At 41.1% G+C, this 121440-nt stretch overlaps 6 protein-coding genes across 6 annotated transcripts in view; 4 read left to right on the forward strand and 2 right to left on the reverse strand.

The window, feature by feature from the left end:
- calm3a (calmodulin 3a (phosphorylase kinase, delta)) overlaps positions 1-7299 on the forward strand; it is an 8203-nt gene extending 904 nt beyond the window's left edge. Inside the window, exons 2-6 of the mRNA XM_083984759.1 lie at positions 3476-3506; positions 3838-3981; positions 4591-4697; positions 5101-5236; positions 5539-7299. Of these exons, the coding sequence (XP_083840885.1) occupies positions 3476-3506; positions 3838-3981; positions 4591-4697; positions 5101-5236; positions 5539-5567 (447 nt within the window). The 3' untranslated portion in view covers positions 5568-7299. The remainder of the gene's footprint in view (positions 1-3475; positions 3507-3837; positions 3982-4590; positions 4698-5100; positions 5237-5538) is intronic.
- A 12798-nt stretch (positions 7300-20097) lies between these two features.
- Positions 20098-47437, forward strand: ptgir (prostaglandin I2 receptor; the record flags this gene model as incomplete). Its single annotated transcript, XM_083984412.1, has 3 exons — positions 20098-20289; positions 20510-21531; positions 47150-47437. The coding sequence occupies exons 2-3, from the start codon at positions 20677-20679 to the stop codon at positions 47435-47437; spliced, it is 1143 nt and encodes a 380-aa protein (XP_083840538.1). The 5' UTR covers positions 20098-20289; positions 20510-20676.
- A 3616-nt stretch (positions 47438-51053) lies between these two features.
- Positions 51054-56018, reverse strand: LOC310996370 (amino acid transporter heavy chain SLC3A2; the record flags this gene model as incomplete). Its single annotated transcript, XM_083985746.1, has 9 exons — positions 51054-51446; positions 51554-51616; positions 51709-51816; positions 52404-52599; positions 52699-52757; positions 52829-52906; positions 52994-53070; positions 53158-53322; positions 55631-56018. The coding sequence occupies 9 exons, from the start codon at positions 56016-56018 to the stop codon at positions 51054-51056; spliced, it is 1527 nt and encodes a 508-aa protein (XP_083841872.1).
- A 3275-nt stretch (positions 56019-59293) lies between these two features.
- On the reverse strand, positions 59294-64008 carry ppm1na (protein phosphatase, Mg2+/Mn2+ dependent, 1Na (putative); the record flags this gene model as incomplete). Its single annotated transcript, XM_083985391.1, has 6 exons — positions 59294-59338; positions 59649-59712; positions 59830-59944; positions 60060-60177; positions 62251-62822; positions 63603-64008. 6 exons carry the CDS (start codon positions 64006-64008, stop codon positions 59306-59308), a joined length of 1308 nt encoding a protein of 435 aa, XP_083841517.1. The 3' UTR covers positions 59294-59305.
- Positions 64009-73317: 9309 nt separating this feature from the next.
- Positions 73318-86541, forward strand: rtn2a (reticulon 2a; the record flags this gene model as incomplete). The annotated part of the gene is made up of 10 exons (XM_083985879.1): positions 73318-73348; positions 74342-74395; positions 74863-75453; positions 76301-76525; positions 81134-81341; positions 82110-82248; positions 84150-84219; positions 84323-84369; positions 84459-84517; positions 85781-86541. 10 exons carry the CDS (start codon positions 73318-73320, stop codon positions 85854-85856), a joined length of 1500 nt encoding a protein of 499 aa, XP_083842005.1. The 3' UTR covers positions 85857-86541.
- Positions 86542-89019: 2478 nt separating this feature from the next.
- On the forward strand, positions 89020-96013 carry rhoub (ras homolog family member Ub). Its single transcript, XM_083985872.1, has 3 exons — positions 89020-89849; positions 91709-91767; positions 93821-96013. Exons 1-3 carry the CDS (start codon positions 89630-89632, stop codon positions 94274-94276), a joined length of 735 nt encoding a protein of 244 aa, XP_083841998.1. The 5' UTR covers positions 89020-89629; the 3' UTR covers positions 94277-96013.
- The last annotated feature ends 25427 nt before the right edge of the window (positions 96014-121440 follow it).

The raw sequence follows: 121440 nt of genomic DNA on the forward strand, positions 1-121440 counted from the left end.
TCATAACTCTGGCTTGAAACTGTAACTATCATTTTGCCAGGGCCACATAAGCTGCGGCTGCAACACTGGAAGTAGCCTACCTCCTGCAGGCACAATCAGCAGGGTGATATGAATGTAGTGTGACATGCGCAACAAGCGAGAAAAAAAAGAGGTTGTAATCGCCACCAAATGCGGTTACATAAGAATACAGCTCACAGGTGGTAGTGTGCCGCTCGCCTTTAGCAGCAACTGTTTGTCATGTTGCATGATGGGGTTCATGAGGGGTGGTCTTGGTTCATTTCTGCACTGTGTGTTCTCGCAACACCACCATGACAGCATCCCCTCCGTTACGTATTGCGCCATAACGTTGAACCGCATTCTGCTCCTTCTGAATGAGTCTGTTTTCCACCCCTCCTTCCGCGCCTCCCTTCCCCCCGCATTGAACCAAACTATGCTTGGTGCAGTAGGCTGTCAGTATCCGCAGTGCACCCTCCAAAATGGGAACTAACTACCTCAAAACAACCCTGCTGTGTGGTACTACGAGGGACTCCTCTCCATTGTCCCCCATCCTTTATCTTTCACTCCTGTTATCAGTATTGTGAAAGAACAGACACTTTGTGTGCGAGAGATATTATCGTTTGCCAAGTAAAGAAACTTGGATTACTGGTATGCTACAGTAGCCCATCAGTCACATGGTGCCTAGCCAGAATGTGCTTAACTTGACTTGACAGTGTGATTGGAAAGAGAAACAAACCACAGCCCTTGTAGTTCTTACTCGTCGACTAGAAAATCTATGATGTGATATCTCGATAACTGATGCAGTACTGGTATGGTGAGCACTTTTCACAGCAGCTGTATAAATCCTCTAACACAGTGCTCTGCCCTGATCCAGACACCGCTTGCTTCAGCACCACCAAATTGGCTGAATGAATACTCTGCAGTGTGTCTTGCTGCCTTCCTTTTTTTTATCCCCCCACCCTGAAACCAACATGGAGGCTCATTGAAATTGGCTCGAAGAACATGCAGAGTAGCTACTACCTAGAGCTGCATAAATGTTAGCTTTAATATTTTCTTTTGTGAAAGGCAAAATATACATACTTGTCTTTCATTTTAGATGCAACATGATTTGGGGAGAGAAGCAAGAGTTTTTGTTTGATGTACGAGTTCTGAGGCTACACATGCTTAATTGCTGCTTTTGTTTGAACTTGAAACCATTAACTATTGGGCACAATGACAATAAAGCACTATCATCTTATCTTCATTAGCTCACACCAGTACTGTACAGTGTAAACTAAACTTACAGGATTTTTTATCTGCAACATTTAATTGACTGTTCCTGCCAGTTTTACATCTGAGAAGCTTATCCTGACAGTATAAAAAAATACATGCAGACACAAAGCAACAAGCACTGGCAAGCAACAGTTGGCGCAGGGATTAGTCTGTGATAGTGAACTGAGCCTCACGTTTGTTCAGTGAAAAAGATATAAAGAGGTGGTTAGTTGCAGTGATATTCAGTGTGCTACATTGGCGACCCTGTTCGTGTCTCACTAATTATAGCAGGCGTGTGTATTTCGGGCCGTGGAATATTTATACCCGTCCCTCATCACACTTTCTCAGCCTGAAGTGGGCATGTTGACTGACTTAGACAGGCTTGGTAAGACCTCATGAGGAGGACAGAGTGACGTCTCGGATCGTTGAAAAATGTGTTGAGTTTAAGTGGTCAAATCTGTCTAAAAGTGGCAGGTATAGACTGTTTAGTAGTTTTTCTTTAAAATGTAGAAGAAATCTGCACCTTTTGAGAGAGTACCCATTTGATGATCTCACTTTAGATTAAATAGAATACAAGAAGCCACCTCTTGTACAGTTTCAATACAATATAAGTGGCCAATTTAACCCTCTGTCTAATACAGGAAAAGTGTGGTTAAACAATAGTTAAATTTCTTGTTTGGTTTTCAGTATTTCTTTGTAGGCACAATCCTGAGCTAGGTCATAGGAAATGCCCAGCTGTGAGATCACATCCCAGTCTGTTTAGAATTTGTTTTTGTTTTTGAGTGTATTTGCATTGGCAGATTTGTTTGAATTGTTTACACAGTGGAGTCTGCTGCAGGTGCTCCTCATTGACCTGAATGGAAATCTCTTTAAATTATTATGAAGATATTTAAGTCACGTCCATCCACAATCTGTAGTTTCCCTCCTCACAATGAACAGCTGCTATGTGTTGAGTTGGTTAAATAAAGAAAATAATGTCTAGTTTAAGCTGTACTCTACTCAAAGTCCACATTGTAGCCCGAATGTTACACACAATTAAAAGTTAGTTATGATGCTAGCATTCTGGTTATCTCTGCCAGTTCTCCTTCTGTTTATTGAAACCAAAGCCCATGCTCTTAAGGATCTTCTCATATTGTGTCTTCTTGTTGCGTGTTAGGGTTTTTAATAGAATCAGAGTAAAAACCAGACAAGGAGTTGTGGTTTAATGGAAATAGTGTGTGTAAATGTTTTTCTTACTCAAATTGGATAGTGTCATGTGTCTAGTTTGCCATAGGTCAAATTGTTTTTTTTTTTCAGTTTGTCTGCTCAGATTTTAGGTTACATTTATGTAGCTAATTGTCACCAATGAAAAAAACATTTTGATCTTTTTCAATACTCAGCCAACAAATCTTAGTATAGGCTTGTTAAGAACACCAAGGCCAAGTCTACAGTAACATAGAGTGCAGGTGGGTCACTGTTCTTCAGCATTTATAGCAGACCACTTGCATTTCATTACACTCATGTATGTTACTCATAATGTCATTTCTAGATGTGTATTAATTTATGTCTGCCCTATTTTATCTAACAACCCTGAATATGTCGAGACATTACTCAAAAAAACTGTATGTGGGGATGAATCAGTTGACCTGGACATTGAATGCACCCTGTCAGCTCCCTAGTGCAAAGTCATGTAATGGCCAATAGTGAGAACAGAGCAGGTCATTGTTTGGTGAATTCACAGCGAGCAAGTGGGCGTGTTGAAACTGGAAGAATACAAACATCTGCGAGTGAAGAAAAGGGCTAGTTTACACAAATATGGAGATGTCTAGAATAGATTGAGAGACAATGGATGGGATTTAGAGACCACAGTCAGTAACGCATGGCATCAAAATCACCAGACAAGTTCAAGGAACAGGAAAAGACTTGTTTGTTTTCTGCAGATAGAGCTGTAATTGCATTGTTTATTTCTCTGCATCATGTCCTACTTCTTGCATGCTCTACCTCTTACCTTCACCAAGCAGAGATCTTTGTGTAGGTGAGAATATGTTTTACAGGGACAGTCTAGATTTCATTTGAGATGTTACAGTGTCAAATAAACTCGCATTCCGCAGCTTTTTTCAAGGTTGACAACTGCGTGAATCTACAGAAACAAAGCTATCCTAAACAGACATTAACAGGACTGCCAAAAAATCCCTTTTCCTTATAGACCTGTCAGTGATTTATTGGTGTCTTATTCTTTCATTAACAGGCTGATCAGCTGACTGAGGAACAGATTGCCGGTAAGTGCATATTTTAAACCTGTTTGGTTTCTTGTCGTTTTAGCAGCTCATAAATTCACCATCAAACCAAAGAAAGTAATCGGAGATGAAAGGAACCAGAGAAATACAAGGATGCAAGATGGTGCCTCACGTCTGGGTCTGTTTATGGTCCTATCCTGCGTACTAGTTAATTACACACACATGGATTCACTAGATGCTAACCAGACTCTGATGATGATGTGGTTCAAAATAAAAACCAACATGATTTTGAGTCTTAGAGTAAATTAAAAATTGATTGCATCAACCCAAGTGCTGATGGCATACTAACAATGTTATTGTTGTGAATGTACAGAATTTAAGGAGGCCTTCTCGCTGTTCGACAAGGATGGTGATGGTACAATCACTACCAAAGAGCTTGGGACTGTCATGCGCTCTCTGGGACAGAACCCCACTGAGGCAGAGCTGCAGGACATGATCAATGAGGTGGACGCTGATGGTGAGGACACAAAAAAAATTTAATTGTTACTTGAATATTACTTTGGTTATCTTCTTGAGAAATTTTCAACTTGCTGGGAAAGAATTTATTATACTGTATGTGTATGGAGAGATTTTAAGTTCTTGACAATTTTACTGCTCTTGAATATCAAATTAGCTCTTCCTGTAAACTCCTCAAAAGGCCTAAATCTAATTGAATACAGTTGTGACATTTATGCGATGTAAAAATACACAGTCAAATGACACTGATAAATGTCAAATTAGTAACTTTGTAATCTTGCTGCCCCACAGTGGCAGTATCAACACTGTTGCTGTGGTAGGTCTGACGTCACTGGCATGGCAGCTTTTATAAGTGGAATGGAGCGGGTTTTTTTTTAACAAATGAAATTTAGAATATGTGAAATATATAATCTCTTCTAATTTATAACATTCCTCACAACTCTGACAATCATCACGTATTTCGATTCAATCACATGATGCCATATCATACAAGAGCATACCTCATTGAATTTGATGCAATGTTACAGTATACACAGCTGTATGGTGATCTGGTGTTGATGAATCTCTCACATTTTGTTATTGATACCATGAAAACCCTCTTTCTGTGTAGGTAATGGTACAATCGACTTTCCTGAGTTCCTGACAATGATGGCCAGGAAAATGAAAGATACAGACAGCGAGGAGGAGATCAGAGAAGCCTTCAGAGTCTTTGACAAGGTATATTAGCACTGAGCTAACTGAGAATATTAACAGGAACAATGTGACTTGAATTGGCAGTAATAGTAAGAGAAAAACATAGTCAAAACCTCTCATGTTATTCATTCTTGTATGTTTAAAGAGAGTCTGATGACAGCTGATCTGTGCATGATTTTTAGGTAACACACAAGACGATGGTTTATTTTTTCTTTGACTTGCATTTTGGTCCATTAAAAGGCTTTTAGTTGGTGTTGTGGCATGCTAATGCAATTGTTTAGCAACTAGCTCTGAACACAGGTGAAGCTAAAGAAATGCAGTTCAGAAGATTATCATAGTAGAGACACTGAAACTGACCAGTGGTATTTGAGCTCTTAGGTTAAATGGTAAATAAAAGAACAGACTAACAAAAAACCCTCTGTTGCAGGATGGTAACGGCTACATCAGTGCAGCAGAGCTACGGCATGTCATGACAAACTTAGGGGAGAAGCTCACCGACGAAGAGGTGGACGAAATGATCCGCGAGGCTGACATCGATGGCGATGGTCAGGTCAATTATGAGGGTGAGATTCTTTTTGTTTGTCTCAGTATCTTTAATCTACAAATATTAACATTAACTACCCTTTAACCTCTTGTGGTGTTTTTCGTCTTTGCCTCTTGACTCAGTTTCATTCAGTTGTGTTTTTGCTGAAACATTATTGAAACACATTGATTGTTGTATAAGTAATAAGGCTGAGACCAGAAAGAGGTGGCAGAGAAAACCTGGAAATTAACTGAAATGATAGGCGTTGTCATAATTCCTAACAGTTTGTTTCACCAAAAGCGGTAACAGCTGTCTCACTCTTGTTTCCTGCTCTTTTCACAGAGTTTGTCCAGATGATGACCGCCAAGTGAAGAGAACACTGAAATTTTTCTCAGCATTGCTTGTCCTCCTAAGATCACTGTCTTTAAGAATCAAAAAAAGGAACAATTATCAATGATGAACTAACTTCCCCCCAAGAATCACTTATCTGTAGAATTTCGCAAATTTGTGCTTCAGTACATCCAACTACTTCTAAGGTATCTGTTTAGCAAACACCAACAGAATAAACCCTAGAGAAGTTAATGGACCAAGCTTTAAGAGGGCCGAAGCCCCCGTACTTCAGACCAAGATTCTGCTGAGTCACCCAGCTCCTGATTAATTTAGAGGAAAGAGCAACACTGAAAGGGCAGAGGGATAGGAACCCATGCCACAGTTGGTATCGACAAGTTGGCTATTTAATTCTTTCCGAATAATCTCCAATAATGAAAATTGACTTTGTTGCACCAGTGGTGATCCTCCAAACACTGAATTGAGTACTCTTCTTGCATGCACCCTTTCTGTGGCGGTCTCTCGTCACAACAAGGAGGCTCTTATCCCACCAGAGGTAGTGGTCGGATTGTGTACACACTGGAGGTATATACATAAATATATAGCTATATATCTGTAAAATTTGTGTCACTATTGATTATTGCGGAGCAAATAGTTGCAGAGTAGGGTGTTCATTGGTGCTCGGTTTCAGATGAGAATTCTTATACCTTGGAGAGTTCAGACGAGAATGAGAGACTGAAAAGTGCTGAAGGTTTTCTTCCCCCCCTGGGGATGTTATATTGTCTTGTTTTGAGTTGTGGGCTTTTCACTGCCTGCACCACTGATTGGAGACTGTAGTATGTTGTATTGCTTCAGGACGATTATTGTGAAAAGCCACTTGAGGACTGCAGTTAATACATTTGTTCTGCAAACAGATATCCTGATAATACAATATTGATGTAATGCTTTATAAATGTGTTCTCAAATATTGATGTATTGATGACAAACTTTGGTCACAAAATATATCTATATATATATATATTAGTGTATCGTAAAGTTTGCATTGCCTATTGTTGTAGTAAATGACCTGTGACATGTTTTATCTTTGGTTTTGAAATGTGCCATAATACTCTAAAATCGCCTCAACCTTCTTGCAAGACTTGTAGTTCATTAGAATATAATAAATCTACTTAAGATAATAACATAAATGCAGTTAAACATATTTGCACTTTGGTATGAACCCTGTGGATATTACAAAGGATTTGTTCTAAATGAAGAAAAAGAAACCAAATGTCACCGTTGCTGCTGCTATAACAACTCATATGTTTCACTCATTTCTCGTCCTTGTTGGTGTCTGATCTTCAATTTGTAGTCCAGTGATTCAAACTTCAATCTGCTTGCTGTTTTACTAAACAGAATACATATACTGTATATTCACAAATAACTACTTGTAGTGGGGGTGATTTGTTTCATTTGGGCTATTATAATGGGGGCATTCAGACAGGGATGAAATGGGTGTTGTAGCAAAGAATTCAGCTTTAGATGTGAGATTGGTTTCAGTGTTAGGTTTTTGAAGAGTTGGCTAAATTTGAGACGCAGGTTAGCAAAGGTATCTTTGATTGATCAAAGTACTGAACTTAAATAATGTTCTGTTTGAGGCATTTAAATTGGTTCTGGTTATTATTTGGATGTGTGGAAGAAAATGGTAAATGGACTGTTAACTTTTAAGGGTATCTCACAAATGTAAAGATGTGATATATTTTCCATAAATCAATAAATTGACTGAGCTTTACTTCACCTACATTTCATTGTCATGTTTCATGTAGCCCTAATCAGTTTTACACTGGCACACACTCTTGTTAGGTCCGGCCAACGACTGAAAAAGACTCACCACTTCAATCTATAATACTGCACTACATCCTTTCTGTGCCTGTGTCCCTGTGCCAGAAAGGAGCACTAATCCCATCCAGACAGCCTCAGATTGGGTCGGAGCAGGTCACCCCAGCCTTACTGGAGAAACTATCCCAGGCACAGGCTAAATTTAGCGGCTCATGAGATTGCTACAGGAGCCTGTGGTAATCCAGGTCAGCAAGGGTTGTGACCTCTCACCCAAACACACTAAATGCAAACGCGGCGTGTTGGTGTTGTCGCTGACAGGCAAGATCAAGAGCCAATGGGATGAGGTTGTAACTGGAGCAGGTAGATGTGATTGGACGTGTGTCTATATGCTAATCGTGTGGTTAAGTAGATAAAGAAAATGACTTAGGAAACAGGAGCACACTCAGCAGGACAATAAGAACGGCAGCATCACAGGCACAGACAGGTGTGATAATCCCCCGCTGGTTGTGTAACACCGTAACTGTAGTGTTGGACAATAATAGAATTTCACATCTACGGCAATGAGAATGATGAAGGGTTTTTAAGTGACATATTGGCGGAAAAATAAAACATGTATAAGGTGTGTCCTATTACAGTGTATGGGTGTGTCCAGCAATGATATTTGGGTGCTAAAAGTAAAAGTAAAGACAGTGGTAGAAAACAAAGTCCATTTAATCACTATATGTTACAATATTAAAGGGACAACGAGGAGTTTTGGAAAAGCGAAGCGTTTTCACACTACATTTATGAGCCTCTGCGCACCGTGAAATTCTTTGACCGGCGCAAGACGGACTCATGTTTTCATTCATCAATAATTAAAGTCAGAGGTTCGAAGACGATCACATACCGTCGTAGTTCCGACCATGAACGGCGATTTGGCGGCGTTATTCTCATGACTCGCCACGAAACCGAAAGTAAAGAAACGCTGGTCGGCTGGCCCAGCATTTCCGCCACCACTAACAATAACAAAATAACGATAGAGACAAAACGATAAATTTATCGAAAATGGGCCCATTAACAAGTGTGGGTAGCGTAGATTCATCCACATTAACGTGAGACTTTTTTATAAGCAAATAGAAACTCCTCGTTGTCCCTTTAAATTCTGTACTACTTTAAACATCTATTTATTTCAGAGGGAAATGTATGACAGTTACCCTTTAGATCTCAATTGTATAAAATACATAGTGGTGCAAAATATATTCCCTTTACGCAACACAGCATGATGAAACTACTCAACAGTCTACTGCATTATGATGAAGTGTTACAAGTGTTATTGTGAATACCCCTGTTAAAGTAGGTGCAGATTTTACACTGATGAACATTTAAAAAAAAAAATCACCTATAGAACTTGATCACTGTAAAATTCTTCACATGCATCTTTAAATTAAAGAAGTACATTTTCCCATTTCCCATTAATGTATCGGAACACATAAAGCATCATTATGTATTTGGTGTAAAATAAAATGTCAAATAATAATTGGTCATTAATTCATTAATCTAACAATACCTTTTCTTAGTCTAAAGTTTCTTCAAACAGATAATGAAAAAAATATTTGAAAAAGATATGTTCTCATACTGTATGTGTATGGTCCTTAACTTAAGAAAGAACAGGCAAAACATGCACCTATTCTTAAAGGGTACAGTTCAAAAAGACCTAAACAAGTGTGTTCCTGGGATATAGCTCTTTCTCCTGGTTCTTGTATGGCAGTTTTATATGTTTTTATAGTGACAGACATAAGGAGTTACTTTCCACCACTGTTGGTCATAAGATCGACTGTAGCAAGTATCCAATCCACAATCTTACATTTAACCAAATACCTCAGACTTATTTTGAGAGTAAAAATCAACTTAGTCAAGTTTTAGACACCACACTGTCGCCAAACATGATCCAAGTATAAGTATTTCACCCTAACTGTAACACTAGATGGTGCTGTTTCATTATATTGAACAATTGAGTTTACATGAATGTAACTTGGAGTAACACATACAGTACAGTGCTGTACAGTGTGGCTGACACAGGAGGGAGATAAGACACTGTACCAGCTCTGTACCACAAATGTTTCAGTCATGTTTTCAATAAAGGCGATGAAACACACCCTGCTTTGAGACAGCATGTTTTCATCAAAACACAGGAATAAGCGTGTTTGTGGGTGTTTGTGGGTGCGCATGCAGCAACTGTATGGTAACTCAGTCACGGGTTTGCTTTGGTGTACCACACCCACTAGCCATGACTGTGTACACAACACATTGCACTAGTCCTTATGCCCAGGGGAGGGGGGGTTGTGGAGTGTTATGTAAACTTTACCTTACCAATGTAACTATGTTAGGAATAATGTGCTTGTATCATTCATTTAATGCATAGCTCCCCCTCCCTAGAACTATGCCCATGTAAACTGAATTTCCCTTTGTGTCTTATGTCTCCTTCCCCAGTCACGATCACATGCTTGATGCCACTCACTCACTTTGCATATGACCAAAGCAACACTACCCCTTTGCTTTCTCTTGCACGCTATATTGTCTTACCTCTTGTCACTTCTAAAGTCTTTTGGCTGTAAATATTTGGGTATTTTGGATGACTTTTACCTGTTGTGCCTGTTTGACGTATAATAAAAAATAAAAGGGCCTTAGATTTGGGCCTTGTTTCACTTGCTCAGTGCTTGCTCTCCTCATATTAACAGCCAGGCTTAATACATCCCCCTGCTGCCTTATTCGGCAGTGATTCCCACCCTCTCAGGCTTGTGAACAGAAACTATGTCCGCTTGCCACCTCTTGTCACTGGTTCCATTTTTCTGCAGCGGTCGCCTGTTTGTGGCTTATTTGAATATGTAGGGAGTCCAGAAGATACAAAGATGAGAAACAAAACTACCTTCTTCCTTTCTTTCTAATAATTTCACACTCAGTTCATTAATTTTGCAACACATGGGTGGGTCTAAGTCAGCTGTTTTAGGGACTGCTGGTCAACGCACTGTTATATGGAGAAAGGAGCTGATTAGCTAATAATAACCCATGTGACAACTTGTGACCCCAGTTTGAACTTTCACCTGGGTATAAGTTTCCTTTGCGTGCCACATAGATGACATGCTCAAATTTTTGTGGATGTTTGAGACCATATGTAGTAAACCTCCTTTTATCTTTTAAGATTCTTGCATTTCCATCTAAATTTATTTTCTAGCCCCTGCAGGGCTGGGTTCAAACCATGGAAACTGTGCTTTGACAGTATCCGTCTTTGCCTCTAGAGAATCGGGTACTTTTAGTGGAAAATTTCTCAGGATGCACATTTTTTTTTTAAAAAGAAGAAAAAAGGCATTTATGTATCATATTTTCCATTGTGGTAAACAGAGATATTCAAGCAACAGCCTTATATTTGCTAGAGACATACAAATATATAAACGTAACACTTTTGTTTTTGCTCCCAATTTTCATGAGCTGAACTCAAAGGTCTAAAACGCTTTTTTTTATGTACACAAAATAACTATTTCTCTCAAATATTGTTCACGAATCTGTCTAAGGCTACGTTTATACGGAAACAATCCGAACAGAAAATGCTAAAGTGGCGTAGCGTCTTCACTTTTTATTCCGTGTTTAGACAAGCGTTTTTGGGGTGGAAATCTGCGTGCATACGGTGACGCAAAAGTCTGTGTAATTCAATGTTGTATGCATGCCAGGAGCCTAGGTGGCAGCGTGCCGCACAACACACAATACCACCAAGTCCGCACGCCTGTGTATTCTTCTTCTTCCTCTTGATTTCCGGTAGGCTGTACGCCGGCGGTCGTTATGCTGCCCTCCGTGACCTCCTCAGGTCATTGCAATCGGAGCAGAGGTTTTGCATTTTCACCCTTTACACGGGGACGCAACAGCGGAGCGTTTTTAAGATTTCCACTCTGGAGGTGGTTTCACTTTTTTGCGTTTTCAAGCCCCGAAAACGCTGTCGCCGTCTAAACGAAAGGCACATCCGATGAAATATTTTGCCGTTTTCATCTGCGAGCATTGTTGTGTTACAAACGGGGCCTGAATCTGTTAGTGAGCACTTCTTTGCCGAGATAATCCAGATGCTGATTAGACAGCATGATTATTACACAGGTGTGAGTGACTTAGGCTGGCCACAATAAAAGGCCACTCTAAAATGTGCAGTTGTATCACTCAGCACAATGCCACAGATGTTGCAAGTTTTGGCGGAGCGTGCAATTGGCATGCTGAATGTCCACCAGAGCTGTTGCCTGTCAATTGAATGTTCATTTCTCTACCATAAGCTGCCTCCAAAGGTGTTTAAGAGAATTTGGCAGTACATCCAACTGGCCTCACAACCGCTGACCACTTGTAGCCACACCAGCCCAGGACCTGCACATCCAGCATGTTCACCTCCAAGATCGACTGACACCAGCCACCCAGACAGCTGCTGCAACAATCGGTTTGAGTAACCAAAGAATTTCTTCACAAACTGTCAGGAACCGTCTCAGGGAAGGTCATCTGCATGCTTGTCCTCAGCAGGGTCTCAACCTGACTGCAGTTCCTCGTTGTAACCAACTTGGAGAGGTGTTCTTTTCACGGATGTATCCCAGTTTTCACTGTTCAGGGCAGATGGCAGACAGCGTGTATGGCGTCGTGTGGGTGAGTGGTTTGCTGATGTCAATGTTGTGGATCGAGTGGCCCATGGTTGCGGTGGGGTTATGGGATGGGCAGGCGTATGATATGGACAACGAACACTGGTGCATTTTATTGATGGCATTTTTAATGAGATACCGTGACGAGATTCCTATTGTTGTGCCATTCATCCACAACCATCACCTCGTGTTGCAGCATGATAATGCACGGCCCCATGTTGCAAGGATCTGTACACAATTCCTGGAAGCTGAAAACATCCCAGTTTTGCATGGCCAGCATACTCACCGGACATGTGACCCATTGAGCATCTTTGGGATACTCTGGATCGACGTATACGACAGTTTGTTCCAGTTCCTACCAATATCCAGCATGTGGTCTGCGGTTGTGAGGCCAGTTAGATGTACTGCCAAATTCTCTGAAAGGCCTTTGGAGACGGCTTCTGGTAGGGAAATGAACATTCAATTCACGGGCAACAGCTCTGGTGGACATTCCTGCAGTCAGCGTGCCAATTGCACGCTCCTTCAAAACTTCTGCAACATCTGTGGCATTGTGCTGTGTGATAAAACTGCACATTTTAGAGTGGCCTTTTATTGTGGCCATCTTAAGTTACACCTGTGCAATAATCATGCTGTCTAATCAGCATCTTGATTTGCCACACCTGTGGATTATCTCGTCAAAGGAGAAGTGCTCACACAGATTTAGACAGATTTGTGAAGGATATTTGAGAGAAATTGTTCTTTTGTGTACATAGAAAGCGTTTTAGATTTTTGAGTTCAGCTCATGAAAAATGGGAGCTGTTGCATTTATATTTTTGTTCAGTCTATTTTCAACTAAATGCAACTATCTGATAACCACAATGTGATTCATGTGATATTTACAGTTAGAGAAATACGATCAGCACAATAAACTATGGGATAGTCCACCACAATTTTCCTGTGTTATGAGGAAATTTCATCCAATATGTTAATGGCCCCATTAATTATCTAACCAGTCCAGGCTGCTATTATGTGCTGTGAACTCCATCAGTCTTTTCTGTGGGCTTAATGTTGCATGCCTTCATGAAATTGTGAACTATTGAACTGGGCTGAAAAAAAGAGCTTGTCTTTCAGAATCAAATGTCCCTAAAACTTCTTTCAACCTAATGAGCTCTTACTATTAAATGATGCAGGGGGGGAAAATACAACAGTTAAGACAAACTGAACCACTATCACCAGTGTGATGCTAAAATGGGATGGGGAATAGGTGAGTAGGTTGGTGTGTTAAATCAGGAACGAAGTACTGGAGTTACTGCATGGCAACCAAGAGGGGTATGATTTGCAATCTACTACCCTGTTCCTGTGAAGAATCATATGGTGTTGTCACAACTTCATGAGAAGGTGATTATTATGTCAGAATTCAATTTAACGGTAACACTTTACAATAAGGTACACAAAATTAGAGTAGTTACTGAGGAACTACTGATTAATTAACTATTAGTTAATGGTCAGTTCTTCAGGAACCCCTGATCAAATTTCAGAGGAGTAGTTAATGAGGAACTAATGATGAACTATTAATGATCAGTTCTTCATTAACTCATGATCGAATTTCATAGAAAGTTAATCACAACTTGATGATTAGTGAACTAGTTACTTCATTTTTTATTTATTTAACCTTTATTTAACCAGGCAAAATCAATTAAGAACAAGTTCTTATTTACAATGATGGCCTGACGAGAGGCATAAGCTTCTTGATGTAAAGAAAAAGTAAAATTAAAATCAATCTGCTAATGTGATGATAGCCGCTGGTAAGAAAATTATAATAGTATCAGAAATTAAATTATGGATGAGTCACCCTGAGAAAACTATGCTGTCGACTCAATAAAAGAAATACGTAGTTATTGGATGCTCAAAGAAACCATTAGTTTGAGAAAATCCTCTCTTGGCCTGATTTGATTGAAGCTTTTACTCTATCAATACAACAACCAAGTGGTTTTAGATGAGATATTCCTTCCAGGACCCTTTTCTAATTACACACCATAATGGTGCTCAGTGTGGTGGGTGTGTGTGTTCAGGCATCTTTTGCTGGAGAAAAGCTGATGGAAACTGAAATGTTCTTAACTGTAGTGGTGGTATGGTGTTATAGCTTAAGTTGAATGTTCAACACAAGCACATTATAGCCTCATACAGACAACAGATAAGATACATGTCAAAGCAGAAGTAAGCGGTCGTTTTGGCTAATTTCTTGTCAGCCGATGGAGTTAGCAGTCCCCACCCTCGTCATGGATCTATTGTTCCTCGTCCCTATGTCACCACATTCACGCGCATCCCTTGGCTGCACACACAGCCCTTCATGCCGTTCTCTCTCCTCATTGGATAAAGCTTGTAGGATACAAGAAGTTTTCTCCTCGGCTTACAGCAGAGCAGAGTGACTGACAGACCTGTGTTTAGGACCAAACACTCTATATAAGTGATTGCTGTCGGAAGATACAACTATTTAAGACTTATATTAACACAAATATTGTGGCTACTTTTTGGAAAGATGAAGCAATATCTGATTTTTTTTTTTTTTTTTTATGGTGGAAATCACAAGACACCTAAGAGAATGGCAACAAAATGTAACATGTTTTCATCCACCACAGCCTGCTTGTGTAATTTTGCTAAAAGTGATACTGGGCAGTGAAACTTGCAACACTACCAGAAAGAGGAACTGCAGTGTAACGTATATAGTCGTTCCTTTTCCTGTCTTAAAGAGCTATGTGGAATTACATGACATTTTACTTTCACATGGTCGCACATACCTTAATTTCCCTTTACTTGAGCATGCAGTGGTAGAATTTCCACATTATTATCTGTGCTGTTTCATCTTTCATATGAGCTCACAGTTCATAGATTTCCATATCTGTAATGGTCTCAATGTGCTTCAGACAAACTAGATTGTGTGGTCTGACCACATCAAATGGCTGTACTCAATCACCATACATATTTTCTCCTCCCAAGAGTTAGGTGCCCTTTGCGTGTCTTTGTGGTTTTGATGCAATAAATTTTACAAATGGGGATGCCGGGAAATATTGGTCACTTTCAACAGTCTATTCCCCATACTGTAGTTTTCAGAGAGTAACATTTGTTTGTGCATGTGGAAGTGATAAATGTGGCTGTGTGAGGATTGAAGCAGAGAAAAGTTCAACACTGTACTGTCAACTCTCTAAACACCTGGATTTTTTTGCTTCAGAGTGTTATTGAAAAAAACGTCAGACAAGGCCTCTCCAACTGCATTATTGTGAAGGCGGGTAATAGACACTGTTAGCTGATTCGCCAAGATCCATGCCAGCTGAGGCCTGTTTAGACAAAGACTATAGAGCAAGAGAAGCTCCTTTGTTTGCACAGAAAACGTCTTCAAATTCCATTATGGTTTGAATTACATCAAACAAGGTAAGCCAATACAGGCCTGGCTCATTATTTCTGCATTATACCGTAGGTGCCTGTGTATTGTCTACAGGATTGGGAAAGCCCATTCTATTTCTGTGTAAATTTCCACTGTGTGTCTGTGCTGTGCTAAAACTAAATTGCCAACACCCTGTACTTGGGGTGAAGAGTTCAATCTTTATTGAACTTAAAAAAAAAAAAAAAAAAAAATAGATCGGAGAACAGAGATGAATATTGCATTTTACCCACAAATGGAGCAGGATTGAAGAAGATGTTTTGTTTTAAACATGTTCAGACAATTTAGGGGTTTCAGTACAGTATAGTTCGCACTTCATTTTGTGTAAAATTGCATAGCTACTACACAATACAAGATAAATGCACTATAAAATTTGACTTGCACCACCGCTACACAATGGACTTTGACTATAAAGAGTTTGCTCATTTTCATACCTTTCCTCTCCTCTTTTCCTCTTTTTTTCCCTCTGTTTTTTCTTTTCCACCTTTGTTTTTCTTTGGGGTAAGTATGTTCCATTGATGGTAATCAGAGAGAGCAGTAAACTAAGCATTTCATCATACACTCGTTCTGTGTTTAAGACTTACCCTTGAGTGTTGAATTGAGCAAGATCTCCAAAGCTGATGGCTGGAACTTAAATTAGCCCTTTATTAAACACAGGTGTGTTTGAGAGGTCACACAGCTGGTGCCTGTTCTGGTGATCAAGCTGTTGGATGTTACAGATAAAATCTCTCTGTGTGAACACCTAAAATACAAACGTAGGCCTACATTTTGATGCTATGAATTTCATAAAAAGTTTCATAAAAATACAAGATTACTAATAGTGGAATATGTGAGCATGTGGTCTCCTGTTCACATCAGCAGCATTTCCATCACTGTTTTTCACTTAGGTCGTCATCAGCTGTGGCTCACTGAACACTGTTTACCATGATGGATCTTAAAACCAGTTTTGCATTGCGTCTTCTAAGTGCAAAAACAAACACACAGGAGGAACTGAGGCCCTGGAAGCATAATCTCAAGCCTTCCAGGACATCATGATGCACACTTGAAAACATGTGCTAGCTAATTGAATAATTTGGTTGTTAACATTTCCATGACTTAAACATTTGATCCTTATCAATCAATGAAAACACATGGTACTAATGGCAGAGGGCACATAACACTGAACTGGAAATCAGTCTAAATGAAATAGAAAATGCAAATATGCAAAAAGACGGAAGCTTTTTCTGTTTTCTTGCACTCTTTCTCACACACATGTTGATATTCTTGTCTTTAGGGTGAGTTCCAGGGTTGGACCTATTTTGCAATATGACATTACATACACACATCACATTGTGGGAGTTTGTTCAAATCTCTATAGATTTGAGGCCAACCTCTACCTCATATTCAGCTCTCTGTTGAGAATGAGAAGGTCACACAAAAATATTCAAAACCAAAATCCCTGAGCACAAAAAGTTTTGTCGTTCTGGTCATAGACAGTCTGAAGTTACAATTCCACTATTGTCCAGTGAATTATGAGTGTGTAAATGCTTGATTGAGATGAATTTTTTTAGGGATACTCTCAGCCATTTCGGGAAAACAAGAAATCTACGTCATTTATTTTCGTCTGAGCTGCAACTCTCAAGTGAGATGGACTGTAGGAGTTCACTCAAGTGAACAATGATTCGTTTACAGTAAGAAATCAAACCTTTGACATGTAATACCTCATTTCGGTCGTCAGTGGATGGAAGCCAGGTTTTCTCTGTGTCAGCTTAAGGAGGAAGTGATGCTCCAAAGATCAGGCATATCCATGCTTTTAAAGGACTTCTGCTCTTGTTTAGTCAGTCCTTGAATGTTTTTCATTACTGCGTACCCGCATGTGGTCAATGTTAGGCAAATAGAGGAGGTAAAATACAGTTGAAACAACATTCATCTGGACCTTGTCTTCCAAAGTGTGTCCCTGAGGACAGTGTGCAGACAGACCAAAGACAAAAAGTGTTTTCAGTATTATGTAAATTGACTTTTCTAGTCTCTAGACACATTCACCCATTCAAAACACTTTCACACAGTGCTTCTCATCTAAATATATTGCACATTGGGTCTAACATAATTATACACCGATGATATCATCTATTCATCTTCCACACATCTTAAATCTGTATTCATTTTACTTGAACTTTGTGTTTGGTCTGTATGAAATCTGAGCCGTCACACCTATCCACTCATTAATTAACAAAATACACATTCAACCATGGTGGCACGATAGTCCAAAGAAGCAGCACAGACAACTAATGGACATACAACACCAGCTGCTTCTACTATTTATTTTATTTACTTCACTGCGCTTACTGGAAACTGCTCCTGTATCATAACCAGAACTGAGTATGTTCACAAACTAGACTCCTGCTTAGGGGAAAGTGTGCAAGTATGTCTACCTTTGTTTGTCTTCTGTATATTTAAATGTGCCAGCCTCGTTTGTTTTATGGCCAGTGCAACTGTAAACACCTTGCATGCCTTACATGTCTTAAGTTGCCCTGTGGTAGTTAAAAGTAAATGACGAGTTTTGTTTGTCAGTGAAGGAGTGAAGACTGACGAGTGTGAGAAAAAAAGATTAAAGACAACAACCTGCATGTTTTTGTTTAACAATGTGATGGTGGCTTAATCCCGAAAACGTCCACCCACCAGCAGCTGTGTAACCATACATCAACACTTTACAGAGTGTAAAACAAGGAGCAACTTGATCTCCATTACTCCGCCCTCAAAGTGAACACTTGCACTTCACTGTTATCAATATGCTCTGTCATTAACAGAAACAGCAAGCAGTAATGAGATCGGAAACTGTGCTACAAAATGTAATTACTATCCAGCAGTTTATATTAATGGCTATTCCCTTGCTTCAGTAGTGCTACATCTTATTTGAGGTGTCATTTTAAAAAAAAGCATGCATGCGTCCACGGCATTTCATCCTGTGTCTGGGGAAATGGTGGTGTGTTTGTGCCATTTTATGTCCATTAACCAATGTGTCATCACAGCTATTTGGTTTTGAGTTGTTCTGTAATTTAACCTGTCCCCCAGTGTGCATGATCAGGTGTTTTCGCTTATTCTAATAGGTCTGTATGCTTGAAGTCACCTGCAGCCATGGTTTTTTATCACAAAGAGCCAAATGGAAATTAAATATGATCATCAACAGGCTGAAACTAGAGCATATTCTCTGCATTAAAATGCATTAATGACATCTATCAATAGTGTTTTAGACATCACACATAGGTGATTAAATTGGATATACCTCCTATCCAATATACCTCCTATGGCCAGATTCATTAATTTAGAAAGTGACACAGCAAAGCACCAGTTCATCCTGCCCTTGAAGTCCTGGAAAATACATTTTGTCAGGAACTGCTGCTACTACAGCTTCTATTTCTTTACATATTTACTCCACCACATTCTGATATAAATCTGAGAACGTTTATCTGACTTAACTCTATACAGATTTTCTACCAAAACATACGGTGACATTAAAAATGGCACATTACTATGAATACATTTCCAAAACAATATGGAAGTGTCCTGCCTCTGCCTGCCGTAAAAACAACTTTAAAAGATTAAAATGCAACCAAAGAGGTAATGTGTAGGTAACTGTAGAAATAAAATGCAAACAAATTTACTTACTGTTAGATACTGCTCTTTTAAATCAACTTTTGAATGCAGGACATATATTTGGACTTAACCTTTTCAGCTTTTCTCTGCTCCCACTTTTGTCAGACACTCTAGTTGTTCAAATATTTGATAGCATATTCAGTATTCTTAACACAGTAGGCTAAATCAAAACCATGCAATGCACGCATGCACACTGGGAGGATTTACCTTTCTGTCCAACTCAGGTATTTTACCAAAGGCTGTAGCCTTTAGATGCAACAGAAAGTATAGGCTGCCAAAAAAATGAGGAATGAGCCAATGCGGGGGCAAGAGAAAGAAAAACAAGCAGAGAAAACATACTCTTTCATGACATTAACATTTAGCCAATGTGCACCGGTTCTCCCTTTCTCGGTTGAGCTGCACTAAAGGCTGCATGAAACGTAAACTACCCGAGATTAAGGCTATTCAAATCCCCTTTAAAAAAAATCCAAAAAGAGGCAGTGCCAATCTAAACACTTACACAAAAAGCCTAATTGGATTACACATTTTTTCCTGAGCTCACATGGGGAACAAGCCAATACTGAGCTAAGTGCCTGTGTCAGTACAACCGACCACTTCCCCTATATGCAACCTAATTATTTCAAGGTATGTGTTTCATTCTGTGTTTGACTCAATACTTCAATAAAAGGTTCATTATAGGTCACCTATTAAGAAACGTGGGTTTGTTTTTGGCTAGGACTTGGAGGACAAAAGACAGATTGCGGGGTAAGATATTTATAGCCAGTGTGTTTACGGTGTAGGCCTAGCTTTTATTTCAGAATAACAACATCATCTAGAAACAATGGAGAACAGATAACTCACTCTGGACTGAAATCCAAAAGAAAGGACTGTTGATGTGTCACATTTTCTACCTTTAACCCCCAGATGTTACAAGTCCTGCTCTTCTGCAGACGATCTGTCAGCGTCTCTCAGGGTGTGTGTGTCACGGTGGTGGGTGGGACTATGCATCGATGAGAGAAAGAGAGAGAGAGAGAGCAGAGCAGAGCAGAGCAGAGACGGAGCTTAAACAGTCTCTCGCGTGTCTGTTAGTTCAGTGACTGTGAGTGTGTGTGTCTGCCTTCACGTTATCGGCACGTTACAGCAGCAGCGGCAGGTTTGAACCCCGTTCATCCGAGACATTGACAAGGAGTGTGAATCCGTACAAAAAGAAGAAGAGGAAGAAGTTGTGACTCTGAAAGAGTTTCAGTCGGCTGTTGTATTGGTCATCTACGGCAAAAGGTGAGAAATATTCTGTTTCTACCAGATTCACAATCGCAGCATATATGGACACAATACGAGAAGAGATGTAAATATATGTTAATGTATTCAAAAGAAAAAGTTCAAGGTGATGTCACGTGGTGGAGTGGGTTTTGTTTATTCTGCATATAGTAAAAGATCACCTACCTGAGCACCAAGTAGCTTTTTTGTTTCTTACATGCTTTTGGTATTTGTTCCACAGAAAGATTTCCACACTGTGTGCAAAGAAGAGAATCAATGTTTTAAGTAAAAGCAGCAATATGGGTGTCGGCAAACATCCCTGCCCTCTGTGTTACCAAATGATGTCTTCAACGCACCAGATTCCCTTCTGTTGACTGGGAACTCCACATTAATATTTACTTCTTCAGCATGTTAGACATGAACAAAAGCATGGTTTCAAACGAATCATGTCCAAATACCACCTGTGACAACGTTCTCGTTGTGAATGAGGATGGCAAGCCGGCAACGAGCATCATCATGTTTTTGGCCGGTGTGGGGGGAAACCTCCTGGCTCTCTTCATCCTCGGAGTGCACCAGAAGGAGCATCGCTCCAGGTCCTCGGTCTTCTGCATCCTTGTGACTGGCCTGGCCCTCACAGACCTGCTGGGCACCTGCCTCCTGAGCCCACCTGTGTTCATCTGCTACGCCCGCAACATTTCCCTGATACAGCTGGGTGGCGGAAAACTTTGCAACCTCTTTGGCTTTGCCATGAGTTTCTTCGGCCTGGCGCCCACGCTCATCCTGTGCGCCATGGCTGTGGAACGCTGCCTGGCCATCAGCCACCCTTACTTCTACTCTGTCCACATCCGCCGCAGCTTTGCCAAGTACGCCCTCGTCTTCATTTACCTCTTTTCTTTAGCCTTCTGTCTCCTGCCGTTCAGCGGCTGTGGGAAATTCAGACAGTACTGTCCCGGGACGTGGTGCTTCATCGACATGGACGCGACAGGGTACGATCAGGCCAGCTTGGTTTTGGCCTTCTCTGTGTCCTACTCCTCCCTCATGGCGCTGCTGATCTTCGCAGTGTTTGTGTGCAATGGCTCGGTGATTGTCAGCCTGTGCCAGATGCACCGCAGCCAGATGATGCGGCGCGGATCGGTGGGGTCGACGGTGAGGAAGAGGCGGCTGAGCCTGGCATGGTTTGGACGTGGAGAAGAAGAGATGGACCACCTGGTGCTGCTGGCCCTCATCACTGTCATCTTTGTGGTCTGCTCCCTTCCACTCACCGTAAGTTCACGTTTAACTTTCCCCTCTGTGTTTGTGTATCACACCGCCTGATATTCCCTTTTTAACATTTTCACTCCCTCTCACTCTTTGTATCATTTCCACAACACATTTAATGTCCGACAGTCATCACTTTTACAGCTGAATCAGAGCGTTGACACCCTGATGTGTCATCAGAACGAGACCTCCTCAGTTAAAGAAGTCAGAGCCAGTTTATGCCGAAAGAGGAACGGAAACAGGGATATTTAAAGACAATGCTAGAAAGCTTTAGAAACTGTTATCTGTAGCGCGGCTCCCTGACTGAATGTGTATCTGCTCACTGTCAGTAAAAGGGCAGACTTTACAGCATTTAGTGGCTTTCTTATGGGATTATAGAGTTTCCTCACCTCCTGTGTGCCGACTCCAGCAACATTAATTCCTTCCCCTCGTTCTGTAGTCATTATGTTCATGGAAAAGCTCAGCTGGTATGGTATGGTGACTGTTAATCTTTTTGTTGCTGTGGTATGTGTTTGCGCGCCCTGTTGGAGTCTCCCTGACTGTTGTGCTCTGCCTTCACTAATAAAAGGTGTGCCCAAAAGCGCAGCCTTTGCCACACAAGGCATGCTGTCATGGAGTGTTTGTGCTGTGCATGTGTCTGCTTAGTTCCATATCTGTCCCTGTTTGAGAGGAGTGTGCCAAACCTGACAACCCTGGAGGACTGGTCTGGCCCTGCCTCTCCCGGAGGGCAAATCTCTTCTGGCATGACTCCACTGTTATCCAGCCTCCAATCTGTGCGTCCAAACGCAGCGTTAGCCAGGGGTCCTGAGGTTTTTCGAAAATAAAAACCACCAGTCGGAGGATGTGATTAATGTGACGCATTTTTATAAAGGCATGTCTACTTGCATGCAAGCTGATCTTTTTAACAGAGCAGGTGGGATGATCAAGTAGTTTACAGGAAACAGTAAAAAGTGTCGGTGCATGTTTTCACTTTTCACACGTCTACTCACTGTCTGCATCTGGATGGTTTGTGGCAATGCCTGTTCTGAAATTTTGACTAATCTGCGGTGGATGATGATGGTGTTTGGCCCAGGGGAATGAACAGTGATGACGATGTATACCTGCCAACATGGAGTAACACGTCAGGAAACTAAACTCAATTTTCACCACAATGTGTCACTGGGGTCCCCGTCGCTGTGCCTGTACTTTTTAGTTTCAGTTTAGAAATTAGAAACTGAAAGGCTGTTACCTTGCCTCAGGGGTTACACTATTTTATTATTATAAAAATGGCACATTACTTGTTTTTGTGACTTACACTTTCCTCCTGTATGACTACAAGTCTTAGTCATGCAAACTTAAATGTATACATATTCATAATCTACTCAACTATGAATCATCTAAAATTGCAGTCCTGATCTGCAGCATATCACGACGCTGTTAAGCGATGCAATGATTTGTGCATCATCTCCGCAGATGTGTGCGTGTGTGTGTATGCGATTGCTCAGATGCATGTGCATGCTTGTGGTTCTTGTAACCAAAAGAACTGAGACGGCGGCATGTGAGTAGATTTACAATGTTTCCAGACAGATGTTGCTTCATGATTAGGATCTTTTAATTTGCCTGAAGCAAAACAGATGTTGTGGGGTGAGGTGGGGTGGGGTGAGGTGGGGTGAGGTGGGGTGGGAAACATTAGAACTTTGATTGATATTTACTGTTGTTGATGCTGCTAGTGACACAGTTCAGATTCTTGCAAACTCTCACTCCGGGTACAGTCATCATTCTTGCAGATGCACAACGATGCGCCAACAGAAATGCTCCAGCGTGTGTTTCCGGTTGGTCTTAATTTTCTCAAAGCACTTTGATGTAACTGAATATACCTTGGAGGATGATGCTTTCAAGCTCTAAAGAATGAGCTCTGTTTGCAATTTGTCCTCAGCAGAAGGGGTTGCACACTGGTAGATGTGGGTGAAATGCAAAGCAGGTGCCGGAAATGGATGGAGAGAAGATTTTTTTTTTTTAAAGGCTGAATTGCAAAGCATTTATAAATCTTCATGTTCTGCGCCTCACAGGCATAAATAATTTTGTGATCTTTGCATTAAAAAGTCACATTTCATGATCATGCGTCTGCTAAGATGAGCCGTATTTGCTCTGTGCATTTTTCAGGGAGCAAAAGGTCACAATTATGTGATCAGATAAGTGGTAAAATGTTCTGAGAGGAAGCTGAATTGTTTTTTTTTTTTTTTAGCTTTCTTGCAAGGTTGATGTAACTTATAGTTAACCACTGGCTGTGAATGTTTGTCCTGTTCATTGTTACCTGAGTAGCACACCAGCTTCCCAGGCTTGTCACACTCCTGGCCTTGGATGAAATATGTCACCTCCCACTGATTTAAACCGGCAGTACAAAACTGCACAATTACAGTCGACATCTGAAAAAGATAAGGTGCCATTAAGCAACAGAGCTCGGTGTGATGAATGATATCATTGTGGCTGTTCTGTGAAATAACTTTTGATTGGTTTGACCTAGCATGAAACATGAGGTCCTGGTTTGTTCTGGGACGGACTATTGACACATCGCTTGAAATTTAGTGACATATGGAAGATAGGGTTACTGCCTGTTAAAACACTTCAACGTGCAACTGCAAAAATACATATACAGCTGAAGGATGGTGGTTAAAGCCTCTCCTCTTTCAGTATGAGAGCTACATTATGTAAGATTACACCACCAAAACAATAAAATTAACATACATTAATCATATATTGAATAACAAGCCTTCTTAGACCGCGAAGGCCGGAACCAAGCGTCTTCCTTGCCTTGCCGCCCTAACAGAGCGTTGCTCCTATTGCATGGCAACGTTGTCAGCTACAGCTGTAATTAACTACTCTCTCCAAATTGAGACGCAGCTATAGTTAACTAGCAACAATTTGTTTAATAAACGTCTTTGGGTTTCAGGCAGTTGGGTGGATAAAAACAAGCCATTTGAAGGTGTCACCTCTGGTTCTCAGAATTCCCTTAAAGCCCCAGAAGGACGTATTTGCCCTTTCATTTGATTACACTGGCCTGCAGGTATTAAAGGTCAGTATTTCAAAACCCTGACAAAAGGTTGCCGCTGGATAACCCCTCCATTAGTCCTCTCATCACTCCTCTTTGTTCTGTTGATCAGTTTGTAAATAGTCGAAGCTCTCTCCTGAGGGGGACAGTTACAGAACTGATAGCTTGCTTTTGACAATCACCAATATCTTTCCTCTCATCTGTTCCCATGGGAACCACAGAAGCTGCCCGGGAGCTTTACAGTATGTTGTGGGTCGATACCTGGATCAATGAAGTGCTGCATTTGTTTCAGAACCTTTTCACAAAGCTGTTTGTGGTTTTAGATTTAAATATCCCCTTTTAATCAAAACTTAATAGCAAAGGGGGAAAAGGTGTTATGAGAAGATTTTGATAATCTCAGGGGGAGTTTGTTTTAACGTGCCTGAAGCAAGTTTAATCTGCAGCAGTAGCATTGATGTTTGACTTAATGAAAAAAGGTTTCCATTAGTGTAGCTGATGTGTATGAGTCTTACTCAGCAAACTAATATTGACTTGTTGTTTGTGACGTAACATGACAGGAAGTACAAGAGAGATCCATACATTTCCTTGCTTTGTTGAAGGCACCACATGCATCAGACTATTCTACACCAGGAAACCAAAAGTACCAATATAAAATATAAAAACTATATGGAAAAATTGTTTACATTTGGTGTTTGGGAGAATGGAGACTTGCGTTTAAAGACAGAGCTTCATAGCACTGTTACTTGTCAAAAACCCCACAGGGAACTGCTGAAGACATGCCACAGTGAGATTTTAAACTTGAATTGTTTTTTTGTTTTGGGGGGATTTTGCAGTTTCTACATTTTAAAGCCCCTGTACAGACTTTTCATTTAGTGTTGATTTTGGCGGTGGACGAAAGCGGCGTAATGAAGTCTGCATTTCCCACTGTCATAAAGACGTTTGTCTGGCCGGCGCGTGTAGATTTGTTTTGGAAACGTCGGAAAGAAGACGGGACTTGCTTTTTCTTTTTTTTTAGCAGCGTAATGTATCTATTCGTATCGTTTCGTCAGTGGTCCGACCCGACCATGCCTTCCAGAGGTATAGAATTAGACTACTTAGAAATAGCGTATCTTCACACTGATGGGCTCATTTGCTGTTGTAGGTAACAGAGACACATCAGCAGAAACCAGAGACTTTTGCGTATCCAGTTAAAAGCTCCGTACCGGGGCTTTAAACATTGTGCTTTTAAAAATAACAATTTCTAGACGGATGGTAGTTACCACTTGGATAAATGCATGAATGACTCCGTGATCAAATCTGAACATTGTTCCTTTTAGTCCCCAGCCCACTGTGTTCCCGCTGCATCTACAGATAAAAATAACACAAATGTCTAAGGTTGTCATAAGCACATAATACATTCTGTGTTTTTGGAAAAAGAGAAAAGAAAATACCAAACTGCTTCCAGTACCTGTGAGCCAGCTGGATAGTAGCTTGATTGTCAGGAAAAAGATAAACAACAGCACATACCTCTGACACATCAGCAGTCACAGGGCATCGTGCCTCAGGGAGTCAGTGCAGCGCCTCATTAATCTGGGCTGTCTTGGCAGAATGGGACTCAGGAAACCACACGGAAACAAAAGCACATGCAGACAAAAGTTATGTGGAAGCTTGAAGTGAAAAAAAAAAATCCTCTGTCCAAAACTTCACCTGTTTATGAAACAGAGGCTTCAGGAACAAGTCAATGGAGCCATATGAAGACAAATTCTAGGTGAGATTGAATACGACTGAATCAACATTAGAAACCGCCTGAAGCTCTCCAGTGTCTCGACAGGCCCAAAGCTCACACTCAAATGCCATTGAAACTATGCGTAACAACAGAATGATCGCTTTTCACTGACACTGCCCAAATCCAACTGGATCCAGATTGAGTAAATATGTGTTGAAAAAGGGAATTCCCAAAATCCAGACTATGTATTATGAACCTATTAAAACCGCTGTCATGCTTTTAATGTTTGCCAGACACAGCCTCAGATGAGTCAACCTGTGCAACATGTGGAAATAATGATTGAATCCTGATAGCAGCCAAGTAAACAATGACCTTTGCATGTCTGTGAAGAGTCAGATGAATCCACGCGTCATGGAGCTGGTGCACTTTAAAATCCACATGCTGTTAAGATAGGAGGTTGTAGGAGTGTTATTGTGCTCCAGGTGCTCCAGGTGCTGCTGGGAGATAAATGTCATTGTGGGCTTTGTCCATGCTTCTATAAAGAAAGATGATGCTCTGCAATCAGCAGCTGGCTTTGTGGACTGAACAATGAGGATTCCCTCTGCCAGTGGATGGATGCTCAATCCTGCATTCAACACATAAACACCATACATTTGTGTGCGTGCAGAAATTTACTCTCATTCAGTTGTCACAAGGCCGGAGGCTTGCTAATCATGCTCTTCATATCCTGTGTTTTTTTTTATCCTGGTTTGTTGTGCTTTCTCACATGTTATCCAGTTAGTCGGCGGGTGGGAAAGTGAACAACAAATGACATGAACTCCTCCTGGGCCCTTTTTTAATATGTCCTTGAAGTGTGTGGGAAAATATGGCCCCAGGCATGACACAGCGCTCGATAAGGGGTGAGCAGCCGGTGAATCGATTTTTAATAGATGAGTAACGAAAAGAGGTTTAGATGTGTGGAGAGCAGATCAGTGGTAGATAAGTCATTGTGTCATGATGTGGTATTAGGGTTCCAAATAAAAATCAAAAATCAATGAGTCAGTGATCCAGTAACTGAGCCGTTTCCATGATTAAAGGGACAACGAGGAGTTTTGGAAAAGCGAAGTGTTTTCACACTACATTTATGAGCCTCCGCGCGCACCGTGAAATTCTTTGACCGGCGCAAGACGGACTCATGTTTTCATTCATCAAGAATTAAAGTCAGAGGTTCAAAGACGTTCAGTTACTGTCGTAGTTCCGACCATAAACGGCCATTCAGCTGCGTTATTCTCATTAAGGAAACGCTGGTCGGCTCGACCAGCGTTTCCGCCACCACTAATAATAACAAAATAACGATAGAGACAGAACGATATATTTATGGAAAATGGGCCCATTAACAAGTGTGGGTAGCGAAGATTCATCCACATTAACGTGAGACTTTTTTATAACCGAATAGAAACTCCTCGTTGTCCCTTTAATAAGTTCAATTTAACCATGTCCATATTGCCAGTGGACATTTTGACTTAAACCTTTTTTAATACTAACATACCATCACCTTTTTAATTTACAGAGCAAACCTGTTTACAAACAGCTGCATATTTAAAAAAAAAAAAAGAAAAAAAATAATTAAAGCAACACTAGCATTCATATAGAGTTGTGTTTCTGAGCACTAGACAAATCTCTAGTGCAATTTTTAACCCTCTTTTTGGCTCTGACTTTGGTCTCCTAATGTAAATACATGGCTACTTGCCTGCTAAATGCTCCAGTACATCCGCTGGCTCGATAAGATCACCTACCTGCTGTTGTTGATCCGATATTGGAGTGACAAACCACAGCAGTTTTTTTTTAGACCTTCTTCCACAGAAACAGCTGCGTGAACCAAAACAGTGAAGTTACCGGAAAAAAACGCACTGTTCACTTTGACTTTGATTAGAATTGAACTGTTTTGAATTTGGTTGTGAAACATGATTTTGGCCATAACTCATGGTAAAAATAGATTATAGATTAATAGGATATAGTGATGAGGGGATGACATTTTCCTTCAAATCAGAGATAAACTTACTGTAAGTGATCGCGCTTCACAGCCTCATGTTGAGCAAGAAACACTGGCTGTTATTAAACACTGTACCTCGCTGGAACAGGTTCTCACATTGCAATGCTGAGTAACATCCTGTTTGTGTGTTCAAGTGCACATGTAATTCAGTGATATGCTGTGTCCTTTGGGTGATCTCGGCCCCGTTTATGGTCTGATGCTTTGCCACATATTTTCTGTGAAGCTTGTGGTAAAACTGGAAGGGTATAGATGGAAAATACCAAGTTTGTTCTATTTGTACCGCTGAACTCTTGTGAACTGTTATGTTTGTATGACAGAAAATTGGTTGAAAACCTGAAAATAATAGATGCCGTTATGACAGTTGCAGTCGGACATTCTTTCAAAGAGTGTCCATGATAGATCCATTGTGTGTTCATGATTAATTTCCAATGTTAAAAGATAAAAAAAAAACTAAACTAATGCAAAGCTAATGTCCCCACCTCCTGCATTTGGCCTTAATATTTCTCTGATGTGTATTTTTGAGTGGAACATCTTTCAACAAAAGCCCAGCACTATTGGCTGCATGTGTTTATTTTGCAAGAGGAAACATTCCTTAATTTGTTGCTGGTAATTTAAAGCCCATTTGTAAATGTTCAGGAGTCTGTTTCACAATTGGACTGACAATTTTAAAAAAGAACCAGTTTTCCAGTTTAACATTTTGCCTGTGTTACCTGGAATAGAGCTCTGATCGGGCTCAAAAAATCTGTCCCCACCCAACTCAAGCCTGAAAAAATCTGTCCGAGCCCAAAACACAACAGAATTTGAAAAAAAAAAGGGCTCTAGCCTATTATTTGTATTTGCCGTACCTTCAGAGTAGGACTAATGATGAGTATGAGTGACAGGATTATACGTTGTATAAGAATGTGAGAGCAAACAGAAAATTATAAATTTAAACACTGTACAATTCACATTTTCTTCATTAGCTAATGGGTTGATGGCAACAGCTCAAACATTACATCAAAAAACATGTTGTTAATTACTGTAGTTTGATGAGGTGCATGTCAGGCTCAAGCAGCAGACAATTAAAATTGCCGTGGAACTGGTGATTGCCTGTTGGATCTGCTGATATGAAGGTTACCAGTAGTTTTATAGCTGACATCTAACAGCTTTATTACATTGACTCAATAAAATCTTATTCATCCTGACAAATGGTGTAAGTTTACACACACCTTCGACACAGCAGCCCTGAATAAATCTGTCTTCTCCAATAGGTGCATATCCATTATGTATATAATGTATAATCTGCCTCCTTACTGTATGCCCCATGGGCAACTGTTGGCAACATACCAGTGGGTGTTGCAGGAGAGACATATAGGTATAGGGTAGTCTCCTCTCAAATGCTTTCATTTTGTAAAATACACTATTGGATTGACTCTGCCTCTTCATATTATTTTAGATGAATTTATTCCTCCGTAAAGACAGACTTAATTCAGTTTCTCAACACATGAAAGTGTTTTTTTTTCTATATTGCAGGTTAGAAAGAGAGAAACAAACAACTTAAAGGTAAAATAACAAATGATAATGAAGAAGACAAAAATTCACTCACTTCCTCTGTCTTTTCTGTGGTCGGTCCTCCTTTTCCTTCTGGCATGGCTAAAGGATATGAGGAAACATATTTCTTGCTGATTTGCAATTTTATGTGAAGCAAATGCTACAGTGAATATTTTAACTCTTTGCGCACAAGGCTCCTTCTTTCTTTCTTTCTTTCTTTTTTTTTGTTTATTTAAATGGGACTGTGCATGCATATTAATGGATACACAATACATGATTGACGTAAATACACCAGATAGCAACTGTTTCCAACTGTTTTTCCACAACTTAGTTATAATCCACAGCCCCAAGTCATTTCCCATACTAGTTAAAATGTCCCTTTGATACACTGTGGTGTACAAAGTCATTCGCAAGTTGTGACTATGCGTGTTTGTGTCTAAATGTGGTTTATTGCAGAAGTTGTGTGAAATATTCACAGTTGTCGCCAAGACATACAGAATATATCAGTAAACCTGTCTCACACAGTCGTTTATTGTATGTACATTATGCATAATTTAGTGCTCTCTCTCTATATTTGCCCTGTTGGCTTCTTGCCATGTGTGTCCACAGTTATTTGTCCATTCATCAGCACCTTCATTGTTCACACAGCAGTTGCATGAAATACGCTCCACACCCAAGTGTAGAGTTTCTCAACCTTTTGGGCCGGGACCCCTCATGGTGTCACTTGACAGGCAGATATCAATGTTGTTTGTGTTTATTTGTGTTTTTTTTCTTTCTTAATCATTAAACCGTTGAAATAGTTCTGATTGCCGATTTCTTTGTGATAAATTTTGAGCTCCGTTAATACTTTTGGAAATATAAGAGAATAGCTCTTTAACATTTACGCAACAACTCTGTATTTGGCAGACTCACTGTGAGAAAGACAGGGGATTTGATTCAACAAGCTAATTGTAAGAATTTCCTTTGACCTATAAATTGGATTTAAGGAGTTTGTTGACATTTTAATATCCAAATTCAACCCCCTTGTATGAAAACCACATATCTCGAATATATATGTCAAAACCTTTTATTTTCATCTCTAAACAAGTCCCTGTGGCTACAACTTTAAAAGGCAATGAGCAGCATTATATATCAATTAAATAAAAAGTAATAAAAAAATAAATTAGTTAATTGAATGTATCTGAGGAGCAGGGACACTGTTCTGCCGTGCAAAGGCAAAAGACCGTAACTCAATTTTTGGCGAAAATGAGTTATTGTCATTTTTGGGACAATAAGCATCAGTTTAATCATGTGGACAAATATTATGGGTCAATTTTGTTGTTTTTTGGAAAAAATAAGACGCTGTCTTTGCCGTAACTTCTAAAAGTCAAGGGAAAACCAAGGCAGAAGCCCGTAACATAAGTTAAGGTACTCTGCCTTTGTTTTGCGGCACTAATGGAACGTTCCGATCATGGTTCCGATGAGTTACGGCGGAGTTACGGTAGTCTGCCTTTGTTTTTCAAAGCACCAAAATGAAGTTATTTACCGCGCTTGTAGTCACGGTATGCCTCTGTATTATGGAATTGAAGGACGTCTCACACACCTTCAGTAAGGATGCCGGGGCCGGTAGCCTTGTTAGCTAGCTAGCTAGCTAGGCTATTTGACAAACAAAACACAACTGCTCCTATATGATCCGCAAATTATAAGTGAATAAGCAACAGCTGGCTTGCCAGCTGCAAGAGATCGTAAATCAAAGTCTGAATACTGAATAGTTTTCTCGTGCCACACAGGCTAGTTAGCCTCCTGCCTGCCTAATGCTGACAGCCCACTGACAGAAAACAAACAACGCGACTCGCGAGTGGGTTGGGGACGTGCACAACTGCACACACACCTACACTCACACACACGCACACACACACACACACACACACACACGCACGCACACACACACACACACACACACACACACACACACACACACACACACACACACACACACACACACACACACACACACACACACAACTCAGCAGCGAGCTGGAATTTAGATTGCAGCCTACCTTGTCTTAAAACCTGGTCAAAATCCATGGCAATACATATCCACTGAGAAGACATGATTGTTGACAATCCATTTTTAAATCCACCACGAGTTTTCAGCATTAGCCCAAAACAATCTGTTGTTTACAGATACCTGCTTCATACTTTCCATGTCATCTGTCTCTGAACTCTGTCTTATTACAACAATTAGTGGCTTAGTAACGAAGATGTTGCCCTCTAGCTTTTGGAAGTAATAACAACTCCTATCTGATGTCTTGAAATGTCAAGAAAAATAAAAACAGTCATGTCGATGTCATAGGCTGTGTTGGCCAGAAAAAAAAGTGGGTGTGGCCATTGTTTGGCATGGAAAACATTATTTATTTTTATTAGGCCTATATAATTATTGTAATTATGAATTATAAACTGGTATAAAATCTGTGAATCTACAAGTCGCACCTGCATTTAATGTCACAAAAATAATGAACAAGGGGTACAAATTGTTTCATATGAGTTTGGAGTAACTCATTCATCCATCCATTCATTCATTCATTCATCATCTGTGGCTATTTATTTCCCATTTTATTCAGGAAAATGTATTAGTATTTTATTCATCAATTCTAGAAAACTTAAACAGTGTCATCAAACATACTGACAAAACAAAAGTATATTCTGTTATTAAAATAGAAGTTAAGGTATTTTGCCTTTGCATGATCCACTATTGTTCTTTGGATAATGCAAAGGCAGAATACAGTAACTTCCGAATAAGGGTCAAAGGTCAAGTTTAAGATTAATTTTTTTTGGTGGATAAATAACTTCATTTATTAATAGTAAAATGCCAAATTTTCAGTGTTCTACCTACAACTAATTTGGCAGGACACCAAAATAACTTTAAAGTCATTTTTCTCAGTTTTACACTCTGGTGAGTTAAGGTCTTTTGCCTTTGTAGGGCAGTGTTGGCTCCTGTGTAAAACACAGTTCAGCTGTTACAAACCACTTTTCAACAGTGCGTATCTGATTTAACATGGGTGCTTAGCTGAATAATGTTCACAACAACAGTGTTACTATGTTAGACCTACTGTAGAGACACATCAGAGGTTGTCAAGGAGATTTACATCAGTTTGAGAAAAGCTGTGAGTGGTTAAGAAAAAGATTTTGCACAACCACAGTTATAATCTTAGCAGCAGATTCTTTCTGTATATTTTCACTTACATTTTTAGTGCCAGGAAGTTAAATGAATAGATAAATGAATAAAAACAGAAAAGGCTTTTTTTTTTTTTTTTTAATGAATCTATTTTACTTTTATCTAGGAATCGAATCATTTATTTATACAGATGTAGATGTTCTTACATATTACTTGATTAATTTATTAATACTTTGAATTTTTTTGTCCTTCATACACACTGTCTGGACGGTCACACAGCTATGTCCTGTTCACTCACAAACAACCTCTGACTGAATACAGAGCAGCTGCATATTAAACAATGAACAAACCAATTGAGAAATTGAAGAAGATGAAGGAAAAAGTTTGATAGGAGTTGATGATTCTAGGTATTTTTCACGAACTGCAGCTAAAATTAGAGCCTGCAACCTGAACCCATCCCTTTTTATGATAACACCTTCCAGGAAATGTATAGGTAGAGATAAAGCAATAGGATTCCTGCCTCACCCCCCACCTCACCGCCAGTCTCAGGAGATATACAGTATAACCTAACTAGAGCATTTCCTGATGGAAATGCGTGTGAATGCTGAAAGCAGCTGAACGCTGTTGCAGAATTAGCAAATAGTGCAAGCAGTGATCACCATTCAAATGGTTGACCAAGGTAGGTATCGAACCCACAACCTCATGGTCAGCAGACTTTCACTCTGCCTCTAGGCCACAGTGTACACACAGTTGCAGAGACTGTTGTCTGTTGATGAACTGCACTCTGTCTCACTCTGAAGTTAACGAGCCCAAAGCTGTAGTTCCAGTGCAAATCAATCTTAGTGCAGTGGTATAAACAAGAAACATGTTAACACAAACCAAGATTGAAAGAGGTAAAGAGAATAGGTGGGGGCGCATATGCATTATCAAGTTTGATCATGTGACCAGACCAAGTGGTATTGGTTAAAGTTCAAAGTGGCTGACACACTAACAAGAGTGCTCAGGTGGGAACCTGTGACCTTGTGGTTGGATGGCAGGAACCTTATCCACTAGGCCGTCCCAACACATCTGATGAAGTAGAGGTTGAGACTTTGATGAATGTGAGATTTTTCAATGATGCTTAAAAAAGCATCATAAATGAGCCATTAGAAGTTTGTCTACAAATCAGAATTTGAATGAAGTCTCTAGCAGAAAGTACGACATGAAAGAGGCAGGAATCGAACCCATGACCTCATGATCAATAAACCTTTACTCTGCCACTTCGCCACAGAGAGCACAGACATAAGTATGTTGCCATTGTAATGTGATGATGTGCTGCAAACGGTGGCAGAAGCAATTAATGCGTCTCTTAACGAACACCTGTAACCAATTGAGGGTGGGGGAGGGGAGCAGAATTCAACATCACATAACAAGCCGGTGCATATTCTCATTTGTCCAGGTCATAGTATTTCAAAGGAGGTTAAATCGAAAGCAACTGGACTTAGTTATTTGTCTAGGAAGACGTTTCACCTCTCATCCAAGAGGCTTCATCAGTTCATGTACGCAGTTCGTCAAACTTCGTACATCCAAGAGGCTTCATCAGTTCATTGGATGAGAGGTGAAACGTCTTCCTAGACAAATAACTAAGTCCAGTTGCTTTCGATTTAACCTCCTTTGAAATCACATAACAAGATTGCTCAGCCTGGATTCAAACTAGTGACCTTGGGGTTGGCAAGCGGCCACCTTACCAACTGGACTACAGACAGAGTTGTGAAGAAGTTACAAAGTTGAGCTCCTTCTCCTGCTGCTGTGAAAAAAATGCATTGGGCTGAATGAGAGCAGAGAGCTCCCTGGCTGCATTTAAAAAATATTTTAAATTATTATCTAAGTCTCTTTGCATTTTTGACCAGAATTTTAGCCAGAGGACAAGTGTGGCTACAAAACTGGAGAAAATAATTTGTCTAGAGTTTAATTTGCAGAAAAAGTTAAATATTTTAAAAAGTATAAATAGTTAAAAAGAGAAAAGTAATTCCGATAAAGTTCAAAAAAAGCTGCACGTTTTGATATATGAATTGTTGAAATAGCACAAAGTATGAAGGACTAGAAGAAGACCGTAAAAAGGCGGAAGAAAATGGCCGAACAGAAGAATAAAACCTGGCTGAGATGCAGCGGTGAAAGGCGACTCCCTCACGTCAAATAAACCGCAAGGGAAGCAGAATGTGGTTATCATCTGTTGTTGTGCTGAGAGATGTGTAAGAAAAGGAAACAGCTGACACCCGGTTAAATTAAAGTTTGACGAAAAACTTGTTTTCTCTATCTAAGAAACCTAATGATGGCATGAGATTAATTTACATTCTAGTCAATCTAAAATCTTCCAGTGTAAGAAGAAAAAAAAAAAGAACCCACCCACATCAAGAAAAAAAAAATCTTTGATGGTGTAATGGAATCCCCATAAAATTACTTAGTCATACAAGTCAAAAATATTCCACTTCCTTCTCAATATGTTGACTTACACTGGAATCAGACAAGTTATGAGTCATAGTGTTAAACTAAAAAAAAAAATACTTTCAATGATCAGTGTCGTTTTGTGGACTGATTGGACAACAGATTTATTAAAAACTGATGCAGCTAATTAAGCGTGACGATACGGCTTTCCGTAAATGACCAATGCTAACCCTTTCAATAACTGATCATTCCTGTGTGGTGACGGTCCAGTGATAGAAACAACAACATGTTTTGCATTTATTTTATCATTTTGCAGAAGAGGCATCATTTAATGTTCTATGTGATCCTTTCAAAATGTTTCTGTGAACGATTCATGGCTTACAAACGTCTCAGCCAATGTTTGTAGACAACAGGGACTTAACTAAATCAACAGGATAATTGCAACCAGGCAGCAGAGGGAAGATTCTGTGGTTTAGGATTTTACTGTCCAGTGAACTCGATCTGCTGTTTAAACAACAGCAGAGTCTGAAAATATGTAATGGCCAACAAAAAAAAAATATGTTATGGGAATAACCACCACCCACCCCAAACTTAGCTCTCAGTGTCAGAGGTTAGAGTTCAGTTATCTTCAAAGACGGGGTGGCGCAGTGGTTAAGGCGGCCGCCCCATGTACAGTAGAGGCTACAGTCCTGCATTTCATTCCCCTTCTCTCTGCCTCCCCCTTTCCTGTCTATCTATACTGTGTGCTATCAAATAAAGGCAAAAACACCAACAAAAATATACTTAAAAAAAAAAGATATCTTCAAAGACAGGCTACTGTACAGAAAATGATGATTGGCTTTTGTATAATGATTTGAACAAGTGTTTAGTCAGATATTTATAGACACCACGTGTAAAATTAGCTATATAAAAACAGGGATCAAAAGCAAATTAACTTGAATCATTGACATTTTCCTGCAACTTTGCCAGTTACTAGACAAAACCCCTATAGAGTTGATAATGACCTCATCATACAGTAATTGTCAGTATGGAAGTACTTTGTGGTTGCCTTTACAGTACGTTAACGACATACGTAGAGAGGAAAACACAGAGTGAAACATGCAAATCATGTTTGTTTTTTAAACATACTGTACAGACTAATACTGTAAAACTTCCTGTGAAAGTCATGAAACTCCAGTCTGGAAGTGAGTGACAGCGACTTGCAGTTCAAATGTTGAATGTTGTGCCCTGTATGTTTCCAGTTATCTTTGCTAATAGAAAATAATACAGAACATGACATTTTATGCCAATTTAAAAGACTGACATGCAATACTGTAGCTGCTTCATTAAATCATAAACTTGTTTTCAATATGGTTATACTGTAGTTTTCAAGATGCTGATGCATAAATAAATGAATTTTTAGGGCATCGTGTCAGACTGTGAGCAGTGCAGCAGAGCTCAACAGAGCTCAGATCAATCTGAAATCGGCACGGTCTGCACATTGACATCCTGCGTGGCAGTGAGAGGTAACTGATATGATTTTCAACCAAATATTCATGGAAAAAGCAGTAACACCGAATGACATGTGAAACTTGTATATTTGTCTAAAAAACAGCATTTTTTAAGTATCCAAAACCACACACCCAAGGTCTGGGATTTTTTATATTCTGGGTTCATCCAAAGTTTCATCAATGCATGTTGTATTAACAGTCAGTTTTTGAGAAAAGAGAGCAAGTGGATGTCCATGAGCAGGACAGCAAACATTACAAGCAGTCTTGCACTTAGACAGGTCTTTAAAATGCTTGAATCACCAGTTAGACCTCATAAATACCTGACGCAAGCTGCTTCAACTTTGACCGACAATACCTGTGCACGCTTTTCTATGTGGTGGACAACTTTCACAGGTCATTTGGGGACAATTTTAGTATTTTCGTGGTGAAAAAGAAAGGCATTATCTAGAGATTTATTTCCTGCCCATCTCGGCTGCCCCTTGTGTTGCGCTTTGCCAGCAAACAATGTTATCTCAGATGTTATCACATCCCAGAACTAAGTCACAAAATAGCTTTCATAACCAACTGGAGTGATGGATAAACCCAGGACCCAGGTTTAATAAAAGCAACAGTGGATGGTGTTCGGTGCCAGTAAACATAAAAGATGAAATCTTTATGGCTGAATTGTGCTCAGTTGTTGGCAAATGAGATGATGTATTGTGCACATGGCTGGGAATTAGAAAAGAGGTACATGGCCAGCGTCCTACTGTATAAGGCTTCTCTGTGACAGACTTTGTGTTGAAACCAACCCCAAATTGGCTCTTTCTCTAATACCAAAATTAAACACAAGTACATGTCAACAGCAATACCTACAAACAAACTACTCTGTTCAGTTTTAAATCATGAATCACTTGTTTTTCCTCGCCTGAACCCAATGCACTAAAGTCTGTACCAATACTGTAGGTCTGGACTCTTGTATACAGTTACATACTGTATATGTAGTATAAGAACCATAGGGCACTGTACTGTAGCAGCTTTGTCACAGTTTCTGTGGTAATGTCAGAGCAACTCAAACTATTCTTACAATGCACTACATCAGATGAAAATATATTTCACAGTTTGTTTGGGGTTTTTTTGTATGTTTTTCACTATGTCACAGTCACTTGCACTTCCTCTGTGGTGTCGTGCGTGCATGTGTGCGTGCATGCTTTTGTCTCTGTGTGAGAGACAGTTGTTTACTCATCAGTTACACTTCTCTGTATGTTCTTCAAATGAGCATAAAAAAAAGATAATTATAGATTTTATAAACATAAAGCCTTTTTCTTTGATCTATTCCTCTATCTTTATTTGTTTTCTACAATAATTGCATAAAACCACAGAGATGATTTATAGCAGTAATCTCGTTTAAATAATTTCTTCCCATGGACCATTGTAACACATAAATCATGTCAAGACGGCAAGTACAAACCAGAAGAAAACAACAATGACATCAGTGTAGTATCACAGACAGTTAAAAGACAATATACAAGACAATATATATAATATAAATATATATTTATATACACACACACACACACGTAGGTACAAAGAAGGTTGTGAGTTAATATATGTACAGCAGATGGTGTAAGGTGATAATAAAGTGCTGATAATAAAGAACATACAGGACCTGTGTGTGTATGTGTGTGTGTACTGTACATGTACGCGTGTACACACAGAATGTTTTTTCTTGTTGTTTTGTTATCTTATCCCTGTGGTCACTTCTCAACCTACATAACAGCCTGGCTTGAGAGCCAGAGCGACAGCAATTGAAAATCAATTTTTTGAAAACACTGGTGAAAGGTATAATAGCTCCAGGTATCTCACTACAGCCTGAAGCATGTTTTAAAGATGGAGCTCACTAATGGACTTTCAGACATGATAATTCCCCTAACGGATGTTGCCTGAAGACAGACACAGTCTGCCATTAATGCTGCCACTTATTAATGTCCAATGTTTCCCTTTCTCCTGAGACTGAATCCATTTACATTTATACATTATACAGCCTTTGATACTTTCTAAATTAACAACATCGTACCGACAAGCTGAAGATGCCCAAGAGACTTGAAGTGTGTTTTCTGGGCTGGAAAAGTCATAAAACAAAGATGAGAAAACAACATAGTGAACAAACTGGTTAGATGCACCAGATGCACATTAATGCTCTCGCCTGCGCACACCCACCCTTTTCCTTTCAGTATCTTTTTCAGTCTCAGATGACACTAACCACCTCCTCAGGAACTTCTTAACTGCGGAGGAGTAGAAGTGAAATTCCCCTCATGTGAAGAGGCACTGCGGTGAGCGTTACCTTACATTCAGTATCTGCACTGTATGACTCACCACGCAGGTCCCTCAGGAAGTAAATCTGGGGCAGAGGCCGTTGTGTTCAGACCGCCCGGGGACAAAGAAGAATATGTGATTGCTCTCATTAGTGAGAAATTAAAGCTGTGGCTACAAATCCAATCAACTCCAGTGCGTTTTATTGAACAAGCTCACCATAGCTCATAGTATCCCCCGCAGGAACAACACACAGCACAGACGCGCTGCGGGTGTAAGACATTGTTGGATTTGTGTTGACTTTTCCCTGAACTGTGGCCTCAGGCCTCAAAGATATAGGTCAGCACCCCAGTGGAAACAGTGAGTGAACTTGTAGAGAATTTAGAACAGAGGAAACACACCAGAAAGACTTGCTGGTTTAGTACAACGTTGGTAAACTGCGCTCATTTAAGTTAGTTGTTTAGTTCTGATAAAACTGCTTATTTTTTCTTTTTTTGTGTGCCAGGAATAGACGATTGGGATACATTGAGTTTAGTCTCATGTCTTTACATTATGCACAGAGAGCCAAGATGTGTAAAGCCACAAATCCTTAAGATTAAGATTAACAATATGCAACACAAGAATTGGACATAGAGGGAGGAGAGAAGGCGTGGAGTGGGTTTGACACAGCCGAGTCAGATCTTCACCAATCAAATGAGCTCCTCTCCTCGCCTTTAAATCCGCCGCGCGCGAGAGGCGCACGTTTGATATCACCGTGGAAGAGGGAGGCAATTGACTTGGTGCGCACACGTCACCAAGACCTCACAGGCAGGTTTCCACAGTTCCAGGCACATTTAGATGGAATTAATAATCACAATAATCAGCACATACACGTACTGTATATCTATATCGATTGTCCCGTCACACTGATGACAGATCAAAGGCTGTCGGCATGCTTAATGGAAACTCAACCTGACTGAATTAACACAGATGAAAGATGAGGATGGATTACTGCTGTGTTGACACTACACACTGTGCCGTTGCGATGATCTGCTATATTTAAAGAGTTCATTTGCAAAAGCAGATAAGTGCCATTTTGAAAAAAATGAGCTGAGGCTTTGTAATTATTCTTTGCATAGTGTTGTTTTCAATAAAACTTTATTTTTTTGAGATATGTCTGTTTTGTTACATCTCAAAGTCACTCAACTTTGGTTTGACTGATATCACCTTATGTAAATAAAAAATAAAAGTTATCTGCTTTTGCAAATGAACTCTTCATTTATTTATTTACTTATTGATTTATTGAGCCGCATCGTGTGACGGGACCTTCTATATAGATATACGTGTATGTGCTGATTCAGATACAATAAATAGGGGTTATGGTGATTATTATTATTATTATTATTAATAATTGCATTTAAATGTGCCTGGAACTGTGGAAACCTGCCTGTGAGGTCTTGGTGACGTGGGCGCACTGCGGAGCTGGGCAGTCAAAATACCAGTCCGCTGGCTGCGCTGCGCCTTGCGCTGAGATTAGACCAGGTTGGAGCTGGCGAGCTTTCGGCGCACTCTCCGCGCGGTCTATCTGCAACAAATTGTCACTGCGCCACGGCGAATCTGTCGACACCTCCCCCTGCTGCGCGACCACTCCCATCTCGGCGCACAGCAGTCTGCCAATTTACCGAATCCGCTGCGCACCTTGTTCCACTGGAGGAAAATGCCACTGCGCCAGCTGCGCCAGGGCTCGCCTCGCTGCGCCCCCCTGAGTTGCGCCAGGAAAATAGGGCCCCATGTCTTTAAAAAATGTAATAACTCTTTAAACTAGTTTTATTCCCGTCTTCACCACAAAGAGCACTTTCCTCTCTTTCTAGCATCTTTTTTAGGAAAATTAAATAAAGATCTTTATCCTTTCTTGAAAACAGAGGAGGTGCAAAACTTTCCCCAGATGTGATTAGTGTCAACCTGCCTTCCTGTCATGCTATATACTTAAATGTTGCCTCGAAGCAGGAGAAAAGTCCAGTGTGCAACCTGATGTGAGTTTGTTATAATACTGTCAAAAATGTATATTTATTTGCTTAAAGGAATAGTTTGACCACTTGGGAGCAAGTTGTCATCAGTGACATATAAACACCATTTGAACTTTTAAGAGTTTGTGTTTATTTACACGTTCAGGAGTTACAAATGAGGGTTAGCCCAAACGTCCCCCCCCCCCTTTTTTTTTTTGCTCTGTCTTTGGTCCCTTTTGGTCCAACTCCTCAGGGAAATATCTGGCTCATTGGCTGCTAAATGCTTCACTATGTTCACCAGCCAGTTGTTTGCTGTGTTTTTTTCGTTGTTCCTTGCTGAGCAGGTCGAGTAGCAAGTCAGTGTTAAGCTCTCTCTTTGTCTGTTGCCAGTTTTAAAGCTGCTCTAATCAATAGTTTCATCTCAACAGTCTGATGTTAAAAGTGACACTCGTAGTTGTCACCTTTTTTACATTTGCTTTGCAGCTGCTAAAAAGCCAGCTATTGAGTGTCTATGTCTGCTGGATGTGTTAAAAAGCAGCTGTTTCCCATCACTTTCATCATATCAGCTTAACTGATCATATGCCAGTTGTGTTTACAGCTCATTTCCTCTTTCTCCAAGTGGCAAAAAAGGGAAAGGTTTAGGGGAGACATGTGAGATTGATCTTCTCATCCTACTCTCAAAAGATTATTGATTAAAAAATGTTTCCCAAAATATTAAACTACTCCTTCAAAGACCCGTGTAGCGCTTCATCATTTCTCTCTGTCCTAGCTCACAGCCAGTAATCTCTGCGCTGCCTCCTCTCATCCCCATGTAATGATCCAGCAGTGAAACAGGATCAGGAAGAAAGAGTTACGAGGAGTCCTTCAGGACTGCAAGATGGAAAATAATGGGTCATAGAGTGTAGACATCCATTAAGTGGTTTGTTTCCTGAAAGACACAGCAATCATCAGCCCCAAATAGCATCTTGTGTGTCTCTGCCAGGATGTACGTGCTGTCATCAGTTCCTTTAGGGTTGAGGTACATGAAGATGAAAGGATGCCGAAGCTGTAAGTAAAATCATGTAGCCTTGAGACGATCAATTAGTACGATTGTATTGATTATTTTCCCCACAGAAAAATAAACCATAAAATCATCCACTTCAAAAACACAAAAACATGTCCTCATTCCAGCTACTGTGTGTTTAGGTTTAGCTTTTGCACTATTGGTCAAGACAAAACAAGCAATTTCATGGTGTTATATTTAGCTTTGGTAGACAAAGATGAGATTTATAGACAACAGAAGTTAGAGCCCTAAGATGATTTCTGTGTTATATTTTGCAACTTGTTTTTATGACAAAGGTAGGTGGTTAGTCCAGTTCTCTTTGACCCAGTAGTCGTGCACACAAGTAGCACAGTTTGCAGAGCAGAGGATTATGATGTGTTTATGCATGCACAATGTGCACATGCAAACGTGCTCACTGTCCCTTAAAGATTTCCTACATCGGCACGATCCTTTGTTCAACTAAATAATCACCCTGATCCTCGCCTGCTGTGCAGCGTCTCTTGCCTGCTCTTAGCCTGATACATTAATATGCCGCTGTTTAAGGAGAGCATGACATCTCATCAATTCTGGCCCCACAGCCTGCGGCACTTGGAGAAGACAGCTCATGATTGGTGTCCCTCTCTGCAGGGCTTGAGGTCCGCTGAGAGGACCATAAGAGGCAGGGTGGCATGCAGGAGCAGAGGCAATAGCGAGGGTGATAATGCAGGCTGAGACGACAGGGGTGAGGACAGTAGCAGAGCGCGTGAGAATGCATGTCTGTTTGAAATGTTTCTGGCAACACTGCATGATGAATAAGGTGTATGATCTCTGCACGATGAGCACAAAGGACATTTGTAATTGTGTTTGTCAGTGTGTTTGATGCCAGTAAGCCTAAGATTTTTTTTTTTTTCGTTGAGTATTGATTCAAATAACAATTGTTGAGAGCTGTTTAAATCCAAGCCAGTGTCTTGTCTTAAAAAGTCCCATGAGGACACTTGTAGGCTAGTTTTCAAAGCTTTTGAAACATTTATTGGATCTGCTGTCTCTCGTGTCTAATGATATCATGGCAAAAACTCCAAATAGATCTGTATCAGGATGGATTCGCTCGCCATCAACTCAAACTTAGCCAAGTAATAACTTTTTTTTTCTAGGCGGAGATTTATGAAACAATATGCAACAAAAAAATTGGACAGAATGTCACAGCATGCGATGCTTCATGTCATGCATCATGTTAACTTGATTGTTTTTTATTGGACAGTGCTAGATGTTTCCTGGTAACAGATTTACACATTAGTAGTCTTTACTAGATAAAATGTACCTAAAACTCCTAACCTGATTTAGTTAGTGACTTAAATCACTAGCTTTGAATTAGGCAGGTGACAGTAAAACAAAAAGGGGAAAAAAAATGAAAATTGACAAAGAGTGGCATTAGGTCAAATTGTGAAATGGTTAGTTGGTGTCTTGCAATTGCTTTCACAATCAGCTGTTTTAAGAAGGAAACTTCCTGTAAAAGAAACCCTGCACTGTCTCTGATGTGTGTATTCTGACCCCGTCTGTCGGTGTGAGTGTTGTAGGCCTATATTGTTATCCATAAATCTTTTAAACCTCGACCTTTTACGTGCTAAACCTGTGAAATTACTAAGAATCCAACCGTCACTCCGCTAAAATCAGTTGTGCAATCCAAGAAAATTCACACAACTTCAAAAGTAACATGATTACTTCCTAAAAAGTCAGAAACATCTGGTCCTCGTTTTGGTTCATTCTGGGTTGTAACCACTTCTGACACACCTACAATGACAACACTTTTTTCCAGCATTGTTGAATATTGTTATACCACTGAGCTCAACATATGACATGCATCACAAGATAATTGCTGTTGTTTTGGGTTTGTTTTGAGTAATCTTCATTCTTTCTGTCTTTCTCATGGGTGTATTTGTAGATTAATATCTGAGCGACCACATCCGTGCAAGTTATGGCATAGTAAGCCTCGCGTCTGGTCCCTCTGGTAGTCTGGTTTGGCCTGGCTCTGGACCTGCTCCCTCTGGCCCCCTCTCACTTTGTCTCACCCTTATTAGTTTTCTGTCCAGGCCCTAGCAACAGGGAAACATTTACACCAATGCGCAAAAGCACTCAATCAGCACAAGCCATTAATTAGGCCACTGTTTGTTGGATATTTCATGGAGGAAATGGAGAATTGTTGATAGAGAAGAGGAGCAAGGTGACAAAGACGCTTCCTGGGCCAGCTGCTGCTTCTCTGCTCAGGATGAGTAAGCAGCCAGCTGCTGCTGTCTGCAGGCTGTCATACCTTAAAGGTCAATGCTGGGGGAAAAAAAGTTTTAGTCATGTCATGCAGAGTTGTCTGCATCTATATTCCGAACACTTTGTACATCTGAAAATTAAATGTGAACTCACAGTGAGCGTCTTTTATTGGTAGAGAGAGACGGATGTTGATATTTGGTAAAGCCTAGCAATACGAGATGAACAACAGCTCTAACTGACACATAAACACACAGTCATAAGTTTGCATCTGGTTTTAAGACGAGCAGAACTCTAACAGAGGTTTGGCTCGATCCAACTCACTGTTTAATCTGGTGCCAATTCACCAAAGCTATTGTTACCGTTGAATGTTATTGATTACTTGGATGTTTTGATGGATTTGATCGATAAAATGACAAAATAAATTACAATTGGCCTTCACCATTTACCAGCAGTCAATGAAATGCTTGTTTTTTCCATATTATTATGTCATTGATTTATGAGCAAATATTCAATATTTTTCCACATAGGATGCAGTGCATTTATAAAATATACAGACCCTCTTAGTTTCTCACATTTTGTATATTTATGTTGAAATAACTTTAATGTCAGTTTCCATTCAATACCTCATCATGACATAGTAAAAACAATATTTTAAAACTATAATAAAAGGGAAAACTGAAAGGCCACACTGATATAAATATTAAGACCTTTTACTCAGGACTTTGTTGAAGCACCGTTGGCAGCGATTACAGCCTTGAGACTTCTGGGTTATGCACATCAGGATTTTGGAATTTTCTGACATCTCTCTCTGCAGATCCTCATAAGCTCTGTCGGCTATGTTGAGGACTGTTGGATGATCAATGTTTTCCAGTCACCCCAGAGATGTTCCTCTGGGCCCTGGCTCTGGTCTGGGTCACTCAAGGACATTCACAGAGCTGTGCTAAACCACTCCTGCATTGTCTTTGTTATGTGTTAAGGGTCATTGTCCTGTTGAAGTGTTGTAGACCCGGGTTTCATTATGATTATATACTGTAATGATCATGCATGGTGCTGCTGCCATTCTCAGTCGGATCAGAGAAACTTACTTGTTGAAGTAATTTATTAAAAAATAAGGAGGACATGCTTCCAAATTACAAATTTGGGCACATGTGGAGTATTTTCTTGACTTTATTAGGGTCCGGGCAGCTAAGCTGCCGGGAACCTATTGTATTCCTAGGAATTCTTCTTCTTCTTCTTCTTTCTTTCTTCTTCCAAGGAAGTCATACTTCCCATGGGCGAAAACTCACCAAACTTTGCACAAAGGTCCAGTCCCATGCCAGATTCACTCAACTCCAAGGACATGTGCCCCCCCCTCCTAGGGGGGGCACAATAAGCGTTTAAATTTAAAAACTTTAAAAATTCCTACCAAACCAACGGTAGATGCTACAGTGTTGAAACTTCACCACAATGTTGCCTCAATACTGCTGAAACTTTTGTCCACTTAAACTCATTACAAATTATGAAGTCCATCACTCTGTTTTTTTCAATAACTGTAAAACTTTTAAAATGTATCTCCTCCCACAATTTTTGCTCAATTGACACCAAACTTGCTACAGAGCATCTCCAGACTGTCCTCCACAAAACTTGTTTCTCGGATTTTTGATTAAGCAAAAATTGAGCCTACAGTGCATGAAAACGTTTGACTGTAAACAGTACTGTAAACATATACCATCAAATTCCTGCTAAATACATTTTCAATCTTCCTGAAAAAAAAAAGAGAATATTCTGGAGTCATGGTTGATGAAGTTTGGCAAATATCAGAATTTTATCTCAATAACTGAATTTTCTTGAACATTTTTAATTCTGCTCTCATGGGAACAACTGCAGCCAATGTGAGAGTGGAATTTTTAAACATCAGATTTTCTCTTATGAAGCAAAACACTTATCATTAAAAACAAATCACCAACATTTTCATGCTGTCAAGATGCAATTTATGTATTATCAGATTTTTGTTTAGATGACTGAATTCCTGACATTTTGACCATTTCATCACAACAGCTGCCCGGGCACTGGCTCACCTGAGTGGATAAATGAAGCTACACAGCAGGTCTCACTACCAGCCAATTAGCTCAGTGAGTTAGGAGCTGGTTCTTGGTGTCAGAGGCTGTGGGTTCGAGACCCAGCAAGGGTGATGATGATGATGATGATGACAGATCAAAATGTCAGATGTCCTCAACAAGAAACACAAGACAATTGTCCTAATGGTGGCATCACAGCAAGCCTCTAAATTTAAAAATCCAAATAGCTTGGACTGGACCATGTGCGAAGACTCCTAACATCTTAGAGTCACAGTAGATGTTTGACAAATACATATCAGAATTTTACCTCAAAAACTGATTTTTCCGTTTACTGTGGTTTCAAATCTGCCTGCGCGACAGTGAATGGCTTACTCAATTTGTGAAGCCACTGTTGAACTGCCACTTGTCAATTAGCTCAGTGCGATAGACAACAGTCTTTGGTTCCCGAGGTTGTGGGTTCAATCCTCAACTGGTGCAAATTGAACAATATAAGGTCAATTGTCCTGTCTTCCAATTCTCCTGTTTGTTACATTTGCCAAAAGTAGCCCGGACCCGACCCATTGCTGCGCAGCAGCTATAATTATATTTGTTTCCTGCAGTGAGTAGTAGCCTAAAACACTAACCTCAACCTTCTCTGTCTCTTTCAGATTGCAGGCTTCATCAATGCCATTCACCCATTTTGTGGCGATACGGCAAACCTAACAGCCTTCCGCTTCTACGCCCTCAACCCCATTGTGGATCCATGGGTCTTTATCATTTGTCGCAAGTCTGTGTTTCGCCACCTTTGCTCTCTGCTGAGCTGTCGGTTCAGCAAAGGAGCTGTGAAGACAACGGCACACTGTGCTCTGTCTTTACCCCTTGACAATCACATACAGAACAACCCTCCGGACGGGACAGTTTCACAGAGCAACATGTACTCCAGTTTACCTCTGTGACCCAGGGGAGGGACTGGAACCTTGGAAGACTTTTGCATCTGCAAATTTGTGAAATGAAACTTTTAACATTTTGACAAAGAAGCATGAGACTCTAAGAGCAGCGGAGATCTTCTCTATGAGTTTCTCTAGGAACTAATTTAATTGCACTTGTTCTCAAACTTTCACTGACTGATAGAAATGTTAAAAGTTCCAGGGACGGTTGAACCAAGAAACAAACAGCACTGTATCGTAGCACTAAGGAACACACCAAACCACTTCATGCCTATGGATAATATATACTGTAAAATCAATATATATGCACTTGGGTACAACTATATGGGTAAACAATATGCATGAATGTATACTTTCTGCTTCTTTCCCCAATCAGCCTTTTTATGACATGGTGAATGGTTGATAATGAACTATCCACAACATCTTTGACTCCTTGAGACCTGATCAGAGTTATAATGTGAGTGTGATCTAAAAGAGACAGTATTGCCAGTGAAATATGTGTTTGGACACCATGCCCATGTGTCATTATTATATTTTTGACATGTGTACAACAAGGAGAAATATATATTTAAATTCTTATTAGGTCTCAATGCAGAATAATTAACCACTAAAACTAAAAGTCTAAAGCAGTGCTAGAGGTCCTCAAAGGTTTCATTTCAGCACAGCAGAGCTAAATGCTAATGCCATCATGTCTACTCAACATGCTGATGTTTACAGGTACAGTGTTAACAATGATTATCACTTTACTTTTGTGTGTTTGCTTAGTAACATTTGCTAATTGGCACTAGAAAAAGTAGAGCTGATACTGAGGGAAATGTCATTAGCTTTAGGTTTTTGGTCATGAACTAAATACATGAATGCATTTAGATTTTGGCCCTGTGATGCTGCTTAATGAAAACTTAAGGAGTATTCAAAGCAAGGGGCTATCACCATAGAGCACTGCAGTAAATTTCAGGACTATCAATCCAAAAGTGGTATAATAGTGACAGGGTCACAGAGTGTCAGTAGTGAGCTTCACCCATAGAAGATGAATGTCTGTGTGTGATTCTGTGGCCATCCGATATGTCTTGATTGAAGTGGTGAAATGTAAATCCTGTAAAGCGGCGCCGCTGTTACAGAGTCTTGAAGTTAGAATAACAACTACTTGACCATAGACTGCAAATCTGGCTTCCAAATGTGTTGCATTTTTCATTGTGCCACTGGAAATAGACTCACAGTGAGTGTTATATTACATAAGGTCTAAGACAATGTGTTTGTTTGTTGATCATTTGTCAAACCAAACCAAATGATCATTGATCATTTGTCAAACCAAACCAAATGATCAACATGTTCCCTGAGAGAAAGCATGAACTTTCTTTTTTTTAAAACCACCCTCATAGGACAAACTGTCCTACTGGTAGCAAGCCTCTGGTTGCTGGCTGAAATAGGAACATGAAATACAGCAAAAATGGTCTTTTAGCCTAAAAGTGTGGTAAATTGAAAGTAACAATTGATGGACTTTTTTTTTTATATACTTATGCTTAAGCGTATTCATCATCGTACTCATCAAGTAATAGAGAGTTGAGTTAATGATGTTTAAAAGTCTCAACACTCAATTCATGTTCCTGTTCAACCCATACTATTGTATTGCATGAACATTGGATTCAACCACCCTTCATCCACTGATTTCTAAGCTATTATGTTTGTCTGTGAATGTTCTTTTAAGAGCCTCTTGCTTTTGAAAAAAAAACAACTGCTGCTTCAAAAATGCACTGTGATGATTTATCTTCTGATGTTGTTGTAATTGTTGTTGTTGTTGTGACGTCAATACTGTAACTGCATTTAATTGTTGTGTATTTATGCCCTTTCACTGTACTATGATGTTCGCTATCCTTATATTCGTGTTGGTTTGGTGTGTATGGTAAAGTGCAGAGACACATAGCAGTCACAGTGATTTGATTTCAACTTTTTACAGCTGTGTTGCACATTTCATTTTTCCCCTGTTAAGTTTTTGATGCTCAGCAGCACATGAGCTGATGAACTTCGGACACATAACCACTTGCACATATTGTTATTTGAGGGTGTAATTATTTTACCTTGAAAGTAATAAATAAAGTAATACATTTTTGAAAAAATACAGCGGTATGATACACAGTTTGTGTGTAATATTAACAAATATTAGAGAGAGAATAAACTGGAATCACCATGGTGCAGTTGTATGCCTCCACAAACCAAGTGGCAACTTAATTACCTGACTCATAATAGGTATGTCTTACAAACTGACCGAATACAATTTACTAAATTGAATTAAATTGGAATTTAACTTACATTTACTCAATGTATTTTGTAAACTCATTCAATGAAATGAATTGGATAAATGAAATAATGTAATTCACAATGTACTTCAATTAATTCAATGTAATTTAACAAATCTATTTCATTTGTATTAATTCAATTCAACTTTTAAATGTTATAATATTTACACATCAAACTGACTTTAATGAATGAAGGTTTATTAAAGTGATTCAGTTAAATTGGATTCACTCAGTGAAAGCAATTTATTTCACTTAACTCAATGTCTTAACAGGACTTCTATTGTCAAAACTCTGCATTCACTCCAGATGTAACAACTGCTGGACCGGGTTAAAGGATGACAGCAAGGCAGGGAACAGAATAAAAAAATACTTGTTGATGTTGTAAACAGCATTGTTGAATTTATTCAATGAAATAGTTTTGCATCACAAATTCATTAACACCCTTAACCACTTATGAGCAAAGGATAGCAAACAGGCGGTTTTATATGTATGTGGCCTGGCAGCAAAAAACTTTTAAATGATGTCAGCATGATTTCTTTTAGAGATACTTTAGAAGATAATTTCTAAAGTTTGACACATTTACTGACAGGAATATTATTCAGAGTAATAAAAAGCTTAAATGTTAATGACAAATGTTTTTATTCAAAATTGATAGAAATGAGGGTTTATTGAAATAAAAGTACATGCAACATTACCAAGCCTGAATACAGTTGATGAATGATGACAGCTCATCATAGTGACACCACAGTCTCATCAGATACATTCAGGGATGGAGAGCAGTGACCAATACTGCAGCACCACTATGTGGTTAACCAAGACATTTACTCTTCTATGGCAATACCTGTTTCAGGAGAGATTAGGTTACGTAATACACTGTAAATCATTGCACATCTTTATTTGCATGCAGGACTGGTAAGCATTTTCATTTGTATTGATACTAACTATTTATTCCCATGAAATGATTTTATGCCGAAGACGTTTTTTCATTAAAAGTCGATTTATGCCTGTGGTCAGTGGAAATATTAATTCGACTTTGTGGTCTACAGCCCCTATGCGACTACTACGTAAACTGCAATATTTCCAACCGTTGTCCTCTTCATTTCTCTACCTGATACATAAAATTGTTGATGTTTTTTTTCCAGAAATAAACTATGTTCAATGAAACTGACAGGGGCCCACACTTCTGACAACAAATGATGCCACACACAAACACAAATTCATTATTTTATTTTTGTGATCTGAGCACAAACCAGTCTGAGCTTTAAAAAAGCAAACGTGTCAGATGTTACTCATCGTGCATAGATCTCCACCCGACTGAGAACAGAGAAGCTCTACGAGTAGCTTCCTCCCTCAAACAGCTTGATGACGATGGCTTCTTGGGGCTGCAGTTCCAGCGTGTACAGAGAGGTGGCCCCCAGGCGGTCCATTCCCGTGCTGGTCACAAACACTCCGGCCTGGGGCAGGCTCGGGGCCCAGGAAGGATCCAGGGCGTGGATTTCAGACCCGGGGTTGAGCAGAACAAGGAAGTGGACACAACCCCAGGAGCGCAGGAAGGCCAGGATTGGGGGAGGTGGAGGAGTGGCAAGGGAGGAGTTGGAGGAGGAGTTGACCGAGGTGTTGTTGAAGGGGAGGAAGGTGAAGCTGCCGTACAGAAGAGCTTCTTCTCTGGCTCTGGAGTGACTGAGGGAGGTAAAGAGAGATACAGCTGTACGCCTCTCCTTTTCCTGAGAGACGGAAGAGAGACAAAAGCAGCGTCATAAAGTTAGACACTTTGTTTCTTCAACAAAGCTTCATAAGATTTATTAAACAAAGATCCAGCTTCATCACTCACTGTGTTGGGGTTTGATGGTTCACTCCTCTGTCGATGTAAAGAGCCAACGTTCATGGACATATTCTACAAGAGATAAAGCTTTTATTTAGCAACTCATAAAATGGTTATTTATAAACTAATTTGTGAAGGTCTCAAGTCGGGTTTGTATTTCAAACCTGTGTTTGGTTGATGTCTTCATCGTACTGGACTGTAGGTGATCCTGGCAGGGTCATCATCAACACCAGGAGTAATTTCTTCAATTCAGGAGATGCTTTGCCTCCAACCTGCAGAAACACATCACAGTTCCACAATAATGTCCTGCCTAAACCACAGGGCAATACAATTACTCAAGTTTACCAAGTACATTTAGCAGATTCTTTTATCCAAAGTGACATTAGAGATTACATCACCATTACACAGTTGATTTTCTTTGTTGTATGGTTTATTAGTGAACTGAATACTGAGGGTGTCCCTTCAGGTTAGGGCAACTGTTTGGGAATTTCCCACCTATTTTGACATTTCAGATAAAACACTCACGTTGTCCAAGAAAATAATCTGACCAAAGTAACAGTTGCAGCCACACATCCAGACAGTATACAAATACAGTACATCTGTTTCAAATCTCAAAAGAATCTTGGTGCCCTTTGCGCAAATTGCATAGTAAGAAGTCTGACCAGCACTTCGACTGGCTACCATTTATGGTGCTGTTGAACTCTAACAAATTGTACAAACAAATGAAACAGTTTAACCTACCAGCACTGATTGAAATTGGGCTTCACAAAAATGAACATCTGGCAATTTAAACCCCAAATAGTCCAACACTATTACACACTTCCCCTTCAAAAACGATAACCTAGAATGTGTGTCTTACCGTCCAGCTGGGCCATATATCATCTTGTCTTGTTTGCAAGTGTGTCTCTATGGCGTCTGCCACTTCCTGGGCAGACAGGAGGTGATGTGAAATTGGCAGAATTGCCCTCATAACCACATCCACCAGGGTCTTGTTGATCTGGCTGGAGCTGTTCAGAGGATGCAGGACGTCTTGTGTTTGTTTTACCACCACAATCCTGAGGAGAGACCAAGGTAAGGAGTTTCCAATTTATCTGTAGTTTCATTTTATGTTAATGAAAAAGGGAAACATCTATCCACATATATACATGCAGTACCTCTCCTCCTCCTCCTGACTGCTAAATTCCCTGATGATGTCTCTCCACTCCAGTAGAGTCTGAAATGTAAATACTTGAGTAGACATACAGCTTATGAAAAAAACTTCACACATTAAGAAATATAATTTACCTTTTCTGAATATGCTGCATCCGTATCACAGATTGCAAAACCCGCCACACCCTGCTCCAACCAGAACCGCAACGTATGCTGTAGAAATGGAAGCAATGTTTAAACAAATCCAGCACCACTGAGAACTTAACACATTAAGTAACATGACCGGAGATTCGATTTCACCTGTTCTGTGGCCAGTGATGGCTCGTTTCCTGCTACATCTAGATCCACCTCACAGAAATCCAGCACCACTTTGAGACCTGCAGCACCAGTGAGAAGCTTAATTGATCCATTAATCATCAATATGTAGGCAAAAAAAAAATGTATGCAGGGTGACGTCAACTCACCTGCTTTGTTGCTCTCCATGAGCAGATGTTGGATCTGAGGCAATGCCCCCAAACTTTTACCAGTCTCAGTGAGGTTTGACGGAGTTGCATCTTTACCAAACAGACCCTCCAAGATCAGAGCCCCTATACCCAGGGACCTGAGGTAGGGAAGCTGCTCACACAGCACTTAAGAGATTAAAACAATGAAATGAGTTAGATATTTCCATTGCATATTTCTGTTATATCTATCACTTTTGTAGGTTTTTGTCTTGATAAACCTTGTACTGACCATTTGTGTTGGTGAAAATGGTATTTAATGCACTGCGTATAAAGCAGATGGTCATATGCAGTTTAAGGTTATCATCTACATGGCAAAACTCTTAGTTTCTGTGGGTGGGAGCGAAGAGCAACATCATTTTTTTCTGCCAAACACAACAGAGCAATCTCTTTTCTGAGTTTGTTGCAATAACGTGGTAGCCCACAGAATCAAGCCTGAGATGTCTTCAGACAGTCTGTGTGGTGCGTGACAGGTTTCTGGTCTGCCCTGAGGAAAAAGCCATGGCGTAATCCTTTTATGTCAAGTTTAACAAATTGCATCCTTCAGTTGGATAGTTTTACAATTATCAAGAAACCTCCATCTGGGTTTCAAAGAATCCACATCCCATTCAGACCCAATGTCGCTGTTCAGCGTGAGAAATTCTCTCCGATAAACAAGAATCTGGTTTTTCACTGGAAGCAATTAATGTAATGAGCAACCTTTTCACAAGATCCAGTTTACAAGCACTGAATAAATTAAATTCCAAAGGGCTTGACAGCTGCATGCTCACTCTGCGTCAATTGGTTTTGTGCTTGAGTGAAATATGGTGACAGAAATACTGTTGGGAATGCCCATGACTAAGTCCACAGAATCAACTGACGTGATAAGGCCTGATAAGTGAGTTCTGCTTTATTACATGATGTTGACGTTCTGTCTTAATGATAAACATCTGTTTGTTTGTTTTTAAACCTTCAGTATTTCAATTTCGTATTTATATTAAAGGGATAGTTCACCCAAAATTCAAATTGCACTCATTATCTACTCCCCCTCATGTGGACTAAGGGCTGGGAGAAGTTTCAGAGTCCTCCGTGGCTTCTCTGAGTTACAGGGGGTCTCGGCGTAGCAGTGCATGTCCATATAACGGTTGCAAATGGATATGGTAATGCCTGTCTTGTATTGAAGCCCCGAAATGCGAAATTGTTCTGAAAAAAATTAAATTAGTCTATATTTCAAGCTTGTTTGTAGCGGAAGCTCCTCTTCTGGTCCGTCCAAATCTTGCGCGATTTGCGCCGGCGTCAGTGCGATTACTGACACGCGAGATTTGGACGGACCAGGAAGAGGAGCTTCCGCTACAAACAAGCTTGAAATATAGACTTATTTAACTCTGAAACTTCTCCCAGCCCTTAGTCGACATGAGGGTGAGTAGATAATGAGTGCAATTTGAATTTTGGGTGAACTATCCTTTGAAGCATTTTCCAAATCTGAAGATCAAAATAACATCTCACATCTGAAACTAGAAACCTGCAACACATTTCGAAGAGATTGGAAGAATGGGAGATTAACCTAGTCAGGGGCCAAGTAGCTCTCATTTTTGGGCAATGTGGCCACCATACATCTGTTAGCTGCACTATGGAGTTTCCCTTTCAATCTGCAAACATGTGACAAACTTTGAACAAACATGTGACAGCATGTACAGATTTTCCAAATAGGCCTACTCTATTGATCCCATCAGTGTCATGCCACAAATGGACCCACCAGGACTCAGGAGACATTACATTAATGTAGGTACTCTTCGACCACTGGACCACAATGTGTTTGGAGCTTGGAGATGATAAAAGCATCGTCTAAAACAGGGGTGGGCAAACTTTTTGGCTCACAGGCAACATTAAGTTTTAGAATTTGATGGACAGGCTGAGACGGATGGAGAGTGTGTGAACTAATATAAATTACATGTAAAAGTCATTACCTAAAAATAAAACTAAACTTACATTCACATTACATTCAGTTTCAGCGCATCAAAGTTTGCAGTCTTTTAAAGCGATAGTTCAACATTTTTTGGCCCATTGCCATTGGTTTTGCATGAATTTGCCTCGAAAACAACTCTATCTCATAATGTTACGTTATTATCTCATAGCATGGTGAATGTGCAGGTCACAACTTGTCCACTAGAGCGTTTTGGAGTTGTTGGATTGTGTATTTGATGAGGGAAACCAAGAAATCCCATTAGCCTCCATAGCGTAGCTCTGTTCCGCCGTTCTAAAAATAGCTTGCACCAACAATTAAAGGTAACGAACCTACTCCTAAGACTATGGGCCGGGGATCGAGGCAATGGGCCAATCTGTCAAAATGTTGATGTTGAATTTGTTAAATTTTGTACCAATATTTGATGTGCTGGAACGGCCGTAGTTTGCCCATGCCAAATGTTACTTTAAATGAAACCATCATTGATTTCCTCACCATTTATGCCCCCTGACCCCTCCGCCTCCGCCTCCGCCTCCACGATCAGCTCGGGCTGCAGCTGGTAGAACAGCGACTTCTGCCACCACTTGAGCGGCGTCACCGTGGGCCGGGGGCTCATCGCCACGATAACGATGGAGGTGGCGAGCATGGCCAGCCACGCCAACCAGAACAGCAGCAGCAGGTAGCAGCGCACCTTCCTCCAGCCCGGACCCCCCGCCGCCGCCTCCAGCTCACCTTTGCTCAATGGCTGCCACTGTTCCACCGATTCCGGTTCAGGCTCCTCCGGGATGAGCAGCGGCGCCGACTCCGAGCCGCCGCCCGCGGTGCCTGACAGCCCCGGGCCAGAGACGCTGCCGTAGCCGGGGTCTCCTGCGTTCAGCGGCATCCTGTGCGTCTGCAGGTGAGGGGCACATGGTTAGTTTCATTTCAGTTTGTATTATGCAAACACACACACACACACGCACAATGTACTCCTATAATTTGTAGGAGTGTGTAATCTGTTGTTAGGCTGAAGTTTTGTTTGGACTTGTTTAGTCTGGATCCATACCGTGCTGTGCGTCTCCTCGGCGGCCTCCTTCACTGTTTGTGCCATGAAACCCACAAGAGGACAAACACAGAGATGCAGCAGGAGTTACTGTTTCTGGAGAAATGTGCACACACTCTCAGCACACAGCCCTGCCATCCCTCCTGTGTCCCTGCTGCCTGTCCTCCACAGGTGCTCAAATTAATTACATCTGGCACATGTCAGGAGTCACCAGTGTAGTTGGTATGTGATTGGCCAATCCTGTTGACTTCCTCACATTACAAATGAGCCCTCTTTCAGTAGGACCAACTGATCGAGTGTGATTTTCTACATTAGTTTTTCTTTCAGACTGACTGTATGAGGAAGTTAAATCCAGCAGGCCACTGAAAGGAGTTTATCCACCACTGATTGCAGCTTTAACAAAAACAACAAGAGAATCTTTTGCATTTTTTGTAGCAAAGTTTCTGTTCATTTCCATCCATACATTATCAGTGCCGCTTATCTGTGCAGGATTGCAGGAGACAATTCCAGCTGGCATAAGGTGAGGGTGGGTTATTTATAGTTTCCAACAGACCTATTGTGCATAGGTTTGTGGGAGGAAGCTGTAGATCCTGGGGAGAACCAACGCAGGCACAGGGAGAAACTCCACCCAGAGAGGCTGGAAATGACCCATAATCTTGTTGAGGGGCACAGTGCCACCCACTATAACACTGTGCCACCCTGTTTGATTAAATAATAATTAGTCCATTCACCTGTTTGCTTTTGGAATTTTAAAAGACTATTGGTTACATCTACAACTAAGTTACTGCACACATTCAGACACATACAAGCACAGTAGGCCCACAGGAATCTGGCTGAAGAAAACTATATGATGAGTATTTTAATTTTGTGAGAGAGGAGGGTCAACATTTCAGTCTTTACCCATCTTCTTCAGGACTATATGTAAAGATTTTGACCACTCTGCTTTTTGTTCTGCACCTGGGCTCATATACTGGATGTGCACCGCTTGTACTATTCTTCTCAGTATTTTAATTTTGTCAGTTGTGCCTTATAGCCTCTTGATTTCATCAGCTCGGCCGTTGTCTTCAAATTGCAGTGTACAATTTTGAACAGAAATCATCAACAAATAGAAACTTTGCTATAAAAAAATTGCAAAAGATTATCTTGTTCTTGTTAAAGCAGACAGTGGTGGGTAAACTCCTTTCAGTGCCCTGTTGGATTCTCCTTCCTGTACAGTCAGTCTGAAAGGAAAACCAATGTAGACAATCCAGTTCCAATCAGCCTGATAAGTTGGAAACATAGGCAGAAAGTTTGTACTGTAGGTACTGGTTCAAATCAGTACCACCCTGCTGTAAGACAGCTCTGCTCTGTCATGTTGTTTATCTACAGTAAATACATTCAAAGTCACTACTCACATTTTCTGTCTCTTTCCTTCCTCTTTCGTTACTTTTTTCTTCTGTTCCACTCTGTACTTCCTCTTTACGTTCGTCCACCAGTGTTCCCACAGAGCAGTGCTGGCCTTAGTTAAATGTTTGAATGACCTGACTTGGAGTGAGGAGGTGAGAAGGACACTGTCCCATAAAAGCTCTGCTCAGTCAATTAATACGGAGGTGTTGAGCCTCACCACACCCTCGCAACACATTCTGAAGGCCCCATGACTTCCAATGAGAGCCTCGTGTGGTACTTTTAACTCCGACTTGTACCGCCTTGTTTTATTTTTTGTCAGTATTGACATACGGATAAATTAGGTGAGAAACAGTGACGTGTTTAGAGAATTTAAATTCAAGTCAAGTCCTGTTGTAGTTTCAGTGTGTGTGCTGAATGCGCTGCACAATTTGACTGGTTTAAATGAAATTCAGGCACACACACTCAGTAGATACAGATGTGAAGCCTATAGACTTTTATCTGTTGTCACATTTCAGGCAACGTCTGTGTGTGTATGTAAGCAAGAAATCATTTGAATGAAGGTGTCACCAACAGATAATACATGTGCAAGTCATTTGATGAATCATTTTAGTTCTTCAAAAAAATCAAGTCAAAAACCGCAAAACATTTACTTCTGCAAAATATTCAAGAATGTTTTTTCTTTTTCCATGATCTAATCACTAAAGTTCATTGTAAAGTGAACTATTAGTATGACAGAGCAATCAGTTTGATCAGTTCGCCCCTAAACCACTGAAACATGAGATTTTTTAATTCATTCATAAATTAATGAAAAACACAAAATTACCAAATTGTTTATTTCTTTTATAGCCTCTATCATTTTGGATTAATGATAAAAGAAATCTGTGAGCTTTATCAGGCTGTACACATCTGCGGTCTGTAACATCACCTGCAGGTAGAACAACTTTTAAACCACATGGTGATGTAACACATCACACATCCACTCCAAAGAGCTGCAGGGAGCGTGTTTAATGAGGTATGTCTGCTAATTCCTGGGAACATCTCATGCTTAGCACGCCGCTCTCTCTCTCTCTCTATCTCCTTCCCCAACCCTCTCTGCATTCTATGTCCTTTTGTGTCTCTCCCTCTGGCTTTCCTCTCTTATGGCACACGTTTATGTTCTTGCTATAACATGTCATTGCTATCCTCGTCACCTTTGCGCCATAACAGCGTTGTGCAAACTAATTATGTACAGAGGGACCCTGCGTTCCATCACGAGACTCTGATAGACATGCAGCTCACGTGCACATGAAACTAAGTCCAAGTTGTTGTTGTTGTTGTTGGGGTTTTTTTTTTTTTGAAGAAGAATGCGTTGAAGAATGGTTTTTGCATGATGTATTGCTTGAGAATTAGGAGTCATTTGATATCCATGTATGCAGTTTGTATACAGTATCACACAGAATTGTAAATGAGCTATCCTATACAGACGCTTTTAGCATGTAATACATATCTATCAGTGTCTATCCAAGCACAGTATTGAAAGTATTTCAAAGACCTGTCGGTGAGTAACAACTCATTTGAAAAAAATATAAATATTCTCAATATTAAAAAAACAAGTATTTAATTTGGATTTTATTTTAATTGACCAGAATGAAAATGTTCAAAGACAGTATATTACATCAAGAGTCATCATCAGTGCTCATCTAATATGTAAATGTGGTGTAAGATGGTCTGGGGGCCGTGAGTCTTCGTTTCCAGTCCTTGTTTTAGTTTGAGTCCTCCTCCGATCCTTCAATGTCCTGAAATGTCACAAGACAAGTCATGATGTGAGTGACCACCGTTAAAGTTGCTGCACTTTCTTCATATAACTTTAATTACTAGCAGCACACTGTGCTTTCATTGGATTATGAAGTTAACATTTCCTCAGACTTCCTCTTTTCCTTTCACACCTTTCTGAATTTTTTCTGGACAATACATCAGCTGCAAATCTGCACCTCAGATGATAAAACTGTAAAATAATTTTACCAAACTATTGCCTCTGCTAAGGAGGTTATGCTTTCAACCATGTCTGTTTAGTTAATGGACTGAAGAATGTTTCACGTGTCTCACCATGGGCTCCTGACTTCTAAGAGTCATAGCATGTTTCTGATATGCAGAGATGATACAGTCCCGCCTGCAAAGATAGAAACAGTGACAGCACATAAGAAAAAAAATCAGTTTTGATTCCCCCCAAAACTGACTCCTCTGTAAACATATCTGTGTGTTTTGCAGGTCAGTTATTCAGACTCACTTGCTGGTGATGCCTCCTCCTGGTGGAAGTCCTGGTACCTCCTCTGCAGCCAGGAATTTGATCACATAGAGGAGGTCAGGGTCCTCGTCTCTGGACCTCATCATCTGGATAATCTCTGTGAAAGGAACATGGTCAGACCAGTGTGGTTGTAGATTAGGAGATGAAATGATCCAAAATATCTGTGTTTATTGTGGTGAAGGATTTAAACAGCTTTTCATGTTGCAGCTCACCTTCCACTTTCATGTCGATCTGTTGCTCCAGCTCTGCCTCCTTCTGTAGTGCCTCTTGTGACAAGTGGGGGGCGCCGGGGAAGCAAACGATGATGATGCTGATGTTGTCCAAGCTGCCCTGTGGAGGGAGACAGAGCACAGCATTGACACACGTTTGATGGAAACGACTGAGGCTGCAGTTTTAATGCCACCGTGGTGGAAGGTAACATGAACACATTTAATCAAGTAATATTTGAAGTTGTTTTACTTTAAGTGAGCATTTCTGTGTCATACTACTTCATATCTTCACTCCATTATGTGTACTTTTTAATTCACTACACACATTAAATAGTAATTGTATTAATATTAGTATTAATAAATCATATTATTATTAATACAGTAGTATTGTTACTGATAATTACTGATCACTTCGCTAATAATGAGCAAGTTTGATTATAATTGGATATAATTATGTATATTTACCATAAAATCATAACAACACAACATCTACATAAAACTATGGAGTTTTTAATCACCTCCATTCAACTAGGTATGATCACAATTTGCTGCTTATATATTATATTAGCTATTATTTTCGAATTATATGATTATATAGTAATATAACTCTGGCACTTTTACTTAACTACAGGATCTTAACACTTGTTCAACTGCTTGAAATCCCTTGAAATAGACCTGCTGATAAGGAAAAGTGCAGGGGGCAGCAGGTCTGCGCCAGACTGGGTGCAGATGTATTTTGGTTAATTTTATGGGAGGATTATCACATGCTGATACATTTGCTAAACAGAGTTGGGACAACATGTTTACCTCCTTTGACGTCACAGTTAAGTAGTTGTAGAAGATTATGACAGTCCTGCTTTACTGTGCTTATACTGTACATTACGCCAGTCTATGGACCTGGAAGTGAGCTAGCAGATCAATTATAAAACAAAAAGAAACAAAACTCCTGACTAACTAAGGGTGTCCCATATTTTTTTTAAATTTCCTAAATATTAATCTCAACTCAATGTGACCTTAATAATCCTTCTGTGGAGTCAGTGTGTTGTCATAAGCATCAGTCTGTTATAATGTCAGAGAGGCTCCTTATTTATTACAACACAAAGTCTTTCAGTCGATACAGTACCTTAAGCCTTTTTAGGTGAAATAAATAGCAGCCCCTCCCAGGCAGGATAAGACCTCTGAGCTGGTGTGTATGGTGAGTTCCCATCAACACACTCACATTCAGTCTTAATCCAAGCCATGTGTAGCTTTTCTTCCCTCCTATCCCATGTCCCGGGATGCCTTAATACAGCTATTTATAGAGCGGGAGAAGGTCTCGTCGGTGTTGAGACGAGCAGTTACCAACAAGTGTTAAGAGGACCTGCAGGAGAAATCTACTTGCATAACAACATCAGCGTAATTCCTCCCCACAGGGACCCTGCCCGGCCCGCTGCTCCCCCTGCTCAATGTAAAGCTTTCCATTCACGAATCCACCGTCTGTAACACTCACACATACAATCACAGACTTGGCACTGGACACACTGTAGCATCCAATGAGATGAGTTTGGAGAAATTAGTGCGAGTTGTGCTTAGCTAAGACGACAGGATGATGCCACCTCATGTGCTGAGGTATTAAGTACTATAGCTCAGTGTGTAAACTGGCTGGATTTGAACCTGTGTGTCTCGGCTCCTTCATACAAAATGAATTGGCCTCAAGTGTAATTTACATGAAAGTTTTAGATATTAAATGAAGAAAAGCTACGTTCACCTGACACCTGTGTTATGATTAGTGGTGGGTGTTATTCCTCAATATTTGGTTGGTCTAAAAAATGTCATAGGACAGTGCTACAAAGAGCCCAATTTGACATCTTCTCATTCCTTCATTTTTTCTGACCTGAGCAATTTAAAACCCAAAGATCCACAATTTTTTTTGTAAATACTCACATTTGACTTATTCTTTAAGACAGTTTCTGTTTTTTTGACTGTTTTATTTAGGCAAAATGTGTCTATAGACAACTGTTACTGTTTTTCATTAGACGTGTCCTCACACTGAGGATTCCTCCTGACTTTTTTTTTTTTTTTTTTTTTTTTTTTTTTTTTACATATACTGTATGTTTGTCATTTCAATATTATATACTTTTATTGGCACTACAGTGCACCGACAGATTTCAGATGTTACACCAGGAAAGTGGGAAATATTGAGACACCATCTCACCTTATATAGGCAGAGGTCAATGACCTGGGCACAAATATCTCTCAGGTCATCGCACACCTGCAGACGGCTGCGCACAAAGGCACACAGTTCCTCGTTGCCGATGGCGTCCCACACTCCGTCACATGCTAGAATTAGGAACTCGTCTTCAGGCGTCCTCTCCATCTCGTACACCTCAGGCTCCGGCGACACCAGCTGCTCAGTCTGCGGCCTCCAGTCCACCTCCTTGAAGTCAAAGTCCCCCAGTGCTCTGGAAACGGCCAGCGAGCCGTTGACTCTCTGCAGGGTCACCGAGCCCCCCGCGTTCTGGATGCGCTCCTTTTCTCTGGGGTTGAACGGCTTGTGGTCCTCTGTGTAGAAGACCACCTGGCCGTTACGGCAGAGCAGAGTGCGGGAGTCCCCACAGTTGATAAAATAAGTGTAACGTGGTGAAATCAAGACACCTGCCGCGGTGGAGCCGCTTCGGTCCCAGTTGTCCTGGCGAGCCAGTTTGTGCATGTGGCGATCAATGTCCAGGAAGCCCTCGCGGATCCCCTCCTTTACCTGCTCGGGGTCCTCGCTCGCTTTAACCCCACCTGTGGATCATGAGAGGGAGACTTTTGGTTTTAAAATAGATTTCCTGCATATATTGGAAAGTTTGCAGCTTTGCTAGGTTGTTTGTTTAGAAGCCACACACACTGATCCCGCTACCATAAACTTTGAGAGTGTGTTTTGTTTGATTTATCCATGCAAAATTAATGGCACATTACAAGGTCAGAAAAACCAACACTGCATCTGTGTTATTGTAACACTACAGTAACACAGTTACAACTGTGAAAAACAGATTGCATTTATTTAACTAAGAAAGCCCAGAAGATGGTTGTTTCAACGGTTTGTGAAGCACAGCTGCAACACAGGTTTACTAAAGGTTTTCATGTAATTATGATCATTCATTTTTTTGTATCTTTTTGATTATCAGGTTAATTTTCTCTCTTTTACAGCTCTAAATGCCGGATATAAAACTGAGCATCTGAATGAAAATTAGCAATAAACATAATTTTGAAAGTGCAATGCACTATACTGTAAGAGTTTCTATCAAGTTTCAGTAATGTGTATACACTGTGGCTTGTTAATTGTCTCAGGCGTTATCTTGAAACTTGTATGATTTTATGAATTTTGTGAATCAAGTTTATTCCAGTTTACTGCCCATAACATTATAGTACTTCATTTTCATGACAGCACAGGAGTCCTATGTGCAGCACAACATGTCAGTCTGTATGAATAGGAGCTGGATGTGGCCTGAGCTAAAGAAAAATAATGCTACGTGTGTATTTTTAAACTCTCTTGACTGATCAGATTCACTAATTGTTCTGTACCTGTTGCCAGGATGTGCTCCAGCAGGTTTCTGGAGCTGTACTGTGCCACTGTGGTGCCTGCGTGTCCGTCAAAAACAGCAAAGTATCCCCACTCCGTCAGCTCTCCTGTCAGCTGGGGCATGCAGGTGTGGGCGTCCTCCATCTGAGCCCTCCAGCCCTGCATGCTGGCCACAGCGTAGTTCATCCCAGTCTGAGCCCCCCCCTCTGAAACATGCTTCTCCAGTATGGGACGATCCAGGTAGGGGCTTGGCATCACGTCGTCCTCATCCAGACTGTCCTCCTCCCCAGCCCCAGCTTCCCTGGGCCCCCCTTTGAAGAAGAAAGTGACCATTTTCTCCGTCTCTTTGACCAGCTGGCGGAGGAAGGAGGGCACCTCCACATTGCTGGCCCGCCGGGCTGTCCTCATCACCCCGCGGAGCCTGTGCTCAAGCTTCCTGCTGGACCTGGCAGCGGACCGTCTCCTCCTGGTGCCCCTCCTCCGGCCCTGTGTTTTCCTCAGCAGGTCCAGGGCAACAGTTGGGCTGTGTCGCTCCAAGCAGGTAAACAGAAAGTGACTATCAGTAAGAGTTATGCCGTTGAATGAAAAACTGAGATGGTTTTCAATTGAAGAAAAGGAATTTCTTTATCCATTCGCCTCTTTGTGGAGTCAAATAAATCCTTCCTCTGTCCTTTTTCGTCTTTGACAATGACAAGCCGTCGTCTCTCTCTGTCTCTGTTTCTGTCTCCCTCCTGTCTCTGCTACCTCTCCTGTGTCAGCGCTGAGTTTCTATTGGCCTATCTATTTCTGCTGATTATCCCTCTGCTCTGCCCCCACCTACTCCCTCTCTATCTGACCCTCTACCCCTCCCTCTGTCTGTGTAACACTGCTGGATAATCACCTGGCCCTCAAGTCAGCCCATATGACCTGTGTCTTCACACATGCAGGGATTATGACCGTGGTATTTTACACAACACAGAGGGATCCCTCAGTCAGTAGCACATGTCTATTTAGGGATTTAATGCCAGACAAAAGACATTTTGAATCCAAGCAGCTTTATTCTTAGCGACTTGCAAATCAGTAGTTTTGCTTTTTAAATTTTGAGTAAGTATATTATATTAGAAAATAGAAGCTATACTATCTGTACCGTGTTAAAATATGCATTCAAACGTTTTTAAGTTCAAAGTCAGCTCTCAACCCTACAGGAAGCTGCAGTTCACAAAATGTTTAGCAGCTATTCTGAAGATTTGCATTTCATTTTTTTTCAGATCAGCATGTTTGCCCACTTTGACTTTTCAAGTTTAAAATATTTTCTTGAGATTTCTCAGAAAAAAGAAGGGAAAAAAATCATGACAACTATCAAACTTAACTTGTGTTTGAAAATCATATGATGTGATCAAAAGCTTCACAACTACACAATTTACCTAAAGGTAAGACTCTTAAGATTGTGTTTTTGTGTCCCATTTTCCAGATTTGGCATTAGCTGTGATTTTCCACATTTCTGCTGCTGTGTATTCTCTGTTCAGGGTCAAATCAAACACCAACTTATCCAAGATTTATTTGTAACTTTCTTAATGTCGTTATAATTCCTTATTGATGAAGAATTTGTTGGTTGGAAAACTGGTTAGTGGGCAGGGAACAGTTTTTTGTGGGCCATTGCAGCTTTTAAAAACAATTTTAAGTGCTTCTTTTTACATAAGAATAAGTAGGGGGCACACCGTGGTGTTGTGGTTAGCACTCTCGCCTCCTAGCAAGAAGGTCTGGGATTCGATTCCTCGGCCAGTTGAGTAACTAGTAACTAGTGCATTTCCATATTTGGCCCTGTGATAGACTGCCGTCCTTTCTAGGGTGTACCCTGCCTGCCCCCTGTGTTAGCTGGAATTAGAGAGAATGGATGGATAATAAAAGTAGGGAGACTTCGACATGCACCAATAAATATAATTTTAACAAGAAAATAGTACAATAAAATAGATTAGAGGATAGGACAAGAGAAAGTGGATTCATCCTCCCTGCTAGATAAGGTTAATTCTTTCTGTTATGTGTTTACACACCCACTCAAACCTACTCTGATCTATATGTGACTTGCTGATTGTCCCTGCATGACAGTTGGTCTTTATCTCATTATCTGCTGGGTATTCTGAGCCTCTGACCTGGTTTACATGTGGGGACTCCTGAGCTATAACGGTGTTTATGACTATATGTGTTATACTCTGTTCCTATCATTAGTAGGACTAAACCTTTTATCAGCTGATGTTGTTCTCTGCTGGAAATGTTTCAGATGACGCAAGTTTGTTTACCTTTAATTATCCCGTTAAGACAGAGTACGCACGCACACAGCCAACGGGATGACGCAGGGAGCGAACCATCTAACAGGTGTGGTGAAAGCAGAAGCTGCTGTATGTAGGATTATTATTACAGTCATATTTATTGGGATTTTTACAGGCCTTTGAAATTGAGTCACAAGGTGCATTGTGCCTGATTACTTGCTCTTTTTATTTCCTATGTGGTAACACTTTATTTGACGCCTATCTCTATAATGCATTATAACCATACTTATAATGAGTTATAATGCAGTTATAGCACTGTATAACTATAGTTATAAACACTCATAAATGATCATAATGCTTTATAACAATAATCATAACACAATATAAAGCATTTTATCATGACATATAAGGTCAGGTTTATAAGACGTTATAATTGTTAGTAACTCGCTAACAATGCCCACATCGATAATGCATTATAAATATAGTTATAATGTGTTATAATTGGCTTATAAATGTGTATAACTATCATTATAGGCTAAACACTCATAAATTGCCATACGGCTTTATAACAATAAGCATAACACATTATAGAGCATTATAACGCTATTATACAGTAATACTTGACCTTATAAGCCATTACAAAATGCTCTATGATGTGTTATGCTTATTGTTATAAAGCCTTATGATAATTTATGAGTGTTTATAATGACAGTTTACATGTTTATAAGCCAATTATAACTATTTATCGATGTGAGCATTGTCAGCGAGTTAACAATTATAATACCTGACCTTATTAAGTCATGATAAAATGCTTTATATTGTGTTTATAACCAGTGTTGGGAACGTTACTTTTAAAAAGTAATTAGTTATAGTTACTAATTACTTCTCCCAAAAAGTAACTGAGTTAGTAACTCCACTACTTCACTATAATAGTAACTAGTTACCAGGGAAAGTAACTATTGCGTTACTTTTTCTTTCTTTTTTTTAAGTTTAAATATGTCGAAGAATTTGGATTTTTTTTCTCTCATTTTTAAATTGTATTTTATTGTTTTCATATATTTCACTGATCGCAATTATGGAATGCGAGTGTGTGTTTTATTGAAAGCGAGGCTGGTGTGCCTATGAAAATAGGTTACAGTGGGTTTTTTAAGTGCTGTGGCTACAAGCAAATCTCATATTGTCTCTGTACAAAGACAACAAAGACCTTTTTAAATGTGAAAACAGCGGAGACCTATTCAAGATTTGCGTTTAATAACAGGCGAAACATCGAAATTAATTTATTCATGGCCACATTAAGTGAAATTATTAACTTTACCGATTATCCATCTGATTATCTGTCCTGCTGCGAGCGCACAACAGGGTATCTGCGGATCCTTAAAAAGTCTTAAATTCATGTATTTAAAATTAAGGCCTTAAAAAGTATTAAATTTATTAGAAAATTCTAAGATGGTCTTAAATATATAATACACAGCATCATAAAATATGTATGCACTTAAACTTTTATATGAAATAACAGGGTATGCGCGCGGGGTCTTAAAAAGTCTAAAATGTGAAAATCTAAATTTTAGGTCTTAAAATGTCTTAAATTTGTTGAATTATTGTGTTCAAGTCTTAAATAATTTTAGACAGGTCTTACATTTTCTTATGCCCACCATGGGCGAGCATTTCACTCGCATTTGCCCCTAAAAAAAACAAACATGTGTGAACCGGAAAAATCACAAAAAGAAAGAGCACACGATTGGTCAAAAACTACAAATCCCACAATTCTCTGCTCTCAACAATAACAGTAGTTAGTGTAAGTAAGGGAGAGTGGAGCTGTAGGTGAAAAGAGGAAACAACGCCACGTCTGGTCCTGTTCTATGTTGTTCGTTCACACCGTCACCGTTTATTCGTTACGTCCGCGGTGTAAAAGGCCGTGACGCAAAGACGCGATTAGGCGCGAGACGCGATTAGGCGCGAGACGCGGTAGACGCGACTTTTTTTTTTTGCGACGCAATACACCCGATTCTTTTATGGCGACGGGACCTTCGCGTCTTCGTCCTTTTCATCGCTTTTTTTTCGCTCGAGTTTATACGCGCGACCAAACGCGAGATACGCGAGAAATGCGATTTATCGCTCGTTTTGACTTTGTGTAAATTCGCGTCTTCACGAGCCCGCCCATTTTCACTACAACAACAACATTTCTGCTCTCACCAACCATGGTTGAGGTCACAACGCTGCTGTAGCTGCTCTGGAAGAGTTCCAGCTGATGAGCTACAGAGACTTTACAGTCTAAAGGAGCAGTGCGTCGCTGTGTCGGACTGTTTGGATTTAATGAAGAAGCTGCACAGAGTCAGGTGAGCAGAAGCTCAGGACAAACACTTCGCTCCGGGACATAATGTAGCTACACCTCACATGTTCTTGTCTTTTCCCTCAGGGAGATTAAAGTAGTGTCTGTTTCCACTTTCCCTCCGATCTCGGCAGCTTCCCTCTGCTAGTCTGTGTGTGTGAGGCTAAACTGCGTGCGTGTGTGGTTTGTGTACAAAGAACACTGCCTCTGATTGGCTTAGCATGAAACCTTACTCTGCCTCAACCAATCATCATCACTTATGCGGTTGTCTCGTCCCTCCCTCCTCCCCCCTCCCCTCACCAAAGGAGAGGAGGAAAAAACAACAACAGTTTAGCAGCTTCTGTGTCTGAGATGAGATGAGCCAAGTCGGAGGACAACGGCTTCAAAGTAGTTTGTAACGCGCCTCATTTAATTGTCGGTAACGGTAACGGCGTTGTAACGGTGGAAATAGTAATTAGTTAGATTACTCGTTACTGAAAAAGATAACGCCGTTAGTAACGCGGTTTATTTTAACGCTGTTATTCCCATCACTGTTTATAACTATAGCTATACTATATCTCATTATAAGTATGGTTATAATCCGTTATAGAGATAGGCATCAAATAAAGTGTTACCTAATAATATTTTTATTCCTTTACAGTGACTCGGTAAGATCAGTTACAAAACAATGTCTCTTTTCAGTTTGTGAGTAGGCTATTAGCTTAGCTAACATTAGCCAATAGCCATAAGCTAGTGGTTGTACCAGGCTAAGTAAGATTTAGCAGCAGAGCAGAGTGTACCGAAATGAGCAGAGGTCCACATCATCAATTATGAATTAAAAATGAAAACCCTTTTTTTTTCTTTTTTAAGAAGCTTTTTATTTCTTCTGTCTGTCTTTATACCTCTGTGCTGTGCCAGCGGCAGCAAGAGCCCTTTCATACATCCATCCAACGTATTCGTGGAAACAACATCTCAATAATGCCTTGACAGAACCAAAGATACTCTAGACACCCCATGAGACCCAGATAGCAAATGTTTTGGCTGTATTCTGGCATCCTTTTGGCATTTTTGGCTTTCTTTTGGCTTTGTGAAAGCCCTTTGGCTCAAATGTGGTATGGTTTTGGTTAGCCATAATAGACAAAATTGGTGCCAGCAATATATGGCTGAGTTATGGCATATATCTGGTTAACCAAGACATTGGGCAAAGAGCGGGATAAAATAGAAGGGTGGTATGGCACGTTTATGGCAAGCCAAAAGATGAGGCAAAAGGCGGGATCAAGTAGAGGGGGTGGTATGGCATGTTTATGGCAAGCCAGAAGATTGGACAAAGGGCGGCAACGTCCGATGGTTTGTTTTGGCATGTGTTTGTATAGCCAAAGGATAGCCAAAAGACCAAGCAAACGGCGGGAATTTCTACACAGTTTCAACCGACGACAGCCCTCCTACTTCATTTTGTCAAGCTGATCAACACGGAGGTATGTACATGATATTATAGACATTTAAATTTAGTAAAATCTGATTTTCTATCATTGCCTTGTTTAAATACCCGATAAGGTTTACGTTTTCTGCACAGTTATGTTAATTTTTCCTATTTCGATGGGAACAAAACTGCTGTGAGCTATGAGCTAACTCGTAGCAAACAGGCACAGCCAGCTCATTCAATTTAATTACATCAATGATATGCACAGATAACTTAATAGATACAGTATATACACTGGCAGTGAGTATATGAGATAGTTTAATGTAATTAATATAATTGGTAGCTGACTAACCTTTGCACAGATAGTAGCTAACTTAGCTAGCAACAATCAGTCATTCCTTCAGCCTACAGTGAATATCTGCTGAAAGCAGCATAGCCTACCATTTAGCGTTGAAAGTATATCCACCAAAAAAAAGCATTGCTCATGTTGCTGTGCTTTTTAGCAATAATTAATAAATAATTTTAGCTGCCAGGCAGGAAAACACAAAGAAAACTCCAAACTTAAGCCAAAGAGTATAGCAAGAAGCTCTAACTGCCACTAGGTGGTGTTGTGATAGTGCTGCCACCAATTTGGACTGAAAAGGCCTACTGCTGTGAAAGCTTTTGTTATATTAAACCCACTTTATTCTCTGCCATATGTGCTTCTAGGGAGAAATCTAATTATCTGTGATTTAATTGCTTCGTTGCTTTTCAGTTATAAGCAAAATATCATATGCATACTTATAATATTTTACATATCCTATTTTCCTCTGCAGATCACTGAGCAAATGATGGCCCTGGAAGAAGACCCAGCCTCTTCCTTAAATATAAAAAGGATTTGGTGAGCTGCCTTTGATTTTATTAGAGTAGGGTAATGTAATGGTTGGCTAGTTGATTTGAAAATCAGTGTAGGTAATGATCTCAATATTTTCAGGTCATCTCTCTTGGACCTTCTGGGCCTGCCACTTTGAAGGTTACGGTATGGGGCATTTTAAAGCCAAAGGACCAGACAGAAAAGGACACCGGACCAGGGATGAATGGAAAAGTTACAACTTAAAGTGGGTGAGTTTTATAACTGTAATAAAGCCTTTAATAAAGCATTCTTAGGCTACAGTAGAAGTAATAAGTTAAGTTTGTTTTCTCTTTGTCTGTATCACTTTAGATGCCACACGAAGAAACCCCATCTGCTCTACCACCACAGATGCAAGCATAGCACAGACCAGTGATGGTTTTACTGGGCTGGGGACCTGCAACCTGTCAGCCTGGAGTCAGTCAACAGTAAATTCAAAAATAAAAAAGATGATGAAATAATATTAATCTTCCTATTGTTGTTGTTTTTTTTTTCCAATACACATAGACACATAGCAAGGTACATTTAAAGTTTATTAAGGGGAGCAATCATTTGGCATTATGGCTTAATTTTGGATCAGCTTTGGGTGGCAGGATTTGGGGCTTTTGGGACAGTTATGGCTATATTTTGGAAGGCCACAATTAGTTTTGGGTGAGTTTTGGCCTCTCTTTGGGTCAGTTTTGGCTACTTTTTGGCTGGATTCTGGGGATTTGGGGGTCTTTTGGGGCAGTTATGGCTATATTTTGGAAGGCCACAATTAGTTTTGGGTGAGTTTTGGCCTCTCTTTGGGTCACTTTTGGCTACTTTTTGGGCTCTCTTTGGGTCGGTTTTGGCTACTTTTTGGCTGGATTCTGGTTGGATTTTGGGGATTTGGAGCTCTTTTGGGGCAGCTATGGCTGTATTTTGGAAGGCCACAATTAGTTTTGGGTGAGTTTTGGCCTCCTTTTGGTTTGTTTTTGGCTTGCCTATTTTGGGCCATTTAGGGCCCGGAAGCCTGGCCATAATCTTGCCAAAATGACCAGCCAGATTTGGGCCAAAAGGATGCCAAAAGGTTTTTGCTATCTGGGGAAGGAATGATATGAAAGGGTATACACTTCCTGTCTCTTAAGTGGGCGTGGTCACCCATCCCCCACCTCGTGTTGTGAACGTGTGTGTGGATTTATAAAAGTTGTAGGTAGGCTAGACCAGAGCGATAGATATAACAGTGTTATATCTATCGCTCTGGGCTAGACGAAACTGAGCTATTTATATTTCCTTATGATAACATGGAATATTTACACAGCTAACAGTCATATTTAACATGACAAAAAACATTTTTTAAACTAGCGCGGGCATTGGCAAACGTTTGTTTGACGTTGCTTAGGAGATCTGTGCCAAATCTCGCGAGAGTGTGTTGTTGAGCCAGAGATAGGTCTTGAACAAAGTTAATTTTCTCCTGGTGTGTCCGTCTGAAAATTGCCATTTTCGTATCAAAATGTTCAGAAGAGATGCGGCTTGTGAAAAATGTGTCCAATATTTACTATGGGGTGAAAGAATCGACCTGTGTCTGTGTTCACGTTCACTTATCTCATTGGAGTCAATAGACACAAGAATATAAGATGATTAGATTCTGGTGGCTAAAGGTTAAAAGGTCAAGATCACATTGACCTCAGCTCAGAAAACAGGGTTTCACCTTATACAGTACAAGTGTTGACATGGACTTGAGGAAAAACTGTTCAAAGTCAAAGGTCAAGGTCAGTGTGACCTCACAAAACACATTTTGGCCATTAACCAAGACTTCACAAAGCAGTTATGACAAAATTTCACACAAATATTTATCATTGTTTATGTCTCTGTATAAACAGGGGTGTAACCTGAAACTCCTCCCAGAGGCAGAGGCATACAGTACAACAGAGAGGCCGTAATTCAAGCCACAATAATGTCTTTAAGGCTTTATTCATAGCAAAGTGTACTTGGCCCTATTTATAATACTTGAATTACCTTTGTGTTTGCAGGGCAGAGGGCATATAATCCCTCATCAACTATTCTCACATGTCTGCATTTAGACCAGCATCAGTGTTACTGCCACAGACTACTGCCCCCTAATACGCTCTATTCCACAGACCTCACTTACCAGTATAAAAGCACTTTCGGTTATGTCTGCACATGATCTACAGTATACTCCAATAATTACAGATTTTGATGTGGTTTGTTTTTTGTTTGCATTTTGAAATGTTTCTTATTTTTATTTTGTTGTAGCCTATATGTAAAACATATAAATGCTGACAAGCATGCTAGTCTGCCCTGCCCATCCTCAAATGCATCCCTCTGTGTGTATGTTTTGTACTGTATATGCTCTTACTCTTATAAATTATTAATGAGTTATCAGTTCCCTTGCAGCCTATAGGATCCTTGGATAAAATCACATGACGAGGGTGAGACAGACAGACAGACAGACAGACAGACAGACAGACAAAGATGAACAATGAATGGGAGATAACAACAGGCCACAGCCACAGGGACAGACTCCTCTGCCTCTGCTGCTGTAGCGCACACTACTACCGCTGCAGTCATACTGATGCAAGAGGAAGTGAAGAGAGGGAGGGAGGGAGCAGAGGAGGGGTGGATGGTGGAGGGAGGCAGCAGGGCGGGGCTGCTGAGTGACAGAGCAGGAGAGGCAGGAGAGGGAGGAGAGGGAGGAGAGGGAGGACGCCGCTCAACAGACGACCAAGAAACAGTGGGAGGAGGAGGAGGAGGAGGGAGCAAAAGAGAAAGAGAGAGAGAGAGTATGTGTATCTACAGGGTGTGAGTTCCGGCAGCAGAGGAGGGGGGGGGCCTTCCAGACTGGATGGGCCCAGCGATGCCTTGATGGAGTATGGGCCAGGTTTTAGGATTCTCCCATTGCCGTGAGTCTGCTCTTTTTCTGCTGTTTTCAACCGTGTTTGCATGCAGGAGGTGCGCTACAGTACATACCATTGACGTATATATAAATATATTCCAGCTCATCATCTTCTTCTTGCCGTGAGCATCGCATGTGTTAGCTCACCCTCCCCTCCCTCCCCTTCCTGCCTATACTCTCCATCCCCTTGCTCCTGCTCCTACCTTTAATAAACACATGGCTGAATGGACGGATGCACTGCAGAAGCAGAAGCAGAGGCAGAGGCAGAGCCGTTCCTTGTCTCTCATTGATTTACCAATGTTTATGTCGCTAAATACAAAAAATGCAAGTTACTTGGACTTAAAATCTTCTGATATGCGTTTCATATACATCCTTTTTTTGTTAAATGTATGAGCGTTTGCATGTGTTCAGGCGGGAGAGAATATGCTGCATTCACTGCTCTGTCTGGGTTGATTTATTAGCTAATGTCATGCTGGCTATCTAATGTAGTGGAGGCCTTTACTGCTGCCAGTCTACAGTAGCTCCGTGAGGAGACCAGTCTGTATCCACTGACCTACAGTATGCAGCTAAAAAGTGTCACATTCCTATGATCTATGATATGTAACTCATTTGCACACAGTTTTATGTGTAGTGGCCTGTGATGTTATTCTGTGTTGAGGTATAATATTTATTGATAAGATCAGCTATTAGCATTTTCAATACGAATATATCAGCATTTTCAGTATGGATATAGAGTGGAGTTGGCTTGTCCGTGACATTTCCAATAACATTAAGCTCAGTCCGCTGTTATAACTTTTAAAATGTGACTCATACTGCAGTGTTTGATGGGGCTTTTAACTTATTCATCATTTCACTTTAGTACACATACACCATGAAGATGAATATGAGGTGTAAAGAATGAGTTTCAAGCACATAAAGGCAGCAAAGACAACACATTTGTTTTCTGACACTGTTTGTTTACAAGTAGCTCTATCTAAAAATGTTCATTGTTTTCTTCCAGAGGAATATGGCTCTGTGGCGTCCACTCCAGACTCAACACCTCCCTGCACCGATGGTAGGAAGACGAAACACTTAAGCACTTGTAGTACAAGAGATTCCCGCTGTCATAAGAAAATGTCATTGAAATGTATTTACCTCAACACCTCTAACAGCAGCAGCGAGGCTCCACAGGTTAGAAGAGAAGCACTGTTATGGTTCAGTTTTGGAAAGAGGGACATTCATTCAATTATCAAAGGAGTTTCCATCCTCAGATGTTTCACACCTTTTTCTCCCTGGCATCAAATGACACACTTTTGCTTTCATCTGACATGTCTATTTATTAAAAGCACAATCACACAACTCTGGATTAATACACACAGTGTTAGTCACCGTCTTTATTATTGAATGAACTACTTAGTGTTGTGAATTGCTCCTCCTGCCCACAGTGTGTAGACTTTCTATATTTACCCTCCCTGTCTTGTGTCTGTGTGTCTCTCCGTGCTTTGGGGTGACCACTTTTTTTTTTTTTTTGGGCCCGTTCAGGCGGAAACGAGGAGTCGGAGATGTACGAGCTGCAGACGGCCAGGGAGTGGTCTGACGATGACGAGGGTGGGGACAGGGATCTAGATGATGACGAGGGACTGGCGTCATCCCCGTCCATCTGGGGCACGCCGCGTCAGAACTCCTTCGAGCTGACTTTCTCTTACATCGCCATCGCCGAGGCCGAGGCGGTGGGAGCCACGCGACACCTCCGCGAGCGGCGCAGGACCGGCTCCCGGGGAAGCCGCACTCCTCTGATCCGCACGGACACCTTGGAGACGCTGCTGGACTCCCCGGATGTAGACTGGGACCCTCAGGCCTTCCTCGGTCGCGAGGAAGAGGAGGAAGCCTCGGAGAGGAGAGAGCAGGAGAGGGCGGAGGCCGGGGCTGCAAGTGCAACAGGAAGGAGGGAAAGAGAGCAGCACAGACAAACTGAGACTGTTACAATACAGCCCTCTCCCCAAAATCTGGACGCAGAAACTCAAGGGAGAGACACTGGAATCCAAGTAGAGGAGATTCAAAGCAGTACGACTGAGACTGTCCAGCCTCCAACCCTGTCTTCCCAGCAGCAGAGCCCCGTACAGACACTTCAGGGTGAGACAGACAAGGAGACGATGAGCTCTTTTAGCATCTTAGCTTCTCAACAAGCCACATTATTTCAAGTAGGCTCCATGCTGCAGTAGATTATTCAGATTTCCTTTCCTTTTCCTACCATTCATTAGTTCTGGTTGGGCTCTGTATATTTTCAGAGGATGCTTCCCAAATGAGCTGAGGATTCGCCCAAATAATGTGCCCGTGTTTGCCCGTCCTCCTGGCACAGGCAGTTCCTCCTTCCTGTCAGCAGTCATGAGCATCAACCCCATGTTTTTGCCAAGAGCTGATTATATAGCCCCGACTTCTCGAAGACCTCGCTCGTCACGTGATGTGATGGCGCAGAGGCAGAAGTGAGCCGTGGCCAAAAGTCAGTGCAGATGCCTCTATTTGGAAAAAGCAACTAGAGGTGTATTCCTGTGATGAAACGTAGTAAACATTTGTGCATTATAGCGTCAGATATTATCCAGTTCATGACAGCAGGTGTCAGAGGCAAAACAGAGCATAAAACCAAAACAAACTCACATGTGGAAGTCTTCTGCTGTATGGACTTAACCATTTAGATCTGACTAAAGAATGGTGTATTTTCATCTGAGAATGATGAATAATTTACCCTATTTATTTATAGTTTTAGTCAAAATGACAGAAATGATGCTATTCCTAAGTAGAAACTTGGATATGTGGAAGAAAATACTGTCATCAGTTTAAACCATCACATGACTGCAATATCAAAGACTTCAAATTTAACATGATCCAAGATGTTTTTTTAGTTTTAGGTCAAGATGAGCATGCACAAGTCAGTGGTGATGTCATCGTGAAAGTGACATCATCATCTTCTCTTTCCGGGCAGCAGCAGCAGCGGTGTCGTCGTCATCCTCGTCCACCCCCGAGCCGGAGTCTCCTCTCAGCACGGAGACCATCTCGGTCAAGCTGCTCACATCTGTGCAACCCAGAGGCGCAGCGTCCTCGTCGCCGGCTGCCATTGGTTTAAACTCTCAGGAACAGCTGGTCAGCGATCACTGGTTTTCAGCGCTCAACCTATCAGAGGACCGGACAGTATGCGCCCACATAGCAGGTACAGTACGACACCATTGTCTTTAAATGTCCTCGTTCCTCAGACCTTGAATCTTCCGTAATATCAGATTTCAGCGTGGTCCTTCAAGAGCAGGCAGGCAAAGATAGACCACCAGCCCCCCCCCCACACCCACACACACACACACACACACACACACACACACACACACACACACACACCCCACCGCCCGGAAGTCCTGGCCATCCATTGTGTCTCCATAGTAACACTCTCTCGGGATTTCAAGAGCGATTGGCTAATTGTGGGTAGAGCATTCCTGGCTCACGCACCATCATGCTGATATCAGAGTGTATTACTGTTTGGCACACCGACACAGAAAGAGAGGCGTGTGTGTGTGTGTGTGTGTGTGTGTGTGTGTGTGTGTGTGTGTGTGTGTGTGTAGTTGTTTCACGTGCAGGTTTGTGGTACTTTGTTGGCGCTGTGGGAGTGAGTGAGACACAGATGAAGGGAGAAAGAGAGAACAAGAGATAGCATCTTGTCTTCTAGCTGAATGGGACTTTAAGTGGACTGTCAGTCAGAGTTGAGCTCAGTTTTATTTTAGTTGATGCGAGGGGGGGGGGTCTGAGGGTGGACCCTCACACTGTTGATGAATGTGTGGTCAGGCTGATGACAGAGTTTAGGGTGTCCACATAAATAGCACACATGCATCTATTGGAGCATCATGTTTTTTTCTGGTTTTATTATTTGGTTTTTTGGACTGTGTATCAAAGCTCAGTGCTTTTTTTTGTATTATGTACTGAAAACCGGTCAAAAACTCTTGCAGGACATTCAAGGTTTTAAAAAAATATATTTTTGCAGTTTGTGTGGAAACTCATGTATCATATCAGCACCCATCAAAAATTTGCAATATTCTTTGATACCAAACTCTACTTATAGCCGTCATACATTATGCTTCAGCAAATAATTTAAATGCACAGGTAACAGATGAAGTAAGTTTTGTGCAAATCTACAGAAAAAAAACCTTTTCCAGTCTGGTTCTGACTCAGTACCAACATCTCTAGTCTTTGCAGCAATTAAAGTGGATAAATTATACAGTTACACTTAATTGTATTTTTGTCTGATGTTTCTTTTTTTACCAAGCATGCAGATCTTCTCTGGAGGTTTTACAATGAGATATTCATTCATTATTTGCTAGAAAATCACACCCATTTATGCAAAAACTCCAGTCATTCCTCTGTTTATTGTCAGGAGTGGTGGCACCAAAAGATTTGGCTTCGGCTCGGTGAAAATAGACACTGGTTCTCATATTTTAGTTCTTGGGTGACACCTAAATATGAGCACAACTCCTAAAGAGCTAAGTTCAAATGAATCCCATAAATTAGTTCTGCTCCAGAGTGCATTTGTGCTGTAAGGAGGAAGATGGTATGATTTTATGAGATTCTTGTGTGATTGCTGTGAATCATCTCTTTATGTGTGAAGCTCTTGGAGTCTTGAAGAGCGGTGGGCGGTGCTGCAAACCAGATTATTTTGGGCTGTCAGGCCTTTGGACTGCTGAGTGAGCAGGGGGTGGCCAAAAACAGCTCAGAGGGGCGAGGGGGAGCACAGCGGGACAGAGAGAGGGACAGAGGGCGCAAGGGGGGAAACGCAGGAACGGCAACCAAAATGGACTGCAAAGGTGAGGAGCTGGGATTGGAGTGTAAAAAACGATGATTTGAGACAGCAGTGTACACCTACGTAGATGATGTGTAGGTATTTGTTTACAGTCGCGAGCTGACAGTCGGCTACTGCGAAGAGCTGTTTGATATCGGTGAGAAGGAAGAAGGCAGAGGGAAGCTGCAGAGGAAAGCCACAGATTCAACTGGAGACCATGTCTTATCTTTAGTTAGTGGACACTTAAGCTTTGTGACTTTGGTGTAGCGGAGAGAAGGCCGGGCTGTCAGGGGACTGAAGGTGGGAACTGAGCGTATTTCTCGCGTCTCTTTGATCATTTTACAAACAGAGTCTCTGGAGGTGGCAGCTTCCATCAGCTTAGAGGTGTGTTGGGCTTTTAAGTGATGAGCTGTTCAGATGTGGCCGGGTATTCTCCATATCAGCAGGCTTCATTGAAATGAGCACCGGCAATTCAAATGACTCTGAAACTGTCATGTTGTGGTATGTCATTAGCAGATTATCGTTGTGGTCGTGTTATAACTCTGCCAGCTGGGTTCTGCAGTACTACAAGATTTTCTGAACACGCGACTGACCTGACATGACCAGGGTCAAATGACGTATAGGTGCAGATGTTTAAAAAGGAATCGTAATTTATGATCTTATTGGTTAATTGACTGGATGGTTTGTTGATTACTTCATTTAATTATTGAGTCCTTTAGTAGTTGCTCCCTTGTGGCTCATCCTAAATAATATACAGTATATAACTCAGTCACCATCTGTACACTGAAATTCTGGGATGTAGGTTAATTAATGTCCTGATGTTATATCCAAGGTGTTGAACTGTGGATTAAGTGGAGAAGTAATTGCCTCCTGATTAAAGGTAATTAATCCTCTCAAATGTCTGAGTCATTCATCGCAGAGCACCTGTGGATGTAGCTGCACATGAAAAAGGACTGGAAATGTATTATTACAGCAGAGTTGTGGTACAGTAGGTTATAGATAGCAATAGAAATAAACATGTCCACCCTCAGGGCATCTAAAGACTGTAGTATTTATTACACCCAACAGAAATAATTGCACACTGCAGACTGCAGATTTAGCTGCTTCTTAACTCTAAAGAGAGACAGTTTATGATGGATATGTGATAGCATGTGTGTTTACAGAAACACACAGAAAGAAGTTCACAGAAAGAAAAAAAAAAAACTTGTTTTCTTAACCAGATGGTTATTATCTTTGCTCAGCATAAAGAATGGGAACAGTAGAAACTGCTAGCCTGGCTCTCCCTGAAGGTAATAAAATCCTCCTACCAGCACCTGTAAAGCTTGTTTGATGAACATGTTATTATGTTTGACTAATCTATATGAAAAAACTGGTCAAGTAATAGTCTGGCAGGTAACCCCTCTGCTTTTTTTTTGCGGATTATTTAAGCAGGATACAAGTGTCTTGTGTACTATTCCATTGGGTTTACAATATACCCAGCAATATCTCTCTCTATATATATAAATGCAGTGCATGCCTCCTGCAATGCTGCTGCATAGCTCCTCTACTCCAGTGTAGTAGTGCAGAGTAATACAGTGCAGTGCATATATCTTTAACATGTAGTTTTTTTGTCACACTGACCTCAAACAAGGTGCTTTCAGATTACAGTGTTCTATTGTTATTGACATCAATCACCAACTCTGACTCCATATGCTACGTAACACTGTCCCCAACACTGGTTGGACAGGTGTGTTGCAGGGGCATCGTGGGTATTAATTGTGTGCAGTGATGTTTATAAATAACCCACCTGCTGTCATTGCACTCTATTCAAAGAGGCTTCCCTTTATTCTAATGCTGAGGCTTAGCATTTCACTGAATGACAAGCACAAAGAGCTATGCCTGTCTGACAGTGCAGCGCCATACAACCGACCCTGTAATCACACAGTGCTGTAACTTTGCTTTAACTTCTCTATGGGCTGTTTGCTATCGTTTGATCTGTTTCGTCCAATGCAGTGTGGTCATTTACACTGAGATTAATGCAATTTATTGAAAGATTTCAAACCAGGTTGAGATATATTCTACTGTATATTCTGGAGGTGTGCACTCCAGTAAACCATGACTGTAAGGACGCCTCAGTCTCCACGGCAGCTGTTGCTGGGTGACAAGGGAGGGAAACCAACAGGGTGTGGAAAAGGGCCTGCTGAAGGCCTGACGTCTGTCAGCAGGTGCTGTGAAAGCCTGCACTTAAATTCTCTTCGACTGCTTGCTTCCCTCTTTCATCCGAGAGCTAAATTTATCTCAGGCCGGAGCCTGACGTGTCCTCGTAGCTGCTGCGCGTGTTCTCTCGCTAAAGTCTGGAAACCCTTTCCTGAATCATTATCTCCCCCTACCATTTCTCTCGCCCCCTCTCCCTTTCCTATCCCTATGTTGGAACTACTTATCTTCCCGCCCCTCTTCCTGTCTCTCTCCTTTCACTACCCCTAAAATGGAAAGAGCCTGTGTATCGGCCAAAAGCTGAAGAGGTCGATGGGTGATGTTGCTGCAGCTGGTGTATTCAAACCAGGAAGGAAGCAGTAATTCAAAATGATGTCAGTCGTGTACACAGATGTGATCTCTCCTGGGACAATTTTCTTAAGTTTGGTGACCAGAATCTCATGTGTGATAAGAAATGATATAGTACTGTATGTAAACAATTCAGCCCATATGTTGTCTCTGGTCTGGTTCAGTGTCCGTTTTTCATTCACTAATAATGAACTTCAATAATTCAAAATCTTTCCACATTTTAAACCTTTTTCAATTTCAATTTCAATACTTTATTGCCATGTCAGCATTGTTGATTGGAATTTGTTTTGGTAGGCTTCACACATAAAAACATTCATCCAATACAATACATGATACAAATAAAATGAATTATATAAAAAGAATGAATAAAAACCAGACTATAAGAGAAAATAATAATACCAAGGCACGCGTGTCTTCTCTTAATCCTCACTTCTTCAACTGTCCTTCCTTGTCTTGCAGTGATGGACGTAATTTACTGGAAGGACACGGAGCGAACAGGCATGGTGCTAACAGGGCTGGTGGTGGGCCTGCTGTCCCTGTTCCAGCTCAGCATCATCACTGTGGTCTCCACAGTCTCCCTGGCTATCATGTGCTTCACCATCTCAGTGCGCATCTACTACCAACTCCTCCACGTCCTCAGCTGGGGTGACGGACAGCACCCTTTCAAGTAAGCTGCTCTGCCAATGTTTTATGCAGGGGAGTGGTTAAGTGGTAATTTTTTTCTCTCTTTCTTTTCTGAAAGGGAACAGTGAGAGTGGTCCAAACAAAAAAGAGAAAAATGACATAACACAAGAACCTGGATTTAGCGCATCAAGTCACAGTCCATTTATCTCTTCCAAAGCAAGCAAAGAGTTCATTCAGCCAAAAGTGTTTTCAGTCCAAGATCTGTTTTGTTTATTTGTAAACATTTTTTAAATTATATTTCTCCAATTATAAAATACACAATAGCTGTGCGTATGGTTAGTTTTTCTTTTTTGCACATCATATTTGGGGTTAGGTAGAGGTCAGGCAATGAAATGACTGGGAAAATAAATTCTGGAGTAGTAAGCGTCATATTGTTTCCAGATTTCCTTGCTTGTGCTGCAGTGCAGTTTGTTGTTGGATTTTCTTTAATAAATGGCAAATCTACGTGCTTTCTTAATCCCTGGTCAGAGATATCCCTTCTTTTGCATTAAATGACAGCCACAAAGACTAAATTGATTATTGACACCTGGTGCTGACCCAGCAAATTGACAAGCTTGGGCCCTTTGACCTTTGGACACCGGAGGAGGGAACAAGAGGGGGGTTATATTTGGGATTGAAGGATTACGTCACTATTTGGTAAAAAAGTAAAGGAAAAATAACAAAGATTAGAACATGAAATGAATTCTCTGCAGTAAAGTGCGACTGACTCATCTTTCATCTTCTCTTTTTTTATTGTCCTATTTTGTCTCAGGAAATACTTGGACCTGGACATCACTTTGAGCGGAGAGCAGGCTGACATGTATATGCGGAAAGCCATCGTCATGGTTCTGTCGGCTGTTGACACTCTGAAGAGACTCTTTTTTGTTGGAAACGTTTTTGATTCTCTCAAGGTGGGCTATGAAATGAGTTTTTCATAATTTTTTTCGTGCTTAAATGTGTGTGTGTGTTTGTAAGTGTGAGCTGTTCAGTCTATAAACTGTCTGTCTTGAATGATTTACTTCACCCTGTCCATAATGTCTTCTAATTAACCCACGGCTCAGTGCATCTCTGCATTGTCCTGCTCTATTCACTCCCTCTTCTGTCATATTCCTCCCTCCATCACTGGAGACGACAGTATCGCTATGCCAACCGGCTCTCCCATTATGCTAGCTCAAAGCTGAAGACTCTGCTCCTAAATAGGGGCATTATTACTGACAGCAACTGGCTGTCCCGATGACATATTTTGGTAATCATGAGGAAAACAATCAGGCCCTTTGGAAAAATAAATCCTTTCAAATTAATTTGAATCGGTACTAAATGGCAGTGTGATTTGCTCATCTCATTTATGCTATTTCTCCAGCCTCTGGATCTGCCTCTGTCATTATCAGAGTCAGAGCATTATGTTAGTATTTGTTGAGTCTAAATGAATGTGACATTATTACATCATTATATGTTTTTTTTTATCTGCTCCCACAGTCTGTGGCTTTTAACCTTGTATTTCTAGCATTTGATAGACAATGCTTGGAAGTTATTTTCCTAAAACCTAATTCTTGAGTTACTGCCATGGGGGTGTAGTTCAGGTGATAGAGCAAGGCGGCCAATAATCATATAATTGTCCGTTGGTACCTGGAGGCTCATGTCCACATGTTGAAGTTAGATAACAGGCTCTGCCAAACATAATGTACAGAATGTACATTTATTCACCTAACATGATTATAAATTAAAGATAGATTATAAAATGTTACAAATTAAATCATTCATTTTATATGTTACAATATGTATGCTAACATCTGATTAAAGGAGCTATTTGGATGCTTTATCTTTGCTACATAGCCAACATTAGCATGAAGACTTACCAGTCTAGAAGTGAAGCACCAAACTTCATCCCGTCTCCAGTGGTCGACAGTGACCTTCTTGTGTTGCTTCTTTTTCCATCACTTCTTTCCCTCTACTTAAGCTAGCATGCTAACCAGTGTGGCAGGACAGATTCATAACTTTCTAGTTCTGAGTCACTATAACGTCCAGTCATGTAAAACCCAATGATGGCTGAGCTAAACTATCAAATAGCTTCTTTAAAGGTAATTGGTAAACCAATTGCAATAGCAATATTACTGTAATCATAATGATACACAAACCTAATTGTAATAAACGTTAAATGTTTGTGCCAGTATCAACTGAAATATGTATTTAATGGTTGCTCATAATACAGTACAGCCTATCAACAAATGAATCAGTTTAGCTCATCTCTAAAATATGTACAGCACTTCAGTAATGAACAGCAGCAGTTAGCGACCGGACAGAGTTATCACGTTTACAGTAAATGGTGAGGTGACTGCATGAGCCCCTGAATCCCAGGACCTCCCGGTCTCAACCCTGACCTGGCCGGTATGTGACATGACACACAGGACACCGTAGGCAGAAACACCCAGGATAAACTGGAGTCTCTTTCCATCTGAGACAGGGGTGTCCCATATCAGGGCAACACTGGATCCCGTACGCAGTGGCTGAGACACTGAGTGATATAAGGGGAGACACTCAAACCTATATTGGGTCATGTACTTGGGGCATATTTCTTCATCAAAAAGGGGAAAAAAATGTCAGCGTAGATTGTTTTATTGAGCACTGTATTAGATATCCACAATGTGATTCATGGGGAGGAAGGCAACAGTGCAGAATGATGTGCTGCTTCCTAATAAAAATTAAATTAAAAGCACATGGAGCAGTGCTGGAGAGTTTTCTTGGCATCTGCACGGATCATTAATGGAAGTTGAACTAACTCTATGCAACTCTTCTGTGTTTTTCTTGCTCTTAGTTCCTGGTCTTGATGTACCTTGTGACCTACGTGGGAAGGGTGTTCAATGGCCTTACTCTGCTCATCATCAGTAAGACACAGCAATCTGCTGCCTGCTGGAAATCTGTCAGTGTGTTAACATTGTGTGGCTATAATGTTAACCAATCTACTTTTCCATCTTCTTTCTTCTCCAGGTGTGATTGCTGTCTTTTCTCTGCCACTTTTCTACAGACAACGCCAGGTAATGACTTCATTCTCTCTATTGCCACTTAAATTGTTCCTTCATTGCTATATAATAAACATAACATAAGCATTTATCTTATGTCACAGGAGCAAGTGGATGGTGTCATTGGAAAAATCCAGGCCCAAATTGATAATGTCCAGGACACGTGAGTATGGCGCCATCTTCTGTCTCAATGGTGCCATTTGAACCACTGGACAGACAGGGACGATCATGTTGAATGATGTCTGTTTCAGTTTTTTCCGATTTTGGTAAATGAACTGCATTTATATAGCGCTTTTGTAGCCTTAACGACCATTCATCTTAATGACTTAGTCACATTGGTAACACTTTACTTGAATAGGTATTCATAAGATTGACATAAAACTGTCATAACCATGACATAACAGCTGCCATAAACATCAGTGAATACTTATGACAGCTGTCGTTAAGTGTCATTCGGTAAGTTATGTCACTTTTGATGCAAAGTTGACATTGTTTGAGATGTCCTTGTTATGACAACTTGACATAATTTTTTTAAGTTTGGCAATTAGGTCTGCTATGACAGTTTAAATTCTCTTTATGTCAAGTTGTCAGAGCAAAAACATCTCAAACAATGTCAACTTTGCATTAAAAGTGACATAACTTACCGAATTACACTTAACGACAGCTGTCATAAGTATTCATTGATGTTTATGACAGCTGTTATGTCATGGTTATGACAGTGTTAGGTCAATCTTATGAATACCTATTCAAGTGTTATCGTCACATTCACACACATTCATACAGCACTTTACTCTACATATAGCACTTCCATCGCACACACACTTAAACACAGACTATATCATCATCAGGGACGATTCTGGGTATCTCACCCAAGGACGCTTCATTCTGTGGACTGGAGGATTCAGGGATCAAACCACCAACTTTCTGAGCCACCTCCTGAGCCACAGCCACCACAATTGTCTTCTCAACAAGAATCAATAAACATCTGTGGAGGTTAACAGTGTAGTGTTAAGACAATATTCATCCCAACTCCAGCCGCCAGCTTAGAGACTCATAGTAATAATGTTGTGCAGTAGATCAGTGGTTCCCAAACTTTTTAGGCCATGCACCCCCTTCTAGTTTCCGACTTGCACCCCCAGTGGCTGACACATTAAAAAATAAATTGCATTTTGGGTACACAAAATGCATTTTAACCAATTGATTTATTAAAATGTTTTTTAATTCAGGTCAACAGATTATTTTCTTGAATTTTTCTATTTACACTGTTAAAACCTAATTTAATATAATGTCTGAGTTATTTAATTACACACAACAGGGGGTGCAAGTCAATATGTGCCTCAGGTGTTTCCACCCACTGTTTTTTTTTTCTGAAATGCACCTTTATGATCTACTAAGCACTAAACCCTCCTCTGTTTTCCCTCTCCAGCTTCCGAAGACTTGCCCATGGCGGTGGCCCTCCTCCTGACCCGACCCCCGGTGGCGCCAAACCCAAAGCCCAGTAAACACTGATGAAAAAAGAACTTAAAGACAAGCTCCGAGAGTTACAGGCTGTCACTCAGATGTCTTACCAAGCAGTCTGTGCTCAGAGCTCCACAGAACAGAGCTTCAGAGACTGGGGAAGGGAAGGGATATTAACTTAAACGGACGAAGATGAGGATTACGCATGGTACTTTATTCTCTAACTGTATCTAAATTATGGGGTTAGAGGTGGGGGCTGGGTTCAAAGATAATCCAGGTCAAATCAAGGTGTGTGAATCCTGGATGAGACTCTTGCTGCTGACGTCAGAGATGGAGAGACTCAGCGATACAGCTCGTCATGTGACCATCTTTGGAAATACTTATTGTTTTTAAAATGTTAAAGTGTCTTAGAAGGAGCTGTAGTCCAAATGAGTAACAAAGACCAGAAATGGAAAGTTCTTCACACCTGAGAAAAGGGAAGTCAGTTTCTAAAGTGATTTAGGCTAGAAGAGATAAAAAAAAAAAAAAAAAAACATTATTATTCATGGCAGCATTAAACTGGCAAATAAGAATGCATGTGTCAGCACATGTACTTTTCTGAATGCATATTCATTCTCATGACTGTTTATCTGTGTGTATGCAAGTATGAGTGTGTTTGTGTGCGTGTAATTCCTGACATACCGCTTGCTGAGATGTTACCTACAAGCAATTAAAGTCACATTTCTTCTTTATTTTCCAAAACTTTCTGTTTCTTCTCATCCACACAGACATTCACTTTCATTCACATGATCATTCATAAGATTGTTTTTCTTCCTTTTTTCACATTATTCCATTGCTTACACTTCTTCACTTTCCCTCATTCACTGATGTAAATGGTAATTCGAGACAGAGTATTCAGGACGACGAGTGAATTCTGCAACAGGTTCAAAACTTGAGATTTTTCATAAATGGATTGAAGTTACATGACAGGAGCATCAGAGGTGTCGGGGTTGGTGAATAATGTTATGATTGGTTACAAGTGTTGACACTAAAGATAGAAATCCTCTCTGAGATTTTAGAGTGTTGATTTTCATCCTTGAAGGAAACCGGTGCAGGAACGTTAGAGGGAAATACAGCAGGTGCCTTTCAAACTGCAGGTTATAGTGCATGATCTGATTCACAGTATTTACAACTCCTGACAACCGCTTACAGCAACCTCTCCTTAGAGCAACCTGACCATTGCCTTCCTGAGAATGGTGTTTTGTACGTGTACAATACTTGTGTGATAGTACGTATGTGTACCATGACAAGGTATCTTATAAAGAATTGTAAGTAGGTACATTTTAGGATTAATAAAATTATTCAGGATACACATTTTTCCCTCTAGGGGTTGCTTTTGAAGCTCTCACCAAAATGTGTCTGTTCTTATGCCTTATTATTGCGTAATCTACCTGTGTCCTGCAGTGCAAGCCTTGTTATGTTAACAGACATGATCCATGACATCCAAACAAGTGACATCATGTCCCGCTTAGTATCGGACATACAGTTAGCTGCACGCACACTCGGCCTCCCGTAGTTTGTTTTCTGTACTAATACAAATGAACTTTTTGTCTTTGTCTTTCTTCCACTAGGAACTTCAGCAAAGCGAATGAAGATAGCAATGAAATTAAAGGCATTAAATCAACACAGTTTGGTACATACAAAAAAAGTTAATCCTTTGAGATCTGTCGTGTCAAATGATATTTCAACAAAACTGCTGTTAATATAAATCAAACTCATTACTTTAGTCTCACTAAATCTACACCACTTTTTTTTTCTTTGTCAGTTTTTATATTTTCTGTGTGAGTCATCGATGAAATTGGATTCAAACAGACTTTTAGTTCATTTAATTTAATTTAGGTCATCATTTTGTTCAAAATCAACCAAAATCAGTCACTATATTCATGATAGTAGTACACTGATTATTTTGTATTCTTGGAAATACTACAGTTTTAATCTTGGAAAAATAAACAATTGAAAAGCATAAAGAAGTGTAGTGTGGATTTCTGATAGATAGCCATTTATGTATATTATAGTACATTGTTGCCTAAAATAATGTTTTTTAAAAATCAACTATTTTCTAGACTAACTGCACTCTTCATTAGGAACAACTGTACACCTTTTCATTCATTAAATTCTCCTGTCAGGCAGTACAATGTTTTAAATCCTTATATGAAACATGAGAATGGAGAAAATGTGATGACAATATCTTTGACTGTGGCACAACTCAGTGTCAGACTGGATGAAGTCTGGAAAACATTAGATGGTTGAATTAATCTAGGTTCAGAATTTGCTATTGACAGTGTACATCCATGGACCACTTCAGGTGGTGTAATGGTGTGGGGAAGATTTTATAGTTTGAGCCCCTTAATACCTGTCAACTATGATTTGAATGTTATAGCAAATCGGGCCACAATTTACTTCCAGCAGAAAAACTGGTCCGAACTGCTTTCATGAACAAAACAAACCATTCAGTGTATTTCAGTGGTCTCCCCTGTCTTGGTATGTGAATCCAGAGGAACACCTTTGGGATGTGAGAAAACAAGAGATTTGCAATGTGATGTGCCATGAATATCAGCAGACTATTTCTGCCATCAGTTGAAATCCACAAAAAACTGAGGCTACCCTCAAGAGCAAAGGGAGGACCTATACCCGGAATTAGATTTAGTATTGGTATTCTATAAGGTTTCTGTCAGGGCTCAGGTGGGATATGGCAGAGCCACTCATGCTTCCAAAACATGATTCCTGACATTGTCATTGCAAATATCAGGTCTAAAAATGCTTAAGGCCATTTTGACAAATACCAATGTACAATGTACAATGGCTTTGACCTATATGGCTACATACTAAAAGTAATTTACATGTAAACCTTGGACCACAGTTTTCCCACTTGACATGTTAGTAATTCAGATGTATCAGGGCTTTGTTTTTAAACCACCAGGGGGCGACAACAGTCTAGACATAACTTCCATCCCAATCCCAGGTGTCAAGTGTGCTTCACAGGTTGAAAGTGGGGTGACAAGATCTCATCTGGACAGTTTGAAAACGATCCAATCAGAAGGAGAGTTACGTTCAAATTGTCCAATTCTTACTCGTGTCTGTCTGTCTTCACTGATCTGTCTTCATACAGGAGGATGGCCTACTCTACTCCACATTCCCAGACAGTCTACGGCCACTGGCTGCTCCTTAAGGCTCAGCTGGCTACAAATTTAAGTAGGTCAGGAGACCTGAGTGGGGTTTGAAATTTCAGTGCATTATGTGTCATGTTCAAAATGGACATCAAGGTTGTCTCCTCCACACTGGCGAGGACAAGTTTGGACTTGCCTGCACAGGGTCATGGCCCTAGAAAAGGACACAGTAGATGGGCTGCCTACAGTATGTGGTATTTATTGTTATAAAGCAAAACAGATATAAAAGAGGAATAGAAATCCTATTTCTCCCAATTTCAAGTAAACTTTTACAAGCAGTATGTTTTTTTGGGACTTTCTTCAGTGTGTTCAGCCCTCCGCTGCTGGGAGGTGAAGTGGGAGGGGTTAGTCAAATCAATCTGGAGATATAACCCCGTTTAGATCCGCCCTCCCGGTGGAAACTGCAGAGCTCGGGCCAGTGGACGGGGATGGTGATTTCGCCTCACTGGAGTTGACAGCGTGCAGGTTCAAGAGGAGAGCTTTTACGCACGAGTCGCTCTCCAGACCGTGAGCAAGTTGCAGCAGCAGAAGAAGGAAGGAGACCAGTTCTGATGGTGGGTGTTTCATCCGCCAGTCGAGGAGAGCGCGGTGAAGTGCTGCTGGCCCATTGAATGTCACCTCCGCTCACCACCATGGATTACGGAAAGACCATGGCCCCCCCGGTACCCCCACACAAACCCCAAACTGCCCGGCCGGGAGAGGCGCAGGAGCGGCTGCTGAAGTGCGTCCTGCTCGGCGATGGAGCGGTGGGCAAAACCAGCCTGGTGGTCAGCTACACAACGAACGGCTACCCAACCAAATACGTCCCAACTGCATTTGATGACTTTTCGGGTAAGAAATGTCAAGAAATTGCTTCTTTTATTTTTAATGATAGATCCTGTAAAGATTGGTGTGTGTGTGTGTGTGTAAGGGAAATTTACGGCAGCAGTATCACCCCAAACTCGTTTTTCCTAGAGATGAAGGGTTCCCACAGGCAGAGACTGGGATTCATTCTGGGGAATTAAACTCCAATGACATTTTTTTCCACTTCACGGGCAAATCAATTTGTTTCTACCTGCCTGACTGTCTCCCACTGAATTCTTCTTGAACTTCTCATGTTTTGAGCGCACCCGCCCATTCTGTCATTTCCCCCTATTATTCCACTGTTATGATAGATGTGTTTGTGTTTCCTATTATCTGTCCTCCACCAATGTTAATGCACATGAGTTGTCCTCCCCGGATCGAGCCAGGTTTCCATTTGGCACAGATCCACTTTTCCAAACAGTCTCACTAGTCCCAGCAGGCTTTGTTTAATGAAAAATAAAAGGAGAGAACTAAATCCTTCAAAGGGGGCACTTGTTTTAAACTGACCAGTGCTGGCAGGAAAAAAACACACCTCTGACCTGTTGACCCCCTTTATTTCTTCATGGTCACATCCTCAGTTTTGTTTAGACACTTTTTTGTGTTTTTTTTTCTGCAGGATGCAAGAGCAGGCTATATGAACATCACACATAATAGATGTTTAGCTAAAATTTAGGAAACAATACTTGACATTGCACCACTGCACACTAACTTGTAGTAAAACTTGTCATGTGTAGTAAAAGAGAACAACTCGGCCAACACAAACCCTGTGAAACACTCACTTGCTCAACCCTCCTATACAGAGCAGTCTGTGGTTCAGGGGTTTTGGATTGCACAACTCTGCCTATTGTTGTCAGCCTTGACCCGTGAGCCCTCTCCTCTATACTGGAATGGGCACATCTGTTGCAGTGGCTCTGAGGCAGAGATTGTCTTTCGCCGCTGCCTGACAGAGAGCGATTGTGCAGTCGGGGGCCCTTCGTGGTGATGTCATTTCTCGATGCCCGGGATCAGAGAGTGCCCTCTTGAGAGCTGACTTCTGAGCAGTTACGCAATGCCACAGGTGGCAGACACACAGAGGAGCGGGAGGCTGGGAGAGGGGATGACAAGAAGAGGCAGTTTTGGTGTGGAAACTCAAAGCACTATCATGTGTCAGGGACTAGGAAATGATTACACAGTGGGCGCTCTCTCTTACCTTCCCTTTCTCTCTCTCCTCCCGCTCTTTTTCCTCGCTTTTGTCAAAGTGGGGTGCCATGATGCCTGTCCTACTACATGAATCGTTCCAGCAGGCTCTTTGATCAGGTGGTATGACCGACCACTCCAGGCGTATTGTAAATGTTTCCATGTGCCTGCTGCTCTGCATTGTGCTCACTCTTCTGAAAAGAATAAATGGCCCTGTAATGAAACTCGCTGTAAGATGACTCACCCACTTTTTTTTTTTCCAATCTGGATGTGAGGCTGATTGGAAGAGAGTCAGTGAACAAACAAAATCTGCTTTGTTTTTACCCCCCCCCCCACACGCACACCCCCTCACCCCACTCTTAGTCAGCCTTGGAATGGCCTCTGTCAAAACACAACAGAGAACAAAGCTCTCCGAGTGGTCCAAGCGACAGTAAAGTGTTATGGTCTCAACAGTAACTGGCAGAGTGGGTGGGCGAGACGGAGCGGGCCGTTTGTGAGCTGCAAGAGCCGGGCGGGGGGTCTTTGTGTTTTCAACTGGCAGACTTGTGTTTATTCCAGAGAATCCTCTTGGTGGTTGGTTGTGTGTGTATGTTAACCACTGAGGTGTCAGGTGGGAGCTGGTGCACAGGGTTAAAGTAATATTTTCTCTGTCTGTGTTTCTGTGTCAACAGCTGTGGTTCAGGTGGATGGAAACCCGGTTAGACTACAGTTGTGTGACACTGCAGGACAGGTGAGTTCGGTTAATACACACACACACACAGCATTTGGCATGCTAACCAGATTGCAATGTGTGCCACACATGTTTTTCACCCCTCAAACCCGACACAGCTTTCAGATCAAATGTTTTCCCCCAAAAAACCTTTGTTTATCAGCCGCAGTATTTCATATTTATGCTAAATAGCAAATGTAAGCATGTGAACACACTCAAAGATATGATTGCGGAGATGGTTTATATCATCCCTGCCAAACATCAGGAAGTTGTGTGTTAGCAGGCTGATGGTAGCATTTAGCTCTAAGCACCACTATGCCAAAGCACAACCTCACAGAGCCACTACACTAACAGTTCTTTGTACTTCCATCTATGAATCATTTATAAAAACATAAAATCCAAACACTGAATGTTCCAAGCTCTCACATATTGGCTTTTTGCACTTTTTTTGTTTTTATCAAACTGCTTCAATGTGGCACTTTTGATCTGAGTTCAGAGTGTCATCTTGAGCTCTTCAACTACTTGAGGGTTTTTTCCCCACTTTTTGACATCCAATAGATTGACAAATTGTTAAAAAAAAAAAAAATCAAAGGTCAATCAAAGTGGAAATATTCATCCATATGGAGCTCTGCTGTTTTTGTGCTCTGCCTATGTTGTCCTTGCCTTCCACCTTTCCTTTAGGGCTTCTTGCCTGTTACTTCAAGTAGCTCACCGGTGTAGAAATAGCTGAATTCCTGCGCTCTGCTGTCACTCTTCATCTAGAAATAACGCTCTCTCAAACAGGTATAGCTTGTGGTTGAGGCGAGACTGGAGGTTATATGTGAAAAAATGAAAACAGTTTCTTTCTGTCTGTCTCCACTGCACGGGACACAGAGGTACAAGCAACGTGCCAGGCAACAGTTATTGACTCATTATCATGTTGTGTGTGTGGGGGGTGGGGGGGGCAGTCTTGAAAGGAACAGCTTGTGAAATGGTGTTTTAATTTCTCTGGAGCACGGGTGGTTGTTTGATAATCCACCTCAATAGAGCCCTGCCCCGGGAGCAGCATATTTGACATTCACAAATGCTGCGAAAGCACTGCCAGTTCTTCACAGAATCAAAGACAATTTGGCAGTAAAGTGGAACGAGGCATTTGAACAAGCCCCTAATACATGTAAAACCTCACAGCGTGTTGCAAGCTGCACGCTGTGTTATAACTGCACTTACACACGTAGATGCGCACACGCAGACAAGCTCGGGCAACAATGGGCAGATAAAAGTGAGCAAACACTTCATGTACTGATGCAATTTCTTAAGAGCGGGGAGCCATGTGCCAGAAGAGGGTCGGGGTGTGCTAAAAAAAAAGAAAAGATGACAGAGAAATAGAGAGATGGAGAGAAAGCTGAGGGAGAGAGACAGAGGAGGGAGATAACAGCTGCTGCCAGAGCTGATAAACAAAGTTGCTCCTCACTCGCAGATGTTGATATGTCTGTATATTCTAGAGATGGACGTACGTCATCGGAATCGCAAAGCAAAGCCAAACGCTTGTGTGGGAAACTCACAAGTTAATAAGTGTCCACTGCGATTGCTGAGCGTGAAATCTGATTGTTTCTACAGATTTGAGTCGTCACAGTGCATTGTATAGAAGCAAAGAAGGATTAGGATAGGAGAGGGTTAATAGAAAGAAGGAGGGGGTTGTGTCAGGTTTCTGCCAGCCTTAATCTATGTACTCAAGGATGTGGGAGGCCCTTGATAGTCGAAGCTACGTGGCTCCGAAGTGTTAATTTAAGAGATTTACTGTAGATGATATAAATGAATGGGCAGGGCTCCTACATAGTCTGTGTTAGCTCTACAGTATGTAAACACTCTTTAGACTGGTTGTTATTAAATGATTATTGGCGCAGTTCCCTTCTCTGTGATGTTAAGGTGCCGGAGTGAGTTGACCGGCGGAGTGTGTGTGGTCCTTGTGGGTGAGAAGTGAAGGGGAAATTATTTATCACAGTGTGGAATTTGATTAAGGCCAAATGGAAAGTCTGCAAACTATTATTTATAGACATTACCGCATTGCTAATTATTGGTTTTCTTCCTCCCTCAGGACGAGTTTGACAAACTCCGCCACTTCTGCTACAGCCGCACCGACGCCTTGCTGCTCTGCTTCAGCGTGGTCAGCCCGGCGTCCTTTCAAAACGTCTGGGAGAAGTGGGTCCCCGAAATCCGACGCCGCTGTCCTCTCACGCCCGTCCTCCTCGTAGGCACGCAGTGCGACCTGCGGCAGGACGTCAAGGTCCTGATCGAGCTGGCGAGGCGGCGGGAGAGGCCCGTGCTGGAGGAAGACGCCAGGGCGCTGTCGGAAAAAATCGGGGCGGTGACGTACGTGGAGTGCTCGGCGCTGACGCAAAAGAATCTGAAGGAGGTGTTTGACGCAGCCATCGCCGTTGGGCTGCGGCAGTCTGACAGGAGGGCACGGCGGGAGAGGAAGGTCCGCAGCACAGCCGATAAGATGAAGATGCTCTCCAAGTCCTGGTGGAAGAAGTATGTGTGCGTCCAGTAGGCAGAGAGGGGATGACTTTTTTTCCTGTGACTGACATAAAACTGGAACTGCTGACACGTGGATTGGGACTCACTTGGATGTACGAACTTCTATTTGTGACGTTCACCTGGACAAACCCAGATGTGCTGGCCGGAGTGACTTTAATCCAGCGGAGCAACAGCTCAGTAGAGGCGGAGAGTGTGCCTGCCTGAGCTGGAGAGTGGTTGCGGGTTTGGCGTGGTTTCCCTTTTGACCATAAAATATCCAATGTTGATGCCTAAAAGACAGAAAGCATGAGACTGTAACCACTGTCTGCTGCTCAGAGCCAGTCTGAACTGTTAAATATGACTGTGACCAGCATTCAACCAAAAATTATGGAGCTAATAAAATTTAATGGCACATGGACTGCATATCATACTGGACTTGTCCAAAGGAAATGTGAGCTGATTTGGAGGGGAGGTGTTCAGGCAGTGATGTTATGTACTAAAAGTATACTCCTCCTTTTTGTCTGATTTGATATCCTTCTTTAACAAAGTATATTATTCTATGTGTTTTACACTGTAATTCAGACCCCAACACTTCTGATCGATATCTTAAACCCCCAATCAGAAGCTGCAGAAGCTCTGTTGTTGAAAATCAGAGCCAATCCCGAGCCTTTGTTTCCAGAAGTGTCTATGGCTTCAATGACAACTTCTTATTAAGATCAAATTTATTTTAACTCGTTTCCTTTTGGATTACAATCAAATGTACATGAGTATAAATTTGTATGAAATCAATGAGTTCTTGAGGTTGTGTACTGTACGAGTGGTTTGAATGATGTATGTTGTCACAATTGTTTGTGTAACTACGAGCAGGTGTTGAGGTGTCTCTACACCAGCTTGTGTCTGTGCCACTTTTCCACCAGTGTTGATACAACTGTCACACTGTTAGCCAACCACACATTCGGAGGTCTGTAAGCTCCTCACATCAACCAACCTGGATTGGATAACACACACATACACGTATACACACATACTTGTTTTAACTTCAGGAAACTCTAGGAGTTTCAGTTGTTCACTTTGACTGAAAAGCATCGCCTGACTTCTCAGGTGAACTTTTTGTGACTGTTACAAGGTTGCAGCAATACGTTGGGCAGTGCCACCGTACATTGCACTTATCACACAGAGTCCAAACATATCACTGAAGTGTTGCCATGCAATGGCCTTTGGATCAGTGGTGTGGAAACTTAAGAATTAAAGTTAAGTTTACTCAGTGTCACTGAAACAACACCACTGGTCTGGATGATCACAGGGTCTGTCATTGTCATTGTAGTCAGGGCCTTAAACAGATTATTCTTTGTTGGTCAGTATAATGGAGCTCTCTCCTCTTTTTGAAAATTACACAGTAAATGAGGTGAAATCACCAAAGAGACTGATTCTATGTTTGCTTCTTATTTTTCAGAAGCCTGTCGTTCAGCTCTGTCTGTCTGTCTATTTATCTGTTCCTTCTGGGCCAATAACTGATCAACAGCAATACAGAGCAGTTGTATGAACCATGATGTGTCATTATGTATGTTACATAGTAATCATCATTTATGATGTTTGTAATGTCATCAGGATAAATGTGTGTGTACATATAGAAGTGACTTGGTCATTGGCTGTGCTGTCCAACTATCAATGGTACTTAACTGTATGAGTGATTCAGTTGGTGTCTGTCTCTGGTGTGAGAGCAGTTTGTTGAGCTGTACGAGCGGAACAAAATAAAATGTGAAATATTTAACCTGTTTTCTCTGTTGATTCTTCCATGGAGACGTTATCTCAACTGTCACACTCCAGAGGATGTGATGTGATAAGAGTAAAGTGTGTGTGGGGGGGGGGGCTTGTTCATGGTTTCAAAGGTCAAAGGTCATTATAGTAGGTGTCATAGTAAGGGTTTTAACAGACCCCATGTGTTTTTATGTGGTTAAGTGATGAATACAGAAAACAACAACAAGCAGGAACCGATCTAAATACAGAGGTTTCCAACCAAAATGTAGCTTAATAGACTTTTGTTCCTGCTGTCTTGCAAAACTTGTAGGTGGAGAAACACTACAGTAGAAACACACCAAAAGTAGAATGAGGGTAGTTTTATATCCAAAAGCTTCAAACTATTATCAGGTCTACACATATCAAAACAACACAGCAGCTTTGTCAATGTTTGAGTTTATTTTATCATCATAAAAAGGACGCTAATTCACAATCACACACAAGTACAAAAATATCAGTAATGAAATCGGCCAAGACTAATTTCAATTAAATCAAAAATAGGGCCGGGACTCGATTAAAAAAAATTATCGAATTAATTCGAGGCTTTGTAATTAATTAATCGCAATTAATCGCATTTTAATCGCATATAAATATTTGACCTGAGAACAGTGAGAAGCATTTTTTTTCACATGGATTTTAGTAGGCTATACCATTGAATGACTGAATACATAAGCTTAAGCATTCAAGGTGGTACTTAACCAAGACCAACAGACTAGGGATGCAATTATCGATTAATTCATTAATCGATATTTGATACATACAGATTAAATGGTCTTTCCTTCCAATACACTATGATGATTACTGTAGTATTTAACTAGGCTACTTAAATCACAGTAGCATAAACTGATTTGTTGAACTCAGCAGCCAGATGTAAACATTAATAAAACTCAGTAACCAATCACACAGGCAGCTCCATGTTGTCCCTGTGTGATGTTCAGGGACAGGTCAGGACAGTCTGAAGACAGAGCTCTGAGGGTGAAGTCCTATCATAATGAGATGAGATGCACCTGTGACAGTGACAGGTCATAGATATAGCGCTGCAGCTGAGCAATTAGCGCTATATAGCGCATTTAGCGTGCGCCCGTGTCTGTGTATCTATGTGCAGGCAGAGATCGGAGATGGTGTTTTAAATAACCATGCTAGCGTTTCACCAGCTCTCATCTCTGCCAGTCAGCCTCTCAAACTGCCGCCTCTCTCGCGTGCGGGCGCGACACACGTGAGAAAAAAAAAAAAAAAATTGGAAAAAATTAAAAATTATTATTTTTTAAATAAGTGCGATTAAAATGTGTTAATTTTTTTAACGCGTTAATTTTTGTGTAATTAATTAATCGTAATTAATGCGTTAAAGTCCCGGCCCTAATCAAAAAACATGCCAGGAGTGCTGCATGGGTATCAGTTCTTTGTAAGTTAGTCTCTTTGTCTCTTAGTCTCTACCTCTGGTGCTCTTCAGTGTAAGGATCCAAATACTAGGTGGTAGCGCTATTCCCGCTATTAGCGTATTTCCTGCTACCACCTAATTTCAATTAAATTTCACTATTTATATATTGTTCACTATATATTTTCTATAGCACATGCTAACTATTGCTGACTGGCAAATGAAAACTATTTTACACGATATAGTTGCCTTCAGAGATTCCATAATTTAGGGTACAGTGTTGTACAACTGATGACCACTAACCATGACTAACAACCGTCATGCATTACGACACACGACTACGACAAAAAAGGAGTTCAATATACAGTATAAGTCTGAATAGTTTCTATATTCTTCCATGTTATTCACTACATTGCCCTTTATAATGTACAACTTCAGCTATTTCTGAAGTGAGAGAAAAAACTATACTGCACATTTAAAAAAAAAAAAAAACTAGGAATGAGTTAAATAGGACTTCAAAGATTTAACCTCAGAGGTTTTGCCGGCACCCAGACTTCTAACTATGTAAGATCAGATGATTATAATTGTCTCAAATAGGCTTTTCCTCCTATTCATAGCTATGTGTCTGGGCCACAGTATACAACAATGGGCAGAGAATGACAGTTAGCTAGGTATCTTGTACTTGTTTAGAAGTGCTAATGATAGGGTATAGGCAGCTAAAAGAGAGTTTGTGTCGTCTGGCAGACTGCAGATGAGTATGTTGTCCAGCCTCAGAGTGGGTGAAACTAGAGTAGGAGTGGTGCCAAGTGGTCTAATTATGACAGTCAGGGTGGCTCCACTTTCCACCAATATTTCAGCCCATTGTTGTGTCTCAGTGAGGCAGCCATCTTGTGAAACATCCACTGATTTAGCAATGTGGCTGGTGTGTTTGACTGTACTGTAATATCTACCTGTCTGCTCGAGGTACAGACTATTGTCTGTGGTAAGAGTTTGGAGACGTCAGTTACGAAACTACAGACAGGAAACATTAAAGCAGAAGTGAGTGATCCGGTCGTTTTGGCTAATGCTGCGTTCCAGGCAGGCTTTTGAAATAGTAAATTACAGCTTCAAGTCACAACTTACGACTTTGTAGCGTTCCAGGCAACCCACTCGTGTTTTTCCGACCTGTTTTACCGGTGAAAGTCACTATAACGGCCACTTGTAACTTCCGACCGGTGAACTCGTACCAGATCGAACTGGTACCACTTCACGGTCGGAAAAATACGAGTTTCCTTGAACGCACCATAACAGTCCTCGTCGCTACGTCACCACATTCACGGCGTTCCTTGGCTGCACACACAGCCCTGCATGCCGTTCTCTCTCCTCATTGGATAAAAACTGTAGGATACGATAAATGTTTTCTCCTCGGCTCAGAGCAGAGCAGAGGGACTGGGAGACCCGTGTTTCAGTCCAAACACTCTATGTAAGTGATTGCTGTCGGAAGATATAACTATTTAAGACTTATATTAACACAAATATATCACTCACTTCTGCTTTAAGGTCCATGCATCTCTCACATTTCATATTTCACAGTGAGACTGTCTGACATCCATGCACATGTGTTCCTCTACTAATTTAGACCGCTCGGCTTCATCCAAATACCCAAACTGTCTCTGAGGCAGAAATGTGAATAAATACTCTACTGTATAAAACTGCAGAGCTCAGTGCTAAGCAAACATATAAAACCCTCGAAGACTATGGAACTCCTGTGGAACTGGCATAATATTATCACACAGCGGTAATCTAACTGTATGCATTTCACGGTCACAGGTTCACACAGGCAAAACCAACGTTTAAATGACCTTTGTGGCTCAATCAGATCTCTTTCCACTGTGGCAGACATTGGCTAACAGAGGCACTAGTCCAGGAAAACTAAAGCATTTGCCCCATCTAAAAAGGTTTTTTTTTTATTAGTGTTAAATTCATTCTTTATCTATCTGACTCTTAAAATGTGTTTTCTGTACATTTTATCTCCACCTATTGTGCAAATCAGTGCCAAGAATTAGATGAAAATATCAATATGAATCAACACAATCCAACATCGTTCCATTTTACATGATGCTAGAGCTATCTTAAAATGTAAGCCTCGCTCTGCCCATGGCATAATCCCCCATAAAACAACAGATTTACGTTTTATTTGCATGGATCACACTCAGAATAAAAACATATGTTCTGTGTCATATACTGTATGTGTGAACTCTTCATGTGACCCAACTGGATGGAAACAGTTAGCCCTTTAAAATGAATGCTATGTGAGATAATGGTGATATGGGTGGCCAAGTCATCTGCAGCCTGCTTCAGCTGCTCAGATGGTCGTTGAACTTTTCAGTCCTGTAAACCCACATCATTACATAACTTTTGAGAGTCATTTAGGTAACAACTGAACTCTGACTCCACATGAAAGCGCACCACCATAATCAGTTTTGATGTCTTAAAGTTGGTGAGGGATTTCTCCTGCACCCCCTTGGATAATTGCCAGCATAATAACTGGAGCTCAGCCCATGGGGCAGGATTACTGAGGAACATAAACCTCGTCGATCGGGTCTGTGGGGGTGCGAAGGGATCCAACCAGTAGACTGTGGTTCACTTTGTACATTGTCTTTAGGATTAACCGTTGCCCAAGCTCTTGTAATGCGATGCAATATGTCTGGGGCCCTGATTAGAAGACACCCACACATAGATTTAACTAGTAATTGAGTACAGTTCATTATTCTTGACATAAATCTGCTTTCAAAGTATGCTTAAGACCACCTCCTCTTCTCTGTGACCCTCCTGTTACAAGAGTTGTCCTCATCTTTTCACATGTTTAAATGACTGTAAGTGTAAGGAGGTGTCTCTGTGTGATTATGACACATAGAGTTTATTGAGAGGTCAGACTGGTGTGAAGAGTTCAGTGTACTTCAAGTGAACGTCGCGTGACATGTTCTACAGTGAAGTCCTGAAGATTTTTAAGCATCACTATAGGTCAAATTTTATATTTCAGAATCATCTTGTACCATTTTCATCTTTCAGCTAAGGTGGTGTCCTCAATGTCCATTGCAAATAAACACTAATGAAGTATCAACCCACTAAGAAAGCTATTTTTCTCATTTCTGATTACTCTGGATAACATGTAGAGGTTTATGTGAATCCATGGGTACACTGTGAACAGACCCTGTAAATATTTAATTTGGCATAGCTTTAATGCTGTTCATTTGGCTACATGCAAACAAATACGGCTCAAGTTAAAGTCCACTTCAAATGTTAACTGACCCCATAGCAACATTAGACGTGTTTACAGGCCTTAGATCATAGGAAGAGCGGTGGTGAAGTGGTGAGGTGCCAGCTCTATGGGGTTCTTTCGCACAAATGGGCACACACCATGTGTTTTTTGAACCTGTCCAGTGAGGTGGATAAAGATCGAGGCCCATGCGGCGGCTACGCTGAGTTGTTGCAAGTTCCCCCATCCTGGCATGTATCTGTTTGATCGACTCGTGATTGTTTTGAATCTCTCGTAATCAATATTTTATAATAATGATGATTTGACAAATGACTTAAAGGAAAGGGAGGCAGAAATCTAGAAAAAAGCTTTGAGTTGAGTCCACTCGGTTCTCATCCCCTCAGCCAGAGCAGCGAGTAGAGAAAAAACGTCTCTTTCTTACGTTTTAAAACGTCCAAATAATACGAATAAGGGCTGCTGCTCTGTGATTGGTCAAAATCAACCGTCACGGGTAGATTCTTTGCAGGCTGAAAACAGAGCCTAGGGGAGACGCAGACGTCTGATCTTTTTTCACATCACTTCATTTACATTATCCCCAAGGTTAGTGTGTAAGTTTTTGCCTAATACTGTCAAAAAAAAGCTGCCTCCCTAGCCTTTAACATTGGTTTTGTGCATTTACTGGGTCACCAAAAACATAAAAGACAGTGGCTGAAAAGTCATTTCCATGTCATGTTTCCTGCTCTCCTGAAACTCAGCACTCGTGCACTCGTATTATGCAAATAGTAGTCGACCGGTTGTTAATAAAAAAGAGATTATAGTCTGTTAGAAAACATCTATAAAGTGAGATTACTGGGGAGGGATTAAGTCTGGTTTTATCCAAAAACGACAGTATCAGCCTTGATGTTCACATAAAAAAATATTTCATCTGACCTCTCTCCTCATCGCGGAGGAGGACCACAGCAACCAACCTGCTGTTAGCTAACACAATGGTTACAGGAGTGGCCTGTCTGGCATGCTACAGTACACCGTTGTTAGCAGGATTATGTTTTAATAAGCTTATGTAAACACCCCCCACAGTGTGGTCTCATTATGGGAAGCTAATTGAGTCGCTCTGCCCGGGTCAGCAGGGCCTCTTTGAACAGCTCAGTGTTTTGCTATAAAGAGGCCAGAACATCTGTCCTGTGGTCTGTGGAACATGTGTCTTCCCTTCAGGCAAACTGTTTGGACGTGCACATCTTCGGATCTTTGCACTTGCACATGTACAGTACATTGTATTTATGTAAACACAGGTGCTTCAGCTCTAGCCTCGAGGCAGAGGTGACTGTAAAAGTCCTATAAACTATGATAGTTTTCTGTTCAAGACTCTTTATACAAGCAGTTCAGCCATTTGTTAGTCTAGTTCTTTGTCCTTTTCCCCCTCAGTCTCCTGCTTCTCTTAGTCTCCTAGAGCCTCACTCACGTTTTGAACCTGTGGATTAAATATTCATTTATCTGTTTGCTTTACTGGCTGTATTGCAATCAACATACAAATATTTCATCAGTAACTAGATTGGTTTGAGCCTTGGGGCCTTTCTGCCTGGAGTTTGCACTTTCTCACTGTAAGGGTTCTCTCTGGGTTCTCCAGCTTCTCCCCACAGTCCAACAACGTGCTCATTAGGTTAATTGACAACTCTTAAGTATTCATTGGTGTCAGTGTGTTTGTGTGAAGTTGTTTGTCCTTATGTCAGCTGGAACGGGCTCCAGCCCCCCCACTTCATGCATCCCTACATGAAGAAGCGGCATAGCCAATGGATGGATGGATGAATAACTGGGCTGGGTTGTCATTGAATTCGTGGAGCTTTTCATGCTCTGATCCACTAACATTTCCATCTAGTACCGCCTGTATATCTTATCTTTTCACTTTGTGCTGACCCTCCCTGCTCTCTGCACTCATGCACTTACACCGCTGATTCCACTGACTACACACACCATGATTAGTTTAGGTTCCTTTTTATGTCAATTTGCCTTTGATTAATATTTTGTTGGCTCCTGTGTGCATCTCCCCCCTTTGTCACGGCTGTGCGGCCTGGTTTGTCACAACTTATACAGTCAAATTACTCAACATCTAGTAGACTGGTGAAAATGTGTTACAAAAATGCAGCCATTCATGATCCCTTGAGGATGAGATGTTGGTGAGGTGAACCCCTGGTTTTTCATCTGGCTGGTGTTAACTTTGGTGATCCCTGAGATTTTATCATCAACGGGCATTTATCCAGTATTTGCATTTTAATTATTTTTTTTTTATGTAATTGAAGTATAATCCATGCCACAGCAGATCAAGGACTCTTAAAAAGTCTCTATTCTGACAACACCTGTGACCTGATTAGTACTTTGGTTTATCACCAAATACTGGCTGAAGTAAAGTACAGCCTCAGCTGTACTTTGCGTCTAGTGCTAATAAACCAATGCAGCAGCGTGCCCAACTGAGATGGTGAACAAGGTAATCATTATAAATCCCAAACGTCAGCATTTTAGGATCGTCACTGAGAGCACGTTAGCATGCTGACGATAGCACTGAGCTCAAAGCATTGGGCTGCATAAGGGCAGGTTGAGTCTCCAGCCATGTAAGGTTCAGCTTAAATGTTGTAACATTTGCTCCAGTAAAAAAAAAAAAAAAGGGTGTGGGGGGGGGGGGGGGAGCTTTTAGAGTGTTAATTCATTGTCAGATTTATTTACTTTGTCATTCTCCTTTTTGAGTAAACTTTGATTCCATCCATGTACCCACATTAGACCAGTTGTCTCAAGAGATCTTATTATCCTGGCTCATGCATATTACTGCATGTTGTCCTGCACCTCCAAGATAAGTCCATCAGTATTAGTCAGTATTATAGAGGTAAGCTTCAATCCCCCTCACACACACTTTCACTCTCACTCACTCACTCACTCACTCACTCACTCACTCACTCACTCACTCACTCACTCACTCACTTTTTGTGTAGTTTGCATTCAAAACACCTTGTCTGTGATCATATTGGAAATAGATCATCTTATTAATGCATGTGTATCTTTATCCAGAAAGTCCCCAGTATCCTGTTGTCATAGTGATTGGTTGTGAATATAAACAAATACCCAGATTACACACTCACCTGCGTGTCTTTGTTACATGTGGCTTTTACAACATTGTGTTCATCAGAAGTAAACACGGAAGAATGTTGCGCAATTTCACTCACATTTTATTGTTGAGCACAGTGCTAAAAAGATAATTAACCTGCGTCAAAAAGAATGAGATTACAGAGTTGGATCCATATCTGTTCCTTATCTGCAGCTGTGCTACATAATAGAAACTCCTTTTCATTGACGACTCTTTCCATTGCCGTTAATGATTAGCTTGAGTTATGTCAGAATTTCACATGTTGTCTCCGGGGATGAGCTGTAAATATTTTGGATTTGTATTCTCTGCAGCTCAGACACTAACCAGATGCTGTGTTTGCTTCCTGATAAGAAGAGCATCTGCTGTTTGCAGAGCGCCTCGAGTTGCCTGGAGTTCGCTTGGTTTCGCTGTGAAGTGCCAAGTTGTATCTGGGGCATGAAAAGTAGTCCATGAGTCTTCTGACTCGGTAAAGTGATACCGCTGATGAAGCACTAGGGGTAGAGACTTAGGGGTCTGATTCAATAAAGCTGTAATTTCCAAGAGCAACCACCTTTTGTGAAGGATTTTTTTTCCTTCCTTCCTAAGCAGATCATATTCTCTGGTTTGAATCCAACTGTACATCTGATGTCACTAACAGAGACTGTGATTGGCTCACAGCTGCAGCCCACTTGGCTGATGTTATCTGATTGGCCTCTAGTGACATACATTGTTCCCTGAGTAGCAATGGCTCATGGGTATAGTGACCTCATTTGCTCTGGGACATATGTGAATATTTTCTTCTCCTTTTCTTTTGTTTGCCTCTGTACCATGTGTTCCCCCTTTCTTTCACTCACCTCTATCACTGGCTCTCTCTTTATCAGTTCATTTTGCTGGAGCTCCCTCATTCTCTGTTTGATTGCTCACAGCCTGTAGTGCTTTGATCTCTCATATGGGACAGATAAGGATGCAGAGTGTGTGTGTGTGTGCATGTGTGTGTGCATGCATGCTTGAATCTATATGCATACACAGATATTTATGCCTGGTTTTCCCGTTGCCTTGATGTCGGGTGCTTTACCGCTGTTTGGACTGCTAATCCAATAGCCTTCAGTCTGACTGATTTACACAGGACAAAGACACCTCAGATAACGTTTGAGTGACTCAGGTAATAATATTGATCGCACACCCTGACTGAGCATTTCCAAACAACCATGCAGATTTGACATTATCAACAAAACTGCAGTTTCATTCCTAAAGTAAACAAACCCATATGAAATCAGTCGGTAGGTTTAGTGAGGACTGATAATGTCAAAAGGTGGAAGCTGATTATTTACCCAGCCCTGTGACTCATTAGATGTCTGACCAGCTTTACTGGACCAATGGACCAAAGTTTTCCTCGTTGTGGAGGTAAACATTGATAAGTCTGTTCCGCTCATATGCAAGATTGACCGAGTGACTGTGGTCATCAATTCTATAGAAAAACGGGGGTCTGTCCTTCAGGGAAAACAATGACAGCATCAGATGCATCAATTGACAAAGCTGCCCCAGCAGACTGTTGGAGCAAAGTAAGAAACTTCGATGTTGCAACAGAGCCACAAAGTCCGCAGAGGGAGGAGGTAGAGTGGGTGAATGGGTCAACAAAACATCTGACGGAGAAGAGGAAAGACAATAAATCGGACATTCTCCAGCGCCACCAACATGTCAAGATGTTCTTTGAAAACACTTATCAACACTTACTACTTACTGCAGCTTTGATGGACTCACTTTTCCATCGTCCAGGTTCCCTCACATCCTCATTTCATCATCTTGCCGTGACACATTAAAGATACACAGTTTACCTCATCTTGAAACATTTTTTAATAACCGGTCAGCGCCAGAGAGCATGAAGTGTAACATTACCTCATCGCTCAAATAAGTGGGTCGGTGTATTAGTGACTGTGCGTGTCTCGTTTTCAGTTCCTGGCCCTTGATCAACACATATGCTCTCCTGCTTAACACTGAGGAGATGCTTCTTGACGGGAACCAGAACCGCTCTCGGTCCGAGGACTCTCTGTTCTCCCCCTCTGCTCTAATGTACTTATTGATAGACACAAGAAATCTGGATCTGGACACATAGAGGCTTTAGAGCTGTAAGCCCAGACCACGCCAGCTGTTGGCAGTTACGGGGCCAGTTATGTAAGTGTGTCCCTCTCTCCCAATGAGGCCCAGTTCATCGCCTCACGCCACGCTGCGCATAAAGCTCTTTATCAGTAACTGAGATAACACCTGCAGGAGCACTTCTCTTCCCTGTCCCTGTGCAGTGGAGCAATTTACAGCCCATTGGAAAAACAACAAGATTCAACTTGTACTTCTGACGCAAGCTGCTTTTTCCGTTTTCCCCTCGCTTTTTCTCTTTGCACGTTTTGTTCATTTCAAATTGTGCACCCTTCTGCACTCTCCGTCACCCTTCTTTATCCTCTTCACTCTTGGCAGTCTTTCTCTTGTCCTCTTTTGTTTCTTCTACACCCACATTCACTCTGCTCTTTTTTTTTCTAGAGCTGCCCTTTATCCCACTTCTGAATATATGCATTCACTTTCCCTATCGCATACGAAAAACAATGACTTATTCTTTAAGCCCTTGCCAACAGAGTGACCTTTACCTTCTCCTCTTTCTGTCCCTTTCCTTTTGTTTTTCACTATCCAATTCCAAGTTTCTTAAAGTTTCAGGGTTTCTCACAATATTTATTTTATAATTTTCCGTTTTTCATAACACACTCTTATCTACACTTCTCATTCACTCTCAGATACTCAGCCTGCCAGACTTAGCCGTCTTTTATTCCCAACAGTGAGCTCACACTGAGTCTGTGTTTGTCCACTGAAGTCAAAAGCAGAGCTGCCCACAATGATTGATTGCTCAGTAATCCCACAGTAACAACACAACACTCCGAAAAAATCACTGTGTTAGCTTGTGCTGCTCCGCACAGCAGGTAAGTAGCCCCCAGAGACTGACCACGTGATTGGCCGAAACAGCACCTATACCCTGACGATCACAATCAGAGGATATAAATGCTTCCATTTTTAGTGTTTAATTGCGGAAAGCCATTACTGTGATTCACAAAGACACAGCGGCACTAACTAGAGCTGAACAACCCACTGTGACCCAGCGACCTCGGCTCCCAGCGAGCTTTGAAACCTGAGAAAGCAGCCCTGACCTCTGGCCTCCGGCCTCCCTCCTCCCACGGTAAGATGAGCCCTCTCTTTCTCCCCCTTCGGACAGGATGTGACCTATGAGAGGAGCTCTGTAGGAGGGCCTTGACCCCAGACACTGTCCAGACTAAGTGTCTGGACTGACCTGATCTGAGACCAGTATGGTGAAGGCAAAAAAAACTGACAACAAGATGTAAGAGGTTCAGATAAGTGAGTGAACAATCAGTGATTGTTTCATGTTGTGTCTTGCAGAGCTGACGGAGTTGCACAACATGAGTTATGAAAGACAAATGTGCAGAATCGCAATGATATTTAGATTCATTTAATGATTCATTTAATGATAGAACCATCATCTTTTATTGTTTTCTGACGTTTTATAGGTGAGATGATGAATGAGTTTGACAAGAAAATGATTATCACATGAATCAGTGATGATTATAATCAGTAGGTGTAGCCTGAACGTCTTTATTTCTATACACTTTTGATGTTGCATTTCATTTAATGTTTACTTTCCAGGCAGCTATTCATCACTGTTACTTTCCATGTTGCTTCAAACACTCAAGCTTGGCATCTCCTTTTATTTTGCTCAGTGGCTGATGTGAAGTCTTCTGCCAGTCACTGATAATGTATCTCTGACTACACACAGACATGTAAACTGTGATGGAGTACTGATCTCAAGCAGGTTTCAAGTGACTGCAAGCTTTCATCACACACTGAAAAGAGGTCAAGATATATGAGAAATGCATTCAGACATCTAAAGCACTGATGCATGTGGAAAAAGTGTGATTTATATATTTTTTCCCAACAGACCTCTTATCCTTTTGCATTACTGTAAAACCTTCACTCACCCCCTCACAATATTGTGTCATCTTCTTTTCAGTGCCCTCTACATCTATTCTCCACTCTCTCCCATCCGCCACTTGACGTTATGAGTGTATCCAGTCACTGCCAGTAAAGTTTATAGGAACAAACTCTCTTTGTGATGCCACTGGGCAATGTGAATCCACACACCATCTATTTGTCGTTGTCTCTCTATTTAGCTAAGGCTTTTCTCAGAGTGCACCACTGACAGGTAGTCAAACCACCATCCAAGCTTCTCTATTCAGTTCAGAAACCAGCTTTGATGCCTTTGACGGAGATGTTTTTGTCCGGTTCCTTTTCAGGTTGAACTGTTGATTCACCTCTTTGTTGGTCTGCTGAGCTTCAGCCAACAAAACATCAGGAAGAGCTGAGTTGTTAAGGACAAGGAGAGGGTTTGGACGTGTTGGGAACGGGGTCATGACGTCTGGTGTGTGTCAGCAGTAAAGCTGCTTTCACCACCAGAAGCATGGGAACAAAGACCTGCTGCAGGATTTCACTGAGTCTAAGCACCTCCAGTTTAATACTCTGATGTGTTGTTCTGGTAAATGAAAAATTACCGGTTTAGTTTTGTTCCAGCAGTTCCTATTATGAAATCCCTGGATTGGGTTCAATAGTCCTCTGGCTGTGTGCAGAATGCAGTTTGAACATATTCACATTTCACATTTTAGGCAGCTGAAGCTCCAGGATTAACTGAGGCCAGTTGTGGAAAGTAAATTGATTATATTTGATCAGGTGGTGTCCATAACAATTTTTGAAATGTGAGGACCTTATTTCAACTTTTCCACTCCACAACATTGTAGTTACTTAACTTTTCAACAATTTTTGAGTGTTGAATTCATGCAGATAAAACACCTTATGTTTCTGGAAAAACAGTTGGTAGTGTTATTGCGTTTAACACTGTTTCCGACACACAATTTGTGTGTGAGTGATGTTATGTGAACAACTGGTGACATTCTCCCAGACGAAACTGGTGAGCGATCATAATGTCATCATGTACGTAAAGCGAATTGGGTAGGGTACTTATTGACTGAAAATGTCTGCAGGCCACATCATAAGGTAGAACGCATTGTGACAGCTGACAGTTCTATGTACATTTGAAGAGTTAATTTGCAAAAGCAGATAACTCAGAATTAAAACATTTTCAAAACTATTTTTTATTATTATTTACACCAATAATATCAGTCAAACCAAAGTTGAGAGGCTTTGACCAAGTAGATGAGACGTAACAAAACAGATGTAGCTAAAAAAAAAATAAAGCTTTTTTGAAAACAACACTATATGCAAAGAATAATTCAAAAGCATCAGCTCATCTTTTTCAAAATGGCATTTATCTGCTTTTGCAAAATGAACTCTTCATTTGGAATCAGGTTACAACAGAAAGTTCTGCTAACATGTTAAAGGTAGGCCTATAGTTTGACATTATCAAAATTATTATTATTCAATATTTTTCTCTTTTTACTGTAAGAGTTATTTGAGACAACTGTAGTTTCTGCTGGCAAGATCAACAGGATTTCAGGAAGTTACTAAGCAGCTGTCTGTGCGTAATCCCTCATAAAAAAGAACAATTTGTAGCTTTTTACTTTTTGGTTTTTGTACAAACCAAATTGTCCGATTGACGTCTGGTTGATGAAGTGAGTATGAAGTTCATTGTCTCAGTCAAGGTTACTGTAATGGACTGTGTGTGTGTGTGTGTGTGCGTGTGTGTGTGTGTGTGTGTGTGTGTGTGTGTGTGTGTGCGTGTGTGCATATCTGATCACTCATATGGGACTGACTGAGCTGCAGCTGATGGGAGTGAACAAGGAAGGAAGGAGGGAGTGAATGAGATACAGAAGGTCTGGGAAAGACGGAGAGGAGTGAAGACAGTGAGGGAGTGTGATGTGAGTAAAAATGAGAGGGTGAACAGAAACTGGTGCCATTTTGCCCAGGCTGTGGGAAAAGAGTCATATGACAGCTGCAGCCAACAGCCAAAATCCAAGGAGAGGCTGTATTTATTGTTTTTAAGGGTTTAGTAAAAATGTGGATCATTTCCGAGGACAAAGTGAGGCTTTATTCCTTGTGGGATTTGAGAGAGAGATGGAGACAGAAAGGGGGGAGACAGAGGAAAAGAGATTGAATACCTCCTTGCAGCAGCCTCCTAATTGGTCTCATTACTGTGTAACTTCCTGGTGAATGCGGGCCGCTCTGACCTTGGCCTTTGAAATGTAGACCCATGGCGTCTCGGAGCTGCGGGCAGAGGGAGGACTTGGAGGAACAACCAGTCTCTCTGTCAACCACTGCACGCCTCTTGGTGTGTGTGTGTGTGTGTGTGTGTGTGTGTGTGTGAATGAACATAATATGTGTGTGTGTTCATGGGTGCCTTTTGTGTTTCGACATGCATGCCAAGGAAGATGGGACGTGTTAGTGGTGATGATCCACCTAATGTGAACCTGGTCCACTGACACAGAATCTATTTCCATGTCCAGCCTGCTGCTTGAATGGGACTCATGGAGTCTGAGCTCCTGGATTAGACACCAGTTTGTGTCTGTCAGTCAGTTTTCCCCCCGACTGACTGTTGACATACCCTCCTACTTGGGTTTGGAACACATTTTCCTTGACTCCAGGGATTAAAAACTTACAAACACATGTTCCTCCTGACTTGTATTTTCACTACAGCAGCTCAGTGCTGCAGTGTTACAGTGCTTCTGGCTGCTGTTACTGGATGCTTGTCACTTGTTTGATTGAGGAGCAGAGGGAACAGTCCCTCAGGCCAGTCGGCATCCCCGCTCACACTACACAACTCCGCCTGTTTTCGGCGCAGCATGAACAAGTGCTCTGTAATCACACCTCATTCATAACATTCTTCTAGATCACAAAATCCATCCGTCTTTCTCTGTCCTTGTTCAGGTCCATTTATTTCCTTTAATCCCCCCATTTTTCAGTCATTTTTCTTTTTTCCTTCCTCAGTCTAACCCTCTCTCTGCCAACCCACCATTATCTTCGTCCTTGGACATACTTGCGGTAGCCTACATTTGTGGAAATTATTATACTGTATTGACATTGTGAATTCTTAAAGCTCTTACAAAGGGTTGTCAGAGCTACATCGCCCATCATATAACCAACCCACTCTCCTTGAAATTCATATTTCATTTCAACCTTTATTTCTTTTGAGAGAAAATATATTTCCCGTCTGTATTATCCTAATGTTTTTTCCATGGAAGGAATTGGGAAAATTGGGTACTAAACACAACAAAAAATGCTACACAGGAAAAAATGATCAAATGTAACAAAAGCTTTGCAGATACATTCACTATTAAAATGCTGGTAGTGAAATCAATAGTGAAAGTTAACATTCCTCCTCTGTTCCTCAGCCATTGATATTAACAAAGGGACAAGCAGCACATGCACACTGCTATTGTGCAGAACATGCTGTCACCACGTGCAGTGTGAAATCAAAGGGCAGTTGTAATTAATATTGACTGGCTTCTTCATTAAAACAATGTGAGTTTGTCTGGCTGCAACCAAAACAAGCACCCACGCTGCTCTGCTGTTGTATTTCTGACAAAGGGACATGGGCTAACAATATTGAACTTGTGTTCTAGGTGTAATTACATGGACTGTGACTGAAACATCATTAACTTTCAGTTCAAAAGATGTTGAAAATGTGTCATGCTCATGTCTGTCCACTGCACCGCTTCACCTCTCTTTGATTTACTGTAACTAAACACGTCATTTATTTGCAGTGCATATTTTTTACAGAGAGCTTAGCCGAACTTCTGTTGTTGTGGTCGGCCATTTAGTTGGTTTAATTATAATGAATTATGCAGTTTGCAGCTCCATCTCATTACGTGCTCATTTCCCTGTTTGCCTTAACAGCAGGCTTTACTTCTGCACCGAGAACGGCACACTTATCCTGTCTGTTCCCTCTCTCTCTCTCTCTCATTTGGACATCCCATCATTCTGTGTAGTTGTCTGTTGCCTAAAATGAATGTTTGCCTAGTGACTGCGTTGGCCAGCTGCTGCAGATGTCTCTATAGATAGAACCTCTCTAGACTGGCAGGATGATCTCTGTGCTGAAATCAGCATCTAACCACACACACACACACACACACACACACACACCGTAGAAATGTACTGTAGTACAGTCAGGCTGTAAAACATAAAATCAGCTTTTACAATTACAATTTTATAACAAACGCCACAGTAACCTGACAGTTGCAGCTAGAATCATGAGTGAGATAAAGATGAGCTGTCATGAAGGCCACGGAAAATCTGAGCCCAAGTGACACCTGACATCTGTTTAAACAGTGTTGTCATCAGAGTGTCTAGCCTGCTGCTCATCCACCTGGGTCTGCATGACTGACAATGTGTCTCTGTTGTACCAAGCTGGCTCATGCGTTCTTATCTAAAATTATACAAGCAAAGCAACCATACAAGCAAAGACAGACAGAACCTTCCTACGTGTTGTTTAAGAAACACGGGTGGGCTGTTATTTGCAAAAATATTATCCTCAGTATGCTGGGGGATTTTGAATGAATGTTTTGTTTGCGGCTCATGGCGGTGGGATGTAAAATGGGAGTGTAGCGGGGTTCAGGGGTCATCTGGTAGGAGTGAGCGACAGGTTGACGAAGGACATACGCCGTATCTGTGCCTCTGTCAAAGAGCCTTATTGACGAGACGCAGATAAACAAGAGGCTGCATTCTCCGATCCCAACATGTCACAGCATGGAAAGACAGTGTACTGTACGTCCGCCTTTATGCATTACTCTGTCCTTCCATCACCCGTCTGTTACATAACCCACCCCAAACTTCCCTGTAATATACTATTCATCCACTCACACACACACACACACACTCACACACTACAGTGAACAATGGAGCGACTGATAGGCACACAACCCACAAATCTTTGCAGACAAAAGCAGACATGCTGTACGCGCTGTACTGTCATTTACTTGCACATGATCTGAAATGTCCTCAGTTGCTTTGTAGTCCAACAGACTTTTATCCAATCACATTTTGCGCAGCTGTTTCAGGCTCCAAAAAACTGGAGAGTGAATCAGACTCCAGAAACAACCAGTAAAACATAAATATAGTAAGATAAACAGACCCGACAGCTCGTTGGATGAGGCTGCTGCGTTATATAAAGCCGCCGCCGGCCTATTTAAGACATGGTGGCCTATGCAAATGCTGTCTCATCTCTTCCCCCAAAATTAGACACGTAGCCACAGTTACATACAACTTACTACTGGAGGAAATATAGAAAAGGGGTCAGAAAAACAGCACAGTGACAGTTTGAGTGTGTGTTTCTATGAGCTGATGGAAAGTGGGCAGGGTCGGATGAGTGCTGTTTTATGGCCTGCTGATTGACACAGGCCCCGCAGCTACAGACAGAGGGTATGACATAACTAGGGGGATGTAGAAAAAGGTAAATGATGCGTATAATAGTGCAACTCCAGGCAAGACTCTCCGAGCTTAGGGGGGGGGGAAAGGAGATAGAGAAGGATAGAAGGGGGTAGGGAAGAAAACAAGAGGGGGCTCAGTGAACTGATAAGGAGGTGGGAGGTGAGATAGAGTAAAAGAAAAACAGTGTCAGTCGGGTGGAGAGAGAAGAAGAAGAGAAGTAAGGGAGAGACATTCTCATAAATCTTCTGTTCTAGAAACAGATACAGGTCGTAAAAACTGTCCCCTGAATGAATTGCTGTGAAACACACACTTCAGCCTTGTCAGTGACTCTGACGTCAGAGCCGCTCAGCGAGAGGGAGAACAGTAAATATCAGGCCAGTTTTGAAAGAGGTTTGTGAGGATTAGGCCGAACAAAGGACACCTGCTGCTGTGAAAAGCTGCAAGGCCATTTTACTGGAAGTCAAACACTCTCTCTCTCCCTCTGGCTCTGCAAAAGGTTATTATGGTGATCTAGTGGACTTTGGAGCAGAGGGAGCCCCTTCCAACAGTATAGATAAGACCAGAGAGGCCTGTGTGTCAGTATGATCATGGGACCATGTAATAAAAACAGCTCTGGAATGCCTCTATATATTCATTTGTTTATTTAAGCTCACACACACATACACATACATAGCACAAAGGTGTGGTGACACATTTCAACTTGACCCGACGAGTGTACTCAACTAACCTGGATCATAAATATTATTTCTGTGTGCCTGTGTTCGTGTGTGTGTGTGTGGTGTGCATGTGCATGTGTGTGCATGTGAGACCAGCATGCCAAACCAAAAAAAGTGTGTTGAGACACTGTCAAGAATAAAACCAGTGACACTAGGGTGGTTTAAGGAGGTGTAAGGTGACATCCACACTGAGGGCTGCTTTAAAAAAAAGTGTCTGAGGGGCGGAGGTTTCTAACTGTGTCTGAGAGCCTCTATCTGAAGGACGGGTAGGGGTTAAACAGAAAAACAATCACACCACAGTGTTTGGCCAGGTGCACAGAACTGAACTTCTCCTGCTGCGCTACTGTCCATCACTTTTATGTCCCACTGACATACACCACTTCTTATATTAGCTAAATAAATAAAATGACACATCAAAATGACATTTTGATATAATGCCCATTTATATATATAGCAGGCTTTAATGGTCACACCGTGACAAGCTGGTTTCATGTGGCAGGGAATACAGTCAGCAGTAACAGTAGCAATAAAGAATCATAAGAGCTTAAAAAGTTGTATGTGGCAGCAGTTTTTTGTGCCATAACATAAGGCAGTTAAACAACAGCAACATGTAGGCTAAATCAAAGTGGCAAACCATCAAGAATCGACATATGACAATAAACTGTATATGACTCGCTCACATCATCAGAATATAATAATAACCAGTGATGTAGGGATCAGTAAATGTAAGTGAGAAGTTTTATAACATTAGATCATCACTAGGAGCATGTCAGTAACCAACAGTGATACATTATGAGACTTAGCACATGCTGCTTGTTGAACAGGTGTATACTGCACTCTATCTGCCACAACAGTGTTTGGTAATTACATTATGTCCACTATTCACATGTGTATACCAACACAACAAAATACACAATAATTATTAGAGAGGCCGTACTGCCATAGGGTCAGTGATGGCAATCAAGCTTTACTATACTTGCTGAATCAATACTTTTTCATGTGGTCCCATAACTTTACATTATGTAATAGTCATCATTAACATTTGTAGGTTTTTCTATTACAGTACTACATAGCCAATGTTAGCAAAGCAGGTAAATTAGATGCTACTGTGACTCAGTTGTGGAGACTGATGAGACAGTGTAGGGCTAGCTGGTTAGCATGCTAACTTAAGTACTACTTCAAGATGGGAAGTGATAGCTAGGGGCAAATACAAACACTGGCTATAGCAATAACAAAAGTAGCTGTTTAAAGCTGCCTCAGTGTGAAAATGTTGGGTGGTTATGAAATACCAAACCACAGGAAATGTCTAAATCTTTTCAATCCTATTTTGGATCACAAAACTCTGCAAAACAATCAACATTTGTTTCTATTTCTGTTGTCAGATGAATAAACAAGCTGACCCTGACATTACAATATGATAAAAAATCACTGTCGTCCTGATTTTTTCAGGTCCTGGCATCATGTTGACCTGCCGATCCTGGCAGGTCAAGGACAGATTTTTTTTTCTAATTTTCATGTTGTTTTCTGTCTCTCCACACAAGTTAATGATGTACAACACCTGTGCATCATTTCCCATTATACTGACCATGGACATATCTTTACAAGAGTCCAATTTGTACCTCAACTCTCTTGAGAGGGGAACAGAATGGGCAAGGACGGCCGGAGGGAGGATTACACATCCCTGGCGGGGCATTGAGGACAAATAAGGGGCATGTCACACTGCTGAGAGCAGAGCCCCTTTAAGCCTAATTTCAAGGCTTTATCCCACAGCTCAAAGCTTTAAACCACATATCAGTGGTCATGCCAAATATCAGATTTAAGGCTATATAGGGCATCCTGTACGTATTACTGAGCACTTTTTTTTTTTTTTTTTTATGTTTTTACGATCTGCTTATCTCTGTGATGTCTTAATGTCACAGTGGCATCAGGGTGAAGACACATCAGCACTCACACTGGTGTGAAAGTTTTCATATCACCTCTTTCCAAAGTCATGAGAGTGGGATATGTGTTGTTATATTCTGTGTTTACTAAAAAATAGCACTATAATAACATCTTTGCTCTAAGTAGCCTTCAGTTGACAGTTTGGCATAAACACCAACACGTGCCTGACGTACTGTAACAGTATCACCGTCCAGAAAATGGTCTCAGAATGATATTATGGCCATAAATTCTTAAGGTTTCTGATTATGAAAATCTCCTCTGCTCTCTGTTCCACTGTATCCATTATCATCAGCCATAATCTCAACAGGCAAATTATTTGCTCTTTCAGTGGACTGTTTGGAAAATAGAGACTTTGTCAGCACCTTCCTGTTTGCAACGTGACCTCCTCTTACAGGACACACAAACTTTGTATTTGTGGAAACACACAGACAGAGGCACGTGCTGATGGCTCCGCACACAAACAGGGAGACAGATACAGGCAGCAGTGTCATCTAATGTTTGTGCTCAAGCAATGTGCTCATGATTCAGCACTGTTGTGGCTGGGCCTGGAGACCACCTACTATCAAAGTTATGCAAGATTTTCATTTTTCCATTTTTTCTTCTTTTTTTTGTCAATGCTTTCTTCATCATTCTCTTTCTGTGGTCCAGATCCAGTTCAATTCATTTCACATATGCACATGAGAAGACAAGTGCATTGATTATCCATTTGTGAAACTGTGAAACTCAGATTTCTTGAGCTATGTGTGGACCGGATTCAAGGATTCAGAGAGCAGTGGAGGCTCAAACTGAACACTAATCGATCCTTCATCCTCCTCAGCGTTAGCGTGGGAATCAACTGACAACTGGGTATCTCTGCGTCAGGCATCTGCCCTGTACGCTATCATGTGTCACACATGTATGCACCATACATAACATATGCACATATGTGGAAAACACACACATACCATGTTCCCCCAGCTGCCGTGGGTCACTTGTTTTTGTCACTGTGACCCATGTCTTCTGTCGCATGGGGGAGAACTTGGAGCTCGTTTCAGGTTACGCTCAAACATCTGCCACACTTGATGCACATCACTCCCTTTCTGTTTTTCTCACACTCAAACACACACGCACAAAAACTGTCTCAAAATTGCCCTAATAATCGATAGAAAATGTGCTGATATCCAAGGACAGAAAGAAATAGCAGCGTTTAAAATTCCTGAATTCCAAATGTGCCGTGGTGAAAGTGTTCAAGAAACACAAACTCTATGAACGCCAAAACATTATATGTGATAGCTGGAATAAAACCATGGACACTGATATGCTGCTTCTCTGAGAAGTGTTTCCATGAGATTTTGGATCTGATTCCGGGGATTCCATTCATCCGTATGAGCATCAGCGAGGTCGACCTCTGGTGTTGGGTCACGGTTCATTACAAAGATTTTGGTCAAGGTTGGGGTCAGAGTTCTGCACCGGCCAGTGAAGTTCTTCCACACCAAACTGGGAGAAGCATTTTATCATGTTTTTTGGAGCTCAGAACAATTTACACAATTCACAATTTACAGGAAGACTGATTTCTGTAAGAAAAAAAAAACGTTGTTTTTTTGTTTTTGTTTTTTTTTACTGCTGCAAAACCCCCATAAAACTACAGTTCATCATTAAAGGCCTATGTTACATTATAATATGAAGGTTATAATAGGTATGGATGCATTAATAAATAAGATGAATTTTAATGTAACTTGACAGAGATTGACTCTGTCATAGTGTCCTCTATGGTAATGCATCACGTTTTATAAAATGATCATATGTTTTGTAAAACATCTTAATCTATAGTATCTGTAGCTTCGCACATTCTGTGACATAAACTGTAAACTGTCTTGTCTGAAACAACATCTATTGCACGTCTGTCCGTCCTGGGTGAGGGATCCCTCCTCTGTTGCTCACCCTGAGGTTTCTCCGATTTTTCCCTGTTAAAAGGGTTTTCCATGGAGTTTTTCCTCAGTCGATGTGAGGGTCTAAGGACAGAGGATGTTGTTACGATGCCATGTAAAGCCCTTTGAGACAAACTGTTTGTAAAAACGGGCTATACAAATAAAATTGCCTTGCCTTGCCCTTGCCTTGTAGCTATATAACTGAGTTGTGGAGCAGAGAGCACTATTTGAGGGAATATCTTTCTTTTCTTTTCTTTTCTTTTTTTTAAGTATATTTTTTGGCGTTTTTGCCTTTATTTGATAGCACACAGATAGACAGGAAAGGGGGAATGACATGCAGAAAAGGTCTGCCCAACACGAGATTCGAACCGGGGACGCCTGCATTGAGGACTGTAGCCTCTACATGGGGTGGCCGCCTTAACCACTGCACCACACACCGCCCTTTTGGCGGAATATCTTAAGATGTAGAATGTGCACGTGTCTTTTTGTGGATGGAGTACAAATACTCAAAGGGCCAAGACATTTGTTTTTTAAGGGGGATTTGAGGCTTGGTATATTTATAGAGACTAGTCAAAGCTGTCTTTGGACTTGAAAATGTAGATCAACTCTGCTTTAAATTTGAGAGAAAAAAAAAAGTGAAACATAATATCTCTCCGAGCGTTCACCAAAAATCCCCCTTGTTTCTCCAAGAAAAATCCCTAAAACAACCCCCACTCCTTCACTTAATCTGTTCAAACCTGACTCATGTAGCTTTGTACACAGGCGTCATTACCTGCAGGACTGAAAGACGTGTTTGACAAACTCCTCAACACATCCTTACATGAACTTCTCTCTGTATCTGTGCCAGGAGATGTGTTAATCATCTGTGTGATTTGTTGTAATTAAAGAGCAACTCCTTTGATATATATAGTTATTATGAACTGGAAACTACATTTTTTAGGCTTTTGATTTAAGAGTGTAGAAACCACTCGTAATTTAAACATCGGTGTTTATGTTAGAATGCAACTGACAAAAGTCTGAACGATTTCCTCCCCACCTTATCTCTGCATCAATTAATCAACAGCTCATGTCTGTTGCCCACATGCACACACACACACACACACACACATTCCTGTGCTGATATGAATAGCAGCCATTGATGTGACTCCCTTTGAGGCCTGCTCCCCGAGTGAGTGTTGTGCTGAGCAGGTAAGTGGCGGTGGGTAAACCGATCTACCCCTGGGCTCTGCTACACCCCACCTCCCAACTCAACCACATACACACACGCACGCACGCACGCATGCACACACACACACCACCACTATTGTTCCCCCCTCTGAATATTCCCATGTCTCCCAACTTCCTGGGCCCCTGCGCTACCTGCCGGCACATTCCTGCTGCGGCCCCTGTCAGATTTCTTTGTGTTCACACCCTTTGTTGCTCTGTTTCCACTGTCACTCCATCTTTATTACCTTGTTTGCTTGTTCCTCTCTTACCCTCTGCCTGTGCTATCTGTTATGCTGTCTCCACCACTGACCTGCAGCACTCGACCACCAAACACAACATGACACACAATCAGGGCAACAAGACAGTACAGTAGCTGTGAGCAGACTTTGATGAAACATTATCAGACAGTCAACAATAACCACTGCTCTTTCAGAGAACTTCATGTAGCTATAAAATATTGATATACCATGTCAGAGCCTGATGTAGATTATTCTTCTGTGTGACAGAGCTTCCCTTATGTTTAATAGACTAATAGTGAATCACACTTTTGCGCAGGTCGACAGCTTCTATCTGTTATTAAACATGGGCACTACTCCACTTTCAGTCAATACCTCAATACCACATACACCTGCCCAACAAATTCACTTTTAATTCCTGTGCAAGAGGGAGATTTGTTGGAAACTGGAAACTTTTGTTTTTTTTAAATTGAAACTATACTTTTGACACGCATTTAAAGGATTTATGCGTGCAGTAGGAAACCAGCAGGCTGAGTGCCACTGATGGGGTGGGGAAGTCAGAGAGGATTGAAATATGGACTTACTCACTGTTGGTTCTGGTTTTTCATGGGATTTGTTAAAGTATAGTGTAACAGCAGCTTTATCCTTTAAGTTCCTGTCAATAAATTTCCAAAGCACATATGGTAAAAACATAGAGACTGGCTTTCTCTCCTGCCACCATTAAAGCTTAATTTGGGAATCATCAAATATGGGTTGTTATTTTTTTATTGTTGTTATTATTGTCTGTCATTGTCAAAAATGGAAAATAATTATTTGAAATTTAAATCAGGATAAGAAAAGCAAAACCTGAAAATCACAAGGTGCAATTTGATGCTAAAACTTGTTCACAACAAGATTACAATGCAACAATTATGTAACAAACAAAAAAATCATGGTAAAATGTGGATGGGTGCAACTGCACTAGCTCTTCAGGCCGGTGATGTGTTAGCACAATCTGGCAGCTTTATTGGGACGCTTTCCTGCCTCTGCAAATGCCCTGGGACCATTATTTGGTAGGTGATAAAGAGAGATTTACAACCCATGGACAGAATCAGTCTATCTTCACTCCATCAGTCCCACTCACCCCTGCACTAATGTTGTCACTTCACCCTCAGGCTCCAGCCGTAACTTCAATCAGTGAGATTCTTCACCTCCCAGATACAAAGTGACAAAATCACATCAAGTGGTGTGGCACGAGAGATACGAGCTTCAGGACGAGCATTTTCCCAGATGCCAGTGTTTAGTGTTTGTCTGTCTGTCCTCTGGTCATTTAGCAAAGCATTTAGTGACCCCAACGCCCATTCACAAACTTTAAAGCCCCTTTCACCCCTTCCCCACAGTTTTTCTCCCCCATCCTCCACTAAACTCCAACCCCTCCACCACCACCACATAGATGTCTCTGATCTTCTTCCCCTTGCCTAACCTGCTATAATGCTCTCCCCTGAAGCCTTAGCCCCACACCCCTTTAGCCATCCTTTCCCCAGGGGGGCCCCCATAAGAGTCTGACTGGGTGGTCCCCCCCCCCCTCTACCTACCCACTACAAACCATCCCCCCTCAATGGGGTCAGAAGTCAGAGGTGAACCCCGACAGTGTGTGGGAAACGTGCTGTGCCGTGCGCTGTGCTGGGCAAGGCATAGGGAAGAGAGGAAGGAGTCCAGGCTGCCCCATTTCCTCCCTGGATCCTACTGGAGCTGGTTAATGGGGCTCCCGGGGTCAGGGGGACAGAGTAACAAGCAGGCGTGGTGCTGGTGTTGGTTACAGTTTTGATTTATTGGACCAATTTCTTCTCCAAACGTGCGCTTGTTTGGGTTGAGAGGGAGGCAGAGCAGACTGGCTTAGGCTGAGGGGATCAAGAGAGACGCCATACAGGATGATGAGGGAAGATTGTGTGTGTACTTGTCTCTGTTCATGTGCTTATGTGTATAAATGTGTCTGATGTCTGTATATGTGTGTGGCAACCTAAATCCTTTGCTGAGTGTGCGTTAACTTGAAGCATTTATTAGGGACTGTCTAGTCAGTGCCGTGTCAAAGGAGTTTAAAGTGATTTATTTGTATGGCCAGTGGAAGCTGGTTATTTTACTGGCAAATTGCTGTGTACTTTAGAAATGATGGCCTTGATTCTGTCCAGCAGAGGATAACAAGCCTGGCTGGCAGGCAATACCTGAGCAGCACTGGAAAATCTGTCATAATAACAGCTTCAGAGGGAT

Source organism: Trachurus trachurus (genome assembly GCF_905171665.1).
Source record: "Trachurus trachurus genome assembly, chromosome: 13".
In the NCBI taxonomy this organism is placed as follows: Eukaryota; Metazoa; Chordata; class Actinopteri; order Carangiformes; family Carangidae; genus Trachurus; species Trachurus trachurus.

What these genes read in the sequence shown, in the direction of transcription:
- rhoub (XM_083985872.1), top strand. Translation starts at nt 89,630, where the DNA reads ATGTCACCTCCGCTCACCACCATGGATTACGGAAAGACCATGGCCCCC. An exon ending in TGCATTTGATGACTTTTCGG is followed by an intron (nt 89,850 to 91,708) that starts GTAAGAAATGTC and finishes CTGTGTCAACAG; the next exon opens with CTGTGGTTCAGGTGGATGGA. An exon ending in TGTGTGACACTGCAGGACAG is followed by an intron (nt 91,768 to 93,820) that starts GTGAGTTCGGTT and finishes TTCCTCCCTCAG; the next exon opens with GACGAGTTTGACAAACTCCG.